We start from the raw sequence: 108,270 nt of genomic DNA on the forward strand, positions 1-108,270 counted from the left end.
AAAAATACATTTTCTAATTTCTAAAAAAAAAAAATGTCATAAAGCCAGACTTCTGCATCAAACATGCCTTTCAGTTCATTGAGAATGCAAAAAGATATGACTTGTCTTTAAAAATTGACATAGTACTGCAAGCCTGCAAGTTGTCCCCTGATCTCCACAAGCACACTGTGCCTTTAAGAAATATGTATGTAGAGACTAGAAAAAAAAAAAAAAAAAAAAAAAAAAACAGATGACATGCTAATCAAGACTGTCCACTGCTATTGTAGAGGACCTGAGGTTTTTTTTTTTTTTTCAAATATTGCCCCCTCCCCCCAGTCCCCTCCCCCTATCCCCACTCCTCTTCTCCTTTCCCCACACCATTCCCCCTCCCTCTCGATACTGGAGAGCAGTCCAAATTCTCTGCCCTGCGGGAAGACGAAGGTCTTCTATGTCCAGGAAGGTGAGCGTCTAAACAAGCTAAGCTCCCACACAGCCAGTTCATGTATTAGGATCGAAACCTAATGCCATTGTCCTTGGCTTCTCATCAGCCTTCATTGTCCGCCATGCTCAGAGAGTCCAGTTTCAACCCATGCTTATTCAGTCCCAGACCAGCTGGCCTTGGTGGGCTCACAATAAATCAGTTCCACTGTCACAGTGGGCGGGTGCATCCCTCGTGGTCCTGATTTCCTTGCTCATGTTCTCCCTCCTTCTGCTCCTCATTTGGACCTTAAGAGCTCAGACCGTTGCTCCAAATTGAGTCTCTGTCTCTACCTCGATCCATCGCCAGATGAAGGTTCTAACTAAGGGACCCATCTTAGGGTTGGAAAGAAACTTGACTCTATAGGGGTTCGCAGGTGTCCAGGGAGATGTCCCCAGCTGGTACCTTGGGCAACTGAGGAGAGGGAACCTGAAATGACCCTATCCTATACTGATAAATATCTTACATATCACCTTAGGACCTGAGTTTTGTTCCTCAGTACAGATGCTGACAAGTGCCTGTATCTCCAGCTTCAAGGGACCCAATGTCTCTGCCTCCTAGAACACTTGCACTCACATGCACATCCCCATATAACATACACACACCATGCACACACACACACACACACATACACATACACACACCACACACACACATAAACACACCACACACACACACATACCACGAACACAATTTTTAAAAAAATCTAAAAACTATTTACTGGTTTTTCATTTTTAACTCACTCTGGAAACAAAGCACAAGAATTGTCACAAAATCCTGCAAAACATCCGAGATCTTGATTTACTATAAAGAGAGCAACCGAATCAAGAGAATTGTTAAAGGACGCTAGAAGAAAAGGGAGGAAGGATGCTAAGTGCCTTCTCCACAAAGTAAATAGAGACAGTATCTAAAGATAATGTATCAAAATCAATTTCTAAAACTAAGTTGTTCAGCTGTCTTCTGAAAAGGATTATATCATTAAGTCACTAAGCACTCTAAGGGACAGTTTCTTCCCTAAAAGCAACCCAGCTAATAAACGGTGTGGGGGGGGGGGCGGGAGGGGGGGGGGGCTGGAGACACAGAACTGGCTTAGAGTGCAGGCTCCTCCTTGGACAGATGAGACGAACCTGGGAAATGGTTGCTTGGCAAACCAAGCATAGATGAAAGCAAACTTTCTCTGCCGATTTCTCAAACGTTCTGTCAGAATCTGTACCATGGATAAGGAAGTGCCCTTTGAGCTCAGTTCTTCATGCTCTACCAGTTACAAAGGAGTGCTTTGCTTCTATATACATGTTGTCTTGTTTCTATGTACTTCTTTTCATTTTTATTACTGTTATTAATTGAGGTACTGTTTCTTGCAAGGAAAGGCAAGAGTTTCTCATGATCATGTACATGAGTAAAGGGGGGTTTCAAAGTTGAGGTAATGCTTTTTAGTCTGTATAAAAGGTCATACAAAATAAAGCTTGTTATGCAGTTGTTCACGCTCTGCATCCCCTGTGTCCTGATTTGCGCGAGACCCTTACCCAGGGACCCCAATGCACTAGACATTGACAGGGGTGGGGGGTATCAGTAGTGTGCCACCATTTTACAACTCTCAGGGTAAGAACAGATCCTGATAACAGTAGAACACATATAGAGGCCAATGTCTGCTCCCAACAAATGTGAGTAACCTATCCACCCTTTCTCCCCCAGAAAGCCAACACAGAATTTGATCAGAACTCTAGCCATAATGACTAATTTACAGGTCATGAAGAGAACAGAGGCATATTAATGACACTACAAAATTTGGGAGGTGTCTACAGGACACTACACATGTAACTCCTGTCCTATAAATTATAGTGGGAGAGAAGAAATTCAAAAGGCATATCATCTAAACTCAGCATTGTCACAGTTATATTTGTATTATGCTTGGAGAAATCTTTAATAAAATAATAAGAGGAAGAAAGTGGGGGAGAATGAGGCAAAGAGAGAAAGGGAGGGGAGGGGAAGAGATGCAGAAAATTAAAGGAAATCATGAGTATTGGAACAGAATGTTGGAGTTGTTGACAGAAGAGGCTTGGAAAGCCAGGTGATGGTGGTGCAGGTCTTTTAATCCCAGTCCTCAGCCTCGGGAGGGAGGCAGAGGCAAAAGAATTTCCTCGAGTTTAAGGCTCTCCTGCTCTACAGAACAAGTTCCAGAGTAGGCTCCAAAGCTACGAAGAGAAACCATGTCTCAAAACACCCCAAAAAGCAAGCAAACAAACAAAAAACAACAGCAGCAACAGCAACAACAACAAAAAATTACCTGGTGTAGAGGTGATTCACCCCCAGTGGGTCAGATTTTAAGATGTCACCAAGCATCTGCCACTTTGCTACACTGCCTTGCAGAACTTCATTCCTTCCTTCTGTTAACCACTCTTCCTCTTGTGGTTGTTTTTTTATTTGTTTTTGTTTGGTTGGTTGTTTTTGGCTTTTTGAGAAAGGTTTCTCTGTACCTGGAACTACCTTTTGTAGATCAGGCTGGTCTCAACCTCACGGAGATCCTCCTGGCTCTGTGTCCCAAGTGCTGGGATTAAAGGTGTGCACCACCACCGCCCAGCCCCCACCTCCGCTCAGCCCGTACAACCCTTCTTAACAGGTCAGTCTCTCTAGAGACTAGGCTACAGATAACACTGAAAGTCCCTATACGCTTGGAAGGCACTGCCACTTGTGAGGAGCGATAATGGAGTTTTAGAGACTGAACCACCAACTGGCATTCAACAACTTGCAAGAAAACAGGGAGCTCCACTCCTCTTACTGACTTCAAGCAGCCAGAATGAGCGCCCAGGGTCTGGCAGAATTGCCCAGCCCTGGCACAGACCTTCAATTCAGGCTGAAGCAACACCAGGTTGTGCAAAAGCAGTTAGCCTGTGTCTGCCCAGGATCGGTAAAATAATACATTCGTTTTGTTTAAAGCCATCAAGAGTGTGCTAGTTATGCGGAAACAGAAAACTAATACCTGTTTCTTGCACATGAGTACGTTAAATCTTAGGTGAATAGAGAAGATGAGACTGAGGCAGGAGGGCTGGACTCCTAAGTGCCAGGCTGCACAGGAAGATTGCCTTTAAAAAGGAAGCATGCTAGAGGATGGGAGATTATTGCAATAAAGCATAAATTGTTTTAGCCACTGAAATTTAACAGGGCCTAGAATTCATCTGGGTTCTTGTTCACATTCAGCTTCCAGCTCGGCAAGTTTGGAGTAGGGCTCCCGATTCTGCACCCAGGAGAAAGACCGCTGATGCCAATGCCCGACTTCTACTGACTGTGCACCCATCAGATGTTCCTACTTATTGATTCCTCCCCGAGATGCCCCATTATGACGACTAGAGTTAAAGACTCTGAGCTCCATGTCTTCGTCCTCCCTCCTCCCTCATCATGGCCATCCCTTCCTTGGCTGTCCACTGGGCTCTGGCTTCTGGGGTAGGCGGGTCCTAGTCCTGTCCCCCTCAGCCTCACAGCACGAAGCCCCTCCTTCTAGACACTTCTGACCTTGGCGAGGGCTGCTACCCCCTGGCGCGCCCAGAAGCATTCCCTCCCCCGCCGATCTCCTCCCTCCCCAAACCCGGACCCCCAAACCCAGAACCAGGACCTGTTGCCTGCTGAGAGCGGCAGGACTGCTCTGCAGGAACTCGGAGCACGGAATCCAGAAACGGAAGCTCCCGGAAGCTTCTGAGCCACCCAGGCTGCCTGAAGAATAGTTTCAGTTTCCATTCTGCGCCCAGAAGCCTTAAGTTTCGATTTCCATTCATCACCAATCCAATTGGAGAAGAGGATTTGGGAAATGTAGCTTTTAGCATCCTTCTATAAAGTCAGAACTGTCAGAGAGGGAAAACTGAAGCTTTGGGATTCTTGAGGTAACTGTGGAGGGAACCCTGACAGAGAAATATGAGGACTTCTAGGCAACAGTGGAGAGGCTAAAGAAGCAGAACACCAGGTTCTGCTTTCCTCTGCTCCCACAGGTATGCTAAAGACATTAAAGTGGGGGCAGCAAGAAACTTGAGAGTACTTGAATTTCTCACCGAAATCTGTGATAAATCTATGTGGGATCTTCTTTGACCAATAAACACCACTAAACAAACTGAAATTGGAATTACTCGCTTTTATTTCTACCTTTATTTTTTTTCTTCCCTCTTGTCCTTCAGTTCTTTTCTCCTTCCCTCCCTTTCTCCTTCCCTCCCTCCCCCTCCGTGTCTCTCTCTCTCTCTCTCTCTCTCTCTCTCTCTCTCTCTCTCTCTCTCTCTCTCTCTCTCTCTTTCTCTCTCTCTCTACCTGTAGATTCCTGCATTTGCATTGGCTAACTCTCTAGCTTAGTATCCCCAGTAACTTTAGGAAGGCCTAAATAAGCAAATTCTAGAAAGTGGGGAAACCTTGCATTTGGGTGCTCTTGATCTGGGACTGGAAGCTGTGCTCATTAACCAGTAATGGAGTGGTAGAAATCTTCCCATGGGGAAAGAGCAACGGGTTACAGTAAAGAATAAATTTCCCTGTCATAAATATGCTAGGTAACAATAAACATTTGAAGGCTATTAAGGATGGGCCCCTCCCTCATGGTCAGCTTTCCACCTACCTCCTGTTTCCTTGGTAACAGCAGAAAGGGAAGCATCAGCTATGGTCCTCCTCTGCATTAAAAAACCACATGAAAAGGCAGGTTATTGGGTCAATTTACAGAAGGATAGGAGCTGTTTGAGAAAATGTGATCTGAGTTCTACTTCTGACCCTGAGTGGAGACATGAGGTTTTGATATGCCCCAAAGGTTGGAAAATTACGTATTATTATCTCCTTCTCAAGAGTTAATACAAGTGCATATGTCTCCCACCTGGCTAGAAGACCACCTCTCAATAAAACTGCTTCACCTAAGGACATTCTAGGGAGGTGGGAGGGATAATCCCCTCCTCCATTAGATACTGTACAGCAAAGCCGCCCCATACACTTGCAGCTGTTCACAGACCTTTGCTTCTAAGGATCTGCTTTTCTGAGTTCTGATTCAAGGGATATTGGCTTTTTCTTTTGGCCTTCCTATCTACTTGGATACTAAGCATTCTGGCTTTCGAACTCCAGGCTTTCTTACAGATTCTCTGAAGAGCTCCTTACCCAAGCAGCTGCTGAAGACTTGGAACCTGACTCAGAAGAGTGGCATGCCTTTCCTTTGTCATCTCTCTTCCAGATGTACAACTCACATATCCTGTCGTTTCTCTCTCAAATTCGGATAAAATGTTCCCGGAGCTTCCTTCTCAGTGTATTTTTAAGATTCCTTTAATTAATAAGACTAAAATCCCACAGAAGGGAATCCTGGAAGGGAACCCTGGTTCCCCAGCAAATGATAAAAGTTAACCTCTTTAATAAAAAGGCAGGAATGGTAAAGAAAGGGACGTTTATTAGGTCCACTGAACATTTTTGTGCTTATGTTCTTTGTTTGTTTGGAAATTATGGAAGGTCATTCATGGTAATACTGAGAAAATAAAAACAGTGGACTTGGAATTAATATCTGACCTTTTCCAAATGATTCTAGATTCTTACTCAATCTTCAATAATATTGACAAGTTGAATACCGCCCTTTCCTGCTTCCTCCAGGAGAGGCCAGTGTCGTAATTCCCTGGGATTGTGGTAACTGTGGTAACAGATGCTACAGACTAGGCTAAACTAAGTAAAGATCATGAGAAAAGGGGATTATTCCTGGAGGGCCAAAGAAATCATATCAGAGTCTTGCCATGATGGAGGCAGTAATTCAGGCTGGTAATTTGATTACAAATGGAGTCATTTAGCAACAGTCTGTGGAGATGATGGAACGATCACAAGCCAAAGAATCAAACTGAAGTAATCCACTAGAGAAGGTGGCAAATCACCGTGCTTAATCAACATGGCCAGCTGACCAAGAGTGAGCTAGCACCTCAGGAAAGCTCTTGGTAGAGGAAAAACAAGCCAGTCCAAAGGCTGCAATCACATCCCACAGGGAACAGGCTGGGGATATTTCACAATGCACCCTCCCACAGCAGAAAAGGAGGGATCCCTCTATCTGCAAAATGTCATTCAAGGAGTAGCCTTTTACATATGTCCAAATCTCTCAGCAGTGGAAGAGGAATCTCTTTGTTTAGAAGATAGGAGATACAATTTGTTTACGTGATAGATGATGAATTGTGACTATTGAAACAAGAAATGTCAAGAAATTAGAATTGCCCCTGAGATTTCCAAAGGTTTGTATCCAATAAGATAAGGCTTTGCAGAAGAGGTAGCTTCCAGGAGAAAGGTGAGAAAGGCCAGAGACTCGTACCAGGGCTGAATTGATTGGTTAAGTATTTTCTCTGGCCTTCTATTTAAACCTTATCCTCTCATCAGAACCCAAAGGTGGACTTGGACACTCACTGTCAATCATATCAGGACCCGGAAGATGGATTTGGACACTCACTGTTAGTCACATCAGGACCCTGAAGATGGATTTAGACACTCACTGTATCTTTTTGCCAACCATCTTTCCATTTTGGCCATATTGGATAGATCTGACATATCTGTTTTTCATTGCTATTATTTGTCTCTTTTAATTGAGCTTATGGAAGACAAACTCTTTTTGTTCAGAACAGAGGAGATACATACCTGAGTTGCTGGGACAACCAGAGTCAATTCTTTCTTTTTTACTATTATTGTTTTTTAATTTAATATTTCATAAATTCATTAAATATATATGTAACTCCTTTTCCTCCCACTAAACCCCTTCTTCTATCTAAGTTCACGTCCTGTTTTCATGTCTTTTTATTGTTATTGTTCCTGACTCATGGCATTTAATTAGGATGGTTGGCATGAGCATGGTTATTTACTGGAGCAAGGGCAAACTATCTGTGGCTACCACTGAGGAACATGACACCCCCAGCAAACATTGACTTCTTGCTGGTCCTCAGGGAGAGGGGAGATCTCATGAGCCTCTCTCTCACCCATGATGGGACATTGACGGGCCTGCCTTGTGTAGTAGTCACTGATGCTCTGAGTTCACAGGCATAACAGCCATGTAATATCCAGAATACGTTGTGTCACGCTTTTTCCATTTTGAACTCCTACATTCTTTCTATACCTTCTTTCATAATATACCTAGAGCCTTTGTGGCAAAGACACAGATGTCTCATTTCAGCTGTCACTGACTCACTAGTTAGCTTCTTCATTAACCATCACCCATCGCAAACATAAGCTTCCCTGACCAAAGCTGGGAGAGGCACAAATCTATGAATATACTTACACATACTTAGAAGGAAATTTGACGTCATATCCATATAACAAAACAACAATAGTAAATCCGCTTTTAGAGCCTGCAACTTCCCCGTTCATGGGTTTTAGACTAAATTTACATTGCCAGGCATGGATTCTTCCTGTAGAATAGACCTAAAATCCTAGAATCAGAAAGTGGTTGTTGGTCATGTCCAAAACAGTCCATCACTATTGTACCAGTGGGCAAATCTTATCTGAAAGGATACTATACAAAATAATAATAATAATAATAATAATAATAATAATAATAATAATAATAATGGCCTTTCTAGATCTTCTAGAAACAACTCCTGATGGCACCTTGATTTGAGTCCCGTGACATTGAGAACTGACATTGAGAACTGTCTCATTTGCAAAGCCTATACTTCATCACTGTTTGTTTGTTGCATAAATCCTGCTTTACAATCCAGATACAACTATGTCTGCACCACTGCATAAATACTGTTAAGCTCTATCACTGCCTCCTCTGACAAAAGATGGATACTCATATGATGCTGTAAAATATCTCATAGAGATAGAAAAAGCAAAAATTATTTTAACATTTGTCACAAAGTTCCCCTGTAATAAAGAAAAGCAAAAAAAAAAAATCCTTACAAAACTACACACCAATTCCTCACATGTTGAAGTATCCAAATCAGTTAACAGAGATTGCAAAGGAGTCACCATTGTTTGCGGGTTCTGGGATTTTTACCCCAATAGTCGTATATTATTGTCTGACATTTTGATTACATTCTAGTGCTCTGAAGACTGACAATAAAGTTTTTTTTTTTCAGATGGCAGAGCTAGCTGTCCAAAATTGATTATGGAGATTTTAGAAGACTGAGGACAGATAGAAAGACAGGAAATAGTTGGGTGGGGCTTAGAGAGGGTCTTGGACCTTTTAGATTGATGAGCTGAAGAAATAGTAGGTCCCTGGTGATTTCTTTCTCACTTCTCTGATCATTCAGCTTCTTGCCACAAATCTGATTCCTAATTTTTTATAACTACAGAATAATTAGATAAACGCTTCACTAGATATTCTGTATATTGAGACCACCTAAAGGGAAACCCTTGCTTATTTCCCAGGGGAAAAAAGGGGGAAAGATATGCAGATCCAGGATGGCTGTTCAGGATGCAATGATAACTAAGTCTGACTGTCCCCCAGACTAATAGAGCTTTTGATAGAGTGAATGGGGCTGGTTCTGACTCCTTCCTTACTGTGTGATGTTGCAGGTCCTGTGGGAAGCTTGCCAGCAGAAGACTGGGGAGCACAAAATCATGATGCAGATGATCCTGTGCAACAAGGGCTCCCCACAGCTCCTGCTGGGTAACCAGAAACAGGATCTCTACAGCTCTTTAACCAGTTGAGTGACATATAAGTAACTAGGAAAAAAGAGGGACTGTATCTTGAATAATCTCCAGTGAGTTTACTGTGGCCAACCCCTGGGTCAAGGTCTTTGTTAAAGACATTGTGATTTATGAAATAGCCATACTACCTACTGGTCTTTGAGATGTGGTCACATTAACCTCCACTTGACTTTCTCCAAACTCTGCACCTTTCTTTTCCATTATTTTAAAACAAATTAAATGTAATTAAATGAAAAGTAAAGTCCTATCAATTTTTAGCAACAGCCTACTCTAATCCAACTAGGCTTCTTTTACTTTATGTGAGTTAAAGATTAACACTAACAATAACAATCCTTCTTCACATTTAAGTTGAAATGGTTGAGAACTGAACATTGCTAAGGATAGAGCCAAATGAGTGAACTCTTTAAAAAAGGTACTTTATTTGAATGCTATTTTATGTTAGTAAATGAATCTGTGAATGGTAATCTTCTGTTCCTCAAAATCACTCTTCCAAACTCGATTCCTAAACATCACTCATAGGATTTTTGTATTTAGCTCTAACAGAAAGTTTTCTGTTGACAAATGAATTTAGACTGTCGATTATATATGTCTTATGAAAATGCATCATAGACAAGAGCTCACTCTGTGTCTTCCCTCCATCTTTCTAGTCATTGAGTTTTATTGGGGGTAACCATTGTTCCCCAGCTCAGCAATAGCACGTCCTTAGAGTCCAGGGTTCATGCAAGTTTTAGCATCTCAAGATCTATACTTATTGCAGAGAGTAGATCCTTCATCACAGTGGGTAGCAGCGCTAAGAAATGCTTCAGAGAAAACAATCACCATTATATGTATAGTAAAATAGCCATGGTTTAGCCTTTAAGTTTATGATATTTACGAAAATCTCTTTTGAGTTGCATAAATTTTTGCATTTTTTCCAGGAATTTCAAAATATTTCTGGCCAAAACCTAGTGGATGCTATCAAAGACTTTTATAATGGCTACTTCCAGGAGCTGCTGGTTGCAACTGGTAAACTGGATTTTGTATGATGAACAACATACCTTTCATTCCAAAGTCAATACTGACCAGTTCTGGCTGAATTAAATGTATGAGTAGGATTTAATTGAAGCATTTTTCTCGGTGAAATTATTTGAAAGTTCTATAAACTCCAGGAAATTTCATGAGTTAGTGGTTTGATGCAATGAACTGGCAACCTGGAGACATTAATGAACTACCGTAATTCCCTAAAATAGGCTCAACTTTTGTATGAGAAGAGAATCCTCAAATGCCCTGTCTCAGGAATTAACTTTCCACAGCTTTAAATCTATGCTAGGATCATTGAAATTCACTCCCTTGTCACGATCAGATAAATGCTAACAGTGTGACTATGTTCTTGTCTCCAAGAAGAAAGGATATTTTCAAATTTTGCTTTTGATTATTTTTATTATTTTACTGCCTTTAATGAATTTGCTTTCAGGAACAAATCATATTATCAAAAAACCATAAATTGTGAATTATCAGTGAGTTCCACAGGTCTGCCTCCTGAATGTTATCTAAAATGATACGCCCACTGTAGAAAAGGCCATTGCTCTTATTCATAGAGACTATTCCCGAGTTTCTATTTTACCATGTAAGTCTGTGGATTTGCTACCCACACTTCAAAAAAGGTATGTGAAGAGTCATTGTGAAATGCTCCATAATAGGTTCAGAAGACAAACACTTCATTATGTGCTGAATAAATAATCGTTTTGAGTTTTCCATTTCACAAAAATCTTGATATAGAGTGGAGAGGTCACAGCATTTTTATGAATTATCTAGTAAGCAAATATCTTATGAAAATGATTGGGTAGGTTTTATGAAACCCCTAAAGATAAGTGATGGAGTTGGATTTTAGTATGAATGCTTCTGAGAAAGAAACACATTTATATTCCATCAAATTCCCAACAGATTTAATAGGCATACATCACATGTCAGCTAATTAGAAACAGAGTTAGAATAGAACTCAAATTGTTGACTGAGGTTTCTGTCCTGCTCGGTTCCCGCAGTCGTTAAGTCCCAAAGAAATCATACTTAGCTCTCCATTAGTTATAAACTGATTGGCCTAGTAGCTCAGACTTCTTATTAACTCTTATAACTTATATTAGCCCATTATTCTTTTCTAGGTTAGCCACGTGGCTCCGTACCTTTTATGGTGAGGTAGTCACATTTTGCTTCCTGTATGGCGGATCAAGATTACAGGCTGTGTCCTCTTCCCAAAATTCTGCTGTTTTCATTGCTTCGTCTCTACTTCCTGCCTAGTTGTCCTGCCTATACTTCCTGCCTGCCTACTGTCCAATCAGCGTTTATTTGAAATATAATTGACAGGATATAGACCATTGTCCCATAGCATTAAATCATCAAATTCTCAAAGCAGCTCAAACAGTGTGGGTCTGAGGGGAACAGAGAGTGGATATCAGGAACACCAGGAAAGACTTAGCTGGTTCATTTCATCAATTAGTATTGAATGAGTACCTACTGTGTCTCTAATTGGGTACTTGAGGTAGAAAACCAAAGAAACAAAATAAAAAATAATAACAGAGGTCCAAGCCTCCTGGGAACTTGCCTTCTAGAAGCAACTCAAGATTAGTTATTAGGTTTACTTCTCTCTCTAATGAAAGTAAGATAAAAATGAAGATATGGTTTTTTGATCAAAACAATTACTTAAACTAAAGAAAAGCTAATAAGATTTTATTTTAAAGAAGCAATATAGCTCCTCATTTGTTACTTATATATGTAATGAATCTATGTACTTTTTCAAACATGACTATTTGACGGTTTACAGTCTCAACGGATACCACAGGGACAACTGTTGGGAAGGCTCCAGTCTGTTTAAAGCCATGGCAAGCTTAGTCAAATAATATCTAACACCAGAGAAGAACACTTTACATTTGTTACAGTTTCTCCTTAAAGGACCTCTCATCTGGTTACAAATCTATAAGGAATCTCATGTCACTCAAAGAGCTCCTGGTCTAGACCAGTTTTAAAGACTATTTGAATAGGCAGCATTCAGGAACATACATAGATAGTATGTGTATACAATTTTAATGATCAGAATGTGTTATTTTTAAAGCAATTTATTTATCAGTAGAATGTATTATTTATACAAAAGAACAGGTTTCATTATGACATTTTCATGCATGTAAGTGAAGTTTTACCAAAGATATTTGACAGGCCATTTTTTTGATATTTCCCAGAATGTTGGGGGGAATTGTGCTAACTAATAGTTAAGAACATTTTTATTATGTGTCTTATACATAGGAGATAACTTATGCATAACAATCTACATAGCCTCAAAACTCAAGGGAAAAATCATTGTTCATAGCTTCTTTGCTTCGTGCAAAATAGCATCTTGAGCAATGCTGTAAGATAATTCAACAGTTTCTCTCCAATGAGCCATGACTGCGACTCCAGACTAAAGCTTCCCCTGTGAATTACCCTGGGCAAATAATCAGTTATTCTGATTTCAGCTATGCCCTGATTGTGTGAAATTTATTTTAATGACTTATAAATTAAATCATAACCCTATATGTTCTAGACAGAAAAACAAACATTCTTATATTGACAAATAGTTTGCAGTTAAAGTTGATTACATATAAGTAATCCAAAATTCTTATATGAAGAGCTGGACTATGAAGTAATTGTCAGTAATCTGTTTTAATTCCCCCAAAACTTTGTTTGTCATAAAAAAAAAACTCCAAATGACCGACATTTTAAAAATAAAAACTTGTTCAGATAATTTGTTTTAATCACTTCAAATCATAAATTTTTTTTGTTTTTTTTTTTCATTGACACTCAAAACATTCTTGATTAAAAGTTAGATTATGCTGGCTAACCATCAGATCTCAGCATTATTCTATTTCAAAGGCATTTGAACCATCCCAGGAGGTAGGCCTCAGACATCCCCAGCTGTGGTTTTGGAGGCATGTAGACCTGCAAGCAAACTGCTACTGAAAAGGAAGTTGGGCGATGTGGGACAGACCTTTAAAGTGCTGTTTTCTCTACCCGTCTTTCTTAACCTTTTAGGACTTCGGCTTCCATAATAAAATTGTCAGCAAGATTCTAATCGCCAGAAGTGAAATATATGTAATTTCCAAGGGAAATGTTACAAAGAGAGATTTGGGAAATCCTTGTTTCATGATATCAAAGTAAGCCTACTTTTCATGTTTGACTTAAACTCATATTTTGTTCTTTCTAGACCATGAATAAAAGCTTTAATTTAAGCAGCTTGATGTTGGGATCTAGAAAGCTACATATCTGACAAGGATCATTGACGTTGAGACCAGACACAGTGTTCAGTGCTTTAACAAATAAATCTTAACCTGCAAAGTCATTGCACCTTGAAAGTAAAACCTTTCCTTCTTTGCTTTTAATAGTCACTCCCTATGACTGTTCTTTAAGGGTTCAGGTCTCACATGAATACACAGGATCATCTGGATTCGGCCCTTCCCCTGTATTTATAGCTGCAACCTTCACACTCAAATTACTGAGGCTGAGACAGGAAGATCAAGACTTCAGTGTCAACCCTCAGCTTAAAATCAAGTAGAGACTAGAACAAGCTCCTTGAAACCTTGTCTCAAAACACAAACATTCAAACAAAAGAAAAATTGAGAATCAGGGAAACTATCCTTTGTCACAAGAATGCTTTAAATGTGGAAAGGATTCCTAGCTCACCGCCACGCACCTTATAGCATCATAGAAGGCCAGACAGTCAGTAAATACCATCAGCTGCTAATCTGAAGAACATTATTAGTGGATGTTTAAAGCCCTAAGTGACCAACCACTTCAGCAAAGAGAGGGCAGGAAAATAAGAGTTCAGAACTAGCAAATCAATGTCTTATTCTGACCTTTCAATAATTTCATTAAATGTTTTCTAAAACTTGGCAAAAATGGAAAGATATGGGTTATCTATGGAATCTGAAGGCTCAGTCTGAAAATAAAAATGCTTAGTTTCTCCTCCAAAAAAATCAGAAATGTTTTCAGGGTGAAGAGAATGGAGCATCAGAATACACACAGTTTTAAGACTATGTCTTAATTCATGCTTTGTACATTCACATTGCTTTCAAATGTAATTTGAAAGTCACAAGAAAGAATATTTTAGCTCCTTGAATTATTCAAGATACAACTCACAAGATCAAATATTATAGCCACAAAATCCAGAAGGTTTTCTAGGACTTTGTAGGAGCCAGAGTGGTTCTAAGAAGTTGAAAAATCAGTTAAAATCAATCTTATTCTTTTTAATCTTTGATAAAATATTCCTTATGTCTACCTTAAAAATTCAGAGCCATGAGTGAGGATGCATGTGTATAATTGAGAAATAGTTGGAAATCGTTTCTAAGTGATTAAGCTAATGCACATACACTCCTTGTCATTATTCCCAGCTGTCTCGAAGACAAGGAAGAATAATACAATGCTACTATGGAATTGTGAGTCTTAGTTACACAGTATTGTGTAAAATTGCACAGCACTGTATAAAAGATCATTAATATATTAAGTGATTTTTATGATGCTGGCTTCTATAATGACCTCTATTCAGCCTTCTGTACTAGAATATTTAGAAATGAAGAAAGAACATAAAAAGAGAACAGAATTGCCCTACACTAGGGCAGATACCCAGTAATAATTATTTTGCAAGCCCTGTAATAACTGGTAATCATGTGCTTTTCCAGATCCCTACATTGAAACCCTAATCCTACAAAGAAGGTGTTATGAACATGGCCTTCAAGAGTTAAGTCATGAAGGTAGGACCCATAAGCAATTATTTTCCTTACTGGAAAAAGAATGCTCCAGGATGTACTTGGTTCCTTTTGCCATGTCAAGCTGGAGTCTATGAAGAAGTATGCCCTCAGTGAGAAAAAATGTGTTGCCGACTAGATTTTCTATTGAACATAGATTTACAACATCTTAAGCCACCTCATTTATGGAAGCCCTAGAGGACTAAGATACCCACTGTTGATCTTTCTCCAAAGTTCATAAAGAATAACATTTTTCTGTCAAACAAATGATTTTATTAAACCAGGACATCTCCTTGTATAAAACATACTATGAAGTACAAAAATTATCTTACAATAATTACCCATTGCTTTTCAAGTTCCCCCTGATATATAACATTATTACAAAGAGTGGGAGCCTTTGTCCCAGACGCCTGGCTAACTTACACCAAAAATAACCCCAGAGAAACTATATTAATTAAAACGATGCTTGGCCATTAGTTCTAACTTCTTATTGGCTAATTCTTACATCTTAATTTAACCCATTTGTATTAATCCGTGTATCGCCACGTGACTGTGCCTTACCGGCAAGATTCTAACCAGTGTCTGTCTCAGGCAGAAGATCCATGGCATCTCCCACTCTGCCCTTCCCAGCATCCAGTTCTGTTCTCTGCCCTATCAGGCCCAAAGCAGTTTCTTTATTCATTAGCCAATGAAAACAACACATGAGCAGAAGAACCTCCTATACCATAACATTATGATACATATGTATTTATAGTTCTCTGTGCTCATCCATAAATAACAAGAATTTTAAAATCCATTTCTTTATATTCCTGAATTAATGAGTATAAATATTTTAATATCTTTTGAAACACATTGGCAATGTCAAGAAACCATCAATTAATAAATTAATATTAGGGTACTGTTGTCGGTTTTCTGTCCTGCTGGGTTCCTGCAATCATTAAGTCCCAAAGAAATCACACAGAGGTCTACATTAGTTATAAACTGATTGGCCCATTAGCTCATGCTTCTTATTAACTCTTATAACTTTTTTTTTTTTTTTTTTTTTTTTTTTGGTTTTTCGAGACAGGGTTTCTCTGTGGCTTTGGAGCCTGTCCTGGAACTAGCTCTTGTAGACCAGGCTGGTCTCAAACTCACAGTGATTCACCTGCCTCTGCCTCTCAAGTGCTGGGATTAAAGGCGTGCGCCACCACTGCCCGGCACTCTTATAACTTATATTAGTCCATTATTCTTATCTGTGTTAGCCATGTGGCTCAGTACCTTATTCAGCAGGACAGTCACATCTTGCTTGTTCTGTGGTCGGGTCAGGACTGCAGAGGAGTGGGCTTCCTTCTTCCCGGAATTCTCCTGTTCTCATTGACCTGCTTCTAATTCCTGCCTGGTTTACCCTGCCTATACTTCCTGCCTGACTACTGGCCAATCAGCGTTTATTTAAACTATAATTTATAGAATACAGACCACTGTCCCACACCAGGGTACCAATTCAGAAAGCTGAATAGAAGATTCATTTTATCATTTTATTGTGCTCCAAATGAACATTAGAGTTCCATCAGTTTTACATAAAATATATTGTACTGATTATAACCACAGCATTATTTTTAATAAGTTTCACCTTGAATAGAGCTCAGAAAATCTTTAGACAAAAACATAAATCATTTTGTGAAGACTGAAAGTCCACAAATCTTACATACCGCAATTAGAAGAATTGCAGTTGATTTTTTGAACCATGGAGATATTTGATTTCAAGTGCCTGTATTTTTTTAATTTTCAGAATTCTGCTACAGGGCACTATGAGATAGCACTGCCTGCCACCTCTGCTGGTGATGTGGAAGACTACTAAAATGAGTAAAGAATGGGAAGCCTTACAGGTCTTATAACCCTCTTTACAGTCACCTCAGATACAGACTGTGGAACCTGTGCTGTTATTGACACTGAAACCGAACCATAGAATCATATTTCTCTTCTAGTTCTAAAATTATCCGGAGAAAAAAATTACTGTTGAAAATATGCAATCCTGGATTTGCACCCCTCCCTCAATTTGTAATTAATTAAATAGTGTATGGTGGAATAAGAAAAGCATTGCATTGGAGTAGATTTCTTTTAGTCATGAACCAGTTTGTACCACAGGAAAGTCTGCTCATGACTGTCTTTAGTATCAGTCTGAAAATTATAAAATTGAAGTGTGTGACCACTGTCAGCATGTGACCACCTTCAGTATGTGACCACACTCAGCATCTACCCACTCTCAGGGAAACTGCCTGGACTCCTGAACAAACCAGCAAAGCTGAGGTGAGGCCCTAAAACAGCCTTTAAATGAAAATACCCAAAAGTATTTGTATACCAAGATGTATACTTACTGGATTATTAGTTGTACAAAGATTTGGATGGAAAAATAAGGGTTCATGTGCATCTCTGTGTTTACCTTGATTGTTCTAATGCCACTCCAGTAAGATAATTAAAATGCTTTTAAAAAGTTCTTTCTTTAATTTTTGGAGGAAGGGTAGTTGGGCACATGTACTATAGCACATTTCCTATCAGGCTGTCTTTCAAACTCATGTCCTCTTTTTAATTGTTGTTGTTGTTGTGTTTGTGTGCAAAAACCATGAATACAGTCTACTCAGTCTATACAATGTTACTTGTAGATATATGAGATGAAGACTAACCTTTTGGCATTGGATGGTCAACTGGAAAGCTCTTCCCAGAGAAGCCTATTTCTACTGTTCTCAACATTACTTAGTTGTCTACACTCTTTTCTAGGTCTGTGGCCTCATGAGATTATCTCCTTTCATGTTAACGTGTCCACTGTGTTCTTCCTGTTCATATCCTTTTAGGCAAGCCTGTTGATGGGACTTCACGTATGCATCTTCTGACATTTCTAAGAGACAATCCAACAGCAAACATCCTGATCTTCTGGGTCTTACAATCTTTCTGTTCATCTACTATAAGGATCTCAGAGTCTCAGATGCAGGAAGTGTGTTGTGTCAGTTGAGGCTGTGTACCATATAATCACTAATTCCTACATTTTGATAGGCTGTGATTTTCTGTAAGAGTATCTGTTGTAAAGATATTTCTTTTGGAAGGGTGAGGTCCACACTTGTATATGAAAATTTGAAGGTAGGAACAACAGATGATATTTGTCTTTCTAGACCTTGGTTATCTCACTCAATATGATCCTTTCAAATTTCACCTATTTATCTACAAATTATGTAATTTTAACTTTTATGAAGATTGATAGTATTTCATATTAAACACAAACAAGTTTTCAGTTAAAAGTTATTTAGGCTGTTTCCATTTCTGACTGTTGCCAATATTGCAGCAATGAACATGGCTAAGTAATAACTGTGGGGTGCTCTGTAGAGTTCTTTGGGCATATACTGAGATGTCCTAAAGCTAGCTCAGGTGGAAGAATTATTTGTAGTTTCAGGGGTTCCTCAAACTGATTTCTGGGGTGGCTAGACCAGTTTTCAATCCACATGGCCTTCCTCTTCACTCAATTGTGTTCTTTAGCTATGCAGAAGAGTTTTAGGTTTATGAAGTCCCACTTTTGGATTGTTGACCTCAGTTCTGGGGCAAATGGGGTCCTGTTCAGAAAGTCCTTTCCTACACCTGTATTCTGTATGGTACTTCCTATGTTTTCTTCCTGCAGTTTTTATACCTATACACTGATAGATTTTCTATATACATACAACAAACATACAGAGAGAGATCATGGGCACATTTCCATCAATATAGTCTCAAAAAGGAAAAGGAAAAAAATCAAAAAAAAATCCAAATAGGTGAAATATTTCCACAATAAAACTTTTAAATTTTTGAAGGAATTTTGAAAGAACACTAGAAAATTAAAAGACATTCCATGCTTATTGAACTTGTAGAACTGAAGCTACAGAGATGACTATTCTTTTTTTTCTCATTGATTTTTATTTATTTATTTATTTATTAAAGATTTCTGCCTCCTCCCTGCCACTGCCTTTCATTTCCGTCCCCCTCCCCCAATCAAGTCCTCCTCCCTCATCAGTCCAAAGAGCAGTCAGGGTTCCCTGCCCTGTGGGAGGTCCAAGGACCACCCACCTCCTTCCAGGTCTAGTAAGGTGAGCATCCAAACTGCCTAGGCTCCCAAGAAGCCAGTACCTGCAGTAGGATCAAAACCCAGTGCCATTGTTCTTGACATTCTAACCAAAAGCCCTTTGCAGATTCAATGCAATTCCAGTGAAAATCTGACATTCTTCATATTAATACAAAAATTATCCTAAATTTCACATGGAACAACAATGGACCCCAAATACCTAAAATAGCCATTAACAAAAAGAGCTATTAGACAGACTGACATTCTAGGCTTCCAGACATTAGACCAAGAGTAATAAAAGCAAATATGGTGCAGACCCAAAAATAGACATGAAAGCCAATGGAATAGAATCAAAGATTCAAACATGACTACACATATGTATGCTATTGCTATCCAACTTAATCAAGCTGCCAAAAACATACACTAAAGACAAGATAGCATCTTCAACAAACGGTTCTGGGAAACTGAATGTCACATGTAGAACGAAGTTAGAACTTCTTCTATCACCCAGCACTAATTTCAAGTGTTTCAAAGACCTAAATGTAAAACCTGAAAGTATTAGAAGAAAATATAGACAGCACTCTACACAAGAATGGAGTTTCTGAATAGGACCCCATTTACTGAGGAATTGAGACCAGCAATCAATAGGTGAGACTCCCTGAAACTAAGAAGATTCTATATAGCTAAAGAAACAGTCGCTGAATAAAGAAGCACACAGAGTGAGAAAGAACCTTTGCTAGCTGCCCATTTATAGAGGATTAATATATTGTAGAAGAAGACTGTACGTTGGTTTCCTGGCCACCCAGACCCAAATAATCACACAAAACTACATTAAGTATAACACTGTTTGGCCTATGGCTCATGCATTTTTCTAGCTAAATTTTCCATCTTAAATTAACCCATTTATAATAATTTATATATCACCAAGAGGCTGTGGCCAACTGGTAAGGTTCTGGCATCTTTGTCTATCGGCAGGTACATGGCATCTGTGTGACTCTGTCTTCTTTCTCCCTGCATGAAGTTTAGTTTTCCCACCTAGCTCTATTCTGCCCTGCCATGAGTCAAAGCAGATTCTTTATTAGCCAATCGCAATAAAACATATTCACAACATACAGAGGGGAATCCCACATCAATATATAGAATATATAAATAATTTAAAAACAACCAAAACAAAGCACACACACAAATACGCACACACAAAACAACACAAATACTGGGCTTGGGTTCTAAAGAGAGTTCTCAAAAGAAAAAATAATAATGGTAAGAAGCATCTCAATTTATGTTCATTATCAATAGCATTAGTGAAATAAAAAACAACTTTGAGATTCTATCTTATCGCACAAAATGACAAAGATCAACAAAATAACAAACAGCAAACACTGAAGAACATATCTTAAAAAGTGAACCTCTATGACTGATAATGGATATCTCATAGACTATTATCTTTGTGTTTTCAAGTCAGAGTCAAAGACCATCAAGGTTGTTTGAGTTTCTCTTTCTGAGTATAACTGTGTACAGAGAGAATGAGTGACTCTGTGTATGTGAGAAAAAGTGTGCATGAGATTTGTGTGAGAGTGTGAGTGAGAGTGTGTACGTGAGTGTGTATGTGTGTGTGAGACAGAGTGAGTGAATGTGTATATATAAGAGAGAGAGAAAGTCTGTGTGTGTGTGTTGCATGTATGCACTCATGCCAGCCCATGCTGATGTCAGAGCAGATGTTGAGGGGATTCATCTATCACTCTCCTTCTCATTGCCTTGAGACAAGGTCTCTCATGGCTATGACAACATACCAACTGGTAAATACTCTTTAACTATGAAGATAAAACAAAAAAGTCATCCAATGGGGAAGAATAAAATGATGAATGGAAAACAATTTCTAGAATGAAAAAGAAGATGATTATAAGGGAAGTGGGAGCTTCATAACGAAAAAAAAAGAATTCATTTTTTTAAATATTGGTAAAAGTATACAGGTTTAACATAATCGAGTGTTCCTATCTCCCTTTATTTCAAATTAAAATTTTAGCTTAGGATACAAAGTGATGGGTTTCCTCTGAACATCTTCATAGATACAGGTCATAATAGTTTGTCTTCACTGAAACCTACTCTCTCCTGATTTGTGAGATGACATAACACACATACAAACTGTCAGGCAGATAATCATACACATAAAATAAAAATAAATATACGTTTTCTTTCTGTCTTTCCTTCCTTCCTTCCTTCCTTCCTTCCTTTCTTTCTTTCTTTCTTTCTTTCTTTCTTTCCTTCTTTCTTTCTTCCTCCCTCCCTCCCTCCCTTGTTCTCTCTCTCTCTCTCTCTCTCTCTCTCTCTCTCTCTCTCTCTTTCTCTCTCTCTCTTTCTTTTTACCAAAACAGGGTTTCCCTATTGCTTTGGAGCCTCTCCTTTTGTAGACCAGGTTGGCCCGAACTCACAGAGCTCTGCCTGCCTCAGATTCCCTAGTGTTGGGATTAAAGGCAATCACTACCGCCACTCAGTAAAATAAATATACTTTCAGAAAAAGAAATGTCACTGATATTTTGGGTGTGTTTTTATTTCTTTAATGGACACATGGAGATATACAATGAATACACTGTAACATTTCACTGCAATGTACCACCATCAGATTGGGGCAACTGGTACATCCAACAACAAATATTTATCATTTCTTTGCAATAGAGAGATATAACATTTTATTTGCTATTTTGAAATGTGTAATTAATTGACATCCCTAAATCATCTTGCTGTGTTATAGAGCATGAGAAAGTATTTCTCCAAACAACTGCTCCCTTCTACTTGTCCCATCCATTTTCTACTCAACACTCAAGACTCTTCCCAGCCTTTAATATCCACCATTTTACTGTTACTTTATTTCCATAGCTCTTCCTACTTCTGTGTGCATTGTCTTTCTGTGTGTGTCCTATTTAATTTTACACACTGTACTCCAGTTTAGTCATATTTCTGCTGTTGACATAATTTCACATTTTGGTCACTGGATAGCACTCTATTATGGACACACACACATACTTCTGTAACCACTCATTTACCCAACACTTATACTCTGCATTTGGCTTATTGTTAGGAATGCTACAAGCAGCCTACAGTTACAGATGTCTCTAACTTTCCAGCAGTGGAATCTGGAAGTGATGTAAGTCTCAACATATATATATATATATATATATATATATATATATATATATATATATATATGTTATTTTTCAAAATAGCTGCATTAATTAACATTCCCACCTAAAATTCACAAGTTCCCTTTTCTATGAGGTGTCTATAGTATTTCATCTTATTTCTGCCTTTTTTTGGCATAGTCAACGGGGACGATGTATTTTAATGTAATTCTTTCTAGTTTTCCTTTCCTTAGTTATTACCAGAGTTGAGTAAATTTTCCTGTATCTTTACACATTTGAAAACTGTCTATTGATGTCATTTGTTTATTTTCTGTGATTACTTCAGTTTTTTTCTCTGTTTAGGGATTTTTTTTTTAGGTTCCTTGCATATTCTTCATGTTACTCCCCTTTTCTAGGGTTTTCTCTACTTCTGTTGGTTGTTTACTATGCAGAAAATTAAAGACTGATAAAGCTTGATCTTGTCAACTTCATGTCTTATTGCTTTTAGACTCATACCCAAACTTTACTTGCCTAGAACAATGCAGACCCATACTCTGCTTCTGTGGACAGTGGTAGGTTTGAACACCATGAAAGAGAACTAGAAGACAGGGTAAAGCTTGACTACCTTGAACTCACTTTTTCCAACGTAGAACTCACTTATGTCTGGGACATTTTTCCATGTATGAAACCTGCCAAATTTGAGGGATAAGTATCATGGCCCAGGATACCCATTTCTCTCATTGCCTGGTTTTTAATCTTATCTGGGGTCCAGAGAATCATCATAAGCTCTACTTTGTTCTAAAGGATTCTAGGAAAATAACTTCCCAGGTCATAGTTTTTGTAGATTTTTCTGAGTGCCACCGTTTTGCCGATGTGTTTCTCCCAAATTCACTTTTGTGAAACTGTTCCTGCTTTCTCTTTAGATTCCACTAAAGACTAAAGAAGCAGTCCACTCACACTCCCAGGGGACGCACTTCAAAGATGTTACATATAATCCTGCACTTTTAAGAACACCCCAGATGGCAAAAATGAGCTCACTCTTCTAAAACTCTATAAGCCAGGTAAGATTTTGCATATAGGGGTGGGGAATCTTCTTTTCCCATTTGGACTCCTAAGTACAAGCATTGAGTTACAAATAACATAACAATCAATTTCACATTGTGTAACGTTCCACTGGGTAGCAATTAGGAGATGCTAGGCAGGATCCTAAATGTCTCTGTTTACAGCACTGCTGTAACATTTAAAGAATGAAAGGAGTTTAGACTGCATCCCACACCACCACCACCACCACCAAGGCAGAGATTCAAACATTGCTCATGAAATGCTACATCATTTTCAATAATTAGAATTTTATTTTGCTTCATGAATAAATGAACAATAACAGTTTGTTTTTTTTTAAAAAAGAAAATCACTATGATCTACTTATGATGCCATCAAAAAGAGCATCCTTCAGTGAAGTGCCTGAGTAACAGAAAAGATTCATCTTTTGTTTTGAGGATTCAGTGTTGTAAATTCGAATTGAGGGTTTCAAATAGATTCTAGAGATGAGAATGCAGGCTACGGCCTCAATTACATAATGATCCTATGTAAACAATTCTAGAGAATGAATGGTACCATGCAAGTGAATTACTAGTTGAATATATTTCACACAAATGAAATCAATGAGGTCATTATTTCAATGATCATGTATATACAAATAAAAAGGAGCAAAATATTAGCTACTTGTTTCTTTTAAAGCTTTACAAAGCCGGGCGGTGGTGGCACATGCCTTTAATCCCAGCACTCGGGAGGAAGAGGCCTTTAATCCCAGCACTCGGGAGGAAGAGGCAGGTGGATCTCTGTGAGTTCGAAGCCAGCCTGGTCTAGTTCCAGCTAGTTCCAGGACAGGAACCAAAAAGCTACAGAGAAACCCTGTCTCGAAAATCCAAAAAAAAAGAGCTTTATAAAAAATAAATAAAAATAATTTTTTACAAGCATCTTATTTAATAAGATTTACTATTTCAACAGCTAGTTCTCTAAGCAGTATAATCATTTTATATTTGTAAGGAGAATATATTACATTTTCAGGATACTGCAATTATTACTTTTCTAGTTTCAATAAACTTTTACATCTATTAACAGTGAAAATATTTCAATACCATTTTTTGTTTGGATCTTGTAGAGTATAAAAAATTCTTCAAACATATATATGTAAATCCTGCATTTTCTCATTCAATCCTCTATAATTTGGAGACATAAGCATTTTTAGACAATCATTTATACGAACCCCACTTAGGCACACCAAATGGTACAGCCAAGGGTGCTCAGAGCCAAAGTAGCTTGCTCATTCCATTTCATTGTGTATGATTGTCTGATCAAAACATAAGAATAAAAAATATACAACTTCCGAAGCTTCTATGGTGATATTTTAGGTGATTTACATAGTTTTTCTTTTCACACTTTTTCAAACTTCTCATGAAAGGACTCAGACAATTGTTCAAATGCTAAAACAACGTTGTCTTCTTCATTTTCACACAGTTCACGTAAGGCGATACTGCAAATAGAAGAATACATATATATATTATTATTCTATACTATTAGTCAATTAAGGGTCATTAGTATTATAAAAAAAAAGGCTGCCCTGTAAAGTGATGAGACAATATTAGCAAATTATATAGAATACTGATAAGAAACAAATTCATTAACCAATTTATGTTTGTACAAAACAAAAAATAAATAGAAAAATAAGAGAAGGTGTTCTGTGCAGTGTCTTCATTACAAAGGATAATTGACAGGCTACCACATTCCATGTCCTTGGATCCCTGCTCCCTTAAATAGTACAAGAAAAATTTCTTTTTTTTTCACTGCTTATCTTATGGACATACTTTGTGGAGTTTTTGTTTTTGTTGTTTTCTGATGCATTATTTTTTCTGTACTGTGTGCAGAAAAAATTGTAATCCATGATAGAGAAGAAAAGCTTCCTTTCTTTTTTTATTAATTTTTTTATTAATTTCTTTTTATTCTTTTTTTAATTAAAATTTCCGCCTCCTCCCCGTTTCCCATTTCCCTCCCCCTCCTCCCACATATTGCCCCCTCCCTCCATTCTCCTCCCCCTATGCCCACTCTTCTTCTCCTCCCCCCACTCCATTCCCCCTCCCTCTCGATACTGAAGAGCAGGCCAAATTCCCTGCCCTGCGGGAGGACCAAGGTCCTCCCACTTATATCTAGGTCCAGGAAGGTGAGCGTCCAAACAGGCTAAGCTCCCACAAAGCCAGTTCATGTATTAGGATCGAAACCTAGTGCCATTGTCCTTGGCTTCTCATCAGCCTTCATTGTCCGCCATGTTCAGAGAGTCCAGTTTCAACCCATGCTTATAATCAAAAACACCAATGATAGCCTTTGCTGGAGAGGTTGTGGAGTAAGGGGCACACTCATCCATTGCTGGTGGGAATGCAAACTTGTGCAACCACTTTGGAAATCAGTGTGGCGATTTCTCAGGAAATTTGGGATCAACCTACCCCAAGATCCAGTAATACCACTCTTGGGAATATACCCAAAAGATGTCTTATCATATGACAAACGTATCTGTTCAACTATGTTCATAGCAGCATTGTTTGTAATAGCCAGAACCTGGAAACAACCTAGATGCCCTTCAATGGAGGAATGGATGAAGAAAGTGTGGAAAATATACATATTAGAGTACTACTCAGCAGTAAAAAACAATGACTTCTCGAATTTTGCATGCAAATGGATGGAAATAGAAAACACTATCTTGAGTGAGGTATCCCAGACCCAAAAAGAGGAACATGGGATGTACTCACTCATAATTGGTTTTTAGCCATAAATAAAGGACATTGAGCATATAATCTGTGATCCTAGATAAGCTAAATAAGAAAGTGAACCCAAAGAAAATCGTATAGTCATCTGCCTGGATAGGGGAAGTAGACAAGATTGCTGGGCAAAAACTGGGAACTTGTGGGTGAGGTGGCATGGGACTAAGGGGAAATGGGGTGAGAAACGTGAGAAGGGGAGGATGGGAGGAGCTTGGGGGATTGGGATGGTTGGGATATAGGAAGGGTGGATACAGGAGCAGTGAAGTATATATCCTAACTAAGAGAGCCATCTTAGTGTTGGCAAGAGACTTGACTCTAGAGGGGCTCGCAGGTGTCCAGGGAGATGTCCCCAGCTGGTACCTTGGGCAACTGAGGAGAGGGAACCTGAAATGACCCTATCCTATACTGATGAATATCTTACATATCACCTTAGAACCTTCATCTGGCGATGGATCGAGATAGAGACAGAGACTCAATTTGGAGCAACGGTCTGAGCTCTTAAGGTCCAAATGAGGAACAGAAGGAGGGAGAACATGAGCAAGGAGGTCAGGACCACGAGGGGTGCACCCACCCACTGTGGCATTGGAACTGATTTATTGGGAGCCCACCAAGGCCAGCTGGACTGGGACTGAAAAAGCTTCCTTTCTTTTTCTAGGTAGATGAGAAAAAAACAAAAGCAGGACACGACCAGTAGAATAATGTTCCTCATCTAATTCAGATGTGCTCACCTAAACCCAGAAACCTGTAACCGTGTTAGGCTCCATGTCAATGCAGAATTACCATCACAGAAGAGGCCACAGGTAATAGTTAATCTTGAATGCAGGGGGTTATTCTGGGTTCTCTAGGTGAAGCCAATAGACTTCTCCAAAGTGCTCATGGTGTGAGGAAAGTGAGAACTGATATCAGAGGGATGGAATGTGGACACTTGATACAGTCTCAGCTCTCTCCACTGAACATCCATGACCTCAAATCCATAAGGAAATAGTGAGTAGGGAACCCCTAAAATGATGCAGACAAGCCCTAAAGGTTGGGAATGAGCCAAGGTTTTCCACCAGAGTGTCCAGAATCCCAGTTTTACCCAGTGGAACACACTTTTGACTTTTGACCTCCAGAATGGTAAGATTTAAGTAGGTTTATATCATTAAGTGACAGCTTGCTACACCAGCATTAAGAAACTGTTACAAAGGTGTGAAGAAAGGAAGAAGAAACACAGAACTTAACAGTTCAAAGAGAGTAACCTTGGCAGAAATAAATCCCAATCTGACATCTTATTTGCCTTTCTTTGTTTAATAATTTTGCCCTTACTAGAGATCCATCTTCCCTGGGTCTTTACTCATCAACAAACTGAAATCTTTATTAGCAACATTAATTTAGTTCTCCTCAGTTACAGACTAATCACTGTGATGATGTCCTCTAATATCCACAACATAAATAAATTCTAACTATTTTTTGTACATAACCACAAATGTCACTTTCATAATGTACTGTGTGTGTGTGTGTGTGTGTGTGTGTGTGTGTGTGTGTGTGTGTGTGTGTGAAAGAGACAGAAGAGGGAAAGAGAAAGATTCATAATTTAAACCTTGGTCATCTTTACCCAGTATATGAACTTCAGTATCAATGTTTCAATTACAAGTATTTGTGGAGTTAATATTCTGAATCATTACTTCTGTTTCCTTACTTCAGACCTTCATTAATTTCTGATCACCCTCACTGTTTCACAGTTTGAGGCAATCTGACACATCTCAACCACATAGAAAGACTGTAGATCTATGCCACACTCACATTCACTGTTCTGTGTCCATGATGCTCAAAATATGCAGACCTAATTCTAAAATGCAACACTGAATTATGTTCCTGAAACAGACTCAAATTTCTCTGGAACCATAAACTAAACTAAGTCTTTCTTCTGTAAGTCACCTTGTTCACAGTGTCTTATCACAGCAACAGAAAAGTAGCTAATACAAGGACTGTAAAGGAGGAAGTAGACTTAAAAATCCTTGTTCCTGAAATGTTTAAAAGTGTCTCAAACCAATAATACAACCACATGAGACTGGTTACATGAATGAGTGAATTAATGTTATATTTTTCAGCCTGGCTTTGCACTCAACTCCAGTATCTCTGGAGGCTTCTAGGTTGCTCTCAAGATTATACTTTGGATAACTATCACCTAGAAATGCTACAAATCAGTGAATCTCAACCTGTGGGTCATGACCCATTTGGAGGTCACATATCAGATATCCTGTATATCACATATTTACATTTAACTCAAATAGTAGCAAAATCACAGTTATGAATTAGCAATGAAATAATTGTGTGTTTAGGGGTCACCACAATATGAGAAATTGCAATGCAGGGTCACAGCACTAGGAAGGTTGAGAACCACTGCTATAGATGAACAAAATTATTCCCTCTGCTTTTGTATGCCTCAATTTCACACTGTGTATATAAAAATTACATATAGGCCTAATTCAGCTCTGATCAAGGAAATAAAACAAATGATTGCTTATTAAGGATGAAATAATAATAAGATTTATGATCATTTTGAATATACCTGTGACAAAATAAAGAACATTTATTAAAGTGTTGAAATACAATTAGACTGAGGGACTAGGATGATGGTCATTTAATTAGGTGACGTTATTAGTCCAATGGAGCCCAAGGATGGGGTGCTCATATAGAGTTTAAGATAGGATGTGGTTAAGTGGGATTTGTTGCAGATCAAAATAGGAAGTGGCTATGCACTGACAGTCAGATAAACCCCATAGAAAAATATAGGTTGTAGCAAGTTATTCAAGAGCAAGCACATGATATAACCTGGAGAACTGATGGTACATCAGAAACATATGTGTTTAAGAAGATTTTGCAATTGAGAACACTGGGAATATCAGGATGTGGAATCAACGATGCTCTGGACTAGTTTCCTGTTAGTGTTAGTGCCTGAGAGTGAGACTCTCTCTAGATAGAACTTAATCTCCAAATACTATGAAATTAATTATATTACAGAACATAACCAAAAGGTTGTGCATAGGAGGATTCTATAAACCCTCTGGGAAGTGGAAATAAATAGTATGTAACAGTCCCCCTATACTTTTCCATACCTGGTTCATGACAAGAATCTCAACATTTTTAAATTACAATTAAATTTCTGAAAAATATGAAAGTAATATTTCAACATGTAACATACCTGATAGATTTAATGGTGGATGAAAAATATTTCAGCAGGTCATAAGCTCTCCCTTGATGTATCCTAAATAACATAAAACTGAAATTAATGACAAAAAAATTTGCTCTGAATTTTTACACCCATAAATTAGGCCTATATCTTGGACATGATCACAGAAATGGAACTTTGGTTGGTTGTTTGGTTGGTTTTTGCTGTAGGATAATCTTTCTGTATGCTGTGAATATGCATTTCACTCATTGGTTAATAATAATGCTAAATTAGCCAGGTGCACACCTTTAATCACAGCACTTGAGAAGCAAAGGCAAGGCAGGTCTCCATGATTTTGAGGCCAGTCTGGTCTACAAGAGCTTGTTCTAGGATAGTTAGTACCTGTCTCAGAAAACAAAACAAAATTATGATGATGATGATGCTTAATTGGCCTATTGCCAAGCAGAATCAGGCTAGGCAGGAAAGTCGAACAGAGATACAGGGAGAAAGAAGGGTGGGATCTGGAAAGATGTGAGTGAGCAACCAGAGGAACCAGACATGCTAGAAAATAGACAATGCCATTAAGCCATGTGTCAAAATGTAGAATAATAGAAATGGGTTCATTTGGCCAAGTACAGTGACTCATGTCTATAATATCAGCAACTTGGGAGGTTAGGGCAGGATCGATGTTTGAGAGTTTGGGGTCAGCCTCCTGGGTTTTAAAAATGGGTTAATTTAAATTATAAAATCTAATTAGTAATAAAGCTGAGAAATAGACCAAGCATTCTGTAATTAGTACAAGTTTTTGTGCATTTATTTGGGACCATGTCACAGCACATGAGATAAAAGGAAAAACTTAGCCTTTGCTTACAATTTTTGGTGTTGTTTTTTTTATTTTCCAGTGGAGGCTCACAATTGGTCAAAGTGCAGATAATAAGTCATTGTGAGCACTAATACCTATTTGGAACATTTGGATCACCTCACCAAGGCAGGAGATCACAAAAGAGGAGACAAGAAGAACTAAGAGCGGGAAGTGAGGGGAGTGTTGTGAAATGCCAGCTTCAGGGCATGGCGTGACTCATGACTCCCAGCAGCTGAGGTCACCTGCACAGGGTCTGTGCAAGAGAGGGACCACTAACATCAGGCATGGATGAGAAAGGGACCATTAACATGCAGGTATGGATGAGAGAGGGACCACTAACATCAGGCATGGATGAGAGAGGGACCATTAACATGCAGGTATGGATGAGAGAGGGATTAGTAACATCAGGCATGGATGAGAGAGGGGCCATTAATATGCATGTATAGATGAGAGGGGGACGATTAACATGCAGGTATGGATGAGAGCGGGACCAGTAACATCAGGCATGGATGAGAGAGGGACCATTAACCTGCAAGTATGGATGAGAGAGGGACCACTAACATCAGGCATGAATGAGAGAGGGACCATTAACATCAGGCATGGATGAGAGAGGGACCATTAACATCAGGCATGGATGAGAGAGGGACCACTATCAGGCATGGATGATAAGTGGGCTCATAGAACAACCAGGGTCCTGTGAGCTGAAGAAGGGAGAATCATTTCCTTCAGGATCGTAGTCACTGGTGGGCCCCTGTGCCCCACACTCATGCAGGCAGCCCTCATATAACTCAATGGGTCACAAAATGAAAGAAAACAAAATTCAAAGACTCAAAATGGGAAAATGATTTGCTGGAGTAAAATGGTACAACTGGAAAGAGATACAGGAATGTGGGTGGGAGTGTAGTCTTGTTTTATATATAATTATGAAAATATCAATGAACAAGTTTTTAAAACAAACAAAAATATTATCTACTAATGCAACAGCTACTTTATTCACAATAATAAATTGGGATAACTTAATAAAAATTGCTCAATTTTTAAATTTTATTTATTCACTTTTGGCTATTCAAGACAGGGTTTCTCTGTGCAACAGTCCTGGCTGTCCGCAACCCACTCTGTAGACCAGGCTGGCCCCAAACTCACAAGATCTTCCTGTCTCTGCCTTTTGAAGATCTGCCTACCTTTGCCTCCCAAGTGCTGGGATTAAAGGTGTGAGCCACCACTGCCCAGCAGATTGCTCATATTTTCATGTCAACTCTATGTTTAATTCCTTAGTGTATTTGCCTCTAGATGTATGTGTTTAGCACTTGGACGAATACATCTCTGCTCACGGACATTTTTCTGGGTATTTCCCTGGAAGTGAATATTTGAAATGCATGGCAAGACTATTTCTTTAATTTATCAAGAGAGAAGATACCTATTGACCTGGTCAAATCTCCCAAAGGATTCATACCTACAGCAGCCAAGTGCATATGTGTTAAGTGACAGTTTTCTTCCATGACTGTTCAACTTTTTGGCCACAGCAATTGTGTGCAGAGTTACTTAAGTAATGCTTGGTCTTGCTTACGCTTATAGAAATGGCTTCCCTGGCAACAAGCTAAAATAACTGTCTCAGAACCAGGTACGCAAACTAGACACTGTTTATTCTCTTGGGCATTAAGCAATACCAGATTGTTATTTGTCATTAATTTTCCAAATGATAACTAAGTAGAACTTTAATATAAAGATATATTTGAATATTCACAAAGATACATTTAGAGTATATATTTTGGTCAAGTGAGTCGTCCTAAATACCAAATTTTTGCAGACAAACTAGAAGTAGAAATATTACAGAGTATGCCATCATCTTTGCCATCAGTCTGGAAGTAAAAATTTAATATGCTTGGCAGTGTTAACCATTTCTTGGAATTATGAGGAGTGAACATACCTATTTTCCTTCTCTAATTTCACAAGCGATCCATGCTTATAAAAGTCAAGTGCATATGCGCTAAGTGGCATTTTTCTTCCTGTACTATCAAATCTGTGTGGCCACAGCACTGGGGCTTGGGTGTGATCGATACCAATTGTGTGCAGAACGACCTAAAAATAGAATTTTTGAGTGGTTATTCATATAGAGAGAATGATTGTGATTGAGAACTTGGAGTCGTTTCATCTTCATTAATACTTTTCAAGAACACTCTTTTGATAAAAAGAGCAGATGCCTTCTGCACACACAGAGACAGTGCATCATAGAGCATGACTTAGCTCCACCTGTGAAGAAGACCCTCACACATACAGCATGCTAATGGCAAGTTCACCAGTCCTGTTGGAATAGAGCAAGACTGACTAGGAAATAAAAGAGAACTGAAAAATTTTAAAGTCTCCTTAACAATTCAGAGAATAACTTTGCAAATGGGTTTCAGAGAGCAGGAGGCAAGCATTTCACAAAAGAAAATTCAGCTGGAAAAGTATAATGCTCTTCCATATCAGCAACCATAATAAAAAAGAGTAGAGAGAGGATAGAGCAAAAGCATTAAAAAGGAAGAGAGCAAATAAGTCGTTGTCTCTGTTCTTTGCAGAAACTCTGGCTCATATGACCAATCAAGAATTCTGATGTAGGGTTAGTGATGCTGTAAACTGACCAAGTACATTCTAGAGTGATAATGGCAGTCATGGGTAGTAGAATGAACATTGAAATATTTCTATTTTCTTATGACCCAGAAAATCTACACCCAAGAGAAAGTGGCACACATGCACCAAACATTAATACTAACCCTGTTTGTAGCAACAAAGAATTAAAAACAGACCAAACATTGACAGAAGGCAGAGTAATGCATAGTTTTCTGTTATAAAGTATTATGGTGTGTGGAATAAACTAGACCTTCATGCCAAAACATGAATGAATCCTACAGACATAAAACTTAAAACAGGGTAAGATACTTTCAGGAGAATGCAATTAACCATTTTTTTTTCATTTTTGTAAAATAAAACACAAGCATAAATAAATAGTAATTTGGAAGATAAATTCTTTTCAGAAGAATTGGAAACTATATAACTTTAATGGAAAACAAGAAAATGAAATATAGGAGGGTCATGAGTTCTCGGTTCATGGGTTCCCACTATGTATATTCTTCTCTTCATAAGCCACCCAGGGGTATTAGAATAGAGCATTAAACTCAAACAATAACAGAAGTTAGTGAAATTTTGAAAGATCACAACTTACCCTAGTAAAACACATTTATATAAAGTGAATTGGGTCAAGCAAAAAGCAGGCTGTGATAAAATAATGTGAGTCTACATACCTATGCCAGCTGCTTCAAAATGGAGGAAATGGAAGCAGAAACTGCTTTCTAAAACTCTGTGGGCAGCGAGTGTCAGTGAGAATGAGTTCATGTATGCACCTAAGTCTCTTCTAACTAATTCTGATTTTGCAGCAATAAGATACAGACTTTCTAGTTTATTCTTATTGTATCAACACCCTCCTGAATTGCCAAGGAAACTCTACATATAAAAAGAAAGCAAAAGTGATTGTTACAGTTTATAAATTGAGTTAATTGCATAATAAATGAAAAACAGAATTATTTCACTATTGTCTTCTCATTCCTCTTGTTCTTCTTCCTCTACCCCCCTTTCATCATGAAACAGGAACACACTCTAGCCCTGCCTGAAGCTCATTATGCAATAGTCAAATTTTTAGCAGTCCTCCTCTTTCAGCATCTCCAGTTACACTGAGCATCCTCAGTTACATCATGGGTATGAGCTATCAAATCCATCTTTGGAAAGGAAACTATAATGCTTAAAGATTAATATTGTTCTTTCAAACTATTTAACTACCAATCTCCTACATATCTAAGCAATCATCCATATGAAATAAAAATCTCCAAAAATTATTTTTCTTAAAAAATTATTTTTCTTGATATCCCATGACTGGCTGCTATACATGAGAAGTCTGCACTTTTCTGGAGAAAAAGTGGGTGGCTGTTGAGGGAAGAGAGGAGGCTAGGGAGGGAATGGGAGGAGTAGAAGGAGAGGAAACTGTGATCTGTGATCAGGCTGGGAAATTTAATTATTTAATAAAAATGATTTTCTTACAATACAAAGTACAATTTTTTATCATCTGTGTGCTAATGTTCCACAGCTTTGAAGGTAGTCTGCTATCATATACCACTCAGACTGGAGCAAATGCCCCGAGAGACTGATTAATGAACATCACTCTTTACTTACGTTATCTGAAACTCCTGGACGAAGCAAATCGCCATCAAAGTTTCCAGACAGACAGACAAATGGTGAAACTGCTGTCCTTCCTTCCCTGTAGCTCATCAGGTGAGACACAAGTGGAGAGTCTTCCTGGTCCTTACCTGTGAATTCTGACCAGAAAAAATTGAGATAGATCCCTTTTGTTACAGCACTTTTACTTTTTGTTTGTTTGAGACAAGGTCTCAGTATGTTTCTTCAGCTGACCAAGAACTCTCAATGTAAACCAGATTGACCACTCTGGCCTCCAGTGATCTTCCTGTCTCTGAGTGCTGAAATTAAAGGCAGGCGCTACCAGGCGTGGAAGATTTATTTTTAAAAACAACCACGGCATCAAACTTCATTTCCTTGTGTGACAATTAAACCAAGCTGAAAAGAGAGGTCACTGAACCTATCAGGGACCACATAAAAGTCTTAGTACATGCTAATGCTGGGACTTTCCCTTCAAACCCTGTGTTGCCTGGAGGCTAGCCTCCTAGGCAAAAATATCTTACCTTTAGAAACCTTCTCCCACTGAATCAGACTTGGCCTTAGAATCTTTCCAGACAGTGTTCTCTCCAGGTTTTAATCATGCCCAACTTGCTTAGCTTTCCAGGTCCAACAAGATTGGGCATGTTCAGAGTGGTGTTGTAATAGACTAAATATGGAATTCTAATGTCCACTCTCAGTAAGCTTGGAAATGATTATGAGAGTATGTATGCTATGCATTTCTGTTCTTAGAAAATTCCAAGTCATATCATCACGTAGGCTCTAGTGTGTCACTGAGGCAGAATGTCTGCCTGCTCCTATCTTATCTGCCCAGAGAAGTATGTGCCTTCCATTACTATCTGCTCTTGTTCATGTTGTCCTACAGTTATAGAGTCTAAGAGGATACACACTCTACTTCCTTGAATTTCCCCAACTGGAGATGGTAAAGTACAGTGAGCCACAGGCATTTCTCCCCAAAGAAAGTTTTGTTTCTGCCATCCTTTTCTGTTTATGATTTCTATCTATTGGTTATAAATAAGAACAACAAAATCAAACTATTTCCCCATATATTTATAAAGCTCAAGGTATTTGCATTCCCTAATCATTTTAAACCAATCCTTTAAAGCTCAATAATACTAAAAATATTATTCTCTATTTCAAGTGTCCATGGACAAAACAAGGACATGACTAGGGCATCATTTTCCCAAATTTCAAAGGTAAGAATTAGCAGAGTCAGGAAATCTGCCCACAGTCTACGATATTCAACATCAAGCCTCTCCTGAAAAGTGGTCATAAGAATTTCTCTTGTTTCTCTTGCCTTAGAGACTGACCCAAAGTCAGCTCTCAATCAAAACAATTTATAAATGATTTAATTGGTTTTAGTCTCATTCTCCACTGCCCTTTTAACTGTCAATCACAAACTTCTTTTTTGTTTTATTTTTTGTAAAAGCTTAGAAAGAACCCAGTTATTATAAGGCAAGCTGACTTTTCTGAAGTGCTAGCTTTCTGAGACAAAAATGGTTGTGTTGGAGCCTTACCACTGACCTGCATCCCTAACATCCATATTGCATGTCTTGGGCAAGACTATTACTAAATTGCTCCACAGTGGAACTAAAACACACTTACCAATTTTTGACAAGGGGAGCTGATATTCCTGTTTCATATCAGCCAATCGGGACACAATTCGCAGAAAAGCAGCAAAGTCCTCTGTCACTTGAGTGTTGTACTCAAGCAGGGCCTCACTGAAGTCCTCAGGGAGGTCATCAAGGAACACCTAAATGCCAAAAGTTTTTCAGAGAGCAGAGAACATCTTCCTTAAAAACTGAGAAGTTATAACAATGTAAGATCACATAGTATAACTCTATTATTTTCAATAAAACATATTTCCCACCTTTCTTGATTGAAGCAAGATTAAAATGTTTTTGTTCTTATTTGCACTTGTAAAAAACAAATGCTCTACCCATAAAATTTGCTCTGATGCTCCCTAATGAAATCAGCTCTTGTAAGAGCAGAAGCACGTCCTCCACTGCCACTGGACTCATGAGTAATCCCAAAGGATCTAGGGACATGTATGTACAGCAAAGAAGATGGAGCATATTTTCAGGTTTGGAGTCAACTTCACCTGGTTGAGAGGTTTTGAAACTCTCACTGTATTTATTGTGCTAACACAGGTTATTTTTTCAACCTGTACACATGAAAGTATTGTATCTCTAATTTTCTTTTCTTTTTTTTTAAGTTTTGTGATGGCAAACTACAACCTAGAAAGCATTTTCCCCAAAACCATCTTCATGTAAGATTTCTGGACCTGAAAAACTGTGAAGAAAAGACTTCTGCCTTTGTGATTCATGCTATCAGTGCTACATCAGAAAGTTACATGGATATTCCTGAGAGAATCAACTCAAGACAGCAAGAAGAGCAGAAAGACTGATATGAAAGATCTCACAGAAATATATATATATATATATATATATATATATATATATATATATATATATGACTGTTTTGATTAAATGGACAAATGCACTTTTTCAAAAATGACCAATAAAAATAGTACTATTAAAATTTGAAAGCTGTTTGTAATATTTAGACTCTGGAAGTCAATGGACAGTTTCCCAGACAACTTTGTAACGCTTTTTCATAGGTGACACTGTGACCTACAGTCATATCTCAGGACACACATTCAACAATGAGGGTGGCTTTGGGGATTAAATGTATAATTACCTACATTGTGTGTGAGTGTGTATATGAACATGAATATGTGTGTGGGTGCTCTCTACCTTATATTTTGAAACATAGTCTCTAACCATACCTAGAGCTCTCCAATTAAGCTAGTCTGGACCAGCCAGCTCCAGGCATCATTTCACTGCCTTTTCAGCTCTGGGATTACAAGATGTGTCACCATGTATAGCTTTTCACGTAGGTACTGGGAATCCACACTCAGATCCTCATGCTTGTATGGCAAGCATTGTATCAAGTCCTCTTCCCAGGCCTTTTACACATTTTCATTAATGCTGCATTTGGATGCAATCAATTAAAATCATGAATATACTTTCATCCTATTAACATATGTATGTATGTAACCTTTGAACAGATCCACAGATGGACTTTTGAATTACACATAAATATCACACTATTTCCCAAAGTAAAAAATTGTGTATAAAATGCATTTATTATCACATATTCATAAAATCCTATTGCTGAAGAATAATTTCTGACATAATCTCTGTACTATTGTTAATAATTTTACTAGATGATTTTACCTTTGATTGATAATCCTTGATGTCAGCATCTTGGAACTTGGCTGGAATATATTTTCTTCCAAAAAGATTTGCCAATACTAAGACCAGCTTTTCCATTACATCTTCAGAAAAACGTTTTGAGCCTGTACAAAACAAAGAGTTTCATGATATATTTGTGAAAAATGCTTACATCAATCTTTTTCATGTTTAAAATGATTATTATGTTCATTTTGTAGCAACTATAGAATAACTTTAGCTGCACCTGAGCCTTTTTTGTTCCTGCTTTTACCTTCCTACTATAAATTACTTATATTCGGATCTAGACGTTGCTTACTTAGATCTATCTCCCAGTGGATGACAAAATTTATGATGACATCCCTGTCTTTGTCAGTGTTCTATAACTGTAAAGAGACACAATGTCCACGGCAACTCTTATGAAAGAGAGCACATAATTGGGGTTTGCTTACAGATTCAGAGATTTTGTTCATTATTATCATGGCAGAGAGCATGGTGGCACGCAGGCAGGCATGGTGCTGGAGAAGCAGTTGAGAGCTCTACATCTGCATCATGAGGCAGCAAGAAGAGAGTGAGAGCTACTGGGCCTCGCTTGAGCTTTCAAAAACCTGAAAGCCCACCCCTAGTGACACACTTCCTCCAATAGGGCCACATCTACACCAGCAAGGCCATATCTCCTAATCCCTTTCAAATAGTTCCATTCCAAAATGACCATGCATTCAAACATATGAGCCTGTAAGGACCATTCCCGCTACTGTATGTGCCAGTTGACAAATTAATGAGAAACTACATCAGATCCATTTGCAGCATCACTACCTGCTCATCACTGGAATGTCTTTTACCATACATTTATGGATATAGGTGAGTGAAATTTCTGTAGTTCTGGGGAAAACAAAACTTTCTGAGTAGCCACAAAATGATACATTTTTAGTGCATAAAGACTACAGGTGTTGTGCAAAGCAAAATATTTCCATCAACTGGTGACAGAAGAGAAAGCAGAGGGCATTGAAACCACCGTGCACAAGAAAATATCACTACATTAAGCACAAATATTATGAGAAGGCAATATTTACTTCAGAGACACTGTGTACATAATTTATTTTGAAATGTAAAACCCAAAAGTTTTTCCATAAAAGCTGTGTGGGATTTATTATAATGACATTGCCTAATATGGGCAAAATTTAATATGTATAATTGACTTCAAACACATAATTAATGTAATATCAGTTATTGATGTATACTGTGCAATTATATGCAAAGAAAATTGTGTTGCAGACCATGTTAACAGATAATGTTGGTTATTATCTGTGGATATAATTTTGGGCTTTGTATTTTAACAATATTTTCTTCTGCTGTTTTTCAAAATTGATCTATATTATCTTTAATTACTAGAAAATGTTTTATAAATATTATATATTATTCAGTATTTTAAGAATCCTAGTGGCAACATACTTTTCAAATTACAACTTTCAGTACTGAATATTTTAAAAACATAAAATAGAGCCTCTATTGTACTTATTCAACTTTATCTTATTTATAAACTTATAATTTGCCTATATAATTATAATTCTCATTTTATTATTAAACTTTTAGTTAAAATGAACAATAGTAAGATTTTCATGCATACATTATTATGTTTAGCTGATACTGTCTCAAGTGATTACTGAGTGAATGTATTCCTGAGGATCTAGCTTTCTAAAACTCTACCAGGTATTTTTCCCACAATTGGAAGATTTTACATGCACACACACACACACACACAATTTTAAATGTCTATAATATTTATCACATTATCTCATACATTCATATATACCCATATACTAATAATGATACATTATTTATATACTATATGATTGGATAATATTGTTTTGATGATACACACACACACACAAACAACATAGCCCTCAAACTTACCTTCATGAGTTGGCTGACAGAGATTATGGAAAAGACCTCTTACAAGAAAAATGACAAAAACAAAATTAGATGGTTCATGGTCATGTAAATGTGATACAAGGCCAGCAAATCCTGTAGGGTTACCTTCTTGATCTATATATCCCTAAAGAACAGAAATACTTTGTTAGTTTGACTCAATTCACAGAATTAGTAACAAGTAGGTTATTCATTATCAGTTTTAAAATAGTACATGCCAATAAGGCTGTAACCACCAACTAGCCCAACTTTAATAATTACATGAATTACAAGTAGCAGTACTCATTGGGTATTGTCTTCTAAGGTTTACAATAATGAATTTAGTTAGAACAAAAATCTAGGGCTGGAGAGATGACTCAGCAGTCAGCAGCACTTGCTGCTCTTCCAGACAACCTGAGCTCAGTTTTCCAGAATCCACACTGAGTGCTCATAGTCAGCTACAACTCCAGTTTCAGGCACCCTCATGCCCTCTTGTCTTTACGGGCATCTACACACACATGACATCTGCTCACACATCACAAAGATGTAGATAAAAAATTTAAAAATAAAAAAAATAAAGTCTGGTGCTTTAAAAAAATCTAGATAGTAGTCAATCTATTACACACACACACACACACACTCATACAGAGAGAAAGATAACAGAGAGAGAGGAGTTGGTTCCTACCTCTTTCACCAGGAACTGCAAAGAATATAAGAAATAAAGCTTTAACATGTCTGTGACTTGGCGATGTTTAAAGGATATTAATGAGTGCCTCAGCACTGACAGTGCCTACAAAGAGAAACATTTTCCTTTAGTAACATTAAGTGACATATCTTTGAAAAAGATAACAAAGGATAAATTAATAGAGCTCAAACATACATACATATGTCACATATCCTATGCATGTATAATGTCATGTCTTATGCATATATAATGTCAATTACAAGAGCTATACCTCTAATGCACAGTGAACAATTGTGGGTTCCCCTTTACTGCTTTATTCTTTTCCAAATGCTGTCTCCTCAAGGAAAAAGGGATGCCCTTAAAAAGTTCCGTTTTGGTACTCTTGGTCACCCGTTGAATAGGATATGAAAAGTATTATAAAACACAGCAACAATATACAAACGTTCATTAGATTTAATACAACAAAATTTTCTTCATCATATACCTTGCACCTACAATGCACATATTCCTTTAGCACACTAAAGAACACTGTGGCAGTTTGAATGACAATGGTCTCATAGGCTAATGTGTTTGGATGCTTGCCCGCTGACTTATAGAACTGTTTGGGAAGGATTGTCAAATGTAGACTTTGAGGCTTCAAAAGCCCATGGGATTCCCAGTTAGCTCTCTGTTCCTACATTGTGATACTGTCTCAAGATGTGAATCCTCAGTCTTTACTCCAGTGCCATGCCTCCCTTCCTGCTGCCCTGCTCCTGTCATGATGGTCATGGACTCAATGTCTCCAGCAGACCATTCCCCTCTATAAGTTCCCTTGGTCATAGTCTTATCACATCAATAGAAAAGTGAACAACGTAAGCACAGAAAACCGAATTGAAAGAAACAAAATTGTCTCCAAACCGACTGAGCACAAAAGACATTATCAGTTCCAGAGCTTGCAGCAAATAAGTTGTTTTGGAGGGAGTCTAGATATACTATTCTGTATCTTTGATATCAGTACAAAAAGATTAGAAGGAGGTTGACTGGAACCAAAGGAGTGAAAATCTTCCTTCATGTCCAGTGTCAAACAACACTCTTGTATGTGTAGTATTCAACTTCTCTCTAAAATATCTATGAATTCACAATAAAAGTAAACTTTCATAGCACGACTCAAATGTCAACCTGTCTGCTCTCAGGTTGGAGAGTTTATAAAATATAGGAACAAGCTTTGTTGTCCTTTAAAAAATAACAAAAACCAGAAAGAATTGTTTTGTTTTTATTATGTATATACATGGTGGGGGGTAGAACATGCTAGTACTCATGGAATCCAGGAGAAGATGTCAGACCTCCTGGAGTTACAGGATGGTGTGAGACATCCAATACAGGTGCTGGGAACTGAGCTCAGGTCCTCTGCAACAATATTACATGCAATTAACACATGAGACATGTCTCCAGCTACTGCTGTATTAAGTCCAATATGCTTAATGGTAGGACAGGAGGAAAAATAAAAGTGGTGAACTCCCCATCTCCTTTACAGTGGGTTATGAAGAGAACAAAGGTGCCTTTACTACCACCCTTCTTTCCTTGTATGTTGAAGTCAGAGGAGACAGCATTTGGAAAACAGCAAAGTAATAAGGGAATGTAGGGGAGAGGAAGTAACAATGGTCCATTTTGTTCTGGAGGTACAGACCTTATAACTAAAGGCATACAAGCATGATGTATTAGTATTTTCACTGTTATGTCAAAATACCTGAGAAGGGCAACTTAAATTAGGAGCTATTTATTTTGGGCACATGATTTTAAAAGTAGCTTCAATCCATACCGTGCCAGGCTCCATTGTACTGAAGCTGCTTACCTCACAGCAAGTCTGCACAAGTAGACTTCCACTTTCCTTCTATCAAGGACCTCAGCATGAACAAGGCCACCTTCATTTGGGGACACTGTTGTCCTGCAGGCTAATTTTATCTAGAGAGGATTCTACAGATGCTCCCAGAAATAAAATATAATTATATTCTATCCTAGTAGAATAGGTCCTGCTGTGGTCTGAATGTGGTCCCTAGATCATGCTGAAATCTAATCTCAGGGCTGGACATCTCATTGAGGGCTGGGACTTAGTGAAGTGATTAGAACCAGAGGAAGTCCTAAGGCTCCCATGATGGACTCCTGAATGATTTTTCAAGAGGCTGGAACAGGAGAGGCCCGACAGGCTGGGACATGTCCTGTTCACCACATGATGTCTTGTGATTGGGACACTTCAGAGAAAGCCTTTCACTAGTTGCCACCATATAGCAGTGAATCTTCTGTATCATGAGAAAAACAAGCCTCTGTTTTTCATAACTCACTCTACCTGTGGCATTATGTTACTGCCAACCGAAATGAACACAAGTTCTTCTAACTGTGCATTGTCACCAAAATAGAAATTAAATCATCTAATTGTGAGTTTCAAATTCATGGTCGCAGACTCCCTTTGATCTGACCCTAAAGCATCAAGACTATGCTCTGATTAGGATTTGATATCCACTTGCTTACACCCTCATAAAGTGTGTAATCATACCTCAGAAAAAAAAAAAGTCTGAAAACGAAAACCAAAATGATAATGGGATCATTTTGGTAAAACTAGGTATGAGTCCTTTTTGTTTTAGTTTGAGTTCATTTGCTTGTTTCTTTTTCAACTTTCTACATTTTCTAAAAATTTTTAATGAACTTGGATTTTGTCTTATGAAAAATAAACTGCTACATTACAATTATAAAACATTCTTCTTGTTCCCGAACGGTAGAAACAGATGATGGCTGGCATCTTGTAGTACAAGACAATAGTGTATATCACACTAGAAGACAGTGATGATGAGAACACCTTAGTCACAAATTCTATCAGATAATGGAAACAAACATAATTTATCATTCTGTTCCCCAGCATCCTCCACCCCTCTCTAGAGAACATCGAGAAGCATCCTAACTCTGATAACAGCACAGTAGAGCACAGGCCAGCCAGACCATTGGTAGAGGCCCAAGCTGGGAGACACAGCACCTTTGCCTTGCCGTCCTCTGGGTCATCTGCCTTGGAGGCCAGCAGCATGAGTCTCAGAATGAGTGAGATACTGAGAGGAAACTGGCCTCTCAGCTCAGGCACTTTGGATTTTATGAGTTTTTCTATCTTGGGCAGTGGAATATCAAAGAAGTAGACATCACCCAACAGGTCTTGCCCTCGTCTTCCAGCCCGACCAGCCATCTGGAAACAGAGCAGAATCATGCTGTGAGAATCACCTGAGTGTTTTTCCTAAGAAAATAAAAAGAGCTAAGCTTTTTACACTGCTTTTGAGCAAGGATGCTCTGCCTGTGGGTTAATTAAAATGAATAGCCTTCTATTTAAAATCTAAAAAATCAGTCATATCCTAAGAAGAGTTATTTGAAATAATATATCTGTCATTTACAGAATCATTGATCATACTAAGTATTTATGTAATGTTGTATAGAACTATACCTATTTATAGTCATATATCTAATATTATGAATATATTTTGTGCTGTATAATTGTCACTTTCTTGCAATTAATTACTTGATAAAATATTATTTCTATGATATATAATATTATATAATATATGATATAACATATAATAGTATATGATAACATATTATTAAAATTAATTATATATGCTTTATAGGATTTGAATGTTAGCAGATATAACTACATTTGACTTTGCCAGCAGAAATATTGCTCAAAATCTTCTGAGAAAGTATACTCGATGAAGATAAACTCTGTTTTCTGTAGAACATAATAGAACAAGGAGAATCAAAATCAAGGAAAATGCTTTAATATAAAGTATCAAGACTTTGTGCCAAAAGATAAATGTGTTAGGAGCTGAGGAAACACTGGGTGAAATGAATGAAGTTCTGTAGGAATTTATATCATTAATATATAATGGATATGTCAAGAACCCAATGTCTCAGTCCCAAGGCCCCATTATTCCCCCAAAGGGATTGAAAAATCCTTCCTCTGGTCCATGTTTGGATGTTAATAGTGTGTACAGAAACTATCCATTGTAGTTTTCTCTTCACTGACATTTGCACCAAAAGATTTATTCCCTACGTATAGTGCTCCTCAGATTAGCTAACCTACCTCCTAGTTCAACTGTATGTAATGACCTCACTTTTCTGTTCAACTGTTTATAATAAATACACCGAGCTTCCAAATGATATAGAGTTTTTAGATTCTCCACCAGAAAGCCAAGTCCACCTGATCCCAGCTTTTCTGTATGACTGTGTATCTGTTCTTTTCTCACTACCTTGCTACCCCTGATATGTCAGTCTCTGGAGCTGAGCAGAGCATGGCAAGACTGCATGCACAGATTGTGGGAAAACAATCAAGTAACACCACAGGAGAGTAAAGAAGTTGGTTTGGAAACAGACTGTGTAGCATGAGCTAAAGAAAGTTTTAAAGAATACTCCAGAATGGAAACCGATGCTCATAATTGAGAAAAATAATGTCTCCCAAAAATCTTTAATATGGATCCTTTTTTGCAAATTGCTTTATTTAGCCTGTAGGGGAGACCCAGCCAATCACCTTGCTTGTAGGGCGGGGTCCCCAGAGGATATTTTTTACTTATAAAGATTGTGGGCGTGCTCCCCGCCTTCCCTTCTGCTTTCCTGTTCTCCGCTGGAACCTCGGATTCTGTAAGTCTCTTTCCCAATTAAAGCTGAATATATTATCATAATTTCTGTCTGCCTTCATTTACGCTGCTACATTAGCCTGAGTGCATGGCATGGGGTAGCAATAGTCACACAGATTCTGTAGATAGGAGATGAGATTGGATGTCTTATCCAAGACCAGACACATGATTAGCAGTGGTCAATTAATCTCATAGTCCTATGCTTACTTAGTACCAAACAGACACCTACAGTGATCTGCCATGAATTGGAACATGTTACTAAATTAATAGTTAAAGTAATATTTTTATTATTATGTGATTATATAGCATTAATACATTAAGTTAATGTATATGTTAATACCTGTCGGAAATTTAAAGCATCCAGATAGACAGAGTTTTGAGCAAAAACCACGGATTTACACGGCATGTTGACTCCTAAAGAGAGTGTTTCACTAGCTGTCACCACCTAAAAGGAACAAAACAGTGATTCTACACACGGGCATTTTGGCATATTACAAGTATTTCTAAGAAATTGGTAATATATATACACACACATATAAATACATACACATACACACACTATATATATACATACATACACACATATAAACACATACACAAACACACACACTATATATATATATATATATATATATATATATATATATATATATGGTACAAATACCACAGAGGAACTTCAGGTCACTTCTAAAATTATTATTTTCTGTCATCACCATCTACCTCTTGGTTCTTTCCATTATTTCCTCAATGTCCCTCAATATCACTGTGATTTTGTTTACCCTTCAAATACTCAAGTCTAGGCATCATTCATTTTTGCATCTCCAGAATCAAATAGCACATCTGGCATGGAATAAGTATTACAGTAAACATCATAAGTAAAATACTAGGAGAGAAATTTCTTTGTGAGAGTGCAATAAATCTTTTATAAGCCTACTTCTTAGTAATTATTTGATCTACTAGAGTCATTGAGAAATGACATTAAAAAGTACATTTTCTTTTTCTGTCTTGAATTTGCATGATCACTAATCAGAAACAAAAAAAATTATTCACATAATTTAACTTCTCACTCATTTTTCCTGAGGTAGTTAGTATATGCTGACTTGTCCTGTCTTCTTGTGGAATTAATTGCCTTTTTGTACACTGTGAAGATGTTTCTTTGCCAAGATACCATATGACTGGTTTAACAAAGATCTAGATGGCCAATAGCAAGACAGGAAGAGGTTAGGTGGGACTTCTAGGGATAGAGAGGACTCTGGGAAAAAGAAAGGTGGAGTCACTAGGCAGACATGAAGAGAAATCTGGAGGTACAAGATAGAACAGAGGTTAACACCATGTAGCAGAATGTAGATTAACATAAGTAGGATAATTTAAATTATAAGAGCTAGTAGAGATAATCCTAAGCTATAGTCTAAGATTTCATAATTAATAATAAGTCTCCATGTAATCTTTTTCTCAGCTGTCAGCCTGAAGACAATATCCATCTATGCTGTCTCTTTAAATTGATGGTTGTTTAATGCTCTGGTTTGTGATCATGCTTAAGGATGTGAAGTAATGTTTTCTATGTGTTTTGTAACTGACGCTTATGCCTCTGTCAGAATGCTATGTATTAAATGTTTTTAATTTGAATCTCTTCAACAAGCACAAACATTGAGATAGAAAGAGCTTTACATCTAGAAAATGATCAGAACAAATACCTTCCTACAATGTATTCTCTGATGGAGCTGTTACTACTACCCTAAGATCTGTTCTATATCAGTTAAGTTATTCATCATTTTATTAGTGACTAAGAAATTGCTGTCAGATACTATTTTAGTCACATCTCCTTCTCTTTCTTCTCTCTCTTCCTTCCATCTTCTGTTTCTTTTATCCCATGCCAAACAAAATTTAAAGTTAAGAATTTTTTAAAAAGAGTCAATTTTTAAATTTTTCTCAAGATTTAGATTTGCTTGGTAATGATCTGAGGGTCCTCTGTATACTTGTCTGGATTACTGCAATGAGCCTTCCTAGGATGTACTAAAGAAAACAAAATAAGGATGTGGCCTGAAAGTAATTTATGGCAATCTTCCTCTTGCCCCCCACCAATGACAGAAGAAATGACATTCAGTACCAAGATAGCTACAAGCTCTGCTAAGATAAGCTGAAGCCCTGAGTAAGCAGAAATCCATGCTCTGTTTTCGGCCACCACATTAGAAAAAAACGTTTGCCCCAAACTCAAATATAAATGCCCTCCAAGTCTTGGAGAGAATATTTGTAGCAAAACCATATCAACAAGCACTACATATGATAACGAGAAAATTAAGATACAGCACCAGGGTCAACATGGAAATGCTTTCTTTCTTTGTGTAAATGTATGGAGACAGTGACTCCAGTCAAAACTTGTTTCCCAGTGACTTGCATATGCCACCAGCAGTAAACAAAACAAAGTCTACAGCCCAAGAGGCTTAGCTACATGAGAAAAAAAGGTAAAGTGGTAGCAACATTTCCTCATTCTATGAACATTCTACTTCATCTATTTACATTTTCAAATTTTACAGTGAAAAATTGACCCACCCTAATGAATCCTTTCCTAAAGAGAATTTCCACTAACTGTTTTTCTTTGTTGGACATGAAACGGTGATGATAGCCAATACCCCTTCTTGCCAAAGTCTTCAGTGTGTTACCATTAATTTCATATTTCACTCGTTTAAACACCATCTGCAATGACTAAAAGAAACAAGAGATTTAGAGTATTGCTTATTTAATTTTCAATCAATTAAAAATGTTTAATGAAAATAATATTTATATTACACAATAATTATATATTTATATTGCAAAATAATTTGATCAAATGATGTCACTGTTTGACCTTGGCTCTACATATCACCATCAACAACAAGTAAAGAACGTTTTATAGAAACAACTGTCACCACAAGGAAAGTTTTCTCAGTTCTTGGCAGTCTCACTTCAGTTCTAGGAGAGAAAACTGCCAGCGTAGCAGACAGTCCCAAAAGAAATACAAGACTGTGGTCTACTCCCACCCCCAAAAGATAAAGTGACTGTGAAATCTTTTCTAAAGTTCTACCCAGAAAGTGAAAGTAAAGCAAACCTTTATACTGTAAGGTCAACAAATGCTTACTTCCCACTGGCATTGCCTCAAGAATATCCACAAAATAAGGAGGAAATCCACTTGTGTCCAGTGTTATAATACATAAAAAGATTAACATGTGGAGACAAGGAACAAATGTAAGTCTCCAAAAGTTAATGGACAGTTCCCGTCTATTTTTATTGCATAGCTATCTATAAAGCAGAATGCCAAGGATCAATTAAAACAAAGATGTGCATACATGGTTATGAAAACTAGACAGATAATGAAGCTGACAAAAGAAGATTCATAACACAATGAAAACACACAAATGTATATGTGAGTGTGTGTGTATGTGTGTGTGTGAAGACATTGCTTTTATTGAAACTGGTTGTATTGTTAAGTATATTGTCTATAAATAGGAATAGTTTGAAGAAAAGCGTTTAAAGATGATGGGCTAAATCACTATTAGATATCCCCATGACTCTTTGGTGAAAATTTTAGCTGTAATATAGAGAGACTCTAATTTTAAGAAATGTTGTCAGTATCTAAATATATTATTCTGCAGGGGTCCAAATTATAACTATAATATACAGAATTTTAAGGAATTCATAGTACAAAAACAGACACTTGGGTATTTTTTTTTCAGCAAGACAAAATCGGTCTACAAATTCTAAACCTATATTAAGCTGGGACTACAAGGTCCTTGAATGTTTTGTGCACCATAAGTTCTTATCTGCCACATCTCTAGCACATAGAGACTTCCCTCGTGGTAGCAATTGCCTGCAGTATGGCCAACACTGCCTACATGGAAGAAGCCTACACTCTGGAAGCACTGGTCCCTTCTGGGTGCTGACCTCATCATCTATTGCTTTCTGATCAGCATACGTGCAGTCCTGGGGAATCTCCAGATTCTTTTCCAGACGCTTCAGGAGATAATCGTGTTCAGCTTCCTGTATGATGCCTTGATCCAATCTTCTGGAAGGCTTTTCATTATTTTCATCTCTTTACAAGAATAAAATTTCAAGAAATCAGTATTTACATCCAATCTTAAAAGGAAGTCCAGAATATCTTAAGTTATGTTTATTAACCAGAATCACTGCTTCATGCATTTATCAGTCCCCTGCCTCTAATGTGTTTGCTCATCAGCCCATGTGGCCTAGAATCCCTCACGATAAAGCCATTACAAATGTTACTTTTTTCTTCGCCAATGTTTCCCTCTTCCAGGTGACCTTGCTTCATCTTGTTAATATGATGACCATTTTCTCTCCTTCAGCCTTTCACATGCTCAGGTTGGAGGTTTGTCTTTGCCTCTCTCTTCTTTGTCAGTTCAGGATATTCTCCTTCCTCCTTGCAGTGGACTTTGCTAATGTACTTACAGAGGAACACAGATTGTTGTGAAACTCGATTTTTTAAACTATGAAACTATTAAATAAATCATCGTTAATAAATAAAAACTGCTAAGGAAAATGAACAAAATATCCTTCCAGCAAACCATTTAACGACCTAATACATGAAAAGATCCAAACTATTGCTTGTTCTAGAATTTGGAATATTTGAATCAGAGAGGCTCTAAAAGTTTGTTTCAACTCAAAAGTAAAAATATCTCTAGACCTCTCTAAGAACTAGCTTTCATAGCATGTATGCAATCTGCCAAGGGGACAATGAAAAGTCTTACCCAACTGTAAAGCCTATATACTGTAACAGTAGCATGGCACTATATCCCCAACAGTGCAATAGTGGCACTTACATCTCCATGGTAACTACCAATAACTAATTGGACTTAAGCCCTCATTTAATAGTGGGATGTTTATGTCTGGTACTATAAACCTAACCAACTACATGCTGCTGGTGAAATAATGGACAATAGAGGGGAACATACTGCTAACACATCCCTAAACCAGTATAACCACCAAGAGCATTTTAAATAATTATTCTTACATACACAGATAAGACTAGCCTGGTGTAGGAGGTCCTTCTGTTGATGTGTTGTTTTCATTGGTTAATAAAGAAACCACCTTGGCCTTTTGATAGGGCAGAACATAGGTAGGCGGGGAAAACAGAACTGAATGCTGGGAGAAGGAAGGCAAAGAGACAGAGAGACACCATGGAGCCGCCAGAGACAGACATGCCAAATCTTTCCTGGTAAGCTACTGCCACGTGGTAATATACAGATTAATAGAAATGGGTTAAACTAAGATGTAAGAGTTACCCAATAAGAACTTAGAGCTAATGGGCCAAGCAGTGATTATTTCAGGGCTAAGCTGGTGGCCAGGAAGAACAAGCAGGCCCCCACCCTGCAACAGTAGCCCTCACCCTTACTGTAAAAGAAGCTTCTTTTTACAATAGAGAGAGCTTATCACAGAAATTATCAGTTGGTCAAAATGCAGAGAAAAACTGGCCTTTGAGGTGCCTATCCCTATTTGATATACCTATAACACAACTCCTACATCTTAGTCTCAGAGAACATTGAGGAAATGGGGATATAAAGGTTGTAAACACCAGAGGATCAGGACAACTGCTAACAGATAATGCCTTCTATATATGAGCAGCTGTGTCCACAAAATCTTAACTCTATCGTAACCAAAACAAGACCTGAACAATGACAATACTAGTTAATAACAAACTTCAATTTGGGAAATCTTATGAAAACCCACCCTAAGATGAAGAGCTATAGATAATTAATTGTCTGACAAAAGAGGGAGAATGAGTCTTCTCCAGTTATTAGTTTATCCAATTCTAAGTGATCATCACTAAACATGTATTCATATAAGTGCATAAACCAATAGGAGATATATATATATATATATATATATTTGTGTATGTTGAATGATGAACAGTAGAAGTTAGACTCCATCAACTGGGTGACAGAAAAAAGAATACCAAACATGGGATAATTTAATCAATTTCAAAGTTTATTAAGCACAGGATAGTTAAGTTGGAGAACAGTAAACCTGGAGAATCTCAAGGCTATAAAGATCTCTGCAATAATAAGGGGAAAATAAGAGTTTCCAACCGACACAGTCACTAAGCGGGAGAGGATCAAAGGGAGGACATATTTTAGCTACATGCTGAGAGCAATGACATTCCAAGCGTAAAACTGGTGTGGTAACCCAGGGCTCACACTGTGATAATGTATCATGAGTAAGAGCGAGTCATATAGACAATGTAGAATGATCCTGTCAAGTTCTGTAATACACATAGACTGGTAGAATCTGGACCTGCTTCAAAGAACCGTTAAGTTAAACTGATCTATGCAACCAAAGAGTATGTGTTGCCAATCACCGATTTTCAACCAATTATCCCTCTGAAATTTAAAAACAAAAACAATTGAAGCAGTAATTAGAACTTCATTCTAGAGCATCTTCAACGTGTATTTCCTACTAGGACATTTGGGTGTTACAAACCCTTACACGGTCAATTTATTTAGTGAAATACTTACGTTATCATTTGTTTCTCCAAAGATTTTTTAACTTTTCGAAGTCTATTAGCAATGACCTGAGCTTCTTTATCAGCTTTCGAAGGCCTCTTCTCCTCCTGTTTATCTTCCAGAAATTGGCAAGCAGCCTTAGCACATTCTTCTACAGACTCGAATCTAAATCTGGAAGCAAATGAACAATACCATAAAATTCAGTCTCTCCATCTTTTCTGGTTGTGTGTTACATTTCTCATGGCTATGAACAATGGCTGAGAAGTAGTTATGGAAGGGTTTACACTGGTTTACAGTTTGAAAGGACACAGCTACTTATACTGGGATAAGAATAAGCACACAAAGACAAAAGGAAAAATCTTTCAATCTCCAAAATTAACCAAATAGGACTTTATGTCACCTACTACCATTATTTTGAGTTTCTATCACCAATTACGATTCATTACTGTATGTTTCTGTGCATAAGCATAAGTATTAAACTTTATATACAACGGTTTTATTTATTCAAAGATACTGTGGCTTGAGAGTAATTAGAAATTTTATATTAAGTAAATTATTCTCTTCTTGTCACATAGTTAAAAAGGTTAATCTATCTATTTTATACTAACTGATTTACCCTTGGTGCCATTTTAAAAGAACTGACTAAATTCATCAAATTAGTTTGACCAATTTTAGGCTATTACATTCTATAACATGAAATTTGGCAAGGTATCACTGACTCTATGTCATATTTCTCATTACAATCGTTTAAATTACCAAAATATTTTACCAACATATATTGTAGCATATAATAAAAAACTTAAATTTTGTGTGGGATAGCAACATTGATGGCTATGTTCAGTGGGTTTGGCAAAGAACCAAGGTTGTACCGAAAATTGTTAGTAATACCTGACGCAAACAAACAAAATTTATAGTAATACAAAAAATGAGGTAACAAAATTAATAAAATAATTGATAGAACACTAATACTATTTTAAGGACTTAACTAAAAACTGCGTATAATTGTACATGTGTAGCTATAATCCTATGAGGGAGGAGGCTGAGGCAGAAAGGTCAGCATGGGCACATATCAAGATCCTGTCTCAAACAAAGAAATAAACAAGCAGAATTAGAACAAGGAAAAGTGGAAGTAGACAATTTTATGACTTTAAATAAGTCATATGATTTTGATAAGTGAATGAACACTAAAAGTAATAATAAATATTATTCAACAGTAGCAATGTATATAGTTTCGTGTACCTTAAAGGAAGTAACCTAACACAAATTATGTCACCAATGTTAAATAACTTAAATAACTTACAGAAAAAACACTGCAGGCAACTTATCCATTTCCCTGAGCTTCTCAACAAGATGCGGAAAGAAGTCCAGCATCCGTCCTGAGTAGTCATGGAAATCGGGACTCAGCTTCTGCAGCACCATTCTGGCCTGTGACAATGAACAGAAAGCGTTTGTATTAAAATGTGCATAGCAAAGAAAGGAATGGGACTCGGACTAAACTCTTTTCATTGTTGTTTAATCTTTGTTTTTGTCGTTCTTCAAACTAATCCTAGGACACTATACCACAAGACTATGGCGAGCCACAGCAAGAACACACACAAACCACAGACTTAATAACAAACTTCTGATGTACTATACACCACACCTGCAACTGTTTGCACCAATACAAATCTGGCAGGAGGGGAAGGATTGCTCAGTTAGTGGTGCAGTTTCCACTGTAGCAGGAGAAAGGAGCCCCCTCCATGCAGCAGAGGCAAGCACAGCCAATCTGACTAAGAGGTTTGGAATGACCAGATAAGCACAGGGTAATGTAACCTAACTGTAGAATGTTTCCAACTGAAAGAAAGAACGAATCAAGGTATGAGGTGGGGAGAGATCACATGAAAAAAATATCATGCATGCTATTAAAAAAATTGGAAATCTCAACTTCTGGTGATAAATTAAGACTATAAGCTTAAACAAAATAAATGTGTAAGCATATGGTTCCAGGTGAGACTCTAGTACTTGAATAATTCTTAAAATTTAAAATAAAAATCGTAAAGAATAAAACCCCAAGGCTGCAAACCAGTGTCTCTGGACATGACAGGGACATGGAACACATGAGCTCACAGCAGTGTGGACGCCTGCAAAGGAGCTCACAAGATCAGTCCCGAAGTAATTTCAGCATAACTGAGGAGGGACTCACAGAGTCTCACCCTAGCTGAGCAGCCATTGCCAAAGATGGCTGCTGTGGGAGGGGACACTCAGTGTTCTTCACGTATGCTGGTAGGCTGCCCACGTTCCAGTGGACGGCCCCCCACCCACTCACACACTGGAAGCACTGAGTTTAAGAAGGAACCGTGAAGTTGAAAGGGAAATGGTAGGAGGACTATGGGAGGGAGGACTTGGAGGGGAGAATCGGGGAGTGAATTTGAAAACATTATACACATGTACATGAAATTCTCAAACAATGATTTTTAAAGAGAATAAAACTCCAAAACTAAGAAAGGAAGAAAAGAGAAAATGTGTTTCAACTCCATGAGTCCCATCTCTGTGCTGCCAAAATCACCAATAATCCCAAGCACAAGCCCTGTATTCTCTCTTGTTTGCCATCAAATCCAAGAGGAACTTGTAGTCTCTTGCCAAGTTTTAGGGTACACTGGAGAAGAGATTTAAAAAAATTCCTTTCTATTTTTGATCCAGGTTGGAATTACTGCACAGCAAATCAAACTTAAAAGTCTAAAACAAACAATGAAAACGGCAAAGGAGAGAAATGGTTTTATTGGCTGAATGACACAAGTCAGGAAAAAAAATAGAGTGCTTTGCCCAAAATGTGTGAAAATACCTTCTCTTTGTTCCCATTTTTAATCCAGTGTGTGAATTCTTCCTTTAAGTTCTTCTCATATTCTCTAACATCCAACTTTTTAATAACTATTTTGTTCTTAAAATCAATGAAGTTCTCTGGACACAGGTCCTGGGAAATGAAGACCATAAAATTCCATAAAAATAATGCCAGAAAATCTAAATATATTTCTCAATTATATTCTTCCCTGAACATTTTACAGTCTCTTAGGTTAGAGGTGGTTGGACTTCTCTTACCTCCCTGTACCTTCTATTATACAAGAACTATATGCGAACTCTTCAAAGGCAAGAAGACAGAGCAAAGAGGTCTCCAAGGAAAACAGCCAACACTCAGGACATAGAGAACAATGTGAGAAGAAAAGAATCTTGGGACTAGAAACACAGAGTGGGAAAGGAGACCCCGCTCTCACAATGTTTGGGAGGAAGAAAGAAGGAACACTTTTAGGAATTGATATTAAACACTGTTTGTAGCCCATCCAATTGAGAAGGTATAAGGAGGCCATATCCTCTGGGAAATGGTCTGCTAATCATTTTAAACGATTAGCAATGCAATTTAAATACAAGTGATAGAAATGGTGACTGTGTGTTTCTGAAAAGCAATGTCGACTCTACCATAACAGAATGGATTCCATGAAGATTCTTTACCTGGGCCCGGGGCCAACTGTTCCAGACCTGAAGCATAGTGTCATATAGCTGGATGCTTTCTCGAGGTGAAAAGACAAGGTCAGAAGGGAATCCATACTTTTCAATCTATGATTAAAATAAAATTGAGCTTATTACTGTCTTATTTTACCTATGGGGTGACAACATTTACAAGAAATGCTTGCTTTGAGCATTAAATGCTGGAAAAATGGTGAAGATTGTATTGAGTCTATTGCTTATTAAAAATAGTTTTTAAAATTATGTGTATGTGGGGAGATTCCCCCCCCCATGTCAAAAGACAGCATGACAGATTTTCCAAAGCTATTGTGAATCACCCAGTTGTTGCTGAGAAAGAAACTCAGTCAGGTCTTCTACAGAGTCTTGTTAACTGCAGAGACATCCACCTACCTGCACCCCCAATGTTAGCCTTCTTTTCTTTTTTAGTTATCACTTGAGAGTGGTTATCTATTTCAGCCAAACCAAACTGAAACAAAAATTAATCTAAGACTCCTTATAAGTTTAAAAATACAAATCTTCTGTTGGGTCACAGGCTTAGGGTTGCTTAAGTTTCTTACCCACCATTTACACGAGGTTCAGTTTCCTAACTTCTAAAATAAAACATTAGTTATGTGTGTGTCAATAATTTGCTGTGAAAATAAACTAGGTAATAGATATCAATCTTAGCCATATGTCGGGCACAAGATGGTTCTATCTCCTGAAACTAAACTAAAATTTCTGAGGAAAAGTCATGAATAAAGAACTATCAATCTCCAATACCCCCAACAGCGAAGAAGAAGCCTGGTAGAGGCAATACCAGGCCAGGCCCGGGCTGAGCCAGCCTCCAAAGCAGCTCAAGAGTAGGGTCTCGGATTCGTACAGGCATGCCCCCAAACTGACCAGCCCATGACCAGCCCCTGACTAGCCCCAGCCAATTAGAACATACCATTTTGATTGTTACTTGCTTAAGCCAATCTTTTCTAAAATGACCATACTTCCTTAGGCACTCCCCTCAGTAAGCTTTAAAAGAAGTCCCTGCCTCCTTTTTGCCTTTGTGTAGGGTAGCTGATCCCAGGCATGCTGTAATAATTTAAAAAACTCTTTTCTTTTGCATCGAATCTGGTCTCGGTGGTCTTTGGGGGTATGGGCTCTGGGTAGAACATTATAATAATACCTAAGCCTAGAAATTACTCTGTATCCTTGCTACCAAATTCTAAAACTCTTAAGACTTATGCAAGAGCATGACCTTTGTAGAAGACAAACCATACTAGAGCTGCTCTATTGCTTTCCATTTATTCCATTAATAGCTACCAAGAAGAGAGGGAAGGCATTTGCAGCAAGCACTGAACCAATATACTTGAAGCTCTTTAAAGACAACATCTCTTAATCACTTTATACAAAACAAGTAATTTTTTAAGTGTTGTGCTAGTTTTAAAGATACTGGATTATGACGATTACATCTGAAAATCTGTAACTATCAGAAAGAATGGAGGAACAAGAAAGAAAAGAAGGGAAAAGGAAGAAAGAGAGGGAACAAATGGATTTCTTTATTATTGATGGACTGGCTTAACATCTATATTCTCAATACAAGTTAAGGCATAGGATATCTTCCCTAGTGCAGTTCAGTTTGGAGTTTGAATTGGGCCATTACCACTAACAAGAGAAGCTTTCCTCTCAAACATTTTACTAGAAAAACTCCATATTCATATTCAATTGCAATTGTCTTTGGAAGTCATTGCAATTCATACACAATCAAATACTGTCATGTGGTGTTCACTCATCAGTAGATGTGATAGACAAATCCTTCATGTCAACATGGAGTTAATCAAGAGTCTGAGACTACATCTGGTCTGCACCATTTGCTTAGTGCAGTCGTGAGTGAGTTGTCTATATATCTCACTTGCGTTATTTGTAAAATGAAAGTGGTAGTAGAATATCCATCTTACAATTGTGATGGTTAAAAGAGGTAAAATGTGTGAGTATTCAAATCAGCTATTCTTTAAAAACAACCAGTATTCACACCACAATGTGTTAGTAACTGGAGCTACAGGAAATTCATCCCACAGTAGTTATTTCAGAACACCGAAAGACAAGTGCTGAAGGTTCAGTGATAATCTGATTTTGCTGACACACAAACACACAGGAAATTCATCCCGCAGCAGTTATTTCAGAACACCGAAAGACAAGTGCTGAAGGTTCAGTGATAATCTGATTTTGTTGACACACAAACACAAAGTGCTGTGGAGAATTTAACCAATCAATTGACGAAAACACAGCAAGATTCTAAAAAAGAGTCTTCATATTATAAGAACCTAAAAAGCAAAACCAACATCTGTGCATTGGCATATGGCATTTGGGAGGAACATGGTAGTAGCAGGAGGGCTTCCAAGCAAAACACATTTAGTAAATGCAATATAAGTAAGAAAAGCCCCTGGAAGACCTTAGCTCTCAAGGTCTTACTTAGCTCTTTTTTAAAAAGTCTAGTAAAGCTTTAAAAAGAATAGAATTATAATTAAGAAACCATATTACAGTATCAGAATTTAGAATATACTCAATTTTCAGATTTTGGAAGGAAGAGAAAGAAATGGGAATCATTTTAAGAGCCAATGTGAATTTAAAATGAAACTTTCAAGGGATAGGAGAAAGGAAGACAGGTATAGAAAGGAAATATTTTAAAAATTGACACCTCCTAACCATTCAATAAACTTGTTGACATTGTTTCAAGGTCTCTACTTTGCTGAGTCATTATCAGAGGCAGTACTTGATTGTTATGGCAATGGGAAGCATGTGTTTCTGGATTAAGGTCATACACATTGTTCACGTTCTCACATATGAGGTTTTTACACACAAAGCTGTAACCGCACTGAGAGCAGAGATTAAATCCTGTCCCCATCATTTTATTAATGGTACTAATTAAGAAAGACAGGCAGACATGGATGCTTAACAGATGGGGGGGGGGAAGGAAATGGACAGAAATAATGTCCCCAAACTAATAGAATCATCAAGTTAAAGTGTTTAGTAGTTTCTAAACTCTGAGGAGTCTGATAGCATCCTAACATTGAGAAACTACAGAAACAAGAACACAGCTGTTCTTTTTTAAAACAAAATTCTTGTGTTCCCTCTGCATTCTAGCATCAGGTTGCACTTCGGTTGCATTCTGAACAGCACTATATTTTCAATTATTAGCCAGACAGTGTTGTTACATGGAACAACTGTGGCAAAGGATGTTACTTACGTGATCTGTGGTTAGTGCGGCGCATGGGTGAAAATGATCAAAGCAAACGTCACCCTGTCTCACAGAACATATGTGCTTCTCTAGGTCATTGTATCTCTCTCCATAGATCACTGAAAGGGGAAGAGTGAGATTTCCAAATTATCAGAAATGTGGTGAGTGGAATAATTTTAAAGAAAATAGCCAAACAAACAAAGCAAAGATACACAGCTACACAGAGCATACATACCAAGTCTAACTTTGTATGACTGTCTGGCTTGTCCTTGGTCTTCGTGATGACTGCCACGGGAGCCAGAATTTCTTTTCGACAAAGTTTTTACTCCCATTGCACTGTCTACTTCTTTCCAGTACCTCTTTACTGACCGAAGCCACCTTTAAAATATAGACAAAATGAGATGATTTTGGAATCTATGGCTAAATGTAGCATTCTATCATCTTGGTTTATGTTTCCTAGTAAAGGGGGTGAGGGAAAGAAAAAGAATATATAGCTCTAATTTTATTCTGTAGCTATGACATGATACTTCTTATTCAACTGGAGATCTGACCCAATGGGTGCTGGGTATTTCTTTGTAGAGAGTTGCCAAGACTTATCAGAAAGATGTAAACAGACATCATCTTGAATATTTAGAAGGTGCTATGAGTTAACTTGAAATTGAGATCACTTTAAAACACATAAGGATTATGAAATCTAAACTTTCAAAATAGATAAACATTCTGTCCAAAGTAGAACTGAATCCATACTCAGTAAGATCGTGAGGGTTGCTTATGGTAGCTGAAAGGGCCAAAAATGGGCATCGGATCATGACAAGGAGATGCTCCCAGATTTCTGCTCCCATTTTTCCACCAAGACAATGTACCTATAAAAGAAAAGAATGCTTTCAATTGACAGGTTAGTTTTAAGAATGGCAAACTAAAATAACATCTCGACACTTGAATTTTCCTTAATATTTTTAATCAATCCACCTGTGACTTCTTTTTATTTTGCTTTCAAAACACTCTTTCAGGCCTATGTATTTCTTGCCATGTGTACTGACAATCAAAACACCACACCTCAGTTACTATGCAGTACCTTTGTGACTATTGCCCTAATTTATTACCTACATTCTTGACATCACACACACACAAAAAAATGGTATCCTTCAAAGATAAATCAGATCTGATCATGTCAGTAGTTAATTATATTTTCCATTCCTTGTGTAATAAATGCAAGTATTTCATGGGATGCATAATGATTGGCATATTTGGTTCTCTGCTGCTATTCCAGCATCATGTGAAGTCACTCATCAAGTCTTACAATTACCTGCACACAGTAGTCATTTCTTTGTTCCTTAGCACACACTTCCCATGCCAGAGCTTTCACATAGCTGTCTTACTGTGTAAAATATTCTTAGAAATAATATGAAAAGCCAATGTATATAACCATGGCTTCTGAATCTGTGAAGTGCTGTGGGACAATGGTCTTGTACTCTGTAAAGAGATGTCACTTGTACTGGTTTAATAAAGGGCTGATTGGCCAGTAACCAGGCAGGAAATATAGGTGGGGTAACCAGAACAGAAGAATTCTGGGAAGAAGAAAGGCTCAGTCTGCAGTCCGTAACCCAGACACAGAGGAAGCAAGATGCGGATGCCTTGCTGATAAAGGATATCAAGCCACGTGGATAGCACAGACAAGAATTATAGGCTAATGTAAGATATAAGAGTTAATAAGATGCCTGAACTAGTAGGGCCAACCTGTTTATAATTAATGTAAGCCTCGGTGTGTTTCTTTGGGACTGAGCAGTTGCAGGATTGGATGGGACAGAAACCTCTGTCAACAGTGACGTTCATCTTAGAGTCACTAGTTTAAAAGGGTTCTGTGAATCATCCATCCATCTCAGAGTGGTCCTCCAGCCTGCCTTCTGCCATCGTTGTATTGTGACTGACACTTTTGATCTTTACAGGAAGCACCACTGGTAGCTTATGAGCATTTGTGTTCTCGCACTTGTCTTGTCTTTCTTACTTAATATATATCTGCAAATCTGAATAATTCTAGCATTGCCACCATGCCTGCCTCTAGAGAAGCATTTCTCAAATGAGGCTGAGTAAATGAATGCATGACCAAATTAAATTAGATGAATAAAGATTCTTGGATGTAGTCTTAAATAAACAAGTTAAATTTGAACCCTGGAAATAACCTTTAAAAGACTTTAAAAGATTAAGCAGTTTTATGTCATGTGTAGAGATGCATAAATTCATATTTTCTACTATCTGTGTGGCTTTTTCTTGGTCAGATGATGTAGGAGCTGAATTATACAGGCCAGTATTCCTAATTGTATGGCAATCAGAATTCTGAGCAACCTGGCAAGGTACAATTTGCACATGCCGTACAGAAAGTGGTGGCCTAGCCTTTGATAGTGAGACAGACTTACATCATCCTATGCAAATGGTCAGGATATTCTAATGTTGTTCTGCTCCTTCTAATGTAATATAGGAGGTCATCTGGGGAAGAGGTGTTTTTCAGTCTACGTGAGAGAACAGGCATACAGAGCAGACATAGATAGGAAGATATGACAAAAATGGGCATAGAAAGGTGTGGACATGACCACAATCATTCTCCCTGCTACCTAGGAAACAGAATGCTAATGAACTTCCCCCCTCGGTTTATGTTTTGATATAAAAGCTGTTTGGAGAATAAACAGCAGGTGATTTTCAGCATGTGAACTCAGGATTTCATGAAGGATCCCTGAAAACACATTCCTGATATAGACAAGTGAGTCATGTTTTTTATTCCCACACCTCCCCTTGGATATGAGAAATGATTTACATTAGGGCAGGACCCCGACAAGATAACATACGATTCCTCTAAATATTTAACTTCAATTTTTGCAATGCAATTTCCCTGACTCTAGCAGAACATACACTAGCCTTTAGCAGTTGCCCTCATATAAAATGGAGGAACTGAAGAGTCCAATATTACATCATTTCAGGGTTTGGAACTCAAGCTACAACTAGGTGTTCTAGATTGCTTTGTAAATGTAATATCTTTAAATTTTACACACGAGTGTTTACCTACCGTATGGTCTTGTACTATTTAAATAAAACTATCAAAAGCCTCCAGAATAAAAATCATATAGGTTAACTAAAAATAAACATAGTAAGTCAGTATAAAACAAATAAAAGCAAAAATTGTTTGGTCATTTCAAGTTTATAGCACAAAAGAAAGGGCTGGGGATTTCAGACAATGGTGAACTACTTCAATGACCTGCATTTAATCTCCAACACTACTAATTATTAATCACCATTATTATTAATGTAGTAAAGTAAAAATAAGCTAAATATAGGCTCTTTTCTTTTCACCTTAAAATCCAGGAATAAAAAAATGTACTCTGAATAAGTATACTGAACGATGCTGCTACAGAACTCCACTAAGTGGCTTCCATCAGAACATCTGCATCTACATTGGTTTTTACCCCCCTCTAGTGCTCAGGGACACTGATCCACAGGTACTACTTCAGTGGGACTCCAGGTTCTCTGGTTTTCTAACTTTGATTAATTTCTGAGCTGTGGCTATATCTCAGGAGATAAAGAAGTATGCTGACATCTGTTTTCTGTTGGCCCCTCCCAGAATGCCTGAGCCAGCTGTGTACCTCAGCTAAGGTTCACTATTTGAAATATAGCCCATTTGATCAAAACCTCCTTTGCAACTAAACACAAATGCTTCCTTACCTTGTCCCTTTAAGACTAACAATAAATCTCTCTCTCTCTCTCTGGATTTCTTCACAGATTTCTTTTTGAAAAACATACTTATAAAACTCGTTTGTTTTCCTTAAGACAGAACTGTTTGTATCATCAGTATCATTTGCTGGCACATAAAACCTTTGCTTTGGAAACTGGACATGATTTTGATTTTTATCAAGGGAAACGTGTGTCATGAGTTTAATTATGTCCCTTCACAACATCCTCAACGAAGACCAGTTCCTCACACATGCAGAACTCTCACCAACACATATTACTGAGTCACAACCGAAGTGAGTCAAGAGGGTGATTCAGTTGGAGAAATGGTCAGAAGAAATTGCCTCCTAATCTGAATTCTATCCAAGGGGTGGATATCCCAAAGCAGCAAAGACATGCAATATTTATGATCCCTGGGAAGATAGCCTGAGAGGAGAAAAAAAAAAGTCTACCTCATCAAATATGACGTATCTGATCCTCTTCACCCAGTTTTGGCGATGAGGAGCCAGTAGCAGACTTTCAAAGGACACAGGATCGGTAACAAGCACCTTAAAACAACAGTAGGGTGTGAAGTAACACATAGAATGGGCATAGGTATAAAACTACGTGAGGCAAAGCTTTGAGTCCTGGATGTATCGCTAATAATTAAGATCTGATACTACATCTAAGGATTGGATTCATTACACTTCCGATGTATTAGCTTGAACCACATAAAACTTTAATTTTTTTCCTGAGACAAAACAGGAGAATATCATATTTGAAGAGCAGACTCTTGTTTATGAGCCTTGCAACTGTGTCCAGCCCTAAATGGGGCACCTATATTGACCTCTTTCCCTACTCCTTCAGGAAACAATCAGTAAAGGAGATGGGAAGAAGGTGAGAGTCAGGGCAAGGGGTAGAGTCTTGTGAACTGCTGTCTTCTGAACCAGGCCAGGCAGTTCCACCCATGCACTCTCAATAACTGTGGTTATCTCTGTACAAAACCTGAAGAAGATCAAACAGTCAAAATTCCAGCATGATTGAGGAAGCAGCCCACAAGGCCACACCCCCGTAGAGGAGTTATTGGCACTTGGAAGCTGCTGGGAAAGAGATATAATACTTGGAGGCCTATGGGTAGGAGGGAGAAAAAGTGGTAGAAGGAAAAAATGGGGGTGGGTAGATATGATTAATATACTTCAAACATGTAGACAATAATAAAAGAATAAAAAGGTTGCTTTAACTAAATAAATAGCTTTAAAAGAAAAATAAAAATCAAAGTCATTAATTTTAACTATTTTGATTCTTTCAAATCTAACTCTACAGAGAAATTATGTTGGAAGATGTTTCTTTGAAAAACAATCCAGGCTGCATATTGCCAAGTCTAACTACATAATGCTCTATAAGTATGTCTTAATTTTTGTTTTATCCTAATTTCTGATCTGAAAATTCAATAAGAAAGAAAACTATAACTTCATTAATGCTACAATATATTCATTAACGACAATACCACACTACATTTCTAACTAAAATATCTTTAACAAGAGAAAATATTTATGATAATATGTGTCTAGCCACTAAGTTTTGGTAGCTTGGAAAGATTTTTGGATCATTTTGAATCCCATTGTAAACAACATGATAAATGAGTTATAAATGTAAAGTTTAAATAAAAACAAAAGCATCTTTAGCCAGGCGGTGGTGGCTCACACCTTTAATCTCAGCACTCAGGAGGCAGAGGCAGGTGGATCTCTGGGAGTTCGAGGCCAGCCTGGTCTACAAGAGCTAGTTCTGGGACGGGCACCAAAGCTACAGAGAAACCCTGTCTCGAAAAAAAAAAAAAAAAGCATCTTTAGATAAAATAAGTTCTATCTTTCACAGTCTTTAGAATGTAACAAATTTATATTTTCTCTGAAATAGTTTTATCCTTCAAAATCCAAGGAAATTATTTTTACAGGTTTTGAAAAGATGTTAGATGTATAGTCAAAAAGATGTAACATTGTTATATAATCTGATGTCAAGTTTATTAAATAGAATATCAAACCTGGCAGTTAAGGGCATCGTGACTGTAGTCCTTAGTGAAAACACCACACACAACTTCACCAGCTGGCAGAATTTTGGTGTAACGATTTTGAACAGTCGCTACCACTTGGTTAACAAGCGCCTGATTGACAGGAAAACAGATGTATTAGCTACATAATAAAGTGTAGATTAGCATAATTTGATGGACTCGTGGGGATGTACAAAACTATGTTTTACTATGCAGGAAAATTAACAAACCATTTTCTCTACCCACTCTATAGTAAGAAACTGCCCATTTGAGCTCTTGCATTAAAAATCTGAATTTTGATTAACAACAAGCTACTGTAAAACAGAAATAGAAAGCATTTGTCTGAAAGTAATATGGCAAACATAACCTATATAGTAGAAGAATCAACATGTGTAGCACAACAGTTGAAAAATCACCACTCATGATCTCAGTCTATCACAGGAAGAAACCTAAATAGATTTGTATTGTATTTCAGAATCTCCTCCAGATAGATGTCAGAAGTTTGACTACATATACAAATCTGTATAGTCTCACTTAGGATCTAGCAGGCAGCCTGGCCAGTGGACTCTATAAACCTTCAAGCATCTATTACACACTTTATAGTACCAAAGGTACGTACCATATAGATGAAAATGTAAAATTTAAAATATATCTGTAAACATATTTAAAAGTCCAGTCCAGTGGTTAACTTTCTTGATGAATAACTGATGTGGGAGGGCCCACTCCACTGTGGACATTGTCACCCCTGGGCTAGTTGCTCTTGCTGCTATAACAAAGTAGGAGAAGCAAGCCCTGAGGGAAACATCATACCTCTGGATCAATTCCTGCATCCAGGTCCCTACCCAGTTTGGGCTTCTACCCTGATTCTCTCAGTGATGAACTGTGCTGTGGAAGTGTAAACTAAAATAAACCCTTTCTTCCCAAAGTTTCTTAGATCATGGTATTTTATCACAGCAATAGGAACAAACACTAATAAAGACAACCCCAAATGAAAATGTGAATAATACTGATTATACAAAAATTTAAATACTATCATTGGTATGAATAACTATAATACGCTAAGGTAAAAGCCTGATCCATAAATGAACATTTCATTACAGTTCATAAAAAAGATATATTATATGTTACAGAAAAGTTGATGAATTAGTAAAAGGGCCAACTCTTCCAATGTAAAAAGTAAGCAAATGTATTCTCAGGTACATCATAAATAAAGAAATACCACAGACCAAAAGGCATGCATAATAATACTGCCCAAATCACTAGTCAAAAAAATTCACATCTAAATATAAAAATATAAACATCTAAAATTCTACTACCTCTGAATTCTGAAGCTCACAGAATGATAACAGAAAGCTTGAAAAAGATCTGAGATTTCATCTCACTCCAAATAGAATAGTTAAATCAAAACAAATGTTAACAGTTGGAAGAAAATATGTGGAAAGGAGTACCCTTAGCCACTATGTGTAAGAGTTTTAACTGGTATACCCATTATATAAATCATTACTGAGGTTTCACAAAGCATGAGAAATGAAACACTCATGGCCTAGATACATCACTTCTTTGTGAGTATATACCCAAAGGTCTTCAAGTCTTACTAAAGAGATATGTGAACATTCATGTTCATATTTCCACTATCCCAATAGCAGTCTTGATGTCCAACAATAAATTAATAGAGAAAGAAAATGTTCAACTATACAATTCTACTCAAAATTGAATGAAACAATGTTGTTCATAGAAATGTGGATGGAGCTTGGAATTATTATATTAATTAAGCAAAATAGCATATTCAGAAAGACAAATACCATATGTTTTCTCTTATATTTTGTTCATAAAATTTAGTTTTTAGAATATGTATATGTATAATATGGATGAGAGTAGATATAAGTCATGAAAGTAGAAAAGAAATCATGAAAGGAGAAATAAGTCATAAAAGGGAAGAGAAATAAGGTAAAAGATTATTACCATTGAAAATGGAATGGGGCTACAGAAGAATTTAGGGGAGCAGTGGAGGGGATTATATTGTAGGAGAAGGGAGTAGTGAAGGAGGGTCAAAAAATTAAAAAAAAAATTATGTACGAAGATTATATTAGGAAGCCCATTACTTTGTATGCTAATTTTAACTAGTGAAAATGAATAAATGGATCTGCTACATATCCATGTCTAATATTTCTGAATAAGTTCTGACATGAAAAAAATATTACATGCCCTGGATCCCTACCTTTGATGGTGCAACATACACAACCACGCCTTCGTCACTCTCCTTCAGCACCTTCTCCATGCAGTAGTAGGAAGCATAGGTTTTTCCAGAGGATGTGGGGGCAACAATCACTGCAGACTCGTAGTTATCCACCACATCCAGTAGCTCTCGCTGCAAGGGTCACACCATGATTAGTGTCAATCAAACAAGTCATTTGCTACCCAAATAGACCACTCTTTTTCCATTTATGATTTTTTTCTGAACCTCAATAGTGGAAAGGTGTGGACTCCCCAAAAAATTAAAAGGAAACTCATAGACAACTCATTCCTTCAGATGATACAATTTGTTTGTTTTAGCAGCTGAGAGATGAGTTGGATGTGTGAAAATGTGGTAGAAAGACTAAAAATAGAGGGAATCAGTAAGGAGGGCACTAAAACAAGTATGTGTATTGACAAAAATGTGATCAAAGTATAAAACATACATGGAAAAAAGACCATAATGACACATTTTTTTGTGCAATGAGTATATGATAATATTTTTTAAAAATCACTCAAAAATAGTGTCATAAAAAGGTTGTATTACTAGAAAGGTTGTTATTAATAGTTAGGAGTACAGAGAGTCTTTGAGAAATACAGTTGTTGGAACCAGCCAACCCACATTTTTATAGCACTAAGCAAATGGTTGAGGTGCAGAAAGAGCAAAGATTCTTCACTTTGCTGCTTATTCTTGATGGGAAACTATTTGGGAGCAACATCTTTGCATCTTATGATTTTCTTCATCAAGATGATGAGTAGTAAAAAGAATGGAAAACCTTTGGGAAGTACAGAAGACAGAAAGTACTCCCAGATGACAACCTGCCCATCCCATGAATCAAGTCCACGTATAACACACTTCAGAATGAAAGAAGCATAAAAGAATTAGAAGGTTTGTGAACAGTAAGAGTAAATTTGATTGCCCTATAGTCTACACTGAAATAAGTAATTAGTTACCTGCTCATAGAAAATCAGCATTTTGTAAAGGAACCCCAATATTAACGTAAGAAAAGGCTCATGCTGCAGTTTGCATGTGGTATTAAGTTTCCATGGAATCCTGGAATCCTGTCCCCATGTTGAAGATATTTGGAGTAATTAAAATCTTTAAGAACTAAAGTATACCTAGAAGTCCATAGGTCACTATGAATAATAGCTTTGGGACGTGAAAGATTTGTTATACAATGCCTCAGCCAAACTGTTTTTCTCTGATTCTTGCTTTCATTATTATGCTCTCTCACACCAGCTGCCCCACCACAATGTATTGCCATTTTGTTGTAAAATTGCCACTGGAAGCCAGGCCAGTGGGGCCATCCAATCTCTGCTGTTAAAACTGGAAATGGAAGGCAAATAAGCATCTTTACATTTAAGCTAGGCTGCCTTGGGTTTTTCATTACATTTAATTAGAAGTGGTTTACAAAATCTAAACTGAATGGGACAACTATTCAGACTGAACCTATAAAATCACATTTGCATAAGTAAATAATGCTCAACATATCAAATGTGTGTGTATGTGTGTGTGTATGCATGCATCATGTGTGCTGTGGAATGATGATCTTGTGCCCTGTAAAGATTTATCAGTTGCATTGCTTTAATAAAATGCTGATTGGCCAATAGCCAGGAAGGAAGTATAGACAGGGCAACCAGAACAGGAGCATTCTGGGAAGAGAAAAGGCTGAGTCCACAGTTGTCATCCAGACACACAGGAAGCAAAATGAGAATAGCTTGCTGATAAAAGGCACCACGCCACATGGCTAACACAAGCAAGAATTATGAGCTAATATCAGTTATAAGAATTAATAAGAAATCTGAGCTAACAGGCCAACAAGTTTATGATTAATGTAGACTTCTGTGTGTTTCAGTGGGACTGAATGACTTTGGGAACAGGCAAGACAGAAACCCCTGTCAACAAAATGGTGCCAATGTGGCAAATAAAAACACTTAAAACCTAAGAGATTTTGAGAAGGAATCTAGACACAAAAAGGAGCAGAGTTAAGCATAGCTTCTTGGTAACAGCATTTTCTCAGGTGGGCTCTGTTTGCTATAGGCAAGTGTGTCTCACTTAAGAGAGGCCTCCTGATTCAGCTTTAGCTGAAAATACCTTGCATTCTTTTTAAGAGGCTCTACTCCAAAGCACTTAAATGGTGTTCATGAATAGCATGCTTTTTGGTGGTGGCAGGGACCTTGAAACTTCATAGAGTTGTGGCAATAAACATGGCTCCCGTCAGTACTTTTGCCATAAAGCTAGACTCTTAGAAACCTAAGGAATGTGGTGAATACAGCCAGCAAAGCCATGGCTTTAACTTTAGCCAAATCGCTTAGCAAATTAAAGACTCATGTGGTCAGAAAAAGAGAGATAGTTTTAGATGAAGAAAACCTCTGAATGGAACACAGTGTGTTTAAAAATTATGTAGGCTTGGGAGAAAAAAAATGAAGACCTTTAAAAAAAAAAGGAAAAGATTAGTTGGGTGTGGTAGTGGACACCATTATTCCCAGTACTTGAGAAGTAAAGGAAGGCAGATTTCTGTGAGTTCAAGGACAGCTTGCTCTACAGAGTGAGTTCCAGGACAGCCAAAAATATACACAGAGAACCTTTTCCCCAAAAAACCAAAATTTAAAAATCAAAACAAAATAAAGCCACATAAAGCTGGAAAATACACAGAGATTTTGGATACTGTATATTGTTGTGTTGTCTTTGAATTGTTTGCTTTCTGACGGAGGAGTATCTGCTGATAAAAAAAAATTTGATTATAAATACTATTGGATTAATCCAACAAATATATTTTGAAAATGCCTTAAATTCAAAATTTAAGTCAAAAGATATGTTACTTTGGAGAAGAGGTTTTGCTTTGTTTCCACAGGAAATGAGAGGCTGTGGATTCAGTCGAGGCTAAGAATAATCATGTTTGTTCAAGGAAGACCCCTGAGAAATCTCTGATAAGAGAAGATGGCCCAGATGTCTGAGTTCAACATCCACAACAGTCTTAAGACTGCTAGCTGAGATAGTCAAGCCTCACAGAATATTCCAGTCAAGACTTGACCATAATTCAAAATTTTCTTTAGGTCCCTGTGAGATTATCAGCAACCCCAATCAGCAGGAAGTAGCCTGGAAAACTATGCCAAAATACCCCCCCCCCAAAAAAAAGGATTGTGAATGTTTTTCTTTGTTTAGAGTGTTGGTTACAAGCTGTTACAGATAGTGGTCAGGAAGAGAGCTAAACAAAGGAGATTAGATTAAGAGTTCTTGTTTTGAAAAGGGGGGGGGAGTAAGTGCTGTGGGACAATGATCTTTTACCCTGTAAAGATTTATCAGTTGTATTGCTTTAATAAAATGCCAATTAACCAGTAGTCAGGCAAAAACTATAGACAGTGCAACCAGAACATGAAAATTCTGAGAAGAGGAAAAGCTGAGTCCACAGTTATTATCCAGAGACAGAGGAAGCAAGATGAGATCGCCTCACTGATAAAAGGTACAAAGCTAACACAGACAAGAACTATGGGCTAATATAAGTTATAAGAATTAATGAGAAGCCTGAGCTAATAGTTCAACCAGTTCATGATTAATGTAGACCTCTGTGTATTTCTTTGGGACTGAATGACTGTGGGACTGGGAGGAAAAGAAACTTCTGTCAACAAGAATATATATTTCAATGTGTGCAGAAGTGATTACTTCCAGATTTTGTATTCATCAATATTTAACTTATATGTGTTTACAGAAATATAGCTAGAATAGTAGTTTGTACAGTCTATAAATACATAAGCAATTTTCTCTCTGTTTAAACTACACAAATTTCTTCATGAGCATTTATATTGTTTACATATAAAATTCTATTGAAAGAGAGAAAACCCAGAGCCTGGTCCAGAGTGATAATAACTGTATAGCACAGACACTACTAAACTTTGAATCTATGCATGTGAATTCATATAATATCTTGCCAAGGAAATGGCCTATATAGTAAATGAAAAAAATTAGTTAAAATGAGACATTTTAATAACAATGATTTTAAGTAAAACAGATTTAAGTGAAATAACTCAATATTATGAAGTCCACAACAAGTACAAATATTAACAAACACACAGAAAGAGAAAGCTGTAATGATAAGAAATTCCATGGTACATGATTACAAATACATGATTCCAAAATGTAAGAATAATTTTATTCATATTTTTACCTGCCATTCATCAGGAATAAAATCTTGAACCCTGGGGTCTGGATCTTTTCGTTCTTCTCGTATCAAATGGTGACCCATATATTGTAGTTGGAAGCGAACTGGTCCAATTCCAATTGAATGTTTATTCTTCTTTGTCATTTTTATGTCATCTGCTGCATTCTGTATTGTTTGAAAAGATGATTTTAAAGGCTATTTAAGTTTTATCATCATTTAAATAATGTTTATGAACTTCTATATGACAGCAATTTTAGTCACCCTTTAGAAACCATTAAATACAATACAACTTTTCTGAAATACAAGTAAATCAGTAGATATCAAGATTTTCAAATGTTTACTCTAAGATTTGTAGCTACATCCTGACATATTTAATTCAACACTATTATATATTTGAGCTGTTTTATGGAATTATCGGAATAATTAAAAGACTGCAGAAATAATTTGAAATTAGTGTGATTCTCAAGCTGTTTAAAAATTTTCTAGTGCTTGAACAATTCAACTTTGGCAGGTGGATTAAATAAGATGATATTTTCTATTAAAAGTAAACATAAAAGGGATGACTGTATTTGAAGGATTCTTTTTGTATAACAAATAATTACTGAGTTAAAATAAAGCTATCACAATATGTTACCTGAGTTGGATACAAAGAATTTGCTAGCTCATCAAATCCTAAATATATTAGACATCTAGCTATGAGTTTCTTATCTGCTTCTTGCAGAAGTTCAGAGTGTTTGTCCAATAAGGAATGGATTCTCTTCATCATATCGACAGCTATGCTTAAGTCCTTCGTGGTTTCACCTTGGTACAAGATATAAATAATAAAATTGTTATAAAAGCCATCAAAATAGCAAATGCTTATTAACAATGATCAATTATCTAGCCTATCATTCTTCATTACTGTTTCTGAAACTCACTGTCTTACTCACCATTAATGAATGTTTGAGAATAGAAAGGAGTAGATAAAAATCCTACATTTCACAATTCATGTATTATTAAAATTGAAGTTTCTAAAATTTTGTGGTAAATTATATTTTCTTTGTCTCTTATTGCAATATCTCCTCTGCTAAAAGAAAATATCTGCATGATTTTAAATACAAAGTTATAATCTTAGTAACATTCATTTAGCTCTGTGGTCCACAGAGAAATACTGGATATAAATCCTGAATCCATTTGCTCAGTGCAATCCATTTGTTCCAGCTATCATATTCAGACTCTTCCCTAGCATCAACCACACTGTTTATTATCTCCTGTGCTAACATCTGCATGTTCACATCTGTTTTGGTTCTGCCTTTCTTTTAGTTGCTGCACACTCTCACCTATTAAACAAGTACTTCCAATCCCATATTGAAAGCTATTAAACAAGAGAATACCTAGTAAATTAAACAAAGGTCTTTCCCCTCAGGAACGTTCAGTTCACTCACACAGTATATGATATGTGATTGGCCCATACCAAACATTAGAAACTAGAAATTATGTGAGTCTGATTGCTGAGGAAGAGTTTATGGAAAGATATTTCATGAACTGGATGTGGAGGATAAGTAAAGTCTGGTTGTTGGAAAAGAAAGGACATGGACTATTGTAGCAGTTTCTACTCTTAATTTCTCTGTTCACCATGTAGTTCCAAAGATTCCTTATTTATGTCTCTGTGGTCCTGGCAAGCCTACATAACCTAGGAAAAAGTATGTTTCCTGGCCCACTTAGTGGTTAAATTCTATGACTAAATTCTGACTAAGAATATCTGAGTATAAGATTTTGTGGCCAGAAAAGTTCATGAAAAGAAAGAGAGCTGAAGAGATGTCTCAGTGGTAAGAGCAGTCACCAATCTTACAGAGTGGGATTCCCAGAAACATCAGAAGCCTCTCAACCACCTGGAACTCCAATTTCAGGGAATTTGATGCCTTCCTCTGCATCTGTGGACACCTACACACACACACACACACACACACACACCACATGCACACACACACGCACACACCACATGCACACACACACATACACAGAAACACATAAAATAAATAAAAATAATAAATCGGAGAACACTTCAGTGTGAGGAGAGTAAGATAGAGCAATGTAAATGATTTATAAAAGCTCATAATTCTTGGCATGGGCACAAGGACATTGAACTTCTGACCTTTCCTAGAAGTACATTGTTCCTTAAGAGCCTGTCTGTGCTTCTACCACTAACCATGGGTACTGTTCAAATTCTTAATGCTGGACAGAAGAACCTAGAAATCCCAGCTTGGACTCTGCTATTAGTCTATAGAGCCTACAAAGAGTCTCTAAATGAAATAAAGCACAATATTCATTAAGCCACTCTAAATTCTGATCAATATCGATAGTATCCAGCTGCAAATCCTGATTCAGTATCTTGGTTTGAAAGAAAGATAAACACTTGCTAAGGCACATAGTACACCTCTAACCAGTTTACACATCTCTACCTATTTAGTCCTACTTTATCCTTATCATCCCCATTCTCTTTCTTTGTTTATCCTATGTCCTTCCATAGAAATGTAAAGGAGAGTACATGAAATTGCCTCTGCAACTTTGGAAGAAGTCTGTATGGTAGGGGTGATAAGTGTGGATGTCTGTTTGGTTGGTGTTGATTGTAAATTTTACAGGATCCAGAATCACCTGAAGGATGAACCTCTGAACATGCTTATAAGTGATTATATTTATTAGGCTAATGGATGCAAGACAATCTGTTAACTGGAAGTAGAACCAAGTGCTTTGCAGGAATTTGGGGCTAAACGAAAGAGATACTGAGCTAAGCATGCTTTCATTCATCACTCTCTGCCTTCCTATTGTGAATACGATGTGTCCAGCTGCTTCAAACTTCTGCTACTTTGATATGCCCTCCCCAACAATGAATTACACCCTTGAGCTATTAGACAAAATAAACCCTTTATTCATTAAATTGCTTTTATCAAAGTATTTTATCACAATAACTAAGGGTAAATGAAGTTAACAGGCAAAAATAAACACTAACGTATCCTGAAAAGAAAATGTTTATACTGCGGAACTCAAGAGTGAATGATGCATTCTTTTTCTTTGTCTCGGTTATTGGTTCTGCTAGTAATGCTCTCTTCCTCGTCAGCAGTTAGTTTAAAGCTATCTCCAATGTGCTTATGAATGTTCTTTGTCTTTGCTGTTGGTCACACCTCTGAGATGTCATTGCTCATTGATAAAAACCGAGGAAAGAACCCTTTATGAGTCTTACTGCACAAATTTCTAGTTAGCAGGTGACAAGCCACCATCATCACATCTCTTTGGACTCTAGTTCATCAAGGTAAGCCAACCGAATTACACCCCACACACCTTCAGCTCGGCAGTGATCCTTCCATGCTGTCAAGCAAGCCATTAACCCAACTTTTTCAGCTTGAACTTTTACTGAGTTACTTTTACATGATTTCAAAAACTCTTCCAACTTCTTCAGCCCAGAACTTAAATTCCTTTTCATCTCCTTCTCAATAGAAGATGACAGGGTATTCCATTTTTGTTCTTCTCTTTGTTCTTCCTTGGCAATCAACCTTTTCTTATTCTCTCTAGCAATTTTGTCAGCCTTGGTCTCCTGCCCAAATGGTAAGAAACACAATTTGTGATGAGACAGAACTATTCCAAATTGACATTTCTTGAGTGAAATGTTATTTTAAGTATTCTCAGATGATTTTGACCATCACCCCATACTTGAATAGTCATAAAATTATTTTTTAAATTAAGACTCTGATGATTGAAAACAATAATTCAACTCAGTGACTAAAAAGACTTGTAGATAACTTCCTAAATTTTAATGTAGTAGTAAATATAAAAGGGCAAATGTATTAAAATCAAAGAGATGTTACAAAGATTCTATAATGTCTCTATGCAGTGACGCCTGTTATTCTCTCTGGGGCTGCATTTCTCTTACCTTTCCTACCAAGTTACTTTTTGCCTATATGTCACGATGTTTGAATCATGAAGCCTTCTCTGAATCTCATGCTCAATCACAGTGTCTCATTCCTCTGGCAAGTACCTATCCAATTACTCATCAAAGTTTACTCTGTCTAGACCTACAAGGACCATTTTTCCTCTCTATACTGAGATCCTTGAGATAAATTTGCATTGATGTTGCCAGGATTCCCTAAGCCAAAGACATTTAGTACATAATGTTTAATGAGTAAATAAGAAAAGGGGGCTGAAAGCAAAGAGTAGATAGGGATCATTATATAAACAAATGATTTGTCTTACCTAAAGACATGTTTTGAAATGATTTAAATATAATACGGACCTACTCTTATTGTGGTTTTACATGAACAAATTAGAGGGTCAGTGACATGGTTCAGCAGGTAAAGGTACTTGCCTTAGAAGCCTGATGCTCGAGTTCAGTCCCCAGAACCCATGCAAAGGTTCAAGGAGAAGACACCACAAAGTTTTCTTCTAACCTTAATATACATACTATTAGCCGCTCCACCATTGACCTCCACATAAATACTATGACATCGCCATTAACCTCCATGTATACATCATGGCATACCCCTTGTATTTACCTTCCCATACACACCATGGCACTATGTCAGATTCCCCTCTGTATGCTGTGAATATGTTTTATTAACGTTGGTTAATAAAGAAGTTGCTTTGACCTATGGCAGGGCAGAACAGAGCTAGGTAAGAAAGCTAAACTGAATGCAGAGAGAAAGAAGTCAGAGTCAGGCAGATGCCATGTAGTTGCTGAAGGAGAAAGAAGCCAGAAGCTTATCTGTAAACCATGAAGCTTATGACTTGTTACTTGGCAGCAATGCTGGCTGCCATTATGTAAATGGAGACTGCAAATTTTTGCCAGCCATCCAGACCCAAATAATCACACAGAAACTATATTAATTACCACACTCTTTGACCCATGGCTCAGGCATATTCCTAGCTAGCTCTTATATCTTAAGTTAACCCATTACTATTCATCTGTGTAACGTCACAAGGCTATGGCTTACCGGTAAACTTCTGGTATGTTTCTCCTTCATCAGCTACATGGCATCTCCCTGTCTATAGCTTCTTTCCTCCTCTACCTCTGCTTAGATTTTCTGCCTTACTATATTATGTTCTGCCATAGGCCAAAGTAACTTCTTTATTAAGCAATGGTAATAAGATATATTCACATCATACAGAGGAAAATCCCACATCATTAAGACCCACCACATATACTTATCATACAAACACAGAGAAATAATAAATAAGTTTTAAAACCAAATTACAGAATTTATGTTAGCAAAAGAATTCTAACAAAAACTTCCCATTTTTAAAGTTAGTGGATTAATATCTAAAAATTAACTTATTAAAAAGTCACATTCACAAACTACTTAATTCCAATCCATAACATTTTAGATTTCTGATCATTTAAACTTTCAAGTAGATATCCCCTATCAGTCCATTGCCATAGTTTTTCTAAACAGGACAATGGGGACTTCAGTTAATTTCACTGCTTCCTTTATCTCAAATGTGAGGACTTATTTATTACACTGCTGACCACAGAGTACATTTATAAAGAACTAATGGTGTTGGATTTCTTTGATGAGTCATTTAAAATATTTGGGATTGGGAATGGTGAAGCTTATACTTCTTTTTAGTCGACTTGTGTTGTATGGTGAGAAATTGTGCCAGTTTGTTATTTTGTAACAGAGGAAAAGAGTCAAAAAACGAAGAGGAGGAGCAGCAGGAGGAGGGGAAAAGAAGGAGGAGGAGGAAGAAAGAGTATCTTCTTTCTGCATCTTATTCTCCTCTTCCTCCTATTCCTCTTTATGCTTTACCAATTTGGGTATGAAATTGAAAATGTCGTGACCTCCTAAGAAAGAAGCAGTGATGACAAGTGTGAAGGAGCTATGAGGCTTTCTTTTGATGAGTCAGGAAAAATATGAGCCAGTCACCATTCCTCAGTGGACCTGTGAAGCAGGTCAAGGAGAAAGAATTCACACTAGCATGAACTCATGAACTAAGCATCAGGCACTCTGAGATGACTTGTGTTATTTTAAACCATTCTATGAGAGAGCTATTTGTTAATCACCCAACTGGTAGCTGTCCTTGAGAGTTGTGAAACTTAAACTCCCCAGATTAACTAGTTGGGTAATAGCAATATATATAAGTTTTTATCGTGCTAAACTTTTCCTAAACATAAGTATACAGAAATGAGAGCTTAAAAATATTTTTGTGTTTTGTAGGATCTTCACTTCTGATGACCTTGCCATGTTAACTCTCTTTGACAAGGCCACCCTGTCATTATTCCTATCTGTTGTGTCTACTAAGTTGTTTCTCTCTACAAAATATTAAACAATTGATAATCAGAGAGATTCCATGAAATAAGTGCCTTCTTTAGATCCTTAGGTCTGGAGCCTAGTAAATGCTAAGCTATCACCAAATGTTTGAAGTATAATCTTCACCTTCATCAAATTACTAATTCTAGTATTAAAATATAATCTATACTTGCAGGATAATATTATCAGAAATACTAACATATAACTCTCACGTCTAGAAGTTAATTGAACTTCCCTTTCCTGTATTTTATCATTATTTTGGCCTTTGGGTGGAAATTGGTAGAAAATAACAATACCAGTAGGATAAATAGTAAAATTAAGGGGAAGTAATCTATGTACAAAAAGAAAATGAGCAGTTTTAATTTTGTACCTTAAAAAATGATGAATGCAGTGGAATGGGAGGAGGAGAGGAAGTGTAAATTTTTGAATGGAAAAGTAAGTAAACAAATGAAATAATTTTTTGATGTGTTAAAAAATGATAACTGCATGAATTATTTAAATATTTCGAGGAAAATGCAGAAAATCTATAGAAGTCAAGCAAAGAAACCCATGTGTTTCATGTTTATTTTTTCTGAATTGGTGAAAAACTTTCTAATTTTTACTATCTGATAAAGTACGTTTCAGTATTATTGCAAAATTTTAAGCTAAACCTTTATTCTATTAATGCTTAATTTGCTTCTTTAAATAAGTATATCTTGTTACATCGAAAGGATCATTTGTAATAATTTATTTGGCATGTTAGACTCTCTTAGCAGGTACCATAATAAATATGATTATTCATTTTTGTTACTTTTCTGTGCTGTAATATAATGTTGTGACCAAGACAATTCATAAAAGAAAGTATTTATCTGAGCTTATGATTCCAGAGGGAGAAGAAACCATGATGGCCGAGTAGAGGCACGGCACCTGGAGCAAGAAGCTGAAAGTTTGCATCTTAAACTGTAAGCAGGAATGGCAAGGCTTTAAACTCTCAAAACTGGCCTTCAGTGACACACTTGCTCCAACAAGGCCAACCTTCTGAGCCTCCCCAAACAATGCCACCAACTGGCAAGCCACACATTCAAATACCTGAGACAATGGGAGACATCTCATTTAAACTACTGCATCCAAATAAAACAGAAAGGCATCTCATGGAAAGAAGCCATCAATGGGATGAACAAATACTAATTTGATAAATAATAGCAGGAAGAGCTTGTTATGATAATGGAATCTACAGAAACTTACATGTGCTTTTATGCTTCTGGACTTATTGCTATCCTTCTTCACCTTAGGACCTTGAGTTGTGATGGTCTTGGAAGAGACCGTTTCTAGTGATTTCCCATAAAGTCGTTGAAAAACATGATACTTCTGCAAACTTCTAAGATAACGGGGGTCTCTTGAAAATTCTGAAAAATAAAATACTTAAATGTAAAATTATTCTGATATCTTAGCAACATGACTTCACACCATTCCATATACAGTCACATTTTTTTTTTTTTTTAGTATAAAACACCAATTTTATCTGACTAGTTTGGTCAAATAAAGTATCTTAAATTGAGCAATCTCATTCATAGAATAACTTTAAGCATACCTACAAATGTGGCAATTTTTCAAATATCTATTGTGCTTGTGGAATTAAGCATATCATTGAATGAATGCAAGTCAAGGGTTATATCACTGGTTAACAACTCCCACCAGCTCAAACACTTTTAAATTTTTACAGCCTACTTCCAAAGGCAAATACCAAGAATGTTATTTATATTTATTTATTCAATGTATTCTCTGATAATGGATGTAATGCACTCCTATTATTTGCACTCATTCTCTTTTATATCTTTTTAAACTGTCATCTCCTCCATCTCCACACAAGTCTTTTTTCCAAATGCATTTTTGTTTTGGTTCCTGACCCATTAACTTGAGTTAGGACTGTGGGTTTGTCCACTGACTTCTACAGCTATCAATGAAGCCCTGTGAGCACACCTTTGGGTATACAACTGAAGGTAATAGTGACCCTTCTCAAGAATCCATCAGTATTAGCAGTAAGGAGTAGGGATCCATGAATAACCTTCCAGGTGTCTGGAGGAAGGTGTTGTTTTGTTTTGAAGACAAATTCTAACCATTAACTGTTATGTGCCCTGTGAATGAATTTCAGTAAAAAAAAAAAAAATCAAGAAGAAAACCATCTAAAATATCTGGTTCCTTGAATTACTGGATAGGAAAAAACAAGACCCTCATTTTGAACCCCAGCCATAGAACTGTGAGCTTAATTGTTTTTAGACTTAATATTAGACTTCAAAGAACATCCAGATTTCTTAGGCTAAAAGCTGTCTTTCCTTAACAATGTGCCAAGCTCATGAGACAAAGATTACATATGCACTCCTCTGTGTAAGGTACCTACAACCTCCATATAAATAACCACCAGGAAACAGAAGGAGAATTCTTTATTAACATCCTTCCCGTTGGCTATCCGATGTTGTATTGACTGATCTTCCCCTGTAGTGATATTTGGCTCTTATTTTAATTAATAAAGCTTGCCTAAAAATCAGAGTGCAGAACTAAGCCACTAGAAGCCAGGCAGTGTTGTCACACACCTTTAATCTCAGTACTCAGGGGACAGATCTGAACTACATGAAATTGATCCAGTCAAAAAGAGAAAAAGAGCTCACACAAAGGTCACCTCAGCATTTGGAATCACATGCCTTTAATCCCAGCATTAGGGAGCTGGGAGTGATATGGCTGGGTGGAGAGAGGAATAGAAGGCAGGAGGAGACAGGAGCTCAGTGTAGTCTGAAGCAGTCTGAGTAGCAGTGCAGTCGGAGGCAGTTAGTTAGTCTGAAGCAGTCTGTACATACAGACTGAGGACAGGGATCACTCCTTTGGTCTGAGCATTGGTAAAGGTAAGAACACTCTAGTTGCTGGTGCTTTGCTTTTCTGATCTTCAGCATCAAACCCTACATCTGACTTTGGGTTTTTATTATTAATACCAATTAGAATTTATACTACATCCACTCAAAACCTTTGATTTGTTTCCATGGTGTGCTTTTCATTTTGAAATAAAGGGCAGAGTAAAGTAGATTTAAATTTATTGAACAGAATCAGCAAGCTCACCAGTAAATTTGGCATTTTTCTTGTCATAGTCATCACTCAGGGGTCTCTGGGAATCCCAGTGCACAAGCTCATTAAATTCCTTATGCTTAATCCAGGATGTAACAATGGGATCATCACTGGGAGACAAAGAAAATATAAGCATATTTCAAATTCCATGCCTCCAAATCCAACAAATTTTATAACTTTGAAAACCATAGTTCCTATTCCTCTTCCTGGAATACAACATGTGTGGTAGAATTCAAAGAGCATTTTATTAGAAACTTCAGAAGCCAGGAACACTTCAGGTCTCCAACATTCTCAAGCATTCATTGTTGTATTAATTTAAAAATAGTGGTAGAGTGATTTGTTCCCCAATTAAAATTATACAAATGTCATAAAAATGGACAATGGGCAATATGTTGCAAATATATATTGCATGTAATTTACTATCTTAAAAGTGTCCTATTTCTGGGGATTATTCAGAAAAGGCTTTCACAAAGAATATTTAATAAATAACTATTATTCATTATGAACATGTATCTATTAAAATATATGGAAGCCTTACTTCTTCAGGAAAGGCAAGTCTTTCAAAATGTCTCCAGTAAATTCATCAACCAAACTACATGACACTGGAATAAAACTCAAGTTTTTCATCTTCTCCTGAGAACTTTCTATAAACAAAAAAAATATGATAAAGTTAAACATGAACTTTTAAGAAGGTTTAAGACAATACTTTTTCCCATATTTCACATTTAAAAGTATTTTATTCTCACTTCATTTACATTTTAATTCCAATCTTGTTCATAAAGTCATTAAGTCATTTGAAATGTAGTAGTAAATAAATAAATAATAACTAAGCAAATAGTTATATAGATTAAATAAGTAGGTGGTTAGGTGGCTAAAGAGATGAATTGATAGGTACATGGCTAGAAAGATACATTATTATGATGACAATATACTGATAGATGATAGAGAGATAAATAATAAATGATACATAATTCCTTTGGTGCTTGTGTTCAAATATTTAATCTTTTCATTTTTGTCTAATAAGTGATAGAAATTCTACAGATCGCATGCACAATGTCAAAAATGAAATAAAAATTGGATAACCAAAGGTGATGAGATTGGTATTATTATACTCCCTTTGAGACTCCTTTTGGTTTATGTACAAGTTTATGCAATAAATAAATTAAAATTGATGGATAGATGATAAGTAGGCAGATAAATTATAGGTAGGTAGATAGATAGATAGATAGATAGATAGATAGATAGATAGATAGATAGATGATAGATAGACAGACAGACAGACAGATATGCACAGTGTTCGTTGGGGCTGGTGTTGCATATCTTTGATGTCAGCACTTGGAAGGCAGAGGCAGAAGGATCAGGAACTCAAGTTCATCTCCAGCTACCTATTGAGTTCAAGACTAGTCCACACTACATAGAACCTTATTTCAAGAAACCCACAACATATAAATATACGTATACACAAAGTAAACTATGATACAGTCGGGAAAATTGACATACCCACTATATTAAATGTTATCTGTGTTTCCTTGGAAGTTTTGTGAGGTGTTTTATGTTAAAATTACCTAAAATCTTTATCTCTTCCCTGATGACTAGTGTATATAATGAAATATATAATATGAATATATATAATATGAGTAGTGTTAGCCTTCATAGAGTACATTACCCTAATCAAGTACATCAAATATAGACTTATCATCTTCCATAAGTGTAAATTTGTACCATTTGACCTACATTTCCCTATCTTCAACACTGTTCCCTCAGTAACTACCTATTTACTTTGTTCCACTTCTATGTATTCCTTTAGGCAGTGCATGTAAATGACATCACATGGCAATTTTTTTCTGTGACTAGCTTATGTCATTTCTCACAATTGTATCTTTAACCTGTTCTGTTTTCTTATGCAGTAAACTGAGCCCATGGCCTCACACATGCTAGGACACACTGCCTGTGAGGGATGTCTCAAACTTTAAGTTTGACTCTTTTTTTATTTATTTGTGGTGCCCAAACTCCCCCATTATTAGTATCCAATCAACTTTTAAATCAATTCAGTATTTTAATTTCTACAAGTTTGGTTATGACAATGAGTATTGTTTTAGAGTTTTTATTATTTTTCTCATTTCCAATTTTACATTGAATCTCTCTTAAATGTTGCCAAATTATTTTCAGAAAGTATATAATAATTGTGATATTAAAAAACAGAAGCTATCATTTCTAAGTCCACAGCTAATTGTGTTCTTAGTTATTCCTCAGCTCTTTCATAAATTCTATCAGTCTCCATCATTGCCACATAATCCTATAAAAAAATTTTTGTGATTTGTTCCTCATAATAATTTGCCAGATCATTCCAGTTACTTTCATTTACTGGATTAGAGTGGCCCTGGGGCCTCACAGTTTAACTTCCAATTTTCAAGAGTTGCTACAGGCTGCAAAATTATACAGTAATTCCTCGGTCATCTTTTCACAAACTGTTTATCAGAGCCAAAGGCCTTGGTAAATGTTAAACCAAGATTCAAAGAAATTTTGGCATTATTGCTCTGTGATTAAAGTGGCTATCTTTTGCTGTACATTTTCACTATAACTGACTCCCCTTCTGCTACATATTTGGGAATTAATTCTCACAGTTCCAAACTGTTTTTTATGCCTTTGGGATATATGTGAAAACCGTTTCCAACTGCCAGTCCTTCATTCCTCTCTTTTGGGTAAACACAGATATCTGCCTTCCTGCAGTTATATTTATCAGCAGGAATTTGGTCAGTGTTTAGAGTCAAGGAAAGAGCACTCCATTTAAGATATCCATAGATATCCAAGGACATAGAATACTACTTGCCCAAACTGCTGCTCTGGTTTTACCTCACTTATAAATAAAGAATAAAATGACCCAAAACCAACCTTATATTAAGAGATTCCTATCTCCTTATGCTCGCCTTCACCTCAGTTTACTGATTATTGTAGTTCAGGAACAACCACAACAAGAATAGCCAATAACAGCATACTCTAGAACTGATAATTTAGAGGCCTTGGTCACTTCTTCCTATCTACTGCTTAAAGCAATAAGTCTAACTCCAGACCTAGGTCCATAGAAATTACAGTGTCTGGTGAATGTGCTAATCAGATCAGCAGCCATTAGCTTCCCACTGACTGTTTACATTGGTTGCCAGGTTATTCGGTATGCTCTATGCGGCTGTGAGAAAAGAAGCAGTGCACTGGTTTATAAGACAATCCATGCCCTGTTCATATTTTTTCTGAAAAAAAAAAACATTTAAGTCTTATATATGACCTAAAAATATAGCATAGAGCACTAAATTTTCCCTCTAGAATCCCCTGATAATTTAATTCTTTTCTTTACTAACGTTTTCCATTAAGGAGTTCACAAATGTGCACTAGCCACTCTGACCTTTGAATTGACAGCCACGGATTAGTGTGTACGTGTAAAAATACTTATCTGAATTTTTATGAGGAAAAAGATTCCAGTCCTTGGAACTGGAGGGCTGAGGAAATGCTGGTTTTATGGTATATATTACTGGGAACATTTGTAACAGAGAGTAAGAAGAATAAAGAAACATGGAAAGATGGGCCCTGTTGCAAGAAGATTTCTTAACCCCCAGTCTTTAGCACCCTTGGTTTATTGTGGTGTCTTTGATTGGACCTTGAGAGGGGTTTCTTAAGAGCTGAACTCTTAGGAACCCTGTTAAAGAGTGATTTATTACACTGCAGATACAGTGTGGGTCCTTTGTTAGTTATGTTTGCTGAAAGGCAGGTCTAGGGGGAGCTAACCTTTGAGGTTTGCTCTTATGGACCTGGGATTTCTGAAGACTCAGTCTCTCACCTCCTGGTTCTGGCCTCTTCTCTTGTACCTGTCACCGAAGACATTCTGTACATCTGTAGCATAGTGAATTAAATGCAGTGATTTCTGCAAAGACTTTCTAAGGTGACTGCTGGCTCCTTTTCATTCTTTGGCATCCCATGTCTACTTTTAGTTTTATTAATATACAACACAGATGCTGTGCATGGATCCAAGGTAGTCTCTACACTGGTTTAGATGGAGCTAAGTATTCCCACTCACCTTGCAGGCTTCCCCCATCTAATTGTTTAGAGAGGACTCATCATGATGTAATAAAATATTAAAAGTTTTAGTTGACATAGGTCACATTGGTAAAAAGAGAATTCATTCGCATTTGGTTTTGACTTTTTAAGGTGGCAACATTAATTACAAACAACATATAAATTTTCAGTATTAGTCAAAGCACAGCACTCCGTGAACATGACAACTATTTGAACACACAATGCTAGAAAATGATTTCTACTTGCAGTTTCCAAAAATTCTTTTTTCCCCTCAAATTAAGTTAGGAATAAGTTATCTTTGGTTGGTGATGGGGTGATTTTGAGAAAATGACATTTAAGTTAGGAATAAATTACCTTTGATTGGTGATGGGATCTTTTTAAGAAAATGACATCTTGTTGTTCTCAAAGGAAATGGTTTTCCCAAGTCAAAGTTTCTGATCAACTTCGACACAGTATCCCAGAGATGTACATACTCCTTCATGATGACATCTCCTACATTCAAATCCAGGCCTGGATCACAATTAAAATTACACTGTATTAAGAAACACCAATGCATGCATAGAAGCACACAACTTCATTCACTAAATTTACTGAGGCAAACAGTGAGATTTTCAGTGGGATTCCCATTGAATCTAAACAAAAGATATTACAGCTGTGGACAATTCTGTGACACACCTTAAAACTAATCTTGCTTTTCTGTTTGACAATTTAAAAACAATGTCTTAACTAATGATAACTAGTAGTGGTAGATTTAATTGTTTCGAAGTAAAAATATTATACCACAAATAACTTTGAAACCAATAACACTAAATAAAATTAAAATAAAAATTAGCAAAGAATCATCGTTTTATAGGTAGCTAATTTATTCCAATTTCTACAATATGACAGGACCAAATTTTAATATCAAAGACATTTACTATTCACTAAAGTGCTATTCTCTCAAAATGTGTTTTCTTTTTCTTTGACTACAAAAACACAATAAAAATTGTTCTAACAAAAGAAAACAAATTACACAAAGAAAGTATAGAGATTATCTCTTTGAAAGTGAACCCCAAAAAAATCATATAGTCATCCGCCTGGATAGGGGAAGTAGACAAGATTGCAGGGCAAAAACTGGGAACTTGCGGGTGAGGTGGCATGGGGCAAAGGGGAAATGGGATGAGAAACATGAGAAGGGGAGGATGGGAGGAGCTTGGGGGATTGGGATGGTTGGGATATAGGAAGGGTGGATACAGGAGCAGCGAAGTATATATCCTAACTAAGGGAGCCATCTTAGGGTTGGCAAGAGACCTGACTCTAGAGGGGTTCGCAGGTGTCCAGGGAGATGTCCCCAGCCGGTACCTTGGGCAACTGAGGAGAGGGAACCTGAAATGACCCTATCCTATACTGGTGAATATCTTACATATCACCTTAGAACCTTCATCCGGCGATGGATCGAGGTAGAGACAGAGTCTCAATTTGGAGCAACGGTCTGAGCTCTTAAGGTCCAAATGAGGAGCAGAAGGAGGGAGAATATGAGCAAGGAAATCAGGACCACGAGGGGTGCACCCACCCACTGTGAAAGTGGAACTGATTTATTGGGAGCCCACCAAGGCCAGCTGGTCTGGGACTGAATAAGCATGGGTTGAAACTGGACTCTCTGAGCACGGCGGACAATGAAGGCTGATGAGAAGCCAAGGACAATGGCACTAGGTTTCGATCCTAATACATGAACTGGCTTTGTGGGAGCTTAGCCTGTTTGGATGCTCACCTTCCTGGACCTAGATAGAAGGACCTTTGTCTTCCCGCAGGGCAGGGAATTTGTACTGCTCTTCAGTATCGAGAGGGAGGGGGAATGGTGTGGGGGGAGGAGAAGAGGAGTGGGGATAGGGGGAGGGGAGTGGGGGGAGGGGGCAATATTTGGGAGGAGGGGAGGGAAATGGGAAACGGGGAGCAGGTGGAAATTTTAATTAAAAAAAGAATAAAAATAAAAATTAAAAAAAGAAAAACTTAAAATCCCTAAATAACTAATAAAAGCAAAATATTTCTATTCATGAGGACAATTTTATAAATAAACCTTATATACCATGCATGAAAACAAAATGCTATGAAATCTCAAACAAATTAACATACATTTTTAACCAAAATACTTATGGAGCTATATTAAGTAGAAAATATATTGGATTGTTTATATTCCTTCTGGTTTCCACAAATAAAAATATAAACAAAGACTGGGAAAGTGGAAAATAATTACTATTTATACAATAGACATTTAAGAAATGGTTTTGAAACTTGAAATTCCTCATAGGCTTTATCTCTAAAGAAAGGTGAGGTGGATTATATAGTAAACTAATACCTTCTGCATTTTCATTTTCATAGTAAAAAGCAATATTCATCATCAAAGGCTCATCACATAAATCAGAAAGGTGAAGTAAATCCAAACTCCAAAATTCAAACATGTGCACATTACTTAAAATGAAATACTCGCACCACTCTTTCTGGAAATCAAAAAAAGAAGTTGTTGGCAGCTTACATGTCCACAGTAATACATAGAATTATCCCAAACACATCTATGATTCAAATGAAAGGCAACTGACAAGACTGTTTTAATTCTTGTAAGCAACAAACCCACTTAGGCTGAATAAGGACTTTACTTTGTTCCTTAAAAATTGAAACATTACATAAAATGAAAACTGACTAAAAATGAATTTAAACTGCACGTAATCCCAGCATTTGGGAGGCTAAGGGCAGGAGGATGCCTGCCAGATTAAGGCCAGTCTGTGTTACACAGTCAGTTTCAGACCAATCTGGGTTACACAATGAGACTTTGTCTCAAAAATAAAAACAAAACCAAAAACAAAAAACAACCTTTTATCATTAGTTAAAGAAATATCTGTTTAATTACTATGGATTGTTTCCTTTCATTGTGATTCAAAATGTCAAAAACTACATATTTCTTCAGCTTTTGAATGTGCTTCTGTTATTTACTTAGGTTTCTTTGTTTACTTTGGATTGTCAATGTTGGGCTGCTAAGGGTTCCAGTAAGAAAAACGTTTCCCACCCACCAGTGCTGATAGGTCTCCACCAACTAAAGGCTGATGTTCCATCATAACACCGACAGAATGTCTGCACAAACAGCACTTACATCTGGCCACAGTAGACATGAGTCTTCCTCAATAACACGGTTTACAGAGTTAAAGTGAGAGGCTCCCTAGTGAGCTTTCTTCATTCACTCTGCCTTAGTATTAAAACTTAATGCTTCCCAACATAAAGGTGAGAATGAAGCTGCTGTTTTTGATCACCTAATATTATCAGGTATTTCCTGCTAGGCCATCTTACGACACTGTCAAATATTTAGTTTTTTTTAATACTGTCTTTTAACCTAAAGCACTTCCTTGTGTGATGGAGGATGGTCATCTGTCTATGTGTTACTTTCATTGGTTAATAAAGAAACTACCTTGGCCCTTTGATAGGACAGAAAATTAGGTAGGCAGAGTAAACAGAACAGAATGCTGGGAGGAAGAAGACAATGAGTCAGTCGCCATGATTCTCTGGCCCGAGACAGACGTAGGCTAGAATCTTTCCTGGTAAGCCACCACCTCGTGGTGCTACACACATTAATAGAAATGGGTTGAACAAGATGTGATAGTTAGCCAGTAAGGGGCTGGAGATAATGGGCCAGGCAGTGTTTAAATGAATACAATTTGTGTGTTGTTGTTTTGGGTGTAAAGCTAGCCATGCAGGAGCCAGGGAGGACCAAAAGCAGGCCTGCTGGCCTCTTCACTACACTTGTGCATTAAAAAATTCAAAAAATTCTTCAGTATTAACAGTTGTGCAAAAAAGGTTTCCGTTAAAGCCCATATTACACCTATTTGCATTCACACCAGCTCCCATTTTTGTTCCTGACTTCAGCTTCATAAAATAATTTAATACATCTAAGAAATAAATTTATAACAAAAGCCAACCATTACTGGTGCCACAATGTTTATTTTAATTGCAAGTATCAGTAGGTTTAATGTATTAACCTGAAATGACTCATATTAAAGTTTTTAGATGAAAATGGGATCCGGAAGTCTTCCTGACTTTGATTATTATCACAGAGACTGCTAGCCATGAAGGACTAACAAAACCTAGAGGAATGTCCTCCTATGGGGTTTAGGATACAGAATTTTCCCTCAAGAATCAGTAGAACCTACATAGAACCACGTTCACCATGTCTAGTATTTACTACACCACAGAACTCTAAATATTCCATTACAGCAGCTATGAATATTCACCAGTGCAGACATCCAATACATCCTGATGCTCCTTTGTATGGATATGAGCATGGTGTGGGTGTGTGCCGGTGTGCAGAGGCCACAGAATGACTTCAGGAGTCTTTCCCCTAATAAATCCCACTTTATGTATGTGACAGGATCTCTCACTGGCCCAAAGCTTGACCAAGTAAGATGGACGGTCAACAAGAAGTTTTCCATCTACCTATCTTTGGGAACATTGCACTAGATTTGATTTCATACATGGTTCTATATTGGACATCAAAACCTGCTTTTCGGGCATCCAAGGCACATGATTTACCAGGTAAACCACTACTCTTGTGCCCTATTCCTAATCTACCATTCCAACCCCCAGGTCAATTATGGTGATATAGTAAATGTAATACAAGCACTATTAATTAAAATTAATATAACTTAATCACCACTTTAGCCACAGTCAACTCAATACACTTCATGAATTTTCTTTACTTCTCTCATCTGGGCTTTGAGACAGGGGCATTTATGCAAATGCTATTCCACATTGAGTAAGAAAGGGACACTCTCTATGCAGCTGCACTGCCTCCAGGTAGACTTAAGTCACTCTTCAGAGTGCTACTGTAGAAGTATACTCAGAGTATAGTGTAGAGCACTCAAAAGTCTCTCCCTTAGTCTCTAACAGCAACAGGAAAGTGGCTAAATAGTCCCCTAAACCCCCATATCCAGCTTTGTATCTACACTGTGTGGTCTACATTGCAAGTCAAAATGCTTTAAAAAAAAATAGAAGTGCCATTTTCCTACATAAACCATTTAGTAGGTACTCAGTGAACTTATGATGAACTTATTTACACAGATGTGATACTACCTGATTTGTCTCTCACTCACTACATCAGCCTCATCACTAACCCTATAGTTTTCTGTCCTTGATTCAATGAGTGGACCTCAGTTCCTTGGTTGTGATATTTTTGAACAATCACACACAGTGCTTCTTCTCCCACAATCTGGTTTCCAGTCTGTCCACCCCTCTACCACCTATCTATCCTTCAGGACTTGGGTCATATAACTTCTTAGGAGAAACCCTTGCAAACTTGGCTAGATCTTTTAACTATTGGTTTCAAATGTACTCTAGTTCTTCCTTCACAGTAAGTATTAACATTCAGTCTGTGTCTTCACTATAAGATTTAACTGTCTGGAAGAACTAGTGTGGAATGATGAAGGATGTTGATGTTACTCCATCTCCAGGTTGGAAGAGCACATTCCAAATATCTTTGGGCATGAGTCACTTTTCTTGACTATTTATCTCAGATTCCTAAAAGAAAGTCTACATGGATAATATATGTTTACACAGACAAATATATACATATAATATTTATTTCTATAAATATATATATAGTGCAAATATATTAAGATGCAAGTAGCCATTAAATATGATAGCATCCAATATTATAGAGAAAGAAAGATATTGCAAAAAGAAAAAATGTATATAGATATTTTTCATGTTATAAAGAACAGAAAAATCTGTTTGTTTAAAATGAAGAGAATAAACTGAAGTGTTAACAGATTCTAGCACTGATTTTCACAGAAGACTCTGGAGAGAATTTGGCTTTTTGTTTTCATAAGGTCTCCAAAATTTCTGTATCCATAATCTGGAATGGAAAAAAATAATAAAGCCTTGCATCCGTTTCCTCATTCTTTCTCAAGGCAGAAGGTGGTGGTCACCAGAAACTTCCTCATTAATGACACAAATCCTGACTCCAACAAGAATTTTAAGAAGGAAAATGTCAAGAAGCTCCTCTTTGGGTGGGATACATGCCATGATGGTTGCTATTAATAACAATCATATTATGTAATATGATTGTTGAAACTAGTCAAGTAACTGATTTAAACAAGCCAATCTTTGAAGACTCCAAAATTTAACACTACCCTGTATAAATCTGTTTTAAAGGTATACATGGTTTTTAATGTATCCTGTAGTAAAATAACAAAAGTATAAGTGACAGGAGAGTATATTTACCATTTTAAAGACAGTCTTGAGGTCCTCAATCCAACCAGAGGTGATACATCTTGAGCAGGCTCTCTGGGAAAGAGGTAGGTGGAGTTGGAAAACCACACTGAGGCAATAGAGTTTACAGAAGTCTTCCACGTCCTTCAGGGTTAAACAACTACCTTGTTCCTGTAGAAGGTAAAGAAGGTGAGTAGAGAGCGGTAGGCTGGGAGACTACACACTCAGTTTGTGAAGCCTGAACTTTGCATCTAAGCCCTCTATGTAGGAATACCACATTTACAATTTCTCCATTTCTGAGACAGTACTTACCCAGAAACAAGGCTATGTTTAAACATGTTTGAGATAGAGAGGAAAGGAAGCTTCTAGCTTTGCAGAAGCTGGTGTAAGGCATGGCTCAATATTTTCAAGGATTCCAGGTTTAAACTAATAAACCAGGTGATGAACAGGAGGTTTCAGAGGACCTTGGGTGGTTGGAGCTCTATGCTACATTCTCTCTTCTGTCTAAGCAACCTACTCTGAAGACAATATCATGAACTGCCTCCATGAAGACAACTGAGTGGCAATGTAGCAAACAGGTGTAACTGCACCATCACAACAAAGAAAAATAATTAGATATATTTAACATCAGGGGCAGGGACATCATTGCTATTGGCAAACATTTTGTCTTGTTGGAGAAGCAAGGATACTTCAAATGGGGCACTCTTAGGATGCCAGAGAAGGTCTAATGTTTAGAAGTTCCAGGGAGAAAAGTTTGACTTACTATCATGATTTAGGGATGAATTAAATTTGGACATATAATTATGTAGAAAGGTTTTATTAAAAATTACATTTAAGGAGATACTGCAAAGCAAAATATCAAAATCTGGTTATTTCTGAAATCAAGAAAGTTGATGGGATTCATTAGCTGAGACTCCATAGTTCTGAGATTACATTAAAAAAAATGGTACGTGTACATGTGTATACTTTAGTGCCCATGAGAACATATATGGAGAGATGACTGTTTAGTCATAGCCAAATCTCAACTGGCTACCAGAATCTTGACCTTTTCTGCAATAAAGAAACCTAAGAGAGTACCAGTAAATCCATCTGGAGGGGTAAGTGTATGCCCCCCTCCCACCCAGCCAGCCAGATGACCCGGGAAGGGAGCACAGGCACTTCCTGGCCATTCAGTGGGGCTTCTCCATGGCTACTGGCTTTCTCTACTTATCCCACCCCATCTTGCCCCCCAAGCACCCCTTTCCATCTGTGGGGTCCTAGGATCCCCCAACTCAGCCTGCTTCAGGGACACAGTGGTAAGTGCAGGGGTTTCTTTGTTCCACTAAGTCAGCATCTACCGAGCCTGCCCTTTTCTCTGTGAGGTCCTTGGCCAGCAAGTGGCCCTGATCCAGTACCAGTAGATCCATCTGGACAGATAAGTGTGTGCCTGCCCAGTCGGTCAGATGCCCCAGAAAGGGGTACAGGCACACTCCAATCCCCTAAACTTTCTGGCCATTCAGTGGGGCTTCTCCCTGGTTACTGCCTTTCTCTATTTATCCCATCACAGCTGGCCCCACAAGCACTTCTTTTCATCTGCGGGGTCCTTAGTTCCACCACCCCAGCCTACTCAGGGTGGAGAGGATCTGAGAGCCAACTCCAATGCTGAGGGGAGCTAAGAGATGTCAGACCAAGAAAAACCCTCAAGTACAAAGTTAGCTACAGCAAAGATAGGACCAAGCCACCAAGACTCTTCTAACAGTATTTGAAGAAAGGGATATGCAGGTGCCAATGCATGAATTCCTCCAACAATCTGAAAAGCAACATGATAACACCAGAATCCAGTGAACATACAACAGGGAGACTTAAACACCCTAATCCAGAAGAAGGAGAAGAAATAGATTTGAAACATAACATCATGAAAGTGTTAGAGACCATTAAACAGGATGTGAAAAACTCCATTAAAGAAATGGATGAGAAGACAAACAAAAAGTTAGAAGAAATTAATAAATCCATCAAAGATACCCAAGAAAACTAAGAAAAAGGAATCAAATAGGTAATTGAAACAGTTCAAGACTTGAAGACTGAAAATGGAGGCAATGAAGAAAACACAAACTGAGAGATGGCAGGATATGAAAAATCTAGGTAAACAAACAGAAACTACAGAGACAAGTATAACCAACAGAATATAAGAGATAGAAGAAAGAAAATACTATAGAGGAAATAAACACACTTTTCAAAGAAAACAGTAAATCCAACAAATTCTTAACACAAAACATCCAGGAAATCTGGGACACTATGAAAAGACCAAACCTAAGAATAATAAGGGTACAAGAAGAAGAATTACAGCTCAAAGGCCCAGAAAATATATTCAACAAAATTATAGAAGAACACTTTCCCAACCTAAGGAAGGATATTCCTATGAAGGTACAAGAAGCATACAGATCACCAAATAGACTGGATCAAAAAAAATTCCTTCACAATATAATAATCAAAACATAAAACATACAGAATAACGAAAGAATATTATGAGTTATAAAGGAAAATGCCAAGTGACATATAAAGGTAAACCTATCAGAATTACACCTGACTTCTCTATGGAAGCTAAGAAAGCCAGAAGGTCTTGCATAGATGTGCTGCAGAAACTAAGAGACCATGGATGTAAGCCCAGACTACTATACCCAGCCAAGCTTTCTTTCACCATTGATGGAGAAAACAAGATATTCCAGGATAAAAACAAATTTAAACAGTATGTAGCCACAAACCCAGCCTTACAGAAAGTACTAGAAGGAAAATCACAACCCAAGGAAACCAACAAAACCCACAATAACTCAGATATCTAATATCCCTCCACCAGCACAACTCAAAGATTTGAAACACACAAACACTACCACCAATAAATAAATAACTGGAGTTAACAACCACTGGTTATTAATATCACTTAATATCAATGGAATCAGTTCACCTATAAAAAGATAAAGGTTATGAGAATGGACATGAAAACAGAATCCAACATTCTACTGTTTACAGGAAACACACCTCAAGCACAAACACAGACATTACCTCAGATTAAAGGTTTTTCTGTTGTAATAAGGGCGGCGGGGCTGCGTCCCCGGCACCCAGCCGCCCGCATTGGCTAGCTTATTCCCCAAAATAATTACACGGAAACTGTATTCTTTTAATCACTGCCTGGCCCATTAGCTCCAGCCTCTTATTGGCTAGCTCTTACATATTGATCTAACCCATTTCTAATATTTTGTGTAGTACCACGAGCTGGCTTACCAGGGAGAATCTTAACCTGCGTCTGTCTGGAGTGGGAGAATCATGGCGACTCCTGACTCGGCTTCTTTCTCCCAGCATTCTCTCTGTTTACTCCTCCCACCTAAGGGCTGGCCTATAAATGGGCCTAGGCAGTTTCTTTATTATTTAACCAATGACCTTCCTCCATCATTTCCCCTTTTTCTGTTTAAACAAAAAAGAAAGGATTTCACTTTAACATAGTAAGATTACATATAGCAAAACAGTTATCAAGCAAGAATTACAGTTACAATATTTATATCTATTTTATCTCTTATCATAACTAAGGAAAACTATAACTATCTATCCATTCTTCAACTCCATCAAAGACTCCAGAAGGATATAATATTACTTAAGTAAACAAGAAATCCAAAACTCTAGAAATGACAGAAACATTTCGCTGCCTGGACAGTCACCCAAAGTTCTTCTGTACCGTTGGGGCATCCATCTTCGGCCTACAGGCCCATAGTTTTCAGCAGACATTTCCATGAAGCAGGAAATTCCAAAGACAGTTCAGTCACTTTTTGCTGTGTCCTGCAGAATGTCTTGCAGACTCTTTCATGAGTCAGGAACCCCGAAAATCCATCTCACCTTTAGGCAAGTTCAGCAGTCCTCTTTCTGCGGGTTCTCTGTGTCCAGTTTATGCAACAGTCCAGGCAAGAGCAGTTTCTTGCCCAAATGGCTATCAAACTCCATAAGGAGCCTCTTCGATGCCCATCTTCCTCTTGAAGTAGATTGGTGCTGCCAGGAGCAGATGTGTCTCATTGTCATGAAAAGCCCTAAGTTATTAAAACATTAAATGCCATATTCTGTAGTCTTTGAAAGATATGAAGAATGCCTATCCAACTGAAATATATATCCAGAAAATCTAACTAACATGACTACAAGCTTGACTATTATTTATGATTATCCATCAACAACCTATATTTACATTACATTTTTAAATGAACTACATAATCACAATACCTTAAGAGCAGAAATACATATACATATAACAAAATTAACCTTAAAATCCATACCAATGCAAATTATTCATATCTATATCATATCCCCCTTTAAATGTAAAAAAAATATTCATAAACAATATTTGGGAATACGGGCGCAGTTTTTTTCTCTCCAAACTGCTTCCTGCTGAATGGGGGCGCTGTTATTCAGGTCTTTCATGGTGTAACCTGTGTGTCAGGGTCATCTCAGTCGGCAGTTGAGTGAAGTAATTTTCTGAAGGTGTTCACAGCAACCTTTCAGGAGGGCGTGGTCTATCATACCAGATTGGTATAGACGCAATCCACAGAGTCTCATCCTCTGTGAAAACAAAAGAAGACCCTCTCCAAAGCATCATATCCTTAGACCCATATTCTGAAATCATAATACCCTTATATCCATTCTGGTTTAGCTTGGCAGCCCATATAATGAAATGTCTCTCTGCAGTTAGCTCCTTTACAGTCAAAAATTTTAAAGAAAACACAATAATACAAAGAATCCAGACTCTCTGTGAATTTTCCATTTTTACGTGGCTTATTTTCTTTATTTCTTTTAATCTATAACTATCTGTACTCTGTCTCTTTAAAGACTTTACCCTTTTTTTTAAGACATTAACTTTATTATTTATATATTTTTCTTCTCTCTCTCAAGCCTACCTACAGTCATCCAACACTGTGGTCTTTTATGTCTGAATCTGTTTTATTGTGACTCTGTAATTTTTTTACTATCCAGGAGCACTTTGTTTTGTGCTTTTAAATCGCTAAGCACTTAATCTAAGCTGTGACATTCCTAGGTCAAAAACAGGTACTGCCTGCTTACCCCGCCCAGTCCAACATGGCGGAGCCGCTCGTGCCTCTGATCCTTGCACATTGCACCAGTAGCATGGTGGAGCTGTTTGTGCCTCTGAGCCGCAGCACAAAATGACTTCCTTTTAGGCACACAGTGAGTCTAGTTGCCATCAAACAAATCGTAGCACTTTACTCCAAATGCTCCATTCAAAGACTCTTTCTCCCACAGGAGCCAGACAGAGATCGCGATGGCGGCACAGCCCAGAAAGCCGGCATTTTAAAACAGCCAGTTTTTTCCTGTTGCTGAGTCAGGACAATTTCTTTGCCGCACGCAACCCACAAACAGCAAAAAACTGTCTTAAATTCTCTCTCTCTCCTTTTCAAGCCCTCTCAGGTTTTACGTGGAGTTCATTAGCACGCTGGGCGCCACTCTGTTGTAATATGAGTGGCAGGGCTGCGTCCCCGGCACCCAGCCGCCCACATGGCTAGCTTATGCCCCGAAATAATTACACGGAAACTGTATTCTTTTAATCACTGCCTGGCCCATTAGCTCCAGCCTCTTATTGGCTAGCTCTTACATATTGATCTAACCCATTTCTAATATTTTGTGTAGTACCACGAGCTGGCTTACCAGGGAGAATCTTAACCTGCGTCTGTCTGGAGTGGGAGAATCATGGCGACTCCTGACTCGGCTTCTTTCTCCCAGCATTCTCTCTGTTTACTCCTCCCACCTAAGGGCTGGCCTATAAATGGGCCTAGGCAGTTTCTTTATTATTTAACCAATGACCTTCCTCCATCATTTTTCAATCAAATGGACCTTAGAAACAAGTGGGTGTGGCTATACTATTATCTACAAAATTGACTTGAAACTAAAATCAATCAGCAGAGATGGAGATGGACACTTTATACTCATAACAGGAACAATTCATCAGGATGAAGTCTCAATCCTAAATATCTATGCCCCTAATATAAAAGCACTCACATATATAAAAGAAACATTACTAGAACTCAAAACATACATCAAACCCCATGCACTAATAGTAGGAGATTTCAACACTCGTCTATCACCAATGGACAGGTCAACCAGACAGAAAACTAACAGATACATAAGAGAACTAGTGGAGGTAAGGAATCAAATGGACTTCAGAGACATATATAGAACATTCCACCAAAAATAGGAAAGAATATACCTTCTTTTCAGCATCTCATGGAACCTTCTCAAAAATTGACCACATACTCAGTAACAAAGCAAACTTCCACAGATACAAAAAAAATATTTAGTAACCATTTGTGTCTTATCTGATCACCATGGAATAAATTTAGAATTTAACAATAATTCTACCCCCAGAAAGCCTACAAACTCATGGAAACTGAATAGTCAACTACTGCATCATCCCTGGGTCAAGGAAGAAATAAAGAAAGAAATTAAAGTCTTCCTTGGATTCAACGAAAATAAAGACACAACATATCCAAACCTATGGGACACTATGAAACAGTGCTAAGAGGCAAGTTCATAGCACTAAGTGCCCACATTAAGAAAACAGAGAAAGCTCACATTAGAGACTTAAGAGCACACCTGAAAGCACTAGAAGAAAAAAGAAGCAGACTCACCCAGGAGGAGTAGAAGACTAGAAATAATCAAACTGAGGGCTGAAATCAACAAAATACAAACAAAACACAGAAAACAATCCAATGAAACAAAGAACTGGTTCTTTGAGAAAATCAACAAGATTGAAACACCCCTATCTATACTAATCAAGAGGCAGAGAGAGAACAATCAAATTAACAAGATCAGAAATGAAAAGGGAGACATAACAACAGAGACTGAGGAAATTCAGAGAATTGTTAGGTCTTACTACAAAAGCCTATATGCTACAAAGCTGGAAAATGTAAAAAGAATGATTGTTCTTAGACAAATATCAGATACCAAAATTGAATTAAGATCAGGTGATCAATTTAAATAGACCAATAAGTCATGAGGAAATAGAGCTGTCATAAAAAAAAAAAAACCTTCCAACCAAAAAAAGCCCAGGACCAGATGGTTTTAATGCAGAATTTTATTAGAACTTCCAAGAAGAGCTGATACCTATACTCTTTAATGTGTTTCACCTAATAGAAATAGAAGAGTCATTGCCAAACTCTCTTTATGAAGCTACAGTTACCCTGATTCCAAAATTACACAAAGTCTCAACCAAGAAAGAGAATTACAGACCAAACTCACTCATGAACATCAATACAAAAATTCTCAATAAAATACTGGCAAACAAAATCCAAGAACACATCAAAAAAATTATCCATTATGATCAAGTAGGCTTCATTCCAGAGATGTAGGGCAGATTCAACATACAAAAATCTATCAATGCAATTAATCATATAAATAAACTGAAAGAAAAAAACATATGATCATTCCATTAGTTGCTGAAAAAGCATTTGACAAAATTCAACACGCCTTTATGATAAAGGTCTTTGAGAGGTTAGGGATACAAGGATCATATCTAAATATGATAAAAGCAATATAGAGCAAGCCAACAGCTAATATCAAATTAAATGGAGAGAAACTCAAAGCCATTCCACTAAAATCAGGAACAAAACAAGGTTGTCCACTCTCACCATATCTCTTCAACATAGTACTTGAAGTTGTAGCAATAGCAATAAGACAACATAAGGAGACCAAGGGGATTCTAATTGGAAAGAAAGAAATCAAACTTTTATTATTTGCAGATGATATGATAGTGTACAACAGTGACCCCAAAAACTTCACCAAAGAACTCTTACAGCTGATAAATACCTTCAGTGATGTGGCAGGACACAAGATCAACTCAAAAAAAATCAGCAGCCCTCCTATATACAAAGGATAGAGAAGCAGAGAGGGAAATCAGAGAAACTTCATCTTTCACAATAGCCACAAATAGCATAAAGTATCTTGGGATAAAACTAACCAAGAAAGTGAAAGATCTATTTGACAAGAACTTTAAAGCATTAAAAAAGAAATTGAAGATGACACCGGAAGATGGAAGGATCTCCCATGCTCTTGGATGGGTAGAATCAACATAGTAAAAATGGCAATTCTACCAAAGGCAATCTATAAATTCAACGCAATCCCTATCAAAGTCCTAACAAAATTCTTGACAGATCTTGAGAGAACAATAATCAACATTATATGGAAAAATAAAAGACCAAGGATAGCCAAAACAATCTTAGAAAATAAAGGAACTTCCAGAGGTATTACCATCCCTGACTTCAAACTCTCTATTAGAGAGCTACAGTAATGAAAACAGCTTGGTATTGGCAAAAAAAAAAAAAAAATAGACGTTGATCAATGGAATCGAATCTAAGACCCAGATATTAACCCACAAACCTATGAACACCTGATTATCAACAAAGGAACTAAAATTATACAATGGAAGAAAGAAAATATCTTTAACAAATGGTGCTGGCAGAACTCGATGTTAACCTGTAGAAGACTGAAAATAGATCCATATCTATAACCATGCACAAAACTCAAGTCCAAATGGATTAAGGACCTCAATATTACTCTGAACACATTGAACCTGATAGAAGAGAAAGTGGGAAGTAGTCTACAACACATGGGCACAGGAGACCACTTCCTACCTATAACCCCAGCAGCACAGACAATAAAGGCAACATTGAATTAATGGTACCTCCTGAAACTGAGTAACTTTTGTAAAGCAAAGGACACTGTCATTAAAACAAAAAGGAAACTTACCGACTGGGAGAAGATCTTCACCAACCCTGCATCAGACAAAGGTCTGATCTCCAAAATATATAAAGAACTCAAGAAACTAGACATTAAAATGCTATTTAACTCAATTAAAAAATGGGGTACTGAAATGAACAGAGAATTCTCAACAGAGTTCAAATGGCCAAAAGACACTTAAGGTCATGCTCAACCTCCTTAGTGATCAGAGAATGCAAATCAAAAAAAATTGAGATACCATCTTACACCTGTCAGAATGGCTAAAATCAAAAACACCCAATGATAGCCTTTGGTGGAGAGGATGTGGAGTAATGGAAACACTCAATCATTGATGGTGGGAATGCAAACTTGTGCAACCACTTTGGAAATCAGTGTGGCTGTTTCTCAGGAAATTCGGGATCAATCTACCCCAGGATCCAGCAATACCACTCTTGGGAATAAACCCAAGAGATGCCCTATCATACTACAAAAGCATTTGTTCAACTATGTTCGTAGCGGCATTATTTGTAAGAGCCAGAACCTGGAAACAACCTAGATGCCCCTCAATAGAAGACTGCATGAAGAAAGTGTGGAATATATATGCATTAGCTTACTACTCAGTGGTAAAAAAAAAGCAATGACAACTCGAATTTTGCATGCAAATGGATGGAAATAGAAAACACTATCCTGAGTGAGATAACCCAGACCCAAAAAGATGAATATGGTATGTACTCACTCATTAGTGGACTCTAGCCATAAATAAAGGACAATGAGCCTATAGTTCATAAGCCTAGAGAAGCCAAATAACAAGGTGAAGCCAAAGAAAAACATATATAGATCCTCCTGGAAATTGGAAGCAAATAAGATTGTCGGGCATAAGTTTGGAGCATGGGGGTGGGGATACAGGTGGGAATGGGGGAGAGGAGAGGGGAAGAGAGAAGGGAGAAGGGAAAGACTGGGGAGAGCGTGGGGAGTGCGAGGGTGGAGATGGAGGAAGGGCGGATATAGGAGCAGGGAAGAAGATATCTACATTAAGGGAGCCATTTTAGGGTTGGCAAGAGACTTGACTCTAGAGGGGATCCCAAGTGTCCACGGGGATGTCCCGAGCTAGGTCCTTGGGCAGCAGAGGAGCGGGTGACTGAACTGGCCTTGCCCCACTATCACACTGATGATTATCTCGAATATCACCATAGAATCTTCGTCTGGTGATGGATGGAGATAGAGAAAGATACCCTCCTTAGAGCAACGGACTGAGCTCCCAAGGACCAATTGAAGAGCAAAATGAAAGGAAAAGATGAACAAGGAAGACACGACCATGAGGGGTTGGACCATTCACTAAGACAGTGTTCCTGATCTAATGGGAGCTCACCAAACCCATCTGGACTGGGACTGAAGAGCTTGTGATCAAACCGGAATCTCTGAATGTGGCAGCCAATGGGGGCTGACTGAGAAGCCATTGATAAAGGCACTGGCACTTGTTTCTACTGCATGTACTGGCTTTTTGGGACCCTAGTCTATTTGGATGCACACCTTCCTAGGCCTGGATGGAGGGGCGAGTGCCTTGGACGTCCCACAGAACAGGGTTCCCTGCCCTCTGAAGGAGGGAGGGGGATGGAGGAGGGTAAATGGGGGCGCGGGAGGGAAATGGGAGGAGGGGAGGAAGTGTAAATTTGTTGAATGGAAAAATGAAAAAAATGAAACAAGAAAAAAAAAAGAAACCTAAGAACAGTAGTCTCTCCCCAGCCAGTAGGGTACCACTGTGTGAGCCTATCTTTCAAAATCACTGAGAAGTTTGCACAAGAAAACCTGAATCCAAACTACATTACTATTTAGCACCTTGGGTTAGAGGACTGTTACTCTCAAAAACCAAAAGTCTGTGCTCTAATACTGGAGTAGAAATAACAATTCTTTCCTGAGCATTTCGTGAACTGTGCACAGAAAAGCCCAAAGCACAGTAGCATAGCAGGTTGTTTCTTCCTTTGCCTGTCTGCAGGTGATGAAGTCCACATATGTCCTATGTGAAGCACCTGTAGGTAACACACTAAGTCATGGAACAGCGTATTCCTTTATGACACGAATTGCAGGGATTCTATTTCTGCTGTTCATATAAACAAGAGAGAACCCAGTGCCATGTGGGGAAATGGTTGGTGAAAACAATAAATAGGAAAGCACAAGTGCATCCCACTGCAGCAACCGCACCTGTTTGTCTTCGCACGTCTGCTCGGAGGCTTTCTTCTCTCTGTTCTCTAAGAAGCTGTGGTACATTTCCAAGAACAGGGAGCAGGAAGTGACGCACAGGGCTCGCCGGATGTCAGAGCCTTCTGGCCAGAGTTGCCTGAGCAGAGACATCGTCTCACAAGCCTGTCACCACAGAGAATTATAACACGTCATGACGATTAGAGAACGGTATTTATTCATAAGCGATTATATAGTAAGAAATGGGTCGATATGAACATATAGAAACTGTAGCTATTTCCACTAAAAACATTATGAACACAAATTTTGAGTGGTAAAATTATTTCAAAAATTTTGCGAAAATTCTTAACAAATACATGCATAAAAAGTGGTAAATCCACAAGAAAATTCATGACTTAAAATGCTAATTCTCTAATGAAATGCAAATATGAGAAAATGAAAAAATGTTTACATTCTTCAGTAATATTAAAACTGCATTTTTTTCATTGATGATATCAACATGCTTTGTCATCTTTTACTACTTTAGTAACAGTCAGCACCAGAAATCATGGGGTGTCAGTCCTAATACTCTGCTAATGAAGTTACAAACGGACAAAGGCATATGACAATACATTTGTCATTCAGTTTATTGATGCTTTTCATTCAAGTTCTAAAGATCTAACCTAAAAAAAGAATCCAATATTTGCCCAAAGATGTGTGCACCAAGGCATTCATCATAGAATTATTTGGAAAAGAAAATCTTCAAACAATTTAAATGCTCAGCATTCAAGAAATACCATATATTCATAAATATAATACTTGTAACTCTTCAAATCCCTATCTTGTATTTTCTTAAAATACATGCATATATAATTTTGTGGTTAATATACATGATTAGAAGCAACATATATCATGGCAATCAACTTTCTGAAAGTATTGTGTGCTTTTATAGTCATTTTGGACAAAACCTCTTCTGCATCAGTTAAAAAAGAAAATGATAGTACTAGGAACAACAGTGATGAAATGTTCAAAGGGGAAATAATATATTCCATCTGGAGCATTTATCAAGTTCCCTGCCACACTTGTGATGCCTCAAGATGGGTAGGGACCAAAGAGATATTCTATTATGAATATTATGAGAAAAACAAAGGATTGATTTTATTAAAGAATGAATTAGAGCCATCATAAAAAAATACTAAATCTGCCATAGATATGTAAATGCTATTTTTAAAAGTAATCTTTAAACTGAAATTTTTAATTTTCTGTTTTTTTAAATTATTCATTTTACTTTAATGTATGAGTGTATTGCCTGCACATACAATTGTTCCTCATATATGCTTGGTGCTCACTGATGTCAGAGAAGGGCATGGGATCTCCTATAATTGGAGTTATGGATGGTGGTTAAGACCATCACTTAAAATTATAATAAAATCACTTAAAATTATAATCTAAAAAATACATTGAAAATTGCTGTCTCTATATCAAAATCTTTGTCATGTAATAAAAGCAGTATTCAGAGAAAAACATATAACACTAAACAATATTTAATACCAAAAGTGAGAAAATAGATCAGTTAAATGCTCTGCTAAAAAAGTAGATAAAAAGAAACAAGAAAAATCAAAAATCTAGTCAATATTTCCAAACTCAAGCTGCAATTAGACAAACATTATTAAACAAGTAAGAGAAATCACAGACATACAAAACAAAAGAAGAGACACTGAGAAAGAAACCCACTTCAAAGGTGTTTGAAGTTCTACTTTAGAACTTTTATGGAAACAAGCTAGAAAAACTGAAATTGCTACTTTCCCAGAACAAATTGGAGATTTGTGTCTTGTAGTATTAGTTGGCCTAAGTACACCAATATTCATGACATAAGTAAAGCAACTAAGAAACCATCCCAACGGACATGTGCCAATTTTCAGACAGAAAATTTTATGAAATTATCAAAGATTGGATAATTCCTCTGGTTTAGACCGGATGTCAGAATACTAAAAAGAAAGCCTGAACATTCTCTTCTGTGAAGCACATAAAATGCTACAAATAAATATAAGACAGTAAAAAGCCTGAAATTACATTAAAGTATCACTGATGCCAACCAAGGCAAAAATTCAACAGAAAATAGAGCAAACAGAACCCAAGACCATATTAACAAAACCATAGAGCATGATGGAGTATATGGACACCAGGAATGCAATATTAGAATATGTGCAAATTATTATGACATTAATAATACTAGGGTCAAAACAACAGTACTGTGGTATATTTACACTACTGTGTTCATGGTCTAAACAATAGGAGAACAAAAGGGTCATCCTCTTTACATCAGAGTCTAGACACATCTTTATCTGAGTCCTACTTAACAGGAAGAAATAGAAACATTTCTTCTCAAACCATAAATAGGGGAAAGATGTCTAGTATCTCTCCCACTCTCCACTGCTACAAGAGACCTGTTACTATATCCATTAGACTAGAGAAATAATAGAAATTTGCTGGTCTAAAACAAGGTAAAACCATAGAAGTGATACACAGGGTTGTACTCAGACGTACACACACACACACACACACTTTTATAAAAATAAAGTTCAATTAAAAAGTGGTTTTTTTCAAGTTCTATTACCTTTTCCACCATATTATTGAATTTCAAATCTCCAAATAAAGTTGTTAAATCCAGGTCTCTATATTTTTCCAACTGTTGAATCAGGGTTTTATATTCAGTCATAATGTCCCTCTCAAACTGAAAAACAAAATATGATAAATTTTCATAAATACATCATTATTCTTCATCTACAGGACTCAGAAATTGAAGAAATAGTCACATTACAATGCAGTCCTGAGTTTACAATCTACCCTGCTGTGATCGAGGATGGTCAGCAAGACTTGGAAACCCTTCCAAGTTATCCCATCTAGCAATATATCACCTGATTTTAGCAGTTCCATAAAGATACAAATGATATAAATTCAGTGTGTTTCACTAAGACACATTTCAACCAAGCACCTAAGAAGAGATTAGAATCCTCTCCCCCTGGGCATCTATGGTACTGGAAACAGTCATTGCCAACAGTTTCAATGGCATTTCCACTAGTCTACAAATGGAGGCATAAGCTATATTCCATTGTATTTTAAATTTTAAGTACTCCTCAAATCAGTTAATGTAAAAACATTTCTTTAAGGTGAATTTTAGTAAATTGGGGCAAAAATTATTTTATAAATAAAATTCTGCATTAAAATTTGTTCTAGGAAGAATATTTGTAAGGGTTCTCAGGTTCAGAAACTGCTATCAACAGAATGCTATAAACTTGGACTAGTTGTGGTAGCTCATGCATTTAATCCCAGCACCCAAGGATGCAGAAGAATTGTAGCTTTGTGAGTTCCAAACCAGCCTGAGCTACACAGTGGGACATAGTCCACATAAAGAAAAAGGAATCACAACATAAACTCAATATTTAGTATTTGCCCTGGATGTAAATATAAAGCCCAAGCCTGTTTCTGATCACAGCTGGCATTCAGGGTTAGGAACACTTTAGTGATAGGAATCCTAACAAAGCAAAATAAATCTATTTGCATATATGCAAATGTGTGATAATGAGCATGATGCAATTCTCAAAGAGGCACATACTCTAATTGGTTCTAAACCTACTTTGATGAGCTATGGAATGATATTCATTTGCAGAACTCACCTTACTTAGTGAAAAATAAGCAAACTATTATTTATAAAGTTAGTAAACATGTTTTACTCTGGAAATTTCAACAAATTAGTTATCAAATATACCAACATAGGTAAAATAAAACTATCATGAAATTTGAATTCTGATTGTTTGGAAAGCCAGTGAGTTATTGTCTGAAGTTGTTTATGAAGACATATATCCATCACTTTCTTTTCTTTCTTTATCCTACTCCAGTGTGTTCTAATTAAAGCCAACCATATAATGTATCATTTCACTAGTGGATCATCTCATTAGAGACATACCTTAGACCCTGATTTCATGTCTTTCTGGCCTTCAATAACTTGGATTTCACACACCACACAGTGTTTGAGAACATAGGGGACAGGGTAGCACTTCTTATAAATTTTTACTACTCATTGCTGGTGTTTTTGAACAGGCTACATATTCAAGCATCCATTTCATCATCTTTAAATATAGATGATTCTTTTGGCGGGGGATGAGATAGGGTTTCTCTGTAGCTTTGGAGCCTATCCTGAAACTAGCTCTTGTAGACCAGGTTGGTCTCAAACTCACAGAGATCCGCCTGCCTCTGACGCCCAAGTACTGGGTTTAAAGGCATGCGTCACCACCAACAGGCTATAGACGATTCTTAAGCGTGCCTCATGGGACTTTTGTGAATGTTAAATATAAATAATTTGTAAGTGTTAAGAACTATTATAGCTGTTAAATCTATAATAGTTTCTATATTATGGGTAGAGTAAATATTGAATCAAGATAGCTATTTTTAAAGATTTATTTCATTTTTAGTTTTGTGTGTATGTATATGTATCTGTCTGTCTCTCTGTATGTATGCATGCATATATGTAGTTATGTAGGTATGTGCATATAAGTGCAGTATACACAGAGGCCAGAGCTGTCAGATCCCTTTGGAGCTGTGGGTATAAGCAGTTGCGAACTACACGACATGGGTACCAAACTAGCGAGCATTAACCACTGAGCCTCATTTTCTGAATTAATTTAGAAATGTTTATAAAATTCTAAATCATTGTCTTTAAATAAACATTACCTTTTTTAAAAACAGCTGCTGTTCATATGAGCTTTGCATTAAATATGCATAAAGACGGATGATGCCAGATGTTTGTCCTGAGAAGAGTGCGATGTTGACCTTTGCTGCCCAAGATTGAATGACTAAAAAGTTGAAAAGGTGTGTCTGCTGGTCGTTCAGGCCTTCATCAGCAAGAATCAAGAAATAAGGGCAACTCTGACTTAAGGAAATACTCCACTCTTCTGACAAGCATCCAGAAAATTCAGTCCAAATATCAATGGCAGTATTCTTCTGAAGGTGCATAATTAAAGCAGTTCTCAGTGTAAGAAGTCCAGGGACACTGAAGTATGCATATTCAGCATCCTATGAGACGGAGACAAAGGACATTATTTGACAAGTGTTTTGCTAGTTTAGGCAGTTAATATATATCATTAAGGTCATTGAAGGAACATGGTACAGAAGGGTTGGGTTCTTTTTTAATGTCCTTTAGTCAGTAAATTGACCCTGGAATTTTTCTATATCACAAATATATGCTTTAAGTCACATTTTGAACCTAAGAGTAAGCAAGGTTATAGTACCCAGAATTCATTACTCTTTATCTTCCAGTCTTTTAATCATTCTCCTGGCCAACTTCACCTCAAGAAGACAGAGGACAAAAATAACAATGAAAATAATAATTTGTAATTATAAATTTTCTGGAATTGGGAGCTGAAGGGGAACATGTTATTCTAAAGAATAGTTCTAGATGCAGTGACATTTCTTAAACAACAAGGGTTTTTCTTAGTAGATTGAAATCTGTGAAAGAATTGTAAACATAGAGCAGAACCCTGCTTCCTTGAACAAAATGGTGCTGGTCAGCAATGCTCGGAAATATACAGTATCGTGAGCTTCAAACTGATTGAACATCCAACGAGAATCCCTGAGTATACCATTAGCTGCCCTGAATATAGGAATAGGAAGATATAGTAGCAGTAGATATACCTGTAATTGAAATTAAGTAAATTTTATTAATTATACCAAATATGATATTCACTCAGCATTATCTATAACAAAGCACACAACAGTAAAGTAAGGTTATGAGTTCACGTGGGCTCAGATACACCTAATAATGTATTCAAATAAGTTGCCTACTGAGTTTTGAAGGCAAAGTAGTTCTCAGAGGTGGAGAAGTAGAACTGAGGTCAGTGGGGCCACTGTTCAGAAATTCACTAACTTTTTATGACTCTCTCCTCTAAAGTTTCTCATCACTACACATTACAAAACAATCTAATTTACTGCAATGCTAGGCATTTGCTTTGTTCTCCTCTTCCCTTTAAATTGTTTTTCTTTTTATTTGTTTTATTTTGTTTATTTTTGTCCTGGAGGTTGAGCCCACAGCCTTGCACACACTAGGCAAGTCTTCTACCACTAAATTGCACCTCTAGATTTTTTTTTCTTTAAGTGTCTTCCCAGGTTGGCTAAACTACTCATAAAATCACTAAGTGAGGCTCGGGTGGGCTTCCAACTTGGAACCTCCTTACCTTATGCTCCCTCTCATTTTCTGAACTTTTAAAAACGTATTTTGCCCGCAGTCACTGGTGAAAACGTTTATAAAATCTTATAAAAACACTTTTAATTATAACAAGGGGTAGTAGTGCACACCTGAAATCCTTTAACTTGGGTAGCAGAAGCAAGGGCATCATGAGTTCAAGACCAGCTACAGGGACAAGATTCCTTGTCTCTAACTAACATTTAAATAAATTCTGGTTTCAGTCTTCAGAGGGTACAAAGCTCAGGAGGTCTGTGTTACCTTGAAGAAAACTATGGCAAAATGTCCTCCTTTGCTAATGACATCCAGCAGGTAGCGCTCAACCAGGTAGAAGAAGTGGAGACTCTGCCCTGGCTTTAGCGACTTCTCACATACACAGGTGACAAGCAAGGAGTCTCCGTCAATCAGAAAAAACTCAGATTCAACAAAATCATTGAATAAACTGGAATAGCTAAAAAAGAAAGGTGTCATAACAAAACTCATATGGATAACATAATACCCCCCAAACAGTACAGTTGTTATTATTTCATTGACATTAGCAACCTAAAATGCTGAATACATATTTGCATATAATTACATATACTTCTATCATGTATGTAATGTACATTCTCTGTATGTGTGTCTCTCTGTCTCTCACACACAAACACAGATGTACGTACACATCAACATTACCATATAAAGTCAAACAACTCTAGAGGGAAGGGGAATATTGCGCATGATTTCAAAACCCTTGATTACCACAAAAATACTTACTGAGCCTTTGGCATGTTATCCAGGATTACTTGTGACATTTTCTCTAAAATTCCTGTGTAATGTTCTTCTAAAAATGGAAATAAAAGGAATTGTTTTCAGTCAGTCTTTTTAAGGGAGTTCAGAGTTATTACATATATATATATATATATATATATATATATATATATGAGAGAGAGAGAGAAATAAGAAACAGTAATGTAGCTATTTTAACTGCTTAATCTGTGAAGCATATATTTTATAATGCTACAAATATTATTTTGAATTGAAAATTACCCATTCTTGCTGCTGTGTCTCCAACCTGAATTGAGAAGTATTAATGATGTAAGTATTCTTTATTGTGTCTTCTCTAAATGGTCTTTATTAATGAGATGGCAAATCTGCAAAGAAAGAGAAAAATCGATCAACTTTCCTGTCAGCAGAAAGGTCCTGAAAGACTGTCTTTGCAACTCAACATTGAGTAGCAGGGACACAAGAAAGAGTCCAATCAACAAGTGGTCTATTCTCAGGGAATAAAAGTCAAGAGGTCAACCATTAATAGTATAATTGCATATACAATAGAGAATCATTAATGCGACCAAGTCAAAGAAATGAGACATTCGCTAAAGAAGCAATGCCCAAGAAAAGTTCTAAAGGATTAAACAAAACGGGGGAAGGTGAGGGTCCAGACAGAGACGAGCAGCATATCATCACATGTAACACGCAATGTCCTGTGTCATGAAGGGATGGAGGTGAACCAGGTTCCTTCCAGAACCAGGAGGCTGGAGTAGAGAGTGGGAGAAAGTGTTTGATGTTGAGAGAGGGTGTGAGAAGCGTGCAGGTCCCTCAAGCATGGGTCATAGTTGGTCACTGAGGATTTTAAGG

The 108,270-nt window shown here is 37.2% G+C and overlaps 1 protein-coding gene across 1 annotated transcript; it reads right to left on the bottom strand.

Annotated features, from left to right (window-relative positions):
• Positions 1 to 24,429: 24,429 nt before the first annotated feature.
• LOC130862846 (probable ATP-dependent RNA helicase DDX60) lies at positions 24,430 to 107,718 on the bottom strand. The gene is made up of 37 exons (XM_057752671.1): positions 107,683 to 107,718; positions 107,410 to 107,476; positions 106,918 to 107,107; positions 105,150 to 105,491; positions 103,036 to 103,152; positions 100,443 to 100,604; positions 89,517 to 89,675; positions 85,609 to 85,750; positions 83,628 to 83,783; positions 79,747 to 79,852; positions 79,203 to 79,318; positions 77,340 to 77,500; positions 73,156 to 73,408; positions 70,472 to 70,638; positions 69,844 to 70,002; positions 65,664 to 65,813; positions 63,440 to 63,559; positions 61,875 to 61,970; positions 58,453 to 58,568; positions 57,941 to 58,083; positions 57,715 to 57,824; positions 54,486 to 54,590; positions 53,824 to 53,952; positions 52,303 to 52,427; positions 51,015 to 51,173; positions 48,430 to 48,577; positions 47,062 to 47,214; positions 44,852 to 44,956; positions 42,873 to 43,073; positions 39,869 to 39,973; positions 39,190 to 39,331; positions 37,282 to 37,403; positions 35,648 to 35,795; positions 34,025 to 34,167; positions 31,749 to 31,900; positions 28,993 to 29,055; positions 24,430 to 24,529 (listed from the first exon to the last, which is right to left on the bottom strand). Exons 1-37 carry the CDS (start codon positions 107,684 to 107,686, stop codon positions 24,430 to 24,432), a joined length of 5,136 nt encoding a protein of 1,711 aa, XP_057608654.1. The 5' UTR covers positions 107,687 to 107,718.
• Between the last annotated feature and the right edge of the window lie 552 nt (positions 107,719 to 108,270).

Source organism: Chionomys nivalis, chromosome 20, assembly GCF_950005125.1.
Source record: "Chionomys nivalis chromosome 20, mChiNiv1.1, whole genome shotgun sequence".
Classification (NCBI taxonomy): Eukaryota; Metazoa; Chordata; class Mammalia; order Rodentia; family Cricetidae; genus Chionomys; species Chionomys nivalis.

What these genes read in the sequence shown, in the direction of transcription:
- LOC130862846 (XM_057752671.1), bottom strand. An exon ending in GAAAAATGCCAAATTTACTG is followed by an intron (nt 77,501 to 79,202) that starts GTGAGCTTGCTG and finishes TTTATTTTTCAG; the next exon opens with AATTTTCAAGAGACCCCCGT. An exon ending in CTGTCAGCCAACTCATGAAG is followed by an intron (nt 37,404 to 39,189) that starts GTAAGTTTGAGG and finishes TGTTTTGTACAG; the next exon opens with GCTCAAAACGTTTTTCTGAA.